Consider the following 134,122-nt stretch of genomic DNA (forward strand, 5'->3'; position numbering starts at 1 on the left):
ATTTGGGGCAAGGAAGAAGGTTTGTGCCTCGCTTCCTAGGGTCAGAGCTCCAGGGGCCAGACTGGGGACTATTTTGCAGTCTAGGTCCTCCCTGAGTTACACCTTTGCACAGGGAGGGCGTGGCAGAAGCTGAGGGGAGACTTAGGGAGGCCATGGCCATATGTGTGCCCTGGGGTCACTGTGTACTATTCCCACCTGCAGCCTGGAAACTTCCATCTCCAGCTGAACTTCAGCCTAAACTCCAACTCCATGCCTTATCTCCACCTGGGCCTCTAATGGGGCACCTCAGACATCACATGCCACGTCAAACTCTCGATTTCCCTCTGCAAAGCCTCTACTCCTGCCACCATCCCCCTCTCATCAAGGGCCCCCAACCATTCAGTCACGCAGGCCAGGGGCCCTGAGCTGCTGCAGGCTAGGCATCACAGGCAGAGACTCTAGAAAGGGACAGCTGGGGTTTGAATCCCGGTTCTGCCACTTATTAGTTGTGTGTTTTGGGGCAACAAATGTGAAAGACTGTGAAGGGGCAAGGGATGGAGGCTATGCCCAGATCTTACACATAAATGTCCTTGAGTTCTTACACAGGTCCACGGACCCTGAGCGTCCCTTGCCTGAGTACTCTTTGGGGGGTTGCGGGACCTGTCATTGTCCTGGGTTGGCCCAGATTGTCCTGATGACCCCCAGAACTTCAGGAGCCATTTTCAGGATAGGTTTTAGAGGGGAAGGATCCTCAGAGCTCCTCCATCCACCCCCTCCTCTGCACATGGAGAGGCCTGGGGGGAAGGGACCTGTCCAAAGACCCTCTGTGGATTAGAAGCAGATCTGGCATTGGAGCTCAGAGATCCTGACTCTCAGCCAGCGGGTCTCTAAGAGGCTGTGTTTGCATCATTCATGGTGATCGCCTGGCTGCACAGCCCAGTGAGTCCAGCCCCAAGCAGAGGGAGATGGATTATCCAGAGAGGTCCTTACCTGTTTACAGTGGGGCTTGCCATATCTCAGCTGGGTGACAAAGTGCTCACAGTTCCTGCTCACAACACTGTACTTCATCTTCTGACCAACCATCTCCTTCGCAGAACTGATGATCACCTCCACGGGCCGTGGTTGGTACTCATGGTCCAAGCTGTTGTTGACCCGATAGCAACAGCCTCCCACCACATCTTCCAGGAGCTCCCGTTTCACCTCTGCACTGTTGCTCAGGACTGAGAAGATGCTGGAGGAGCCAGCCCCGGGGTACTCACCTGTAATCAGAGGCACTCTCACTGGCAGGGGAAGGTGAAGTAGGGAGAGAAGGGCTTGAAATCTCCACTAGGGAACTACTAGTGTTTATCCTTTCACAAATGTGATTGGAGGATTCACAGATTTTGCTTTTTTTTATTTTGACGGAGTCTCACTCTGTCGCTCAGGCTGGAGTGCAGTGGCGCGATCTCGGCTCACTGCAAACTCCATCTCCCGGGTTCACGCCATTCTCCTGCCTCACCCTCCCGAGTAGCTGGGACTACAGGTGCCTGCCACCACGCCAGGCTAATAGATTTTGCTCTCTTTTTTTAATCAAATAAAGTGTGAATGTTCGTTCAAGTCAGTGAATGTCATGATTGCCAGTGGCTGCTGCCATATTCCATGCTATGCATGTACATCACTTCTGTGGCCAATCCCCTGTTATCAGTCATTTAGGTATTGGAAAAATTTTCATCATTATAAACAATGATGGTAAAACATATTTATTACCTGTTCAGCTTTGTACACTTGTGTTTCTGAAAAAGATCCAATTCGTTTAGTACCCACTGTTTCAGTTACCATGCTGTGCTGTTACACATACTTCCTAGTTTAATCTCCTTTTTAACTTTCAAGGAAAATATTATCATCTCAATTTAAAAACCAATATTGGGCTGAGAGACATCATGAGACTTTTCTGTGCTATGAAAAGTCCTAGAATCAGGATGTGAAACTGCTTCTCTTAAGCCCCAAAGGGCAGGCTCCTTCCACTGCACTGGGCTGACCCTGGGGGAATCCTTTGTAAAGTGTCTTCTGTCCTACAATCTGGCACAGTTTTAGGCACATAGAGAGGTACACAGAAGAGCTGTCAACCAATGGAGCCCCAATTCCATTATATAGTGACTCCAGGTATTATCTTATTTTTATTAAAATGGATAGTACCTAATGCGCACAATAATTAGGTGTGTTACCTCTCTTGCCCCATTTCTAATCTCAAGGCTGATGTTTGCACTTAGAACCCTCTTAAGAAAATCCTGTTGGCTGGGCGCAGTGGCTCATGCCTGTAATCCCAGCACTTTGGGAGGCCTAAACAGGTGGACCACTTGAGCTCAGGAGTTTGAGACCAGCCTGGACAACATGGCGAGACCTGTCTCTACAAAAAATACAAAAATTAGCTGTGCGTGGTGGCGCATGCCTGTCGTCTCAGCTATTCAGAAGGCTGATGTGGGAGGATCACCTGGCCTCAGCTCGGGGAGGTCAAGACTGCAGTGAGCCTGATCCCTTGCATGTACAGTTCCCAGTGGGGTTTGCACTCCTATGAGAATCTAATGCTACTACTGATCGGACAAGAGGCGGAGCTCAGGCAGTAATGCTGACTCACCTGCCTCTCAGCTCACCTATTGTGTGGCCCGATTCCTAACAGGCCACACACAGCCCAGGGCTGGGGACCCCTGTTTAACTGATGCATTGATTTGATAAAGTATTTTACAAGCCTGATAATGTTATAACCCTATTTATTCAGGTCAGATTTATGCCAACTTTGCTGAGAATATGGAGGGTATAGATGAGTGAACATCAACAAACATAACTTCTACCATGGTTAAGAATTTTACTTAAGAAAAGTATTGAAGTTTAAATCCAGATAGTATTACATTTGAAATTTTTTAAGGGTTATTAATTTAATAAAATTCATTATCAGGTTTCCCCTATAAGCTTTCTCCTAGGTTAGTTTTCCACAAGCATTGTTTTATATACACTGTAATCAGGATAACACAAGCTTAGTGTTAGATCTTGTAGGAAACCAAGATTAGAAACATAGAAATTTGCAGAATTTAAGAAATTATGTTTTGTGGTAATCTGTGGCCAACGATGATAGAACCTAGTGCAATTGTAAAGTGAAATTCAAGGAGAAGGAATGAGGAGTTAGGCAAGCAGCACACTTGAATATTAGTGAAGGAGAGGAGCTGTGGGTCAGGAATCGGAGAGACCTGCTATAAACACCAAAGACAGAAGCCAAATAGGTAGCCAAAAATCCAGATATTTGAGAAGCAGGAAATTTATGGCAACCAAAGAAATAGGGCAAGATAGGCAGGTGAACACACATGATACCTCAATTGACAATCTTCCTCCTACCAAGCCAGACACGTTGTAAATGCTGCTTCCTATCAGAGCCCAGATAAAAGGAAAGTTTAGGCTTTCTGTGTCCTATGTGTGGAAGCAGGGAATTGGATTGAAGACTTTCATAGTTGTAAAATAAAGGCAAATCCTGAGGAACTCACTGATAGAGATGTGAAATGACAGTAAGGAAGAAAACAGAATAACTACATAAATATATTAGTCTAGGGCCACTTAATTTAGAGGAAGAAAAAAATCACCCCATCCATAGAAATAGTTTGATAAACAGGTCATAAATAATTGGCATTTATAAAGATTCTTAGTTATCAAGGGCTGCATTGTATTTTATATACTCAGTTTTATAAGATGATACTTTTTAAATAAGCATTTTAATGAAAATGGTTAAACTGAAAATAATTTTGGTCCTTAAAAGGAGTCAGGAGCTTTTATATATAAGGTACATATTTTAAAAGAATACCTCCTTTATAACAGGGTTTTACAGACACTACCATAATTTATAATCATTGTTTTTTACTTTTGGGTTCACCTAGATCATATGAGTTGGTATGATACTTCCAGAACAAAATTATTCATAATGTGTTTTTTGTAATTTATGATTTTTAAGTAAGCTTGACTTATAAATTGACATTGTAATTTTGTACATAATTGGATATATGTGTTAAAATTTAACACTTAGATTTATTTAATTGTAGAAAATACAAATGTAAAACTTATACATGGAAAGAACTGTATGCAATTGACTTTACCATGTAAATTGGAGGGAAACAAAGTTTTAGGTCAATTTTCTTTCAAAATTTTCTTTATTGTAAAGTATGCAAAATATATATTCATACCATTTATTAAATCAGAATGTTTATACAAAAAAAAAAAAAAAAAGGACTTCAGTGAGCCGTAATCACATCACTGCACACCAGCCTGGATGACAGAGTAAGACCCTGTCTCAGACGGAAAAAAAAAAAAGGAAAGAAAGAAAAATTGTCTTTAAAAAGCCTCTTTACGGCTGAGCACGGTGGCTCATGCCTGTAATCCCAGCACTTTGGGAGGCCGAGGCAGGTGGATCACGAGGTCAGGAGATCAAGACTATCCTGGCCAACATGGTGAAACCCCATCTCTACTAAAATACAAAAAATTAGCTGGCTGTGGTGGCGAGTGCCTGTAGTCCCAGCTATTCGGGAGGCTGAGGCAGGGGGATCGCTTGAACCTGGGAGGCGGAGGTTGCAGTGAGCTGAGATTGCACCACTGTACTCCATCCCGGTGACAGAGCAAGACTCTGTCTTAAAAAAAAAAAAAAAAAAAGCCTCTTTATACCCTGCAAGTTAGGCACAAAAAGGACCATGTGTCTTCATTGCCATGCTTTGTCTTACAAGGTCGCTGAGGGTCATCTGGATTAAGTGGGCTTGATTTGCTATTTTCCATCAATTCAGACATTTTTACAACCCTGCCTGGGAGATGATGGCTTAGAGAAAACTGATTAGATGCAAATGTCTTGCTCTGATAGTGATGGGAATGGTTTTTGTCCAGTGACAATGTAAATGCTTGGTGAAAAGAGAACATCAAGAGTTATGTAGTGGCATTGCCCTAGAGGATATGAACTTGCCTGCACCTACCTAATTTGGCAGTCTCATTGTCTCATTTCTGCATTTTTGTTTTTGTTTTTTGAGACAATGTCTTCCTCTGTCTCCTAGGCCGGAGTGCAGTGGCACTGTCTCAGGATCTTGGCTCACTGCAACCTCCATCTCCCGGGTTCAAGCAATTCTCCTGCCTCAGCCTCCTGAGTAGCTGGGATTACAGATGCCTGCCACCACCCCCAGCTAATTTTTGTATTTTTAATAGAGACGGGGTTTCACCATGTTGGCCAGGCTCGTCTTGAACTCCTGACCTCAAGTGATCCGCCCACCTTGGCCTCCCAAAGTGCTGGGATTATAGGAGTGAGCCACTGTGCCTGGCCTCTGTGTTCGTTTTTTCCCCTTTCATTGGCTATCCATACATACGTTTCCTTCATTCTGCTTTTAACTGGGTATGTCATATTTCTGCTTCTGTTATTAATGAGTTAAATAAAACATTGGTATTGCTTACTGTGCATTTGTATGAGAATTTAAAAAAAATGTATAAACCTGTGAGAATTGCTCCCAGTAAGGAATCTTAAGTATATAATATCAAGACACCTTGTTCTGTGAAAACATATGAGGCAAAGGATCTGGCACGGAGAAACATTGTTCCATCTGAGAAACTTTCTTCTTTAAGACCTAAGAAACCTGGCTGGTTTAAGTTGTATGAGATTCTGCATGCCAAGGTAACTGACTTTGAGCTAGAGAGATCCCAATGCTGAAGCAGCCCAGCTTCGCTGCGGGAGGCAACGGTCTCTTCTACTGTTCTGCCAGGACCTATGGAATGCACTGTGTCTACTTCATGGGACATATATGTGTACAATCTCATCAAGCATCCTCTAAGAAGAATGTGTCTCCTAACTCAAGTTTCCCTTGCTTAACTGTCTTTCAGTGGATCTCATTATCTTATTTTTTTTATATTTTGAGATCAAGTTTTGCTCTTGTTGCCCAGGCTAGAGTGCAATGGCACGATCTCAGCTCACTGCAACCTCTGCCTCCTGGGATCAAGTGATTCTCCTGCCTCAGCCTCCTGAGTAGCTGGGATTACAGGCATGTGCCACAACGCCCGGCTAATTTTGTATTTTTAGTAGAGATAGGGTTTCTCCATGTTGGTCAGGCTGGTCTTGAACTCCTGACCTCAGGTGATCTGCCCACCTGAGCCTCTCAAAGTGCTGGGATTACAGGCATGAGCCACCGCGCCCGGCCCTCTCATTATCCTTTTAACAAATATTTTGAAAATTATATGCTCATCAGTCCTTACTTGGAGGAGCCAGATGGATCACATAGCCATCTCCTATATACAGGGCCCAGTGCTCGTAGCCAAGGCGGAAAATCTCAATCAGGTCTCCAGGTTTGAGCTCTTGTTGTGGCTGCAACAGAAAAGTCAGAGACGGAGTATACGGCCTTCTAGGCAAGAGCAGAGACCCTGGCTGGGGGAGCTGCAGCTCATCCTGGAGACGGCTTGCTGATGTTCATCAGCTTCTAGCCCCCATGAGATCCTCAGCCCTGCTGTCACTTTCAGAGGCACTCCTCAGTGGGGGCACTGGGGGCTTGAAGCCTGGAGAATGATCTTGTGGGATGGGAGAGAGAAGGACCGTCTGGGCGCATGTGTGGCATGTGTGTGCTGTGTGTGCTGTGTGTGTGCATGCTGAGGATGCAGATGTGTGTGCATGGGTGCATTGTACACGTGCTCCTCAGTAGGCCGACTCAAGAGCCTGCATGAACCAGCACCTTCACTGAGGCCAGGAGCAAGGCTGGGAAGGTGAGTCTTGAGCTCTCCGCCCTCTGGAGACTGACCCTCAGTTCCTCATCACTCCTCCTGCCCTGTGCCTCTCCATGGCCCCAAGAGCCATCTCCTCCTCAGACCCTGCCCCATCCAGCCTCAGAACACCTATCTCTCGGAGATGAGGCCCTGGGAGACAGGAGCTCACAGCATCCTGCTGGGACCTGAGTGGGGTCTTGTGGGGCCCCCCAGCTCCCAGCACTGAGGTGGCTCTGCACTCACAGAACAGGCCTCTGTGGGAACTTGTCCTACAATAACTGCACCATCTCCACAGCCCCAGGGGAAGGCATGATCATCCCATTGCACAGATGGGGAAACTGAGGATCAGAGAGATGGCAGGGCTTTCCTGAGAACACTCAGCTGGAAGGAGGCCGAGCTGGTTCTTCCCTGTGCACCCCTCACCCTGGTTCCTGTCTTGGCCACCTTCTTCCCCTTCCTCATCTCCTTCCCACTTCTCCATGTCCTGCCCCAGGGCATAGCAGCCTCATGATTGGAGGATTTTTCCATTTTCGCCCTCTCTGTACCTGTCCTCAGTGGGTGACAGCCTCCTCCTCCCTCATCCCAGGATGTCCCATCATAGACCTGGGGTCTGCTCTCCTTTGCCCTCTTCCTCATGCCAATATTCAGTCACTAAAACCAATCAATGTGGACTCCGGAAGCTTCTCCTGGTTGGTGTGCTTGTCAATATCCCATCCACTGACTTGGTTCAGGCAGCCCCATGCCTGCCTCTGTGACCTCCACAGCCCCCTGACCAGCCCCTGCCTCCTGTCCCTGCCACTCCATATCCAACCCCTCAGAACCCATGGTGGCCTTCCCAAGGGCACATCTGGCCATGACTTTCCTCTGACCTCAGGGCCCAGGACACACCCTGTGGGCAGCTCCCAGGCCCTTCCTGACTGGCCCTTCCTCACCCTCCTCTCCCTCCCTGGGGTCTGCACCCACAGGCCCACTGAGTGACATCCCAGTCCCTCGCTACTGCCCTGGCTCTGGCCTCTGCTGCTCTGCACATCTGGTTCTCCCTGCCTCCATCACTTCCTGCAGCCACTCTTCCTCTTCCCCTCCCTCAAACCCCCTCACCTGAGAAGCTGCCCTGATGGCCCCAGCCTGGCTCAGCTGACCCGCCACCCCACTCCCAGGACCTGGGTCCTTGGGGGTCTCTGCTGCTCTCCGCAGGGGTCAAGTTGAGCTGCAATTCCCTGTGCCTGCCTGTGCTCCTCTGGGCTGTGAGCTCTAGGCAGGCAGGATCCTGTGTGCTCCTCCCTCCCTGCACCTCCAGGATCCAGTGAAGGGCCTGGCATAGAATGGGGCAAAGGAAATAGACAAGGAAGAGGGAGGGGAAAGGAGCAGGGCCAGGACTCCCACCCAGCTCCTCCTCTGTACATCAGGGTACCACAGGAGATGGTCTCCATGTGGGGAGAGAGAGGGGCTTTTAACTGCAATGCTGAATGTCTAAAACCAAAGTCAAGGTACTGGCCACCTCAGCTGGTGGCCAGTGAGATATGAGCTTTGACCTGGGCTCCCTGTTAAAAGCCTTGATTTGTTTTGGCAGCAGTAAAGCCCTTCCCCAGGATCACGTGGTGCTGTTGGAGTGGGCTGCCTTCCAGAATTTGCAGGACCCCTTCCTGTAATGATTTTGTTTCTAGTAATAGCCTGAGCTATTTCAGTTCCTTTTCAGTTGCACACCATTGAGCTCAGCCTGCTCTCCCTAGAGCTTCTGCCAATCAGTACATCTGGGCTGACAGGAGGAGAAATTTCAGTTTTCAGAAAGCTGCTGAGATTAGAATGCACCTTATAAGGCCGGATGATGCCACAGAGGAACGAGGAGAGAGAAAGCATCGTTTGGGGTCGAGAAGGGACTGAGCCCCAGTCACAGCAGAAGCAGACGATGTTGGGATTTGCTTGCTTCCCACAACCCAGAGTCCCCCACCTGCCCACACTCTGGCTTCTCCTGAGGCTGAGGTAGACTTGACACCTGGCACCCCACAGCTCTCTACTACACGGGAGTCCCGAGCTCCCCGCACTGTGCCAGCTACGCAGAGGAGGTGGACTCTGCCCAGAGGACTCCCTGTCCAGCCAGGCAGATGCGCTTTTAAAAGACAAATACAGTTTTCCATGACAGCCTTCTAAAGACGAGCTCTGGAGCTGTGTGCCCAAGTCCAGGAGCCCGGACTGAGGCCTTTCCTAGGGGGGAGCTGCGTGCCCAAGGCCAGGAGCCCGGACTGAGGCCTTTCCTAGGGGGAGCTGTGTGCCCAAGGCCAGGAGCTCGGACTGAGGCCTTTCCTAGGAAGAGCTGCATGCCCAAGGCCAGGAGCCCGGACTGAGGCCTTTCCCAGGGAGAGCTGTCCCACTGCTGTAGAGTCAGTAATGCAAAGTCCCGGGAAACTTACCGAAGCCATCTCGAAGCCAAGAGGAGGTCTGGTGCTCTGCTGTTTGTGAATCAGCTTTTATGCTGAAGGAGAGAATTTCATTTTCACTTTCCTTTTGACACTGTTTCAACCTCACTTAAACACTAAACACGTTTAAGAGAGACAACTGTTTAAAAAGGAGCTATTTCTCTAGATGGAAGGACTAATCATTTCTTACACAAGCCATGGACCCCTTGGTGCTTTAAAGCCACCTTGGGAGTAGCCAGAGTCGAAGGGGAGCCCTGAATTTCTGCCCTTGCTTGAGAAATAAAGGTCTCTTCTTTTTTGAGACAGAGTTTTGCTCTTGTCGCCTAGACTGGAGTGCAATGGTGCGATCTTGGCTCATTGCAACCTCTGCCTCCTGGGTTCAAGTGATTCTCCTGCCTCAGCCTCCCGGGTAGCTGGGATTACAGGCGCCTGCCACCATGCCTGGCTCATTTTTCCATTTTTAGTAGAGACGGGGTTTCACCATGTTGGCCAGGATGGTCTCCATCTCTTGACCTTGTGATCTGCCTCCCCATCGGTCTCCCAAAGTCCTGGGATTACAGGTGTGAGCCACCGCACCTGGCCAAAATAAAGGTCTCTTCTAAAAAGAACCCTGGGCAGCTCTGCCTACTCCAGGAAGGGGAGGCATTTGGAGGCAGGGAGATGTCAATCCCCAGTGCACCCCATAGAACACTGTCTTGTAATGACACCCAGAAAATATTGGGCCAGAAGTCTTGGGAGAAGTCTTGGGAGAAGGCCAGAGGGGGTGCTTCATTCCATGGGGATGCCCTGGAGGTGAGGGGTACTTTAGACCATGTGGAGCCCAGGAGCTCATGGCCCCATTAAAATGCATTTGGGTGCAAGAAGCAGAACTAAACTCAAAGGGGCTTCAACAGCCTGGACACCCATTGTCTCGGTAACAGAAAGGCAGGAAGAGGGTGACTCAGGCTGGGTCTAGTGGCTCACCAAGGTCACCAAGGACTCAGCAGGCTGTCTCCATTGCACTGGTCCTGGGTCTGCACTGTTGCCCTGCAGGGCCTCCCATGGCTGTAGCAGCCTTGAGTGGCCCATTTTTACCTGGCTATGCCCAAAAGATGGAGGGAAAGATGATTCTCATCATTTGTCTTTTTTTCAGGGAGTAAAGTCTTTCCCACAGTTCCCCAGATGACCTGTTCCCTTCTCCATTGGCCAGAACTGGGCCATATTTTCACACCCAACCAGAGGCCTAGACAGGTGGATCACTTGAGCCCAGGAGTTCAAGACCAGCCTGGCCAACATGGCGAGACCCCATCTCTACTAAAAATACCAAAAAAAAAAAAAAAAAATTAGCCGGGCATGGTGGCACGTGCCTGTACTCTCAGCTACTTGGGAGGCAGAGATGGGAGGATCGCCTGAGCCCAGGAAGTCAGGCTGCAGTCAGCTGAGATTGCTCCACTGCAGTCTAGCCTGGGCAACTGGAGTGAGACCCTGTCTCAAAGCAAAACAAAACAAAAAACCCCCATTTCTGTTGTTTAGGTTAGCATGCCTCTGGGTTTCCCTCAAAACACTGTTGAACGATGTTGCTGTTTTTGGGCAGAGCTTCCAGGGACCGCTGTGGATATCATGAGGAGGCCTCAGAGCTTTCTTGGGCAGAGCTTCTGCAGGTGTCTTGCCATGGTCAATTTCTTTGCTGTTTTTATGGCCCTCTGCACGAGTGTCCATGGTCATTATCTCAGCCATCTTTTGGTTTCAGTTTCTCGTCAGGTCTTGGGGGTGTCTGGCCACAGCAGATGTTATCTTATTACCTCAGTCCATTATACCTATGTTTATCATTTTGAGCGTTCAGCAGTTTCACTGTGGGCTGAGTCACTTGTCATAAGTGACTCCATTTTGAAACATTTAGGATCACAAAACTCTTTAAGGGGGCCCCCACGAGAGTGTGCATTCAACAACCCCAGAGTCTGGGTTTTTGCCCTGTGGCATAATAAAAATTTTTATTTTTAAATAAATTTATGCCTTGTAGCATAATAAAAGTTATTTATGCCTTATGTGGCATGATAAAAATATATATTTTTGGTCTTTGACCCCAGTTCCAGACACAGAGGTCCTAAGACCCTTGGAATTTCCTGAGTGATAGGATGTCGTGTTATTCAGAAGGAGTCTCTGTCAAACAAACCTGAGTTTATGCTAATGAAGTGGCTCTTGGTTAAGGAGGGAGAGCTGGATAACTTCAGGATGGGGACTGATCACCATTATTTAATCAGTAATGTCTACATTATGAAGCCTCCATAGAAACCCTACATGACGGGGTTGGGAGAGCTTTGGGGCGGGTGAACACAGATGTGGTGGGAGACTGGCCTGGCTGGAGAGGGCATGGTGGCAAAGATTCTCTGCGTGACCACATTTTAGTCAGGTTCCCAAACCTCTTCCTAGGCACATCTGTACTTCCTTGTAAAATCTAATTTTAGCAAATGACCCTGCCAAGTCAGTTTAGCAGGAACTTCCCACCCTCAATATCTGACCGGGTTCATCCTTCTCACGGTCCTCCAGGTGATGTCTGATCACCCCAGCCTGTCTTCAGCAAGAATCCTGTTAGTGTGGTTTAACCAGAATCTCTCTTGCCCCTGAGGTGTCCTCTTTGTAATTTTGCATCCACTGACCTGTATGCTTCTCCTTGCCTATGAATTCCCACTTGCCCGTGCTGTGTTCAAGTTTGAGCCCCATCTCTCTCTCTTGCTGCAAAATCCCAGTGCAGTGGATATCAAGCTTGTATCATTAGATAATTTTTTCTTTAACAATGGAAGCCGTGCACAATCACTGCCCCCCATATTAGTTTCTTACTAGTTTCTTCCATGTAGCTGTTGCTGAGTTGTACCCTTTATAATAAACTGACAATCATAAGTAAAACAGTTTTCTAAATTTTGGAAGTTGTTCTAGGGAATTATCAAATTTAAAGGGGCTTTAGGGGGTCTCCACCATTTGTAGTCAGCCAGGTAGAAATGTGAGTAGCCAAGGAACTCCATTTGTTGCTGAGCCTGGAGCCTTTACCTGTGGAGGCTGAGCCTAACTCTGGATAGTTAGCGTCGGAATTGAGTCAGATTGTTGAACATGCAGTCAGTGTTGGAGAATTGCAGGACTGATTGATGTGGACAAATGACATGTATTTGGTTGCTATCAGAAGAAACCATACATGCCCACTTCTGTTACTCGAAAAAAACCAGGGATCATTGGTTTAGTAACAAACAACTTTTCATGAGAACACAGGTGTGGATCAATAGGAGTTTTATTACTTGGCACAAGTAAGGAGGACACTGGGAGGATTCTCCAAAGCAGATTTCCCTAGGAAAAGTGACAGGAGGGTTTTATGAGTGGTAGAGAGGGGAGAGGGTGCATCGGCACTTGCAGAGGAGGGGTCCCAGTTGCATAGATGCAGTGAGTCATCGTGCCAATACATAGGTTGCATGTTATGGTAATGAAGCTGTAGCTCCTCCGGGGTGGAGACTTTAGCATGGTAATGAGGAAAGTTCACTCAGGTTCATCTGTAAGTTGCTGGGATCTGTTAGGAGCTGGTTTTAACCAACCACATGACTGCATTCCATGCAAGGTTTAGGAAGAAACAGACTGCAGGATGGTAGGCTGTAAAAGGCTGATTGCTCAGTTGATTAAATTCCTATAATCCCTGGAAAACTTACTGTCTGCTTACACTTCCAGTTCATCGCGGCTTGTGCTGAAGTTGAAACAGCTTGTGGTAGATAGTGTCAGGTTTTAGCTTAGAATCAGTTCCAGGCAGTTGGGGTTTGTGAATTCAGGGTTCCAAAACAGCCAGTGGCCTTTCTTCAGCAGCGCCAAAGCTTAGATGCTGCAGGAGTGACGGCTGTATTCCAAGTGACAAGCAAGGCTTTCTGAAGCCTGTTCTGCTTTGTCAGACTTGGAGTCCAAACTGACCCACATCAGGATGGATGATCTGCTCCTAAGGATCAGACATCTAATCCCACAAGAGCGCATTAGCAACCTAAAACCTTCTTTGAAAAATTCCAGAAGCATATATCCGTCTGGAGGCTGCCTCTCTTTCTCTATTGCCTCTTTTTTTCCTAGAGGCTCCAATAGGTAACAATAATAGCAGAAATAATCAGTTATGAAGATTGATTTGTTTTTAATACTCAAAGAATTTAAATTCCAACCAGCCCACTGACAGCAAAAATCTAGGAAGTTGTGCTTCACCACCAACACTTTCTTCTTGTAGCTTTCCCTGATTGGGATGATCCCTCTAGCATTTATGAAATTACAAGCATATGGTATTTTACATTAATTTATATTGTATATCTAGATGCAATAGCTGCTGTAACCCAAAAAGTATTTGAGACAGCTCTCAGTCAAAAATTTAGAAATTTATTTAGCTAAGGTTAAGGACACATCCAGGAAAAAAGGAACAGAAAACCATAGGAAACATCTGTGATTCATGCTTTTTCCAAAGTGCGTCTGGGGCCATCATTATTTGAAGGGAAAAGTGTGGGCATTAGGGGAAAGAGAAAAGGGAAAAAAAGGGAGGGTAGATGAAAGAGGCAAGTGGTTGCATTCCTTTGATTCTTTGATCAGCATTCATTGAATCTGCATTTTACATGTGAAAGGAGGAGTAGAGAAATAGTTAATTATGCATTCATTTCGTGCTCAGTGAATCTGCATTTTTATATAAGCAGTCAAATATGCACTTGTCTCAGGTGAACGGAGGGATGACTTATAGTTCTGTCCTTTGTTCCATACCTGTGATGATAAGCTGTCAATTTACATCATCAGGGTGTCATTCAGCAGAACTGTTTTAGGGTGAAGATCTTGGGGCTCACAAAGAATTCCCTCGTGGGCAAATTGTGAGAGAGTTATATAGCTTTTTATTTTTGTAGCTATCTATTTAGGAACAAAATGGGAGGCAGGTTTGGGTGACCCAGTTCCTAGCTTGAATTTTGCCTTTGGCTTAGTGAGTTTGGGTCCCGAGATTTTGTTTTCCTTTCCTACAGCAAAATAAAAAGCCATTTAAAAATGTATTTTTTCATTGCAAATTTATTTGAAGCCATGGCAGCATTCAGTATTTAGATGTTGGGAAAGACTCTGGCTGGAATTTGGTACAAGGAAATGTTCCCCCTCCACTAACCTACTATAGTAGCGAGGTAGGAGGCTGGCAGGACTTGCTTTCTTGTTGCAGCCCTGTTGATCATGTCGATTGGAGCAGGATGTGGTCAGAACAGTATGCAGTGAAGAAGCCAGCCAAAACTAGCAGATGGTGATGGAAGTGACCTCTATTTGCTCTCACTGCTCATTAGCATAAGACACTCCCACCAGTGCCATGACAGTTTACAAATACCACTGCAATAGGCCATGGTAATGGCCCGGAAGTTACCTTATATGGTTCTGGAAACTCTCCACCCTTTTCCAGAAAGTTCTGAACAACCCGTCTCTTAATTAGCATATAATTAAAAGTGGGTATAAGTACAGCTGCCAACAGCCCATATGTTGCCAACTCAGCCCACTGCCTATGGGTTAGTCCTGCTCTGCAAGGAGCAGTACTGGTTCAAAAAAGTTGCCTTCTCTCACCACAGGCTCACCCTTGAATTTTTTCATGGGCTAAGCCCCAATTTGGGGCCCAAACATGGGACACAGATTTGGCATGGGACACAGATCCAAACCAGTCCAAATTGGGCCCACTGCCTGTCTTACAAGACCCATGAATACAGCTATTCTCATTTATTTTTGTATTGCCTATGGCCGCTTTTGTGCTACAGTGGCAGATTGTGTGGCCTCCTGGCAGGCGAGGCCTAACATATTTATTACTTGGGTCTCTGCTGACCCCCTGGGCTAGAGGTTTATCAATTTTATTGATCTTCTCAAAGAACCAGCTTTAGATTGATTGATTTTTTCTTTTTCTATTTTATTTATTACTTCTTCTAACTTTATTACATTTTCTTTCTTTGCTTGTTTTGGTTTTCATATGCTTCCTCCCCCTTCTTTTTTTTTCTTTTCTGGCCAATTGCTGAAAACCTGGCTTCCCTAGTTCCTTGAGGTAAAAGCTTACATCATTGATTTGAGACATGTCTTCTTTTCTAATATAAGCTGATACTATAAATTTCTCTGTAAACACATTTTTAGCTATATTCCTCTGAGACTGTAGGAATAAAAAACAACGTGCTTTTTCTATTCTCTCACTCAACAATAATCAACAAAACGTCTTCTGTGACCTCTGCTCACTAAGAGATGTGTGGAGATTTGTCCCCACCAACTACTAATTCATCAGTTCTGCAGCAGACATCGGCTGTGTGTCTTCTCATTCTGTTCAATTTTGACACTAACTGGAGATAATGTCAGATCCCACAGGTTGAGGGCTCAGTTGCACAAGATTCTCCCCAACTTCTGATGTGAATTGCCAGCTTCAGGTTGTTTTACTTGTGTTTCTGATTAGCTGTGTATAAACTGGGGTTCCCAGGACCTCCTCATTGGGTTTGGTTAATTTGCTAGGGCAGCTCACAGAACTCAGGGAAACACTTACTTACACTTACCAGTTTATTACAAAGGCTATTTTAAAGGATACAAACAAAGAGATGCATGGAGTAAGACATGCGGGAAGGGGTGCAGAGGTTCCATGGCCTCTCTGGGTGCACCATCCTGTGTACCCAGATTACCGGCATGAGCCACTGCACCTGGCCTGGGGTTACAGGCGTGAGCCACTGCACCTGGCCTGGGATTACAGGCATGAGCCACTGCACCTGGCCTGAGTATTATTTTATACATTTATAGGTCATTTGGGTTTTTCCTTCTGTTTATTATTGATTCGTGACTGTAAACCGAAAAGTATCTGAGACAGGTCTCACTCAATTTAAAAGTTTATTTTTGCCAAAGTTAAGGACATGGCCAGAGAAAAGGATCATAAAATCCACAGGAACAATCTGTGGTCCATACTGTTTTCCAAAGGTGATTTTGAGGGCTCCTAAATTTAAAGAGGGTAAGCGGGTTGGAGGGGAAAGAGGGAGGGTATGATCACATTACTGGATGCACATTTTTTTTTCTGTTTTTGAGACAGTCTCCCTCTGTCCCATCAATGGTGTGATCTCGGCTCACTGCAATCTCTGTCTCCCGGGTTCAAGACATTCTCCTGCCTCAGCCTCCTGAGTAGCTAGTATTACAGGCACGTGCCACAATGCTTGGCTAATTTTTTTTTCTTTTTCTTTTATTATTATTATACTTTAAGTTTTAGGGTACATGTGCACAATGTGCAGGTTTGTTACATATGTATACATGTGTCATGTTGGTGTGCTGCACTCATTAACTCATCATTTAGCATTAGGTATATCTCCTAATGCTATCCCTCCCCCCTTCCCCCCATCCCACAACAGTCCCCAGAGTGTGATGTTCCCCTTCCTGTGTCAATGTGTTCTCATTGTTCAATTCCCACCTATGAGTGAGAACATGCGGTTTTTGGTTTTTTGTCCTTGCGATAGTTTGCTGAGAATGATGGCTTCCAGTTTCATCCATGTCCCTACAAAGGACATGAACTCTTCATTTTTTATGGCTGCATAGTATTCCATGGTGTATATGTGCCACATTTTCTTAATCCAGTCTATCGTTGTTGGACATTTGGGTTGGTTCCAAGTCTTTGCTATTGTGAGTAGTGCCGCAATAAATATACGTGTGCATGTGTCTTTATAGCAGCATGATTTATAATCCTTTGGATATATACCCAGTAATGGGATGGCCGGGTCAAATGGTATTTCTAGTTCTAGATCCCTGAGGAATCGCCACACTGACTTCCTTCCACAATGGTTGAACTAGTTTACAGTCCCACCAACAGTGTAAAAGTGTTCCTATTTCTCCACATCCTCTCCAGCACCTGTTGTTTCCTGCCTTTTTAATGATTGCCATTCTAACTGGTGTGAGATGGTATCTCATTGTGGTTTTGATTTGCATTTCTCTGATGGCCAGTGACGATGAGCATTTCTTCATGTGTCTTTTGGCTGCATAAATGTCTTCTTTTGAGAAGTGTCTGTTCATATACTTTGCCCACTTTTTGATGGGGTTGTTTGTTTTTTTCTTGTACATTTGTTGGAGTTCATTGTAGATTCTGGATATTAGCCCTTTGTCAGATGAGTAGGTTGCAAACATTTTCTCCCAGTTTGTAGGTTGCCTGTTCACTCTGATGGTAATTTCTTTTGCTGTGCAGAAGAATTTAGTTTAATTAGATCCCATTTGTCAATTTTGGCTTTTGTTGCCATTGCTTTTGGTGTTTAGGCATGAAGTCCTTGCCCATGCCCATGTCCTGAATGGTATTGCCTAGGTTTTCTTCTAGGGTTTTTATGGTTTTACATCTAAGATTTAAGTCTTTAATCCATCTTGAATTAATTTTTGTGTAAGGTGTAACGAAGGGATCCAGTTTCAGCTTCCTACATATGGCTAGCCAGTTTTCCCAGCACCATTTATTAAATAGGGAATCCTTTCCCCGTTTCTTGTTTTTGTCAGGTTTGTCAAAGATCAGATAGTTGTAGATATGTGCCATTATTTCTGAGGGCTCTGTTCTATTCCATTGATCTATATCTCTGTTTTAGTACCAGTACCATGCTGTTTTGATTACTGTAGACTTGTAGTATAGTTTGAAGTCAGGTAGTGTGATGCCTCTGGCTTTGTTCTTTTGGCTTAGGATTGACTTGGCTATGCGGGCTCTTTTTTGGTTCCATATGAACTTTAAAGTAGTTTTTTCCAATTCTGTGAAGGAAGTCATTGGTAGCTTGATGGGGATGGCATTGAATCTATAAATTACCTTGGGCAGTATGGCCATTTTCACGATATTGATTCTTCCTACCCATGAGCATGGAATGTTCTTCCATTTGTTTGTATCCTCTTTGATTTCATTGAGCAGTAGTTTGTAGTTCTCCTTGAAGAGGTCCTTCACATCCCTTGTAAGTTGGATTCCTAGGTATTTTATTCTCTTTGAAGCAATTGTGAATGGGAGCTCACTCATGATTTGGCTCTGTATTTGTCTGTTATTGGTGTATAAGAATGCTTGTGATTTTTGTACATTGATTTTGTATCCTGAGACTTTGCTGAAGTTGCTTATCAGCTTAAGGAGATTTTGGGCTGAGACAATAGGGTTTTCTAGATATACAATCATGTCATCTGCAAACAGGGACAATTTGACTTCCTCTTTTCCTAATTGAATGCCCTTTATTTCCTTTTCCTGCCTAATTGCCCTGGCCAGAACTTCCAACACTATGTTGAATAGGAGTGGTGAGAGAGGGCATCCCTGTCTTGTGCCAGTTTTCAAAGGGAATGCTTCCAGTTTTTGCCCATTCAGTATGATGTTGGCTGTGGGTTTGTCATAGATAGCTCTTATGATTTTGAGATATGTCCCATCAATACCTAATTTATTGAGAGTTTTTAGCATGAAGTGTTGTTGAATTTTGTCAAAGGCCTTTTCTGCATCTATTGAGATAATCATGTGGTTTTTGTCTTTGGTTCTGTTTATATGCTGGATTACATTTATTGATTTGCGTATGTTGAACCAGCCTTGCATTCCAGGGATGAAGCCCACTTGATCATGGTGGATAAGCTTTTTGATGTGTTGCTGGATTTGGTTTGCCAGTATTTTATTGAGGATTTTTGCATCAATGTTCATCAGGGATATTGGTCTAAAATTCTCTTTTTGTTGTGTCTGTGCCAGGCTTTGGTATCAGGATGATGCTGGCCTCATAAAATGAGTTAGGGAGGATTCCCTTTTTCTATTGATTGGAATAGTTTCAGAAGGAATGGTACCAGCTCCTCCTTGTACCCATGTAGTACACATGGCCCTTGTGGCTCATGTGGCTTCTCCAGGTAAGAACACATCTTTTTGTTTCAATATCAGCCTTGACCTTAGAAGTATGAACTTTTGCTAAACCAGTATCAATAGTATGTTCTGATGAGCTGGTTATCTTGTTCTTTGTGAAAATTAAATACTATAGACCTATATTCTGTATGGGATGGAATTTGTTCTACATCAATTAAGTTTGATTTTTTTTGTAAACCCTCTTGCATGGTCCAAATGTGCCAGGTGATATGAGAAATAAGAAGAGTTTCTTATAAGAGCTTTTGCATTCAACTGTAAAATGGCAACACACTCAGACTCCCCTCTTTGCTATGGAGAGCTTTCTTCTTTCACTTATTAAACTTTTACTTCAACCTCACCCTTTGGATCCATGCTCCTTAACTGGTCATGAGACAATGAACTCAGATAACACTTCAGACAATGAGACCATTGACCATTGACCTGTTTCACTGTGAGGAGTCGTATAAGTCAATAAGCCCTACCCATGTACACAAAGCTTCCAATTAGCATTTTAGTGACTCACTCTTGAATATAAACAAACCACTTGGCCGGGTGCAGTGGCTCACACCTGTAATCCCAGCACTTTGGGAGGCTGAGGCAGGCAGATCACCTGAGGTCAGGAGTTCAAGACCAGCCTGGGCAACATGGTGAAAACCCATCTCTTGCAAAAATACAAAAATTAGCCTGGCTTGGTGGCATATGCCTGTATTCCCAGCTACCCAGGAAGCTGAAGCAGGAGAATTGCTTGAGCCCAGGAGACAGAGGTTGCAGTGAGCTGAGATCATGCCACTGCACTCTAGCCTGAGTGACAGAGTGAGACTCCATCTCAAACAAACAAACAACAACAAAAACACAAACAACTAAGGATTGCCAGGCATTTGAGGAAATCCTCTAATTTGAAAGACAGACAGCAAAATACACAAATAACTAACAAATAAGCTTCAAGAAAACAAAGAAATTATGGCAAGCAGAAGAAAATTTACAAAAGCATCATTTATTGTTGAGCACCCGATTCTGTTGCTGTTTGGGTGCCACTGTGTAACCCTTATGGACCTAGGGGGACTGAACAAAGGGTGGGGGGTGTCGAACATAGGAATAAAAGACAAGAGACAAAAGAGTATATTAGGAAGAAGGGGTCAGGGGGCAACTTGCCTCTAGTGGACAAGGGCGCTGAGCTTTACACAGCCCTCCATATTTATTATGCAAAAGAGATAGTGAGAAGTGGGGTCTAAAAAGGGGTCAGAGTAGGCTTGCAAGACTGCATTCCCTAGATGTCCCAGTAGATAACCTCAAGGAACTTGGTGACAGGAAGCGATTGCCCTCAGCAAACCTTCTGTCGCCAGGAGCAGTCGTGAGTTTGCTCACATCCTGCATTTATGATAAACAGTTTGCTGTTTGATCATATAGCCTCCAGTGGAATGCTGAGTTGGTCACATCCAATGGGCCTTCAGCTCCCTGCCTATCCCCCTTTGTGTTTATGAATTAATTGAAAAAATGTAAGGCCAGGCTGGGCAGCTCTCATTTTCCAATTGGCAGTCCATCCGATTTTACAGACTATAAACAGAAGACAGAGACAAAACCACATTATTCCCAGAACTACGTATAAGATGTTAATGTGGTGCCTTAGATAGGTCCAAGGGTTGGGGCTCTCTAGTCTTCTAAAGAAGGCTGAAATTCTTGAGTTTGCCTATTTAAATAAAGAATTTTGTTTTATAATTCACCAACATCAAAGCTGGTGTTGGATGTGAAAGCTCCCTGCAAATGGGCTTTCATAAGGTCCCATGGATACTCACTTTGGGTATATTCTAATTTGGTTACACAAACATATGTGTGATTAAAATGACTATGCAATTGCTGTTGCAACTGCAAGCTTTGTACTTGTTACCCCAACCATAGAACCATGGATTTTTAACATTGCCACTTCAGTTTGTAACTCAGTGTTAATTTTATTCTGAAGTAGCCACATTTGGTTGGCTGTGTGCATCCAGTTCTCCTTGTACTGAGCTGTTTGAATAGAGTTATGCAAAGCTACAGAGGACATCACAACAGAATATTAGTGTGACCAAGGAAACAATAGCAAAAATTATCATGCCTAAGGCTCTACTGACACGATGAGTAAGCTGAGTTAGAAGAAGTTTCACAAAATGCAAAGCACATGTGGCAGCCCAAGGCTCAGACAGATTAACAGGAATCTATAGCCCAGGGATGCAACCCAAAATCATCAAAGTAGAGATATTATGTGTTTGCAATGTGCTATGATTAATGTAGTGATATAACTGGCAAGATTTGCAGGTCAATTGGGTATTGTTTACATGGAAATGGTCCTTCTTACCTGCAAAAAAGACATAAGGATTAAAAACACAAACTGTAAATTGAATGGTGATATTCTTTACAAATGCAACATTAAGACTGTGTCACAACTCTGGTCGGCCTTCTCTCCATCTTTGCACTCAGGCTCAGCTGACTCATGGCTTGTACTGGAGGGACCAGGCCCATGGTTGGCCACCCTGAGTTCCTCCAGTCTCCTGTTCCATGGTTGCACCCACCTTGAGGGCACCTGCACAGCCTGTGCATTTCCTGTAAAAACACAGGCTGTAAAAACATACCCTCGTCCCCACATCAGTAAATCCACCAGACCTTTCCATTGTCCTTCTTCTGGGGATGTCCATAACACTTTTGGGTAAACTTTCCTCTTTTCCTCTAACACTTGCCAATGTCTTTCTGCTGGAGTCTTACCATCCACACCAGGAGTCAAAAAATTTAAAGCAAATAAGGCTAAATGTAGTTTTGATTGAGGTGGTAGTTGGCCTCCTTCACCCCTGTTTTGTTTTTGCAACATGAGTTGTAATGTTTGATGTGCTCACTCTATCATGCCTTGTCCTTTAGGACTATAAGGAATTCCTGTTTTATGGGTTATAGCCCAAAGCTCTAAGAAATTTTGAAAAGCATGACTAGTATAAGCGGGTCCATTGTCAGTTTTTAATGGTCCCAGAAGTTATGTGTGAGAACAAATATGAGGAATATGAAAAGGAGCTGCACGAGAATGAATAACTTGAAGTCTTAAAAACAAATTAAGCAGTTCTGGGTCTTGTGTACTTTTAATTGTAGTGGTTTCTATGTTACTGGCTACATTTACAACATAAGCTGAATCACAGACAATGTTGATAGGATCTGAAGCTGTGAGCTGTAAAACCTGAATGACTGCAGTTAGCTCTTAGCATTGAGCTGAAGCCCCAGAGGTCACTATTGTTTGAGTAGGTTTAGTCCATAGACAGCAGCAGGACCTTTGGAAGAACCATCAGTAAAATGAGTCTGTCCACCTGGAACAGGCTTGTGATGAGTAATCACAGGAAGAATGAAAGAATGGATTTTATAAAACTGCAAAATTTTGTCTGAGGGGTAGTAAAAGCAAAGATTTTTTTGGCTGTAGCTGGGAGGCACACCGCTGCTGAAGCATCTGCCCCACAAGTTGCAACTCTGCCCCTGCCTCCCTGGTCAGCCACCGTGGGGTATCCAAAGAAGAATCTCCTTGCAGGGTTTAACCTGTCTTTCCAGTTATTGATATCAGGTTAGGGTTTCCTTGTCAGAATTTTCCCTAAACCTTTTTCACTCTGATATCCCATGTTCTTCAACATTTTAAATCCTGGGTTATCAAACTTTTCATTTGTAAGTCTCATATCCCATGATGTAAGTAAGTCTCAACCCCATAAATTGATAGCTATATTTGCAACATAAGGCTGAAAAGTACATGGCTGTCCATCCAGACCAAGACAAGGTAAAATCTCAGTGCTCTATTGAACACTTTGAGCTGTTCCTGCTCCCACTAGGATGTAGAAGTTAATTGCAAGGGCCAAGATGGGGGCCAATTGTCTTTGGATATTACTGACACATCAGCTCCTGTATCCATGAGCCCATACCATTTCTTTCCTTTAATTTGTACTACACAGGTGGGTCTATTAGAGGCTATTGGTTGTGATAGATTTCCCATGTAGTTGTGCTCCTAAACCCTTTATTTCCTTGTTTCTCCTTTCATGGAGAAGGGTGTGATTTGCAGGGAATAAGCAATAATTGAGCAATATATTCTCCCCATTCAAAAACCCAAAGATCTTGTGACACTAAAACAACTTGAATTTCTCCTTCATAATCGGAGTCAATTACTCCTGGGACTACAGTGATGCCTTGCAAGTTAAGACAGCTTTTGCCTAAAATTTGCCTAAAATTAGTCCCATATATCCTGTTGGTAAACATCCCCAAATGCCAGTGGGAATCTTGGTGGGTTTGTCTCCCCCAAGTAGCATTATCCATTCTCTGACTGGGAGATCTAATCCTGCACGTCCTGGTGTTCCTGGGGTGAGGGTATCAATGTGCCTCTGGGAATCCATCCCTGAAACGGGGTTGAGGTCTGGACTGGGAATGCCCTCATTGCTTGAGGGGCCCAGGTTCAGGCCCCTGTCTCATTTCCCGACAGGGTGGTGCCATTCTGATGAAATTTTGAGTGGAACTGATTAGCCCTTTGTTACAGTGAGGACAAAGCCCTGGCATCTTTTCTGCTGGGTGGGGCACTGCAGTGTAAGGTCCTTTCTGTCCTGAGATCTGGTGGCATTCCTTTTTTAAAATGTCCAGTTTTTCCACAGTTATAACATTTTCCCATTTTAGGGTCTGACCTTTGGCTCCTTCTAGATTTGTCAACTGCTGAATTAGCCATTGCTTGAACTAACATTGCAGAGCGATGAAGCTCAGTTCCTACATCCTGACAAGCTCAGGGAAAATTTCCCAAGTTTTTTGTACACCTCACTGGTGCCAGTGCATGTTTATAATCCATGTTTGCATTCTCAAAAGCTAGAGTTAAGGTTAACATTTCTGCAGCTGTGGTATGAGGAATCTGATGCTTCACTACCTCTTGTAATCTTGCAAGAATTTGTGCATAGGGCACCTGTGACCCTTGCATGATATGTAAAAAGAATTGTACTGGGAATCCCTCTTCAGCAATTGTGGCCCAGGTGCATTTAGTGGCCTGGGCCCACTGCTGATAAGCAGCATCTGGGAGTGCCATTTGATGTTCCAGGGCCATCACCTAACAGCATATCCTCTGTAACGTCTCTGTGTCCAGCAATACAGTTCTGTTTAGCCTGGTCTGCACACATTTCTTGCCAATTTAATTTCCATGTCAGATATGCACTAGTGGACAAGCAAGTTCACACCAAGTGTTTCACATCAAGAGGTAAAAGACACATAGCACCAAACACAGATTCTAGCAATCCTAAAGTGAATGGGCTCTGTATGCCATTATTTACCACACTCGCTTTTAATTCCTTCAACAACTTAAACTCTAGTGCAGTGTGTTCATGAATAACCTGCTATGGATTATTTGGATCAGGCCTTACAGAAATAGGAAAAGCACAAGGTCCTAAGGGCTCTCCAGCTATAGCAGCAGAGCATAAAATTCTTTGTATTGGGGTTTCTGTTTCTGCTACCGAAGGAGGCAGTACAGACATTTCTGCAACTGGAGGAGGTGGTATAGGCCAGTTTTTATCCTCCCTCTCCTGTTTTTTATTTTCAGTTGGAGCTGTGGGTGGGACAACAGATTCTTTCAGATTTTTAGATTCAGGCTGCTGTCCCACAGAATAATAAGGAGATAATGGCAGAAGTACAGTACGAACTAAGCTCCAAGTGGAGAAAACAGAAGAATCAACTTTAAGACCTTTTTGATGAGCCCATTTTAATCCTTCTGCTCTGTCCCAATTTTCCACATCAAGAGTGCCTGCCTGTGGAAACCATGGGTTATGCATAATAACCTCCTGCAGCAGCTTAGTTAGTGTCTGAGAACTAACCTGAGCACCAGTTTGTTTCAACAAAACTTTAAGCAATGGCACATCATGTTTTTCTTCAATAGACAAATTCTGCCCCATGTTACCCTTAGTGCAAAAACTTCCCGTTCTCAGTACTTCTTTAGTGCACTGCTCCCAGTACCTCTTTAGGACACTGTCCTTATATCTGCTGCCAGCAGACTTGACCCGGGGTCCCCATTTGCCTTGTCAATTTCAGTTCCTCTGCTCCAGCAGAACTTCTTCATTCATTTCCTCAAAGTCCCTGTGTTTGGATACCACTTGTAGAGCACCTGATTCTGTCGCTGTTTGGGGTGCTACTATGTAGCATGCATGAACCTAGGGGGACTGAACAAAAGAGGCAAATGCGGGAATAAGAGACAAGAGACAAAAGAGTATATTTGGAAGAAGGAGTCAGGGGGCACCTTGCCTCTAGTGAACAAGGGCCCTGAACTTTACACAGCCCTCCATATTTATTAGGCAAAAGAGACGGTGAGAAAGGGGATGGAAGAAGGGGTCAGCTGCTTGGTCCAGAGTAGGCTTGCAAGACTGCATTCCCTAGATGTCCCAGTAGACAACCTCAAGAAGCTTGGTGCCAGGACGTGATTGCCCTCAGTAAACCTTCTGTTGGCAGGAGCAGTCATGAGTTTGCTCGCATCCTGCATTCATGATAAACAGTTTGCTGTTTGATCATATAGCCTCCAGTGGAATGCTGAGTTGGTCGTGTCCCATGGGCCTTCGGCTCCCTACAATTTATATCATGGAAGATATAAGAGAAAATATATTCAGGAAACAAGAACAGGAGGCTATAAAAAAGAAATATTTAGCTGGGCATGGTGGCTCATGACTGGAATCTTAGCACTGTGGAGCCTGAGGCAGGTGGATCACTTGAGGTCAGGAGTTTGAGATCAGCCTGGCTAACATAGAGATACCTCACCTCTACTAAAAATACAAAAATTAGCCAGGAGTGGTGGAGCACACCTGTAATTCCAGCTACTCAGGAGGCTGAGGCATAAGAATCGCTTGAACCTGGGAGGTGGAGGCTGCAGTGAGCTGAGATTGCGCCACTGCACTCCAGCCTGGGTGACAGAGTTGAGACTCTCTCAAGAAAATATATATAAATAAAATAAAATTAAATTTAAAAAGAAACATTTAGGGAATAAGACAGTAGTTTTGGTTTTCTTGCTGAAAAATTGAAACTGAATCTGATCAAAACTCTAGATGAAGAGAAGTGCAGGGGACAGTGGAGTATTTTAAACAATGCCCTAGGGATTAATCAGCAGAATTCAGACTCTGGGAAGCTCTATAAGGAAAAGTTATCAGTTTCATCCCCAACAATAAAATGTAAGAAAAAAAGAGAGGAAGATGGAATCTATGGATTAAATAAAGACCTAGAGTACATATAAACAATTGATGACCTTGCATAGAAAAGAGACAATCCAGAATCTAAGGCTAAGATAGTATTGATGGATGGATAAGTAAAATTATAAGCTAATTTATGAACTTAATGCAAAAACAGTAATACCAGTAAATGAAATGCAGCAATGTATTCATTAAAAATTCATTTACTCCAGGAATTTAGGAATTTAAAGATACTTATAGCATGACATTAGAGAGCCTATTAATGTAATTTACCTCATTAACAGATTAGAAAAAATATGATCATATCAGTAAACGCAGAAGACAGACTTGACACTCATTCATGAAAAAAATGAAAATATATCTTAGCAAACTAAGAAAAAATGAAAATCTCTTTACCCTAAAAATAGTATCTATTCCCAACCTATGACAATCATCATATTTAATAGTGAAATCTTAATTGCATTTCCCTGTGGTCAGGAACAGGTCAAGGATGCCTGCTAACCACACTGCTACTCAACAGTGTGCAAGAATTCTTGGCCAATGTCATATAATAAAGGAAGCATGAGGGAGAGAGGAAGGAAGGGAGGGAATGTGGTTGGGAGTGGGGGGAAGAGTGAGAGAGAGAGAGGGAGCAGGAGATTGGAAAGGAAGAAATCAGAAATCATTATATTTTGCAAGTGGTAAGATTACCTGTCTGTTTGTTCATTTATTTATTGAGACAGAGTCTTGCTCTGTCCCCCAGCCTGGAGTGCAGTGGTGTGATCTTGGCTCACTGCAACCTCTGCCTCCTGGGTTCAACCAATTCTTGTGCCTTAGCCTCCTGAGTAGGCAGGATTACAGGCATGTGCCACCATGCCCAGCTAATTTTTTGTATTTTTAGTAGAGACGGAGTTTCGCCATGTTGGCAAGGCTGGTTTCAAACTCCTGACCTCAAGTGATCCACCTGTCTCGGCCTCCCCAAGTGCTGGGATTACAGGTGTGAGCCACTGTGCCAGGGCAAGATTGTCTATTTGAACTAATAAAAGAATTTAGCAAGTGTGCTAGGAATGAGATTAATATACATAAATCAGGTGCATTTTTGTACCAGTATCAAGTAAGTACAATTTTTGAAAAAGATAGCATTTACAAATTGCACACAAAGCTATAAAGTGCCTAAGTATAACTCTAATAAAAGCTGTGCAAGGCCCTGGTAAAAACAAACACACACATCTTCTGTTACCAGGGCAACCCTGGAGACATAGCTGAGAAAGCTCTTTATTTTCTTAAACAGTAGATAACTAAGAAAGCTCATTGTTCTTCCTTAAACAGGTTTTTAAATCATTTTATCTACAGGTATGTTTGCTTAAGAGAACTTCAGATGGCCCAGGAGGCTGCTGGAGCCTCAGGACTCTTTGGCAATTACTGGAGGAAGATAAGGTCAGAGCAAGACCCCAGCAAACCGAGCTGGTGACGCCTTGTTACCTTCAGATCATTAATGTATCATTATAATGCTAAAGTCCTGTATTAGGCCACACTGCTGATAAAGACATATCAGTAGAGACGGAGTTTCGCCCTGTTGGCAAGGCTGGTTTCAAACTCCTGACCTCAAGTGATCCACCTGTCTCGGCCTCCCCAAGTGCTGGGATTACAGGTGTGAGCCACTGTGCCAGGGCAAGATTGTCTATTTGAACTAATAAAAGAATTTAGCAAGTGTGCTAGGAATGAGATTAATATACATAAATCAGGTGCATTTTTGTACCAGTATCAAGTAAGTACAATTTTTGAAAAAGATAGCATTTACAAATCGCACACAAAGCTATAAAGTGCCCAAGTATAACTCTAATAAAAGCTGTGCAAGGCCCTGGTAAAAACAAACACACACACCTTCTGTTACCAGGGCAACCCTGGAGACATAGCTGAGAAAGCTCTTTATTTTCTTAAACAGTAGATAACTAAGAAAGCTCATTGTTCTTCCTTAAACAGGTTTTTAAATCATTTTATCTACAGGTATGTTTGCTTAAGAGAACTTCAGATGGCCCAGGAGGCTGCTGGAGCCTCAGGACTCTTTGGCAATTACTGGAGGAAGATAAGGTCAGAGCAAGACCCCAGCAAACCGAGCTGGTGACGCCTTGTTACCTTCAGATCATTAATGTATCATTATAATGCTAAAGTCCTGTATTAGGCCACACTGCTGATAAAGACATATCTGAGACTAGGCAATTTACAAAATAAAGAGATTTAATTGGACTCATAAATCCAATTTTGATTTATGGCTGGGGAAGCCTCACAATCATGGTAGAAGGCAAAGAGGAACAAGTCACATCTTACATGGATGGCAGCAGGCAAAGGGATAAGTCGAAATTGAAGAAGACAGAAGCACAAGAGAAAAATCCACTGCCTTCCAAAGAAATGATTGAACAGGAGAAGCAAGCCAGTGAATCATAATGAGGCATGTGCTGCCAATATGCACTGTACATTCCACAAGCATTGCTTTCTTACTTTACTTATTTTAGCTGTTTAACTTTGTAAGATGCATAGAGGTTGGATCAAGTTTAAATGATTCTGCTGCCCCTTTCACATCAAAGAACTACTGACAATGAAGGCCAAGCCTGCCACTCCCATCTGACTTTCTGACTGGCAGAAAAGGAAAGAACATGCATTTTAGTGAAGGAAGAAGTGGGGTAGGACAACAATGAAATCTAGAGTAAAACCAAGCTGGCCCAAGGTGTCATGCAGGCTGTAATACAGTTTAATCAGTGGCATTTTTTTTTTTGTTCAAATGATTTTAAGTATTGGAATGCAAAATTTTCAAAAATATGCAAATAGAAAGTTTAAAAACTTAAAAAAAAAAGGGCGGGGGGAAACTCCTCTTTTTAAAACCATCAGATCTCAGGAGACTTACTCATTATCACGAGAACAGCCCGGGAAAGGCTTGCCCCCATGATTCAATTACCTCCTACCGGGTCCCTCCCACGGCATGTGGGAATTCAAGATGAGATTTGGGTGGGGACACACCCAAACCATATCAAATCCCCACCCCTAGAAGAAAATTGCTGCCATTTTCTGAACATACCTCATATGAAGAAGCATGTTTATGATCTGCAACTGCACATCTGGAGTTCCTCCCTGTACATGCTTACATACATACCTCCCCGCCGCACATCTAATTCCTTAAAGTTCCCTGGCTTCCATCACCTTCAGGAGAAGGGGTTCTTTAGAAAAAGAGCTCACTCCTCCATTCCTGACCAGCAATAAAACCTGCTTGCCTTTTTTTCCAATTGGATATTCTTTCTTGGCCATCAATACAAAGTAAGGAAAGAACTTGGTTTCCCAGTGACAGAAGGAAATAAAGGATGACCAAAATAAATTGAGGGATATACTGTATATACGATTGGGAAGAAGCAATGTAGAGATGCAAGCTCCCCTGTGCCCCTAAAAATCTATACACAGAATGCATTTTAATAAAAAAATCCTATAAAACATATTTGTGGAAATTGAGGTTTATCTTCTTTTAAAAAATAATTTCAACTTTTATTTTAGATTCAGAGAGTACCTGTGCAGGTTTGTATATTGTATGAAGCTGAGGTTTGGGGTGTGAATTATCCCATCACTCAGGTAGTGAGCATAATACCCAATGGTTTTTCAACCCTTTCTCCCATTCCCTCCTTCTTTTCTCCCTCCAATCTAGTAGTCCCCAGAGTCTATTGCCATCTTTCTGTCCATGACCCCCCAATGTTTAGCTCCTACTTATAAGTGAGAATATATGGTATTTGGTTTTCTGTTCTTCTGTTAATTCACTAAAGATAATGGCCTCCAGCTGCATCTATGTTGCTGCAGAGGACATAGTTTCATTCTTTTTTATGGCTATGTAGTATTCCATGGTGTATATGCACCACATTTTCTTCATCCAATCCACTGTTGACAGGCACCTAGGTTGATTCCATGTCTTTGCTATTGTGAATAGTGCTGCAATTAACATACAAGTCCAGCTGGGCATGGTGGCTCATGCCTGTAATCCTAGCACTTTGGGAGGCCGAGGCGGGTGGATCACGAGGTCAGGAGATCAAGACCATCCTGGCTAACATGGTGAAACCCTGTTCTACTAAAAAAAAAAATACAAAAAATTAGCCGGGTGTGGAGGTGGATGCCTGTAGTCCCAGCTACTCATGAGGCTGAGGCAGGAGAATGGTGTGAACCCGGGAAGCAGAGCTTGCAGTGAGCCAAGATCGTGCCACTGCACTCCAGCCTGGGTGATAGAGAGAGAAACTGTCCCAAAAAACCAAAACCAAAAACAAAAACAAAACATACAAGTCCAAGTGTCTTTTTGGTAGAATGATTTTCTTTTGGATGTATACCCAGTAATGGGATTGCTGGATCGAATGGTAGTTCTGTTTTAAGTTCTTTGAGAAATCTTCAAAGTGTTTTTCACAGTGGCTGAACTAATGTACATTCCCACCAACAGTGCATAAGCATTTTCTTTTCTCTGCAGCCTCACCAGCATCTGCCGATTTTTGACCTTTTGATAATAAACATCCTGACTGGTATGAGATGATATCCTCTTGTGGTTTTGAGTTGCATTTCTCTGACGATTAGTGATGATGAGCATTTTTTCATGTGTTTATTGGCTGCTCATATGTCTACTTTTGAGACGTGTCTGTCATGCCTTTTGTCCACTTTTTGATGGGTTTTTTCTTGTTAAGTTCCTTATAGATTCTGGATATTAGACCTTTGTGGGACGCACACTTTGTGAATATACTATTTTTTCCTCATTCTGTGTGGTGTCTGTTTATTCTGTGGATAGTTTCTTTTGCTGCCCAGAAGCTCTTTAATTAGGTCCCACTTGCCAATTTTTGTTTTTCTTGTGATTGCTTCTGAGGACTTAGTCACAAATTCTTCTCCAAGGTCAGGGTCCGGAATGGTGTTTCCTAGGTTTTCTTCTAGGATTCTTATAGTTCAAGGTCTTACTTTAAATCTTTAATCCATCTTGTGTTAACTTTTGTACATGGTGAATGGTAGAGGTCCAGCTTTAAAATGTCTTAGACTGGGTAACTTATAAACAACAAATTTATTGCTGACAGTTTTGGAGGCTGGAAAATTCAAGAGCAAAGCACTGGCAGATTTTGTTTCTGGTGAAGGCCTGCTTCCCATTTCATAAACACCTGTTTTCTTGCTGTAATCTCACGTGGTGGTAGGGGTGAGGGAGCTCTCTGGAGTCTCTTTTATTTTATTTATATGTATTTTTTTTTTTGAGACAGAATCTGGCTCTGTCACACAGGCTGGAGTGCAGCGGCATGATATTGGCTCACTGCAATCTCTGCCTCCCGGGTTCAGGTGATTCTCCTGCCTCAGCCTCCTGAGTAGCTGGGATTACAGGCATGTGCCACCATGCACAGCTAATTTTTGTGTTTTTAGTAGAAACGGGGTTTTGCCATGTTGGCCAGGCTGGTGTTGAACTCGTGACTTCAGGTGATCTGCCTGCCTTGGCCTTCCAAAGTGCTGGGATTACAGGCATGAGCCACCTCACCCGGCCTGGAGTCTCTTTTATAAGGGCACTAATCCCATTCAGGAGGGCTCCACCTTCATGATCTAATCACCCCCCAAAGTCCCCACCTCCAAACACCATTTCCTTGGGTGCTAGGATTTCAACATATTAATTTTAGTCGGGGGGACACAAACATTCAGACCATGGCACATATATTACTGTATAATGTATACTATGCTATATATATATATATATACACACATACACACACACACATATATATGTGTGTATACATGTATATATGGTATATATTATATACAGTTATATATAATTCTTAAATTATTTCTCATTTAATCTTGCTCTTTCCTTGGTGGTGGTCCTTCCCTTGTCTTGTCTGTACTTTTCGATTTGCAAGGTTTTTTGATTCCTCTCAAGCCTCCAGCTCCGATGTCCATCTTCATCTGGAAGCTCTAGTGTGCCTGTGTACTCTAGATAATGGTTTATGGTTAAGAGCCGCAAACTCAGCAGACAGAATCCCTGGGTTCTAATCCCATGGCTTACTCACTGTGTGATCTTGGCAAATTAGCCTTTCTGTGCGTCAGTTTCCTATGTTATAAAATGAGGATATTAACAGGATCTACTTGTCTCAGAGACTGTGGCTATCCACCAAAATCCATTCTCCCTGTTTTTTATAGTAAAAGAACAAAACGATTCTGTTATTTTATGACTACTCTATTTTATGTGGCTGGTCTTATGTGTCCCACTGAAGAACATTTCCAGCCTCCCTTGCAGGTATTGTGACCGAGACTGAGTGCCTGCAGATGAAATGTGACTGTAGCTGGTGTGTGTCAGACCCAGGCCTGGGGCTTATGAGATCAGGTGGGTCTTGTCCACAGCCACTACTAGCCTTCTCAGTGGCTGAGACCAAGATAGGGTTGCAGCTGAGCTTCCGCCACAGAAACAATGATGATGCCCTGGGGGTGGTGGAACAATGGCTAGGACAGACCCTGAATGTCTCCAGGGAGCACAGCTGCCCTGCTAACCTGGACAATTGTCTCTAGAATTGCTAGATGAGAATGAAATAAATAAATAACCTTATTTATTTATTTGGCCACAAATAAATAAATAATAAAGAATAAATGACCACATTCTTTAAGCCGTTGTATTTTGGAGTATCTTTGTTAGTCTACAACACTTGCCTCTGTGAGTGCAGTCCAGGCCCTGAAGGCAGATGGAGCCAAATCCCAGGCTCCTGGTGGAGGAAGGTGCAGAGTTTGAGGAACCTTTGCACTCTTGTGCCTTCCCTCAGGCCCAAAGCTCCTGTAGACTCAATTGTGACCCCAGAGGTGAACCAGGCCTGATGTGCTGGTGTCAGGTGGATGGTTTAATGAGGGGAAAAGAGTGGGGCCCTGGGAGTGAGCTGACCTTCTTGTTTTCTGGCGGGATTTCCCTGGAACCATCCTCAGGAGTGGACACAGTAGAGCTGGACACTTCCACTGATCCGGAGCTCCCGCAGCTGCTCCAGGGCCTGCTGGTTTACGCTGGTGGCCCCCAGCCCCTGCCCATTGAGCGCCAGCTTCAGCCCTCCCTCCTGGCACAGGAGCAGCACCTGGGAAAGGAGGACATGAGGGGGTTGCAGCTTCCAGCCAGACTTTCCCTTGTCTGCCTGATGCTCTCTCCAGTGAGACACTCCTCCTCTCAGAGGACACAAAGACTGGACCCAGGGGGCACCCAGTACAGTGCTGGAAAAGAACAGGACAAGGGGCCCGGCTTGTCACCAGCCCACTGTGGCCTTTGACAAGGATCTTCCCAGCCCTGGGCCTCAGTTTCACCACCTGTAACTGGGGCTGCTTCCTGTAGAGGAGTGGTTCTGCACGTCGGAATCATTAGGGGAGATTTTTAATAAAGCTGATGCCTGGGCCCCCACCTGCACCAACTGAGTTTCTGGCCATGGGATCCTTGGCATCAGAGTGGAGCGTTGAGGACCGCTGTACAGACATTTGCTGTGTTCTGCTGGCTCTGCCCTCCCACCCCATAACATCTGTCCTGCACACCTGCCGCAGTCTCCCAGGTCATTATGGGACTTCAGCTCTGTGCTCCAGCCTGAAGGGATGTAATCACTTGGCTCTGACCCACCTCAAAGAATCTCTGCGGGTAAAAGAGGAAGGGGGCTGAGATCAGTTTCTTCTGCCCCCAGCGGGAGATCCAGGCCAGAGTTCTGTCTGCGAAGGAAGCCCTGAGTGTCACAGGAGCATGGGCAGCCTGGTCCCTCAGGCTCACAGTAAAACTGCAGGAAGCAGGAGGAAGGAGAAGGAATCAGCGCCCATTGCCCGCAGGCCGCTGCTCAGCCCCCAGGGGAAGGATGGAGGTCAGGCAGTGGATGGAAGGTTGAGCTGCTTCAGTCTCCAGAAACAAGCACTGAGGGCCTATGACAGCCTCATGGCTGAATGCTCAGAACAGTGGAAAGAACACGAGTTCCAGATGAACTTGAGATTGACCTCCAGGGTTGCCATCTGCTGACTACAGGAGGATGGCGGTGGGAGGGAAGTGTGTGAAAATTGCCTAGCCTGAGCTTCAGTTTATCCTCCTGAAAATGGGGATGGTTATGATGATGATAGCTACAGCTAACATTTATTGAATGCTAACTAAGTGCCAGGTATTATCTTAAATGTTTTCCAAATAGCATAGTGGTTAGAGTCAGGCAGTCCCTGACTCTACTGTGCTACTTTCTAGTCCTGTGACCTTGGGCAAGACTCGTAATCTCTCTGTGCCTCAGTTTCCTCATCCATAATGTGGAGATAACATAACTGCCCTGTACCTGCCTGTGGCATTGTTGTAAGAATTACATGAATACATAAAAAAATGCTTATTTAGAACAGCACCTGGAATGTAATAAGCATTCAGATGATACCTATTGTTTAAAAATATTGCTATATAATACAATCTCTACCTCATAGAGCCACAAAAAAAGGAACAAAGGAGATAATCTATGTGAAAACTAGCGATTCCTAGCACAGAGTAGGTGTTTTACAGAAGCTAGTTTGCCTTTCCTTAATCCTCGCAAATTCTATGCTGTGAGGATTGTCAGCCCATTTAAGTGACGAGGACAAGAAGTTAAATGACTTCTCTGTTACTAGTAATAGTGGTAGGGCCTCAGGTTAGGATGTGAACTAGGATTCATGACTCCATATTTGGGGGTGGGGGGACCTGGCACCTGCCTCTCAAGTAGGGCAACCGGATTATATTATTTTTCTTTATTTTATTTTTTTTGAGACAGAGTCTCACTCTGTCACCAAGCTGGAGTACAGTGGCACGATCTCAGCTCACTGCAACCTCTTCCTCCCAGGTTCAAGCAGTTCTCCTGCCTCAGCCTCCGGAGTAGCTGGGACTACAGGCGCATGCCCCCACCGCCCAGCTAATTTTTGTATTTTTAGTAGAGATGGGGTTTCACTATGTTGGCCAGGGTGGTCTCAATCTCTTGACTCATGATCCACATGCCTCGGCCTCCCAAAGTGCTGGGATTACAGTTATGAACCACCGCGCCCGGCCCAGATTATTTTTATGTCTTGGGAACTTCCCAAGTCTTCTTCTTTGAAGCGCTATGCTGGAGAAGGCTGCATCCTGACGGGATGCAGAGGGCAGGTAAGGTAGGGGAAAAGGCCGCCTTGGACAGGCCTTTCCAGGGCTATTAGTAGATCCTTACAGGAGGAGGCCCCGTAAGTTTCCAACTTTGGGAAGGAGGTGGCCAGGGCCCAATGTTGGGAAGAAGCTTGGAAGGCAGGAACCCTGGAGAGTGGACTGCGTGGAGCCTCCAACCCCACTATGGCTCCCCCTACCCTGTCCTGCCAGACAACACTTTGTCTTCCCCTGGCCTGCGAACTCCTGGTGAGGAGGCCTCAGTGTCTCCCTACCTCACCTTCATGCAGCTCGGCCTGCCAGATCACTGGATAATCATGAATCACTAGATGCCCACTAGATCACTGAATAATCACAAATCAGCAGATGCCCAGTGAAGCTCTGTTGAAGCTCTTTGAGGCTGCAGTCATACACTCCCACTCAATAAGGAGGAGGGAAGGGATGAGGTGGAGAAGGAGGGATAGATTTTCACTGCAGATGAATCCTGTGCCCTCCATCTCTTACTCTCTCTGCCCCATTCAAGCCATCAGTTGCTTTCACAAAATAGCAGCAGCTGCATTTGTTGCAGCCTCGCTAAGTACCAGGTGCTGTGCTAAATCTTCATGTTGGTGGATCTCAGCTGAACTGGTGTATAGGAATGTTTTGTCTGGTCCATAGTATTCTTCAACTTTAATACAATATTCAAAAATTGAGAGAGTTTGTATAAAAGATGGCTTCTATTTTTGCTTTAAAAATAGTCAGAAGATCTGGCATGACTGGGTGTATGGAAATACTCCTTTTCCTTCACCACCTTCCCAACTGGTTTCCTCACTATTTATGAGATCTGTCTGGTCTCTGAGGACACATGCATTCATGGCCCTTGGGAAAGAGCAGTTACTTGCTGACTATGTCACTAGTAACCTTGTGACTTTGAGCTACAATATGAACCTGGTCTCATGCCTCCAAGTTTTGTGGGAAGAAGTGTTCGTTCCATCACTGAGCACTTTTCATTTTCCCTAGCAGGTTGGAATTATCATTCGCCTTTTTCCAGTAGGGAAACTCAGACTCAGAGAGGTTTAGTGACTGGCCCACGACCACACCGTTTATGAGAGACAAAACCAGGAATCCAACTCAGTCGTGCCTGTCTTTGGAGGCCCAGGCCATCAAGTGCTGGGCTTCATGCCTGCCCCGGAATTCACAGGCATGATCGGGAGTGTGCAGGGCAAGGGTTTAGTGAGGTCAGTGACTTAAAAATAAAAACAAAATTAAGCAAGGAGAACATACGGTGCTTTCCTTACTCTGCCCTCCCCTGCCTCCACTGAGATGATTGCAGTAGTACCCACATTTGTGGACACTTACCACGTGCCAGGCACTATTCTAAGCACCACCCCTAAAGTCGGCATTATTATCAACCCCCTCTTTTTTTTTTTTTTTTTTTTTTGAGATGGAGTCTCGCTCTGTTGCCCAGGCTGGAGTGCAGTGGCGCGATCTTGGATCACTGCAACCCTGCCTCCCGGGTTCAAGCGATTCTCCTGCCTCAGCCTCCTGAGTAGCTGGGATTACAGGCATGTGCCACCACACCTGACTAATTTTTGTATTTTCAGTAGAGACGGGATTTCACCAGGTTGGTCAGACTGATCTCCAACTCCTGACCTCATGATCCACCCACCTCGGCCTCCCAAAGTGCTGGGATTACAGGCGTGAGCCACCGTGCCCAGCCTATCATCCCCTTCTTACAGAGAGGAAAACAGAGGCACAGAGAGGAAAAGTATCTGCCCTAAGGTTGCACAGGTAGTAGGTGTCCTGAGCACATGCCAACCCAGGCATTCTGGCCCAGAGAAGTCATAAACTCTAATGTGTTTCCTCAAGGCAGGCCTGCCAGTGGCTCTTGTCTAACTGGATTGGAGCCACAGGTCTGGGTTTGAAAGCACCATGTAGGAGAAGTTTGGTAGTGTCCACTTAGTCATTGAGTCCCTCCAAGTCCTGGCTTCCACATACCAGCTCTCCTCTCTGGGGCAGTCTGGCTGTATCTTTTGAACCACACATGGTGTTACCATGGGAAGCTACATGTTTGCTCTGAGCCTCAGCCTGCAGCTACGAAGGGCCTTTCCTGGGGCCCCTTTCCTAGGACCTGGGACAAGAGGCTAGGCCTGACTAGATGTACCAGCAGGAATGATGCTCCCAGCAGTGGGGCTGTCGGTCCCAGTCCCAGCCTGACCTTCATAAGCTCTGCCAAATTGGGCCACTTCTCCTTTCTGCTCCTCTGTTTCGTCATCTGTAAAATGGGGATTAAATGGTGGTGCTAGGAGATTAAAAGAGATGATGTTTTATAGCATGTGACTGTCACAGAGAGGCTGCTCCCTCCACTCCACTTAGATGCTGGATACTTACTGCTTTGGCTCTTGCAAGACCAGTCCCCGCACTATGATGACCTGCCCAGGCGAGAGACCCTGGGGAAGAGCATGTGAGCAGGGCACCTTCTGAAGGAAAAAGGGAGGTATTGAGAAGTTGACTCCCAGGGGGATTGGGGAGGACCACCCATCCCTGGGGGTCAGGGGAGCACTGCGGCAGGCATGTTCTGCCCAGGCCTGCAGCCAGGACACGCTGCTTATTTGTTAAGCACCTGGCCTCTTGTACTCTGTTCCTGACGAAGACTTTCCGCGGCCCCTCCAGGCTGAGCTTGGCCTCTCTGTGTCCCGATCACCATGTCCTTCTCCCTTCACTGCATCCTTAACTGTAATGGCCGTCTAGTGGTCTGTCCCCCACCAGCCTGTGAGCAACTGGACGGCTGGGACCAGCTTGTTCCTCTATCCTAGAGCCTGGCACTGGGCCTGGCACAGAGAAGTATCAAGTAATGATGTTCAGAATAAGTGGAGAAAAGGTAAAATGAAGCTGGAGCTTCAGCCTGAAGCTGCCCAGCCCACCCACAGCCTGCAGCTTGCTATAAAGGAAGGGGAAATCATGAGGCTGGGGGCATGTCCCACCAGGCTGAGCTCATTAGCTGCTCACCCAGGCTGCGCCCCCAGCCCTGACGAAGAAGGAGGGAGGTTCACTCACCAGCCTGGGGCTCATCAGCAGGAAAGGCTGTCAGGGAAAGAAAGAGAGGACACAAGGCCATGCGGTGTTTGCTCAGGAAAAGGGAACCTCTTGTTATTCTGACAAATTGGGAATATTTGGGGCTTGTCTCTCTCACAGCAGTAGGTGAGTCATTGGAGCCCCAGTGGGATCCTCTGGAGTTCAGAGGTTCACTAGCTCTGGAATAATAGGGAAGAATGGGGTGGAGGATTTGTCATCCACTCCCTGTGTGGCCTTGGGCAGTACATGGGCCTCATCTCCCCTTCTGTCCTGCAAGGCCAACCCCAGCCACGTTGCAGGGTTGGTCTGAGAAATGAGCATTTCAACTAAGGCCTCTCCTGCTAGGAATACCGGGTCTTGCTCCCTCTGCATGCAGCCCAGCCCCATTCATCTTCCCAAGCTGGGCCTGGAGAGGGGCTGGGAGAGGCAAATCCAGGCCCTCCAGGGACTGAAGCAGAGCCAGCTGTGTCCATGGCAACCGCAGCAGTGAGGGAAAGGGCAGCTGGGCCTTGTGTAATGGGAGCAGCAGTCCAGAAGGGCAGGTCAGCTGGTGTGGCTGCTCAGACCTTGCTCCCGAGAGACTCACATGTCCAGCTGGGTACTCTCTGCTGCCCTCCACAAACGGCTGTTCAGAAAGAGAGAAAAGAATCAGCCACATTTAGGACCACTGCAATCCCCTACCTATGCCTGGAAGGTGGGCAGAGCCCTGGCTTTGGCCTTTAGAGCTCCTCATGTTCCCATTCGGCTGGTCAGTGGTAGCTTCTTGCTGGCATTTTGAATATCCCAATTCCCAGGCCCCACCTTGGACTTACTGAATCAGAATCTCTGGTGGCAAGCCCCAGAAATCTGGGCTTTGATAAGCCCATCAGGTGGGAATGATAAAGCCAGCTGCCACCCGTTTCGGCCCCAGTGTGCCAAATCATTCCTGGCCATTGTTTCTCAGTGTTAACCAGACCCACACTGGGTACAGACTCCTGCCTGCAGCTCCTGGACCCCCTTTCTGCCATCACTTTCTCTTCCCCCTCAGCCCACTCACACCCGAAACCTCCGTGGACTCCCTCCCCCTTGGCTATTACTGGTGCACAGGGCCTCCTCTCTCTCAGTCTAGGGTGGAGGAAGGGGTCCCAGGCCTGTCCAGGAGTCAGGGGAAATTAGAGGCTGCCACTGCTCAGGCCTTGGTTCCAAGGAAACTTACATTGATGTTCAGGAATCCAACAGCCTCTACCAAGATGTCACCAAATATGCCCAGCGTGTTCACGTGAGACAGTGGGAGCCGGTAGTGGAAGTGGAGAAAGTGCTGTCCATTCACACTCACCTGGAGAGACAGACAGAGGCTGGCTTATCAGCAGCTAATGTTCATTGAGTTCATAACAATGTCCCAGGCATTGCCAAGCACTTTTTCCTCAATTTTGCCTCACTTAACTTCACATCAACTCCATGAGGTAGGTACATTTTACAGAGCCTTGGGTGGCTTAAGTAATCTTCAAAGGTTGCAGAGCTGGCCTGGAGACCAAGTCACCTTCAACGCTCCCTCTACCCCAACAGAGGCTCCTCATTGTGCTTTCTCAGCAGCCCAAAGAGTCATCTTCGCTCCATTTACGTGAGGAAACTGAGGCTCAAGAGGCTCCCCTCCCGCCAGCTGCTCTGTCTCCTGGAGAAGTCTGAAGATCCCATCATGTTTCTGGCAGGAGCTCACATTAGGGGGTCTAAACCTTGAGATCAAGTTCTCTCTCCCTCTCCCCTGCCACTGTGGCTGTAAGATGGGGATAATGAAGGTACCTACCTAATGGGGTTACTGTGAGGATTCAATGAGCAGATACCTTTAAAGGGCTTAGAACAGTTCCTAGTATACAGTAGGTGCTCTCTAAGTGCTTGCCATGACTATGGCAGCAGTGCCCTCTTTGGAGCCAGGCACTGTAGAGCTTTCTTGCTGCCATGTGGGCCCAGGGCAGCCTGGAACCAGGCATGGCAGCTCGTTGGTCCTCTTGGTACCTGACCACTACCACTGCCACTCAACACCGCGTCGTGGGCAGTCTGGCTGAGGGAAGGAAGGGTGCAAGGACACATATTCTAGACCACCCAATGCCCGTCCCTTCCTTCACCTTCACTTCCTCATTCCCAAAGAGAAAGAGGATGAGGAAGCTGGAGCCTCTCCGCAGGGCCAGGTGGGGCCACCGGGCCTCCCTTTGCCAGCGTCCACCATGCAGGGTGTTGCAGATGACGTGGGGCTTGGTGGTATGGAAGCGAGGGTTGAAGTGGAAGGCGATATCCGGCCGGGGACACAGGCTGCAGCCACATTGGAAGTCCACCTGAAACCTACTAGGAGGTGAGGCTCTCAAAGTGCGGTTCTGACCAGAGACCCACAGAGATCCCGGTGGCAGGGAGGAGCCCTCCAGCTCGATGCCTCTAGGGCTGAGCTCCAGCACCCCCTGGCCACCTCCCCTGCCTTACCTGTGTGCATCTAGAGGGACCACTCCTTGCAGCATGACCATCTTGCCTGCGTGCAGGCCTCCAAAAATTGTCGTGACATAAGGAACCACCTGAACAAGAAGAGAAACTCATCCGTGCAGGGTTGGAGAAACGGCTTAGGGACCTCTATGGGGAGTGGGAGGAAAGGAGCAGAATAAAACTCAACTTTTCCTCCCCAAACAGAAAATTCCTTATAGGTAAAAATCAGTGTTCACTGAAATATTTTCTTCCACCTAATCCTCTTTCCTGGACCGTCATATGGCAAAGCCGCATTACACCAGAGAAGTCAAATTCAGCTCCCTTGCCAAATTCAGCACCAGCCAGTTGCCTTTCCCCAGCTCCTAGGGCACAACAGGCTGCAGTGACCCCAGGGAGGCTTGCCATCCACTAGATGCCACCCTGGTCCCCAGAAGCCTGGTACTGGGGCTTTCTGAGGACTGTTTAGTGGCTGGAGACTAGGAACTGGGAGGCAAGAAGAACGGACAAGTTAGGAACTGACAGTTAACTCTGAAATGGACCCCTGGAGAGACACTTTACAATGGCCTTCCCAGGCTCACCTTTCCCCATGTAGAAGTTACCTGGGCTGGGCTCTGTGGCTCATGCCTGTAATCTCAGCACTCTGGGAAGCTGAGGCGGGTGGATCAACTTGAGGTCAGGAGTTCGAGACCAGCCTGGCCAACATGGTGAAACCCTATCTCTACTAAAAATACAAAAAATTAGCTGGGTGTGGTGGCTTGCACCTCTAATCCCAGCTACTCAGGAGGCTGAGGCAGGAGAATTGCTTGAGCCTGGGAGGTGGAGGTTGAGGTTGCGGTGAGCTGAGATCATGCCACTGTACTCCAGCCTGGGCGAAAAAGCAAGACTTGGTCTCAAAAAAAAAAAAAAAAAAAAAAAAGGAAGTTACCTGGCCTTCCTAAAATACATCACACACTTTTACAACTTCCTGCCTGTCTCTTTCCACCCTGACTCTTTTTCCAAGCATCATCCACTTGGGTTCCTGGATTATTCCTTTCTTCCCCTGAGCTCCCAGGGCATTTTGCTCACGTGGCTGGCTTGGCCCTTGGCTTAGAGCGACTGGTTGGCTGTTTTCCCTAGGAGTTTATAAGCCCCTCAAAACTGAAGCCTTGTCTTTCCCTCCTGTAGGCTCAGTGCCTCACCTGACGCCGTGAGGGCTCTGCATAGATGTGTTTGGAATGAGTGTGAACAGGATGGCAGGTACATACCAGTGGTATCACAGGATTGACCTTCCTGTGTTGCTCTCTAACTCCCAGCAACCTTTTAGGAACCCAAACCACCTAGAAAAAACTGAAACCCACCAGGATGGCCCTCCAGGTGTGAGCTCGCAGCCTCTAAAGGAAGGAGCTGCCGTAACCTGGGCAGCTGCTTCTGCCCATTCCTCAGGCACCTGAGAAGCAAGGGAGGGAGGCTTGGGATGCCAGCCTGGCAAGCTCAGCTGGTTGGTTCAGCAGTTGATCACTTCCTATTCCCAGGCTCCCTCCAGGCCTGTAATTAACTGAGTGGACGCAGCTCTCATGGGAGGGGAGGGCCAAGTAAGGGAAAGTGATAATTAATGCTCATTAGTAGGGGGTGTCTGCTGGGAATTCAGCCTTCTGTAAATCATTGCCTGGCTTTAGAAAACCTCTTGGGCACTGACTGAGCAGGAGGAGGAAGAGAGAAACACCCCCAACCCCTATCCCTGAGTGGAAATTCCCACCAGACCCTTCCTTCCAGGCTGGGGACAAGACTGTCCTCATTAAGTAATCAGCATTCCCTCAACAATCTTACCCACACCGTCATCCTCCTAGCATTCATTACAGTAGAGGCAGAGCACTGCGGCTCTAGGCTTCACCACTTTCAAAATGCAGTGACCCTGGAAGCCTAGCAGTCATTTACACCCAAGTGGGAATTAGCAGTCAGCCACTTTACTAAGCTCAGGAGGGCCTTCCAGAACCCAGGGCAGATGCTGGGAGAAGCAGAAAGACTGAGGTCCTCTCCACCCCACCACCCAGGAGTGTGGGCCCAGTTGGAAGGGAAGAGCCCAGAGACCGAGGAGGTTCCACATTAGAGTGACAACTCACCGGGTGGAAGACTGGCGGTTGCAGAATGAAGCTGTCAGGAATTGGGTCCAGTTTTTCTCCAGGTGACATGAGAGTGGGGCAACTCCAACTGTAGATCCTCGTTCCAGTAGCCCTGCCCCCACTGGGCTGACTCACCTGCCCCAGCCAGGGTCCTAAATGCCTGGAGCAGCTCTCTCAGCTGTTAGTCTCACTTTCGACCTGCAGGGTCTTAATGCTGTCTGGAGCAGCCCTGGGAGGGCAGCGGGCGACCTCCAGGCTCCCCACCAGCCCCACTCCCAGCGGTATACAGCAGAGCTCTGGCTGGGTGGGGGCTGTCAGCAGAACTCAGTGTCCAGGGGAGGAAGACTGGCATTAACCAACTAACCGCCCACTCTGGGTCTGCAGCACATGGCCATTGCAGAGGGAAGCCAGAGGCTGGCTCCTGTGGGGCCAATGAGGGTTTGTGGTTTCCAACTCGAGCCCTCACTGGGTCAGAGGAAGGGGAGGTGGTACGTGTGCTTAGGTTCCAGAAACAGCCCCACCCCCAGCTCCCTGGACAGCCTTGGGCGACTTCCCATTCCTTCCTCCCTTCACCACAAAGGGTTTTATCTCTTCCCCTCATTTTCTTTTTTTTTTGATGGAGTCTTGCTCTGTTGCCAGGCTGCAGTGCAGTGGTGCGATCTCAGCTCACTGTAGCCTCTGCCTCCTGGGTTCAAGTGATTCTCCTGCCTCATCCTCCCTGGGACTACAGGCATGTACCACCACGCCCGGCTAATTTTTGTATTTTTAGTAAAGACTGAGTTTCACCATGTTGGCCAGGATGGTCTCGATCTCCTGACCTCGTGATCTGCCCGCCTTGGCCTCCCAAAGTGCTGGGATTACAGGCATGAGCCACCACGCCTGGCTCTCTTCCTCTCATTTTCTTGCCCCTTCCTCTACTCTTCTTCCTTTTCCAAGTTTTACAGCCCCCTGAGGCTCCATTTCAGCATCAGCTGGAAATGCCGGGGCCCAGCTGGGGTCACAAGAGAGTAGAACGAGGGAAGGGGAAAAAGCAGAGCCCCTTACGCTCGGAAAAGGCAGCACAAGAAGCACAGAACTGCGCAGGAAGGAGACTTGAGACTTGACTTCTTCTTCAGCCTCTCATCTAATGTGCTGGGTGCCCCTGAGAAAGTCACTTCCCATCTCTGGGCCACCCTTTGTTCATCTGTACATGGAGAAAGTGACCATAGCAGCATGTCCCACAGTGAGGCCTGTATCTGGGGGTGGGCCCAAATATCTGTATTTTACTAGAGTCCTTCCAGTTCTGGTTCAAATCCCAATAAGGCTTTCCCTTTAAAAAGCAGCACAACCTCTCAACTTTATCCTGAGTTAGGAGGTTCCAGGATCTGACCCATTGCATCAGACTTGGCAGCAGGGAATTCCTGGACCAGGACCAGGCTGGGCAAAGGCTCAAGCGCATGGGGTGCTGAGGGCAGAGTAAGCAGCTCCCTGGATGGAGGGAGAGGGCATGAAGGGTCCTGGGATAAGGCATCTTAGCCGGTGCTACCTAAGCTGTGGTCCACAAGCCACCAGCATCAGCCTCACCTGGAAACTTGTTAAAAATGCAAGTTTGGGGCCCACCCCAGACCAACTGAGGAGCACTCTCTGGAAGCTGGGCCCAGGAATCTGCATTTTAACAGGCCCTCCAGGTGATTCTGATGCACTTTAAAGTCTGAGAAGCATTGACTTAGGATGGAACTGGAAGGGCTTTGGGTGCGGAGCTGAGTTTGTTCAATTGTTGCCAAGTAGGTGGAGCTGGGTTACTGAAGGTGCTTATTTGGAGAAATTCAATCAGACGTGCTCAGGAAGGGTGCTCTGTATACACAGTGAGAGGAAGCCAAGAGTGGAGGGGCCAGTTTGTTGAAGAAAAGAGTCAAATTCCGAAATAGTTGAAGAGATTTATTCTGGGCCAAATGTGAGTGACCAATGGCCTGTGACACAGCCCCAGGAGATCCTGAGAATGTGTGCTCAAGGTTACTGAGCTACATTTTGGTTTTACACATTTTAGGGAGACATGAGACATCAAGCAATACATGTAATATGTACATTGGTTTGGTCCAGAAAGGTGGGACAACTCGAAGAGGTGGGCTTCCAGGTCACAGGTGGATTCAAAGACTTCCTGATTGGTTATTGGTTGAAAGAGTTAAGTAAGTACCTACAGACCTGGACTCAATAGAAGGGAGGGTCTGGGTTAAGTTAAGGGGTGTGGAGACCAAGATTTTATCATGCAGATGAAGCCTCCAGGAAGCAGGCTTCAGAACTCTTATCAGACCTAAAAAGATGCCTGGATCAGGGAAAATACTTGGAAAGGGAAGGCAATTCTCTGCAGAGTAGATTTTCCCCATGAGAGTGAGGTTTGCAGGGCCATTTCAAAATATGTCAAATAAGTATATTAATATTTTGGGGTAAAATGCTTTAATTTCTTTCAGGGCCCACTGTCATGTGATGCTATACTAGAGCCAGGATAGAACTTGGTGTCTTATTGCTACAATGAATCTGTTTGGTCAGTCTTCAGATCTTTGTTTTAATGTTAATGCTGGTCAGTTGTGCCTGAATTCCAAAGGGGGGAGAGGGCATAATAAGGCATATCCAACCCCCACTTCCCATCACAGTCTGAGCTGTTTTTCAGGTTAACTTTGGAATGCCTTTGGCTGAGAGGAGGGGTCCATTCAGTTGGTTGTGGAGCCTAGAATTTTACTTTTGGTTTACAAGTTGAATGGGTCTGGACATGGGACGCTGCACTGGAATCAGATCTGGGTCCTAGTCCCAGCCCCTGGAACCAGTGCAGATCTTGCAGCTTGAGGCCTGTGGTGTGCTTTCCCCATCCAGCCACACTTCCTTCCTGGGTGAAATGAGGAAAGAGGATACGTTAGCTTGCTTGGGCTGCTGTGGATGAAAAAAGTCAAACTCTGTAAAATATTTAAAGAGGTTTATTCTGAACCAAATATGAATGACCAAGGCCTAAGGCACAGTCCCAAGAGGTCCTGAGAACATGTGCCCAAGGTGGTTGGGCTGCAGCCAGGTTTTATGATTGGATCAGGTTCGAAAGGTGGTATAACTCAAAGAGGGAGTCGGGGTGGGGGTTACAGGTCATAGGGGGACTCCAAGACTTTCTGATTGGCTATTGGTTGAAAGAGTTAAGTTATTATCTAAAGGCCTGGAATCAATAGAAAGGAGTGTCTGGGTCAAGATAAGAGGTTGTGGAGATCAGGGTTCTCGTTATGTAGATGAAGCCTCATGGGTGGCCACCCTTAGAGACAATAGATGGCAAATGTTTTCTATTCAGACCCCAAAAAGGTGCTAGACTCAATTAATTTCTTCAGGCTTGGGAGGGCCTGGAAAGGGGAAAGATCTAGTTATGTTAGCAGAGATTTTTTACACATGCAATTTCCCCCCACAAGAATGGCTCTGCAGGCCATTTTAAAATATGGCAAAGAAACATATTTGGTGGTAAAATATTTGATTTCCTTCTTATCTGTCAAGTGATGTTATGTCAGAGTCAGTATGGAAAGTGAACCACATTATGTAAGGTTAAACAAAACCCCTCTGTTGAGATTTTATGGTTTGTAGGTTGTGACTCCCCAGGCCCCTTAAATAGGAATTTAGGCAAGAGAAGAAAAATATCAGAGTTTAGTCCTCACTGTCATAACAAAACCCACAGACCAGGTGGCTTGAACAACAGAAACTTATTTTCTTACTGTTCTGGAGGCCAGAAGTCCAAGATCAATATATGTTAGAGGGTTTGGTTTCCTCTGAGGCCTCTCTCTTTGGCTTGCAGATAGCCACCTTCCCCAGGTCTCTGCATTTGTGTCTTAATCTTCTCGTCTTATGAGGACTCCAGTCCTATAATATTAGGGCCCAACCACATGACCTCATTTTACCTTAATCACCTCTTAAAATGCCTTGCCTACAGATGCAGTCACATTCTAAGGGTCTGGGGCTTCAACACAGGCTTTTTGAAAGGACCCAATTCAGCCCCTAAGAGAGGAGGAGCTGTAACTGTTATCTTCCTGAAACCCCAAGGCTATTGCCACAGCCAGAGGTGGGACTGATGAGGCCTGTTCCGGGGAGGCAGCAGCAGGAAGAGGGTGGTGCATTTCCTTTCTCTTTTTAGGTAACTGCTTTCTGATAGCTGGGAGAGACTTTATTGGGCTTGTCAAGAGCTTGTGCTTGCTCCAGAATAAGAAAAGGCCTCAGTGTCTGTGAGTGTTTGGGGGTGAGAGAGGGCAAATCTCTCTTCCTGAGCCAGAATGAGGGAGAACTTGTGAGAGAAATCCAGGAAAGTGCTGGTGACCTCAGGGGGCCAACGGCCTAGGGTGACCCTAACACTGGCAGGGGATCATCTATTCCCACCTGTTGATGAAAAGAGTTGAACTCTAAAATATTTGAAGAGATTTATTCTGAGCCAAATATGAGGGACCATGGCCCATGACAGCCCTCAGGAGGTCCTGAGAACACGTGTGCAAGGTGGTTGGGGTGCCGCTTGGTTGTATACATTTTAGAAAGGCAAGAGATACCAATCAAATACATTGACGAAATACATAGGTTTGGGGCTGGGCATAGTGGCTCACGCTTGTAATCCCAGCACTTTGGGAGGCCGAGGTGGGTAGATCACTTGAGGTCAGGAGTTTGAGACCAGGCTGGCCAACATGGTGAAACTCCCATCTCTACTAAAAATACAAAAAAATTAGCCAGGCATAGTGGTGCACACCTGTGATCCCAGCCACTCAGGAGGCTGAGGCACAAGAATCACTTGAACCCAGGAGGCAGAAGTTGCAGTAAGCTGAGATCACACCACTGCACTTCAGCCTAGGTGACAGAGCAAAACTCCATCCATCTCAAAAAAAAAAAAAAAAAGAAAAAAAGATATACATAGGTTGTTTGGTCCAGAAAGGTGGGACAACTCAAAGCAGGAAGGAGGGGGGCAGAGGGCTTCCAGGCTATAGGTGAATTTAAACATTTTCTGGTTGACAATTGGTTGAGTTTGTCTAAAGACCTGGAATTCATAGAAAGGGAAAGTTCAGATTAAGATAAAGATTGTGGAGACCAAAGTTCTTTTGAAGTCTGAGAGTGGCTGCCCTTAGAGACAATGGATGACAAATGTTTCCTATTCAGATCTCAGGTAATCTCTTTAGGAGATTGGGAGGGTCTGGAAGAAAAAAACCTAGCTATGTTAACAGAGATTCTTTACAGTTGCAAATTTTCCCCCACAAAGAACAACTTTGCAGGGTCATTTCAAAATATGGCAAAGCAACATGTTTTGGGGTAAAATATTTTGATTTTCTTCCTTGTCTTCTAATGTTATGCCAGAGCTAGGTTGGAAAGTCAGTCACAATATATAGGGTTAAATAAAACCCATCTGATGAGAATTTATGATTTGTAGGGCATGACTCCCCAGACCCCTTAGATAGGAATTTGGGCAAGATAAAAAAATCAGAGTTTAGTCCTCACACCTTTCTCCCCAAACCTGGTATCCCCCATGCCCAGCTCAGCTCCCTACTCCATTTTTCCCTTACAGCACCTACCATCACTCATTGTTATATATTTGAAGAACTGTTTAATGTTTTCTCCCCATTTGCTCTACTCCCTGACTATGTTTCATGATGGCAGACTTACTCCTACACCCTCGGTACTGAGCAAAGTGCCTGACACAGAGTGAGTGTTCAAATATATTTATGGAATGAATGAATGTAACTGTAACCACCCCATGGGTTCTTCCTGCCCATTGCACAGACAAAACCAATTCACTGAGACCACAGCATTGCAATAGAGTTTAATTAACATGAGGCCAGCCATGCCATGTGGGAAATGGAGTTATTACTCAAATCAATCTCCCTGAAAAGTTGGAGGCTAGGGTTTTGTAAGGATAGTTTGGCAGGCCAGGGAGTCTGCCTCTGGGTCCACGACTGCTTGGCGGGGTTGGCAGGTCCAGGTGGAGCCATCGGTTGATTGTCAGAAATGCAAAAACCTGAAAATACATCTCAAATTGTCAATCTTAGGTTCTACAATCATGATATTATCTGTAGGAGTAATTGGGGGAGTTGCAAATCTTATGATCTCTGGAATAATGGCTGGTAACTGTTTACCTCTACACCTTAGCAGAATTTAGGCTCCTCTCATCCTCCTAACCTGGTAGCCTTTCATTAGCTTTACAAAGGTGGGTTAGTTTTAGGGAAGGGCTATTATCATTTAAACTATAAACTAAATGTTTGAAATGCTTGTTCCCCAGTACTGTAATGAAATAGCACTTGAAGATAAATTTAATTTTCTCAGAAAGGCCATTTTTATGCTTTCTGCAGAAAGGGTACACTCGCCAGCAGTTTTGCCATGAGAGTACACTGAACAAAGAAGACAGGGTCATTTATAACCTGATGTGTTCACCCTACTGCTGTGTCCGGTTTCCACTGGCTGGAACGGGACCTCACATTCTGTATTTGTCCCGACTGGCTAGCAACTTAGAACTTTTTAAGAGAGGCAAAGGCAGAAGAGAACAAAGGAAGGAGGAAGTAACTTGTGGAATGCTGAGAAAGGTAAAAATACCTTCAAATAAGGAAGAGGAACAGGCTATAACCTAATGCTTGCTTGGACCAGTATAAGCACGCCAGGGCAAATAGTTAGGCTAAATTGTGGGAGCTAAGAACATAAAGTACATTGATTTCTCTATTACGGCTAGCAGATATTTAGGAATGTTAGCACAGGTCTTTGAATAAATTTTGCTTCTAAGAGAAGTTACTATTTATTCCTAATTAGATGGGGAGGAAACTCTTTGAAGAGGAACCTCTACTTTACTTTTTACATAAATGTCTCCCAAAGTTAGCTTGGCCTAAGCTCAGGAATGATCAAGGACAGTTTGGAGGTCAAGAGCAAGATGGATGTTAGTTGGATCAGATCTCTTTCCCTGTCATAATTTTCTCACCGTCATAAATTTGCAAAGGTGGTTTCATAACCACTGATGATTTATGGCTCTTGTCCAGCCTCTGCTCCTCAATTTATCCCAGTAGACCTGGAATTGTGGCTCAAGCACAAACTAGTCCCATACTCTTCTTCTAACTGGCCACAGATTATAATTGGGGCATTACAATTAGTAAATTATAATTTTAAAATTATATATAAATTTAAAATTATAATATAAAATTATAATTTACTAATTATAATACCCCAATTATAACTATTATTAATCAATTATCAATTAACAGCCTAGGAAAAACAATTTGTGGTCAGGGATCTTGAGGTGGCCCCCTCTGTCCCCTTCTTTGTTCCAGCAGCCTCTTTCACAATCCCTGCTTCTGAATGGGTGTAACTCTTGGGGCCTAGAGGAGGGACTAATGTGTACTTTCACCTACTTTGGTCTATAGCTCTGCCTCCCTCTTCTATCTGATAGCCTTCTAGATCACTAGAAAACTCTTCCACGGATCTTCTTTCTCTAGAGGTCGGTTTCAAATCATTCTGGAACAGAGGGTAGGATATTTAGGAGAAATACTAGGCAAGAAGAATTGACAGAACCTGACAGCCAGCTGAATAAGTGAGTCGAGGGAAAGGGGATGGATGAGTGACTCCAGTATCTTGAACCTGATGACTGGGAAGATTCTAGTGTCCTGGATAAAAAACAGAAGGGGCAGAGCGAGATGTGGAATAGAAGCCTATACCACCCGCCCCCCACCACAGGAACACCAGATTTTATCAACTATCTGCACACAGAAAAGCATCATCACAAGGACCGAAAATCAGGTAAGCAACTGTGGTACCTGGTTTTAACTTCATATTGTGGAAACAGACATTGAGGAAGGCAAGAGAGACAGTCTTGAATTGCTGACACCACCCCTACCCCACCCGCTAGCAGTGCCCATGCACCATAGAGAAGAGAATCTGTGCACTCTGGGGAGGGAGAGCATGGTGACTGGGGGACTTTACATGGAACTCAGTGCTGCTCTGTCACAGCAGAGAATAAAGCCATGCTGGGCTCAGCCAGTGCCCAGGCATGGAGGGAGCATTTGAACCAGCCCTAGCCAGTGGTCAGAACTTGAGTTTCTTGGCAAGCCTAGCCACCATGGGGTGAAGTGCTCTGGGGTCCTAGGTAAACTTGAAAGGCAGTCTAGGACACAAGAACTGCAATTCCTAGGCAACTTTTAGTGCCAGGCTGGGTATACAGCCAATCAATTAGGGTGGCACGAGACTTAGGGAGATACCAGCTGGCATGGCTAGTATCATACTGAGTGGGGAAAATCTGAAAGCCTTTTTGGGACATGACAAGGATGCCTACTGTCACCACTGTTATTCAACATAGTACTGGAAGTTCTCGTTAGAACAATTAGACAAGAGAAGGAAATAAAGGGCATCCAGACTGGAATGGAAGAAGTAAAATTATCCTTGTTTGTAGATTATATGATCTTATATTTGGAAAAACCTAAAGAGTCCACTGAAAAACTATTAGAACTGATAAACCAACTCAGTAATGTTGCAGGATACAAAATCAACATGCAAAGATCAGTAGCATTTCTATGTGTCAACAGTGAACAATCTGAAAAAGAAATTTAAAAAGTAATCCCATTTACAATATCCACAAATAAAATCCAATACCTAGGAATTAACCAAATAAGTGAAATATCTCTACAATGAAACTGTGAAACAATGATGAAAGAAGTTGAAGAGGACACACAAAAAACGGAAAGATATTTCATGTTCATGGATTGGAAGAATCAGTATTGTAGAAATGTCCATACTACCCACAGCAATCTACAGATTCAGTGCAATCTCTATCAGAATACCAATGTAATTCTTCACAGAAATAGAAAAAAAAATCCTAAAATTTATGTGAAATCACAAAAGTAGCCAAAGCTATCCTGAGCAAAAAGAACAAAACTGGAGAAATCACATTATTTGACTACAAATTATACTACAGAGTTACAGTAACCAAAACAGCATGCTACTGCCATAAAAAGACACATAGACCAATGGAACAGAATACAGAACTCAGAAACAAATCCATACACCCACAGTGAACTCATTTTTGACAAAGGTGCCAAGAACATTGGAGGAAAAGACAATCTCCAATAAATGGTGTTGGGAGAACTGGATAGCCACATGCAGAAGAATGAAACTTGATTCGTATCACTTGCCATATATAAAAATCAAATCAAATGGATTAAAGACTTCAATCTAAGACTGCAAACCACAAAACTACTTCAAGAAAACATTGGGGAACTCTCACATTGGTCTTGGCAAAAGTTTCTTGAGGAATACCTCATAAGCACAGAAAACCAAAGCAAAAATGGACAAGTGGGATCACAACAAGTTAAAAACTTCTGAACAGCAAAGGAAACAATCAACAAAGTGTCAAGCCAACCCATAGAATGGGAGAAAACATATACAAACTACCTATCTGACAAGGGATGAATAACCAGAATATATAACAAGCTCAAATAACTCTATAGGAAAAAATTCTAATAATCTGATTTTAAAAAAGGCAAATGATCTGAATAGACATTTTCTCAAAAGAAGACGTACAAATGGCAAACAGGCAAATGAAAAAGTGCTTAACATCACTGATCATCGGAGAAATGCAAATCAAAATTACAATGATACATCAATTAAATGGCTTTTATCCAAAAGACAGGCAATAACAAATGCTGGAGGATGTGGAGAAAAGGGAACTGCTGTACAATGTTGGTGAGGATGTAAATTAGTACAACCACTATAGAGAATAGTTTGGCGGTTCCTAAAAACTAAAAATAGAGCCACCAGATGATCCAGCAATCCCACTGCTAGGTATATGCCCAAAAGAAAGGAAGTCAGTATATCAGAGAGATATCTGCCTGCCTGTGTTTACTGCAGCACTGTTCACAATAGCCAAGATTTGGAAGCAAAGTGTCTCAACAGATGAATGGATAAAGAAAATGTGGTACATATACACAAGGGAGTAATATTCAGCCACAAGGAAGAATGAGATCCTCTCATTGGTAACAACATGGATGGAACTGGAGGTCACTATGCTAAGTGAAATAAGCCGGGCACAGAGAGACAAACATCACATGTTTTCGTTTATTGGTGGGATTTAAAAATCAAAACAATTCAACTCATGGAGACAGAGAGTAGAAGGATGTTTACCAGATGCTGGGAAGGGTAGTGGGGAGGTGGGAGGGAGGGGGCATTGTTAATGGGTACAAAAAATAGAATGAATAAGACCTAGTATTGATATCACAACAGGGAGACTATAGTCAATAATTTAATTATACATTTAAAAATAACTAAAAGAATATAATTGGATTGTTTGTTACACAATGGATAAATCCTTGAAGGGACGAATATCCCCCCCCGCCCCCCCCCCCAAAAAAAAAGACGCCATGGGTATAATCCAGAGGGTGGCAGGCTATGTGGGTTCTCAGTCTGGAGCCTGCATAGCAAGCAGCTTCGAAATCATTACTGAGCTTAAGGGGGCAGTAGGACATGACTGCTTCTCATTCCAGTGTCTCTTCGGGTCTGATAATTTAAAGGAGACTTGCATTTCTCAAACAAAATACTTCTTTTCTTTCTTACTTTCATATGTATGTGAAAATGTCCATAGTAAAAAGTAGAAATTCAAAAAAAAGCCATAGTTAATTAATGTTAAGCTTTTGATTCCATATCCTACTAATGGCAGGTGAGATGCATGGCTGAGGGCCTGGATGTGGGGAGCACGGTTTGCTCCTTTGGGCACCCTCCCTCCCATTGCAGTACCTTGGAATAGAAGGATGACAGGAGCTACTATGTCTGCCTCAAAGACACCACCTCTTCCTCCCTCTGCAGTTGAGAGCATGGAGAAGGGACAGAGGTGATAGATTCTAGTGTGCCGTGGGACAGTCCATGGACTCCCTCCAGCTCTGTGTAGTTCTCTTGTGCTGGGGGCCTTTGTGTATGTGGTCTCCACAGAGACAGTGTGCAGGCAAAGTTCTTTCATTCCAACACTCTCTGCCACTGAGGATTCTCACCCCCCACCGCCAGAGAGGCACCTGGGTCTCCCTTTGGGAGTGTCAAAAGAAAGACAAATTAAATTGAACATAGTTTAAATGAGCAAATAATTTATGAATCAGGCAACCTGTCGAATCACAGGAGATTCAGAGAGATTCCAGTGATACTGCGTGGTCGAAGATGATTTATGGACAGAAAAAGGAAAGTGATATACAGAAACAAGTGAGGTACAGCAACAGCTGGATGGGTTACAGCTTGGCATTTGCCTTATTTGAACCTGATTTGAACAGCTGGCTAAAACTCGGTGGTTGACACAAGAGTAGGTTATAGTCTGTTTATACATCCAGTTAAGTTACATTTCACTATGTACAGAGAAACCTTTAGGCTAAACTTAAAATACGTAAGGAGGCAGGTTTAGGCTAAGCTTAATTTAACAGGCCCTTCCAGAATTAGAAGTCCTTCTGCTTCTCCATCTCAGCTCCTCCACATGGTGTCACAGGAAGCACTGAGGTCCTCATCTCAGCACCATGAGAACCAGGAGTTAATCACCAATAGAACTTCACTATAGGACCTTCAAGGCCCATCTGTATTTTGGGAAGAAAGGTGACCTCAGACAGGTGGTTTGTGATGCAAGAAGGAATGATGAGCAAAGGTGGTGGCAAACATATAGGCAAATCTAAATGAATGTCTGCCTAATATAATAATGGTAATAATAATGTGAATTGGGGATTAAAAAGGGGCAGACTAAAATAGCATGGGTAGGAAAGATTAGAGTGAAAGTGTTCCAAGGTCCTTACATTGTTTCAGAGGATTGTTTAGGATATTAATTTTAGGCTTAAGCGTACATGTTAAAATTTCAAGGGCAATAAGTAAAAGAATACAGTGTAAACTTCCAAATAAGTAGAGGGAAAAATGCAATATACTAAGATTAGATATTTATGAAGAATATTAGGAGAATTCATTGAAAGGTTTTAAAACCTAACAAATAGAGAGATAGAATACATTATTAACTGAAAGAAACAATTTTGTAAAGATGCCAAAATTGCCAAGCCGATTTATTGATTTACTGTAATTCCAAGCAAAATGCCAATAGGGTATTTTGAGCAACTTGACAAACTAGTTTTGCAATTTATAATGAAAGGCAAAAACTCAAAAATGGTTGAGAAGTTCCTGAGGAAGAATAAGTAAGGAGGGATCTTGAGATATTTGTACATCAAGATTTATCATAAAGATGTAGCAATTAAAACCACATGATAGTAGCACAAAGACAGATACATTTATCAGTGAAACTGAATAGAGTCAACAGTATTCCTGCTCATTCAAAGCATTATGCAGGACAGAGGTGGCCTTGTTCATCTATGAGGAATTGGAAACTATCAACAAGTGATGCTGAGGTAAACAGTTATTCACATGAGGAAAAATGAAGTTGGATCCCTGCCTCCCACATATACAAAAATCAATTCCAAATGGATTAGTGAAAAAGGCAAAATTTAAAAACATTTTCAAGAAAATATAGGAGCATATCTGGCCAGGCACAGTGGCTCACGCCTGTAATCCCAGTACTTGGGAAGCTGAGGCGGGTGGATCATGAGGTCAGGAGATCGAGACCATCCTGGCTAACATGGTGAAACCCTGTCTCTACTAAAAATACAAAAAAAAAAAAAAATTAGCCGGCTATGGTGGCGGGCGTCTGTAGTCCCAGCTACTCAGGAGGCTGAGGCAGGAGAATGGCGTGAACTCGGGAGGCGGAGCTTGCAGTGAGCTGAGATAGCGCCACTGCACTCCAGCCTGGGTAACAGAGCAAGACTCCATCTCAAAAAAAAATAAAATTATATATATATATATATATATATATATATGAGAATGTTTTCTGAATTCCACGCAAGAAAGACTTCATGAAAAGATAGGGAGCTGACCACAAAAGAAAAGACATGAATTCTACTTGTCAGAAGACATTATGAAGAAAGTGAAAAGACAAAACAAGAACTGCAAGAAAATGTGTGTAAACGAGTATAACTGACTAAAGATGAGTATCAAGAATATACAAAGAGCTCTTCAAATCAAAAAGAACACAACTCCAAAGAAAAATGGGCAAAGGACATGAACAGACACTTTTAAAAAGAGGGAATATGATAAATATATGTAAAGGTCTCAACTTTATTAGTGATCAGGGAAATGCAAATTAAAACTCTGGTGAAATACTATTTTACATTCACTCACCTGGAAAAATCAAGAAGTGTGACAATACTAAGTGTTGGTGAGGATGTAAATGAATAATTCTTACCCATTGCTGGTAGAAGTGAAATTGGGACCACCAATTGGGGATATAGTTCTAGTGTTTTATTGTAAAGTTGGATATTTGCATATACTCCTAGGTATTACATCTTGTGGGATGTCTGCATGCATACACCAGGATATGAATTGGGTTCTTTTCAATTGTTTCCAACCCCAAATTGAAAAAGAAAAAAAAAAAAAAGAACCAACAAACCACCAAGTGGCTTTATCACTAGGTCAATAAATTGTGGTATAGCCACATAGTGGAATATTTTACTGCAGTGAAAATGAATTACAGGACTATACAGCACTGTGTATGTATTATAAAAACAACTTTGAAAGAAGAAAATTGCAGAAGAGAACTTAACAGCATACCATTTGTCTTAGTCCATTTGGGCTGCTATAACAAAATACCATAGGCTGGGTGGCTTATAAATAAGAACAATTTATTTCTCACAGTTCTGGAGGCTGGGAAGTCCAAGATCAAGGCACCAGCAGATTCCTGTCTTGTGAGGGACTGGTCTCAGCAACTGCTGTGTTCTCACATGGTGGAAGTGGCTAGGTAGCTCTGCAGGACCTCCTTTATAAGGGCTCTTATGAATCCTACTTATGACCAAAGGGCCCATCTCCTGATACCATCACTTTGGGGGTTAGGATTCTAGCACATGAATTTTATGGAGTCACAAACACCCAGACCATAGCACCATTTTTATAAAGTTTCAGAGAAGCAAAACGAAGTGATGTATTAGGGATACAAAGAAGCGATTTAAAAAACTATTTTAAAAAGTGAGGGTATGACAGACACAAACGTCAGGATAGAAGCTGGGCGTGCAGAGGGAGAAGGGATAAGGAAGGAACCCACAGGTGGGAGCATCTGTACTAGGAATGTTCCATTTCTTAAGTACGATGGTTTTGTCATGGGTAGTAATTACATTATGTTTCCTAACTATGTGTGAGGGAGAAGGAAAGAGAAAATCAGTTGGGGAAGACTCAACGCAGAAGCGGCCTGCCTGAAAAGTCACAGCAACAGGCAAAAATAAAACGACCTGATAAAAACTCAGGCTGCACCTGCACACAGATAAGCAGACAGGGTCCAGCACAGAAGCCTTTTGTTCTTTGTATAATTAGGGAGCTCCCAGAAAAGTTTCCTCCCCTTTTCAGGCATATACATGGTGTGAACTTTCACAGGGAGGAGGGGGCTTACCTAAAACAAACTCACCGTTATGCAAACAAAAAAGGCGGTGCTTTGTGCTTGCATAGATACATACCCACAGCTGTATAAGATAAGACAGCTTTACTGATAAGAGAAGTTACTCAAACTACTCCAGAGATAAGAGGTTTTGTTTTCTTTTTTTTATTTCATTACTATTATTATACTTTAAGTTTTAGGGTACATGTGCACAATGTGCAGGTTAGTTACATATGTATACATGTGCCATGCTGGTGCGCTGCACCCACCAACTCGTCATCTAGCATTAGGTATATCTCCCAATGCTATCCCTCCCCTCTCCCCCCACCCCACAACAGTCCCCAGAGTGTGATGTTCCCCTTCCTGCGTCCATGTGTTCTCATTGTTCAACTCCCACCTATGAGTGAGAATATGCGGTGTTTGGTTTTTTGTTCTTGCGATAGTTTACTCTTGCAAAAGCTTTTGAATTCAGCTGTAACAGGGAAATCTACTTGCATACTCAGCTCACCGTGGAGAGCTTTCTTCTTTCGCTTATTAAACTTTCGCTCCCACCTCACCCTGTGTCCCGTTCCTTAATTTTCTTGGAGTAGGACAAAGAATCCCGGTATTGGTCCAGACAAGGAGAAACTGCTACATTAAGGTACATTGGCAAGACTGCAACATGTGTATTCCATGTACTTTTTCGTAAGTTATCTATTACGTAAGCGTAGATTTCATTTTCTATATATTTTTAAAAATAAAACAACTCTGAATTGTTCAAGATTTTAACTCCTGATTGTGCCTCCCAAGGCTCCTGCTTGGTCTCCACTTACTCCTCCATGTCACGCCTCTGTTCCAAGCCGTTCAGCTTCTCCAGCCACTTTAGGCACCACCTCTGAGCCTTTGCTGTTTCCATGACCTTCCCCAAAGCGAATAACCTCCTTCGTCCCTCTCCCTCTAAAAGACCCACAGATTTCCCGGCCTCTAAGCGCCCCGTTTCGTGCCATTCTGTTCTCGGACGCGCTCACTGCGCCTGCGCCACTGTCGCCACCCCGCGCGCCTCTGCCGTTTGCAGCCCGCGGCGCTTTCCCCTCCGCGGTTCCTCCCCGAGCCGCCCCCAGTGCCCACGATTCCGCGGCTCGGCCGACCAGGGACCGCGCCGACTGGGAACTCGCCAGGCCGCGTAGTCCCTTGCAAGGCCTAGGGGCCGGCGAGGCCGCAGAGGCGGGATGGGCCTGAGCCCGGGCGCCGAGGGGGAGTACGCGCTCCGCCTCCCTAGGATTCCCCCACCCCGCCCCAAACCCGCCTCGCGAAGCGCCGGTACCGGGCCCGAGGACCAGCAGCCTGCGCTCAGACGTTCAACTGTGCCCCACGCAGGTCAGCCCCAAGAATGCGGGCCCTTTCCGCAACTGTCCTTCAGGTCCCAGCGGGCCGTTACCCTAAAAGCTCCTTTTGTTAGACATTTGGTGATTGTGTTGTCTGTTAGCCATCGTGAGCGAATATTTCAGAACGACCGCTTGTTATAAAGCTCATCAAAGCGAGCCAGGCAGCCACTCCCTCCTTCCTGCTATATCTCATATCGAAGTGAGGCAGTGGTGGCAGCTCCGGAGGGTGGCGTTAAGACCGGCTGTAGCTCGGCAGAGGTTCCTCCCATCGGGCTTAGGATAGAGGCGAGGCGCCCTTCTTCATCCTCTCCCCGATTCCGTATCCAGGAATTCCAAAGTCTCTCTTTGGCAGAGGAACTGAACCCGCTCCAGCACCTAGTTCCACAACCCTCTCCATTCATCCCAAGATTTTTTGAGGCCTAACCAGGGGCCAGGCACGATGCTAGACTAGAGCTCTGAGCCCACTCTCCGTAGCGGTCAAGGTGCTTGCTCGAACTCTCCTTTCACAGGTCTAAGTAGCATTTCCCCCCTTGAATTAGAAGAATCCGTGGGATCCGCAGCGTTGGTCCAGCTCCCAGCCGAGCAGCCTCCGCAGGGCACATTAGAACAGGGCAGAAGCATCCAGCAAGGGTAAGAAGATTGTACGGATGGGGTCTTTGGGTGGAAGAAGTCTTTTGGAGAATTGACTTGGAATGCAGTTCTGTAAAACAAACCCAGAGGTGGTTTTTGTGTGAACCAGCCAGCCGGTACCCAGCAAGGGGAAGGCTGGTGTGATACTGGGTGATAACAGATGGTACTGGGCTTGGGACGTGTTGGCCACAGGCATGCGTTGCAGCTGTTTCTAGCCACAAGGCCATTCTCTAGACCCCAGAGAAATGAATGGCTTTAGCAGGAGGCTTACAATATTGTCCTTGGTCTCACTAATCAATGAACAATGAGTCGGCCTTTGGCAGATTTCCTGAATTCACTTTCATTAACAACAAGATGGTTGCTGCTTTAAAAAATTCCGAGGGGCTGAAATTTTGGAGAGGAGCTATACTGAAAATGAGGGGTGTCCCATCTGCCTCATACACTATTTTTTTTCTGGAGAAGAGTTTAAAGCATGGGAAAAGGTAAAGAAAAAGTCATTTCTGAGTTAGTGGTATACCAGATGTTTACATGTGCTGTCTCTTTTCACCTTCTTGACCACTGTGAGACACATTTTCATCTCTATTTTTAAAGATAATCAAGCTGACGGTCAGACATTAATTTACTAGCTCAAGGTGGGACAGCAATCATGAAAGCTAGGATTCAAACCTAGATCTTTTGGCTTCGAAGTATTTTACTCTACTATACTACCTTAATTTTTAATATGCTTAAAAGCATATTCTTGCCTTTCATTTCTGTCCTTTCCTGTAACATTTTGTTTCAAGGGAGAAATATACTGATTTCATTCATATTACTTGCAGTTACAGCGTTGTGGCTTATCAAGCTTTCTTAGAAATCTGGAGCTAATTATTGGAAGAAAGAGTTCAAGGGGTTTGCCTCTGGGCAGTAGGGCTGGGATGAGAAGGGAAAGGAGGAAGGCTCTTTGCATTTCATTATAAATTCTTATGTACTGGTTCCTTAAAAAAAAAAAAACAAAACACACACACACACACAACAACAACAACCATGTGCAAGTATCACGTTGATAAACATTAAAAAGATTATTAGCAAATTAAAAAATAAAAACCCCCAAAACTGCTTCTTGCTGTCATTAGTATTTGAACAATTGTCAGAAAACCAGCAAACAGCAATTCTTTTCTATGAAAGCTAATGGGTTCACAGAAACAAACTTGGGGGGAAATGTTCCCTACAGTCTCCAAACCGAAAGGTATCTTAAAAATCACAAATCTTAATATAGCTTTTCCAATAATTATGAAATAGTGATATTTGTTAACTTTGTGATTGCAAAATCATTTAGGGAGAAGCCTGTAGTTAGCTTGGAGACCACACCCAGCCAGAAAGCAGACTGGAGTTCAATTCCAAAGCCTGAGAATGAAGGCAAGTTAATAAAGCAAGCAGCTGAGGTAGGTACAACAAGAATTCTCAAAGTGACTATCTTTAACCTCCTGGCAACTTCTCTACGTATTGTATTTTACTTTGTTTCTAGGGGTGTCCAATCTTTTGGCTTCCCTGGGCCACATTGGAAGAAGATCGTCTTGGGCCACACATAAAATACACTAACACTGACGATAGCTGTTGAGCTTAAAAAAAAAAAAACCCACAAAAAAATCTCATAATGTTTTAATAAAGTTTACAAAGTTGTGTTGGGCCACATTCAAAGCTGTCCTGGGCTGTATGTGGCCTGTGGGCTGCAGGTTGGACAAACTTGGTTTAGAGGGTCTAATAAATATCCTGATTTGGGATGTTGGTTATGCTTTGTTTTAAAGCAGTTTTGTTGAAGTGTAATTGACATATAGTAAACTCCACATATCTAAAATACACAATTTGATACATTTGGCATATGTATATGCCAGTGAAGTGTATAGTTTGATACATTTTGACATCTATATATATATCCTGTGAAATCTTCACCACAATCAAGATAATGAATAATCTCTATCATTTACAAAAGTTTCTTTGTGCCTTTTGTAATCCCTCTCTCTTCCCATACCACTCCCATCCCCAGGCAACGACTGATATGCTTTTTGTCACCATAGATTTGTTTACATTTTTGGAGATTTATATGAAATCATATTGTATGTGCTCTTCTTTGTTTGTCCCCTTCATATAACTATTATTTTTATTTTTATTTTTTGAGACGGAGTCTTGCTCTGTCGCCTAGACTGGAGTGCAGTGGTGCGATCTCAGCTCACTGCAAGCTCTGCCTTCTGGGTTCACGCCATTCTCCTGCCTCAGCCTCCCGAGTAGCTGGGACTACAGGCACCCGCCACCATGCCCGGCTCATTTTTTGTATTTTTGGTAGAGACGGTGTTTCACTGTGTTAGCCAGGATGGTCTCGATCTCCTGACCTCATGATCTTCCCGCCTCGGCCTCCCAAAGTGTTGGGATTACAGGCGTGAGCCACTGCGCCCGGCCCATATAACTATTTTGAGTGACATCCATGTTGTTGCTTTTTATCAACAGTTCATTTGTTTTTATTACTGAGCAGTATTTCATTGCATGGATATACCACTCTTGTTTATCTGTTTGCCTGTTGATTGAGCATTTGAGTTGTTACTAGTTTTTGACTATCACAAATCTGCTTGAACATTTATGTACAAGTCTTTGTGCAGACTGTATATTTTTTCCTCTTGGGTGAATATGTAGGAATGAAACGGCTAGGTCATGTGGTAGATGTATATTTAACTTACTGTTTTCCTTAACATTTTTTTTTTTCTTTTTTGGGGCCTTCCAAGCCCGCTAGACAAATTCTAGAAGAGCCCTAACCTTAACTTACTGTTTTCCACAGTGGTTATATCATTTACATTCCTACCAGCAGTCTATAAGAGTTCCAGTTCATCAGCATTTGGTATGGTCAAAATCTTCTAAATTTTAACCATTTTAATAGATGTGTAGGTATCTCATTGTGGTTTTCATTTGCATTTTCCTAATGACTAATAATGTTGAACGTCTTTTCATGTGTATATTTGCCATCCATATATATAATCTTTGGTGAAGTGTTCAAATCTTTTGCCCATTTCTTCCTATTGGTTTGTATGTTTTGAGAGTTCTTCAGAAGTTCTGTATACAAGTACGTCATTAGATGTATACTTTATAATATTTTCTCTCCATCTGTGGCTTGTCTTTTCAGAACAGGTTCTTAAATTTTGATGAAGTCCAATGTATCAGCTTTTCCTTTTATAAAAAGGAAATGTAATGAAATACTTCTCAGTAATAAAAAGGAATGAACTATTGATAAAAAGCAACAACATGGATGTCACTCAAAATAGTTATATGAAGGAGACTGACAAAGAAGTGGACATACAAAATGGTTTCATATAAATCTCTATTTATGACTAGTGCCTTTGGTGTTGTATCTAAGAGACCTTTGCCTAATCCAATGTCACAAAGATTTTCTCCTGTTTTCTTCTATATATATTATAGTTTTATTTTTTACATTTACATATTTGATACATCTTTATTTGTACTTTTATTTCAGTAGTTTTGGGGGAACAGGTGGTGTTTGGTTGCATGTAAAAGTTCCTTCGTGGTGATTTCTGAGATTTTAGTGCATCCATCACCTGAGCAGTGTACACTATACTCAATGTGTAGTCTTTTATCCCTCACCCCACTCCCACCCTTCCCTTCTGAGTCCCTAAAGTTGGTTACATCATTCTTATGCCTTTGTGCCCTCATAGCTATCCCCCACTTATGAGTGAGAACATATGGTTTTTTGGTTTTCCATTCCTGAGTTACTTCACTTAGAATAGTGGTCTCCAGCTCTATCCAGGTTGCTGTGAATGTCATTGTTTCATTCCTTTTTATGGCTGAGTAGTATTCCGTGGTGTGTGTGTATGTGTGTGTGTGTGCATATATATATATATACACATATATACCACATTTTCTTTGTCCACTCATTGGTTGATGGTCATTTAGGCTGGTTCCATATTTTTGCAATTGTGAATTATGCTGCTATAAACATGCATGTACAAGTGTCTTTTTCATACAATGACTTCTTTTCCTCTGGTTAGATACCCAGTAGAGGGATTGCTGGATCAAATTGCTGTTCTACTTCTAGTTCTTTAAGGAGTCTCCATAGTGTTTTCCATAGTGATTGTACCAGTTTACATCCCCACCAGCAGTGTAAAAGTGTTCCCTTTTCACCACATCTATGCCAACACATATTATTTTTTTGATTTTTAAGTTATGGCCATTCTTGCAGGAGTAAGGTGGTATTATTGCATTGTGGTTTTGATTTGCATTTCTCTGACAATTAGTGATGTCGAGAAGTTTTTTTAATATGTTTGTTGGCCATTTGTATATCTTCTTTTGAGAATTGCCTGTTCATGTCCTTTGCCCACTTTTTGATGGGATTGTTTGTTTTTTTCCTTGCTGATTTATTTGCTTGAGTTCCTTGCAGATTCTGGATATTAGTCCTTTGTTGGATGCATAGTTTGTGCATATTCTCTCCCACTCTGTGGGTTGTCTGTTTACTCTGCTTATTGTTTCTTTTGCTGTGCAGAAGCTTTTTGGTTTAATTAGGTCCCATCTGTTTATCTTTGTTTACATTGCATTTGCTTTTGGGTTCTTGATCATGAACTCTTTTCCTAAGCCAATGTCTAGAAGGGTTTTTCTGATGTTATCTTCTAGAATTTTTATGGTTTCATATCTTAGATTTAAATCTTTGATCCATCTTGAGTTGATTTTTGTAGAAGATGAGAGTTGAGGATCCAGCTTTATTCTTCTACATGTGGCTTGCCAATTATCCCAGCATTTTTTATTGAATAGGATGTCCTTTTCTACTTTGTTTTTGTTTGTTTTGTTGAAGACAGTTGGCTGTATTTTGCTTTATTTCTGGGTTCCCTATTCTGTTACATTGGTCTACACGCCTGTTTTTATACCAGTACCATGCTGTTTTGGTAACTGTAGGCTTGCAGTATAGTTCAAAGTCAGGTAATGTGATGCCTCAAGATTTGTTCTTTTTGCTTAGTCTTGCTTTGGCTATGTGGGCTCTTTTTTGGTTCCATACTAATTTTAGGATTGTTTTATTCTAGTTCTGTGAATAGCTATTTTGATGAGAATTACACTAAATTTGTAGATTGCTTTTGGCAGTATGGTCATTTCCACAATATTGATTCTACCCATCCATGAGCATGAGATGTGTTTCCATTTGTTTGTGTCATCTGTGATTTTTTTTCAGCAGTGTTTTGTTTTCCTTGTAGAGATCTTTCATGTCTTTGGTTAGGTATATTCCTAAGTATTTTTTTTTTTTTTTTTTTACAGCTGTTGTAGAAGGGGTTGAGTTCTTGATTTGATTCTCAGCTTGGTCATTGTTGGTGTACAGCAGGGCTACTGATTTGTGTACAATAATTTTGTATACTGAAACTTTGCTAAATTGATTTACCAGTTCTAGGACTTTTTTGGATTAGGCTTTAGGGTTTTCTAGGTATATGATCATATCAGCAAACAGCAACAATTTGACTTCCTTTTTACTGATTTGGATGACCTTTATTTCTTTCTCTTGTCTGATTGCTCTGGCTAGGACTTCTAGCACTATATCGAATAAATGTGGTGAAAGTGGGCATCCTTGTCTTGTTCCAGTTATCAGGTGGAATGCTTTCAACTTTTCCCCAATCAGTATAATGTTGGCTGTGGGTTTGTCGTAGATGGCTTTTATTGCCTTGAGGTATGTCCCTTTTGTGCTGATTTTGTTGAGGTTTTTAATCATAAAGGGATGCTGGATCTTGCCAAATGCTATTTCTGTGTCTATTGAGATGATCATGTGTTTATGTGATTCTGTTTATGTGATATATCACATTTATTGACTTGCATATATTAAACCATCGCTGCATCCCTGCTATAAAACCCACTTGATCATGGTGGATTATCTTTTTGATATGCTGTTTGATTCAGTTAACTAGTATTTTGTTGAGGATTTTTGCATCCATGTTCATCAGGGATATTGGTCTGTAGTTTTCTTTTTTTGTTACGTCCTTTCCTGGTTTTGGTATTAAGGTGATGCTGGCTTCATATAAGGATTTAGGGAGCATTCCCCCTTTCTCTGTCTTTTGGAATAGTTTCAGTAAGATTGATATCAATGCTTTGAATGCCTGATAGAATTCAGCTGTGAATCTGTCTGGTCCTGGACTTTTTTTTTTTCTGTTGTTGGCATTTTAAAAAATTACTGTTTCAATCTTGCTACTTGTTATCGTCTGTTCAGAGTTTCTATTTCTTCCTGATTTAATCTAGGAGGGTTGCATATTTACAGGAATTTATCCATATCCTCTAGTTTTTCTAGTTTGTGTGTGTGAATGATCTTTTGTATTTCTGTGGTATCAGTTTTAATATCTCCCATGTCTTTTCTAATTGAATTTATTTGGATCTCTTCTCTTTTCTTGGTTAATCTCGTTAATGGTCTATCAATTTTGTTTATCTTTTCAAAGAACCAGCTTTTTGTCTCATTTATTTTTTGTGTGTGGGTTTTTTTTTTTTTTTTTTTTGGCTTCAATTTCATTTACTTCTGCTCTGATCTTGGTTATTTCTTTTCCTCTGCTGATTTAGGTTTGGTTTATTCTTGTTTCTCTAGTTCCTTGAGGTGTAACCTTAGATTTTTTTTTTTTTTTGGTGTAGGCATTTAATGCTATGAACTTTCCTCTTAGCACCACTTTTGCTGTGTCACTGAGCTTTTGATAAGTTGTGTCACTATTATTGTTCAGTTCAAAGAATTTTTAAGTTTCTGTCTTGATTTCATTGTTGACCAAATATCATTGAGGATTAGATGACTCAATTTCCTTGTATTTGTATAGTTTTGTGGGTTCCTTTCGGAGTTAATTTCTAATTTTATTTCACTGTGGTCTGAGAGGGTACTTGATATATTTTCAATTTTCTTAAATTTATTGAAACTTGTTTTGTGGCCTGTCAAATGATCTGTCTTGGAGAATGTTCCATGTGCTGATGAAAAGAATGTATATTTTGCAGTTGTTGGGTGGAATGTTCTGTGAATATCTGTTAAGTTTATTTGTTCTAGGGTATTGTTTAAGTCCATTGTTTCCTTGTTGACATTCCGTCTTGATGACCTGTCTAGTGCTGTCAGTGGAGTACTGAAGTCCCCCACTATTACTGTGTTGCCATCTATCTCATTTCTTAGGTGTGGTAATAATTGGTTTATAAACTTAGGAGCTCTTGTGTTAGGTGCATATATATTTAGGACTGTGATATTTTCCTGTTGGACTGATCTTTTTATTATTACATAATGTCTCTCTTGGTCTTTTTAAACTGTTGTTGTTTTAAGGTCTGTTTTGTCTTATATAAGAATAGCTGCTCTAGCTCACTTTTGGCTTCCATTTGCTTGGAATATCTTTTTCCTCCCCTTTTAAGTTTATGTGAGTCCTTATTCTTTAGGTGAGTCTCTTAGAGACAGCAGATACTTGGTTGGTGGACTTTAATCCATTCTGCCATTCTGTATCCTTTAAGTGGAGCATTTAGGCCATTTACAGTCAATGTTAGTATTGAGATGTGAGGTGCTGTTTTAATCATTGTGCTAGTTGTTGCCTGAATACCTTTTTAAAAAAATTCTGTTATTATTTTATAGGCTGTGTGAGATTTAAGGAGGTTCTATTTTGGTGTATTTTGAAGTTTTCTTTCAAGATTTAGAACTCCTTTTATCATTTCTTGTAGTGCTGGTTTAGTCGTGGTGAATTCTGTCAGCATTTCTTTGTCTGAAAAAGACTTTATTTCTCCTTCACTTATGAAGCTTAATTTTGCTGGATACAAAATTCTTGGCTGACCATTATTTTGTTTGAGATGGCTAAAGATAGGACCCCAATCCCTTCTGCTTTGTAGGGTTTCTGCTGAGAAATCTGCTGTTAATCTGTTAGGGTTTCCTTTCTAGGTTACCTGATGCTTTTGCCTCACAGCTCATAAGATTCTTTCCTTTGTCTTGATTTTAGATAACATGATGACTGTGTGCCTGGATGATGATCTTTTTGTGATGAATTTCCCAGGTGTTGAGTTTCCTGTATTTGGATGTCTAGATCTGTGGTAAGGCCAGGGAAATTTTTCTCAATTATTCCCTCAAATGTGTTTTCCAAACTTTTAGATTCCTCTTCTTCCTCAGGAACACTAATTATTTTCAGTTTTGGTCATTTAAGATAATCTCAAAGTTCTAGGAGGCTTTGTTCATACTTTTGATTATTTTTTTCTTTGTCAGATAGGAGGCCTTAGAAAAGAGGAGTTTCTCTAAGTGGGTGCCTGTTTCTGGGAGAAGGGCCAGAGCTGGGTTGCCAGCCTGTGCAGATGTACAGGGAGCTTTGAAATGACCATTTATTCCAAAGGGACAAACAGAATTCAGAAGGTTGATTATTATTATTATTATTTTTGAGATGGAGTCTTACTCTGTCACCCAGGCTGGAGTGCAATGCCACAATTTCGGCTCGCTGCAACCTCCATCTCCCAGGTTCAAGTGATTCTCCTGCCTCAGCCTCCCCAATTGCTGGGATTACAGGCATGTGCCACCATGTCTTGCTAATTTTTGTATTTTTAGTAGAGGAGGGGTTTTGCCATATTGGCCAGGCTGGTCTTGAACGCCTGACCTCAGGTGATCCACCTGCCTCGGCCTCCCACAGTGCTGGGATTATAGGCGTGAGCCACTGCACCCAGCCCAGAAGGTTGATTATTAAGCTATTCAAGGAGATATCAGAGAAAGGTGAAAACCAACTTAAAGAAAATTTTTAAGACAATACAGGATATGGATGAAAAATGCTCCAGAAAAATAGATATTATAAATAAAAAATAAGCACAACTTATGGAAATGAAAGACACACTTAGAGATATACAAAATGCATGGGAAATAGAACTGAACAAGTATTAATAAAAGAAAGAGCTTGAAGACAAGGCTTTCGAATTAATCCAATCACACAAAGACAAACAGGGCAGCAAAATCTTCACCTGGAATTGAAGGTGGCAGCATCAGCTGGGATTGGAGGAAGCTCTGGAGCATACAGACAGCTACTCTATGGCTCATGAAGTTAGCAGAACTTCATGAAATGCTGGAGAGATGTTAAAGAAAAGAAAAAGGGAAGGATAGGACTGTAGAAAAGCCCCCAGTATAACCGCAACCTTGGCTGCACCTTAAACTCACCTGAGGAGCTTTTAAAACTCTGGCACCTAGGCTATACTCCAGACCAATCTGAACTTTTTAAAGCTCCACAGGCAATTTCAATTTGTAACCAAGGCTGAGAATCAATACTCAATATAATCGATTTACAGTGGGAGGAAATTTAACAAGAGAGTGGATAACTGTTAAGTCTGTGAATCCCATTTAGTTTTATACCTTACTACCTCATCCAGTGGCAGTATTGGTGAGAGTATTAAAATGCAAAAGAAAATAACCTAAAATTCCAAAATTCCCTCCTCTTTCCTTCTCCAATCCCTGAGCTTTCTGTTTTCTGTACCACAAAGCTTGTTCGACATCCTTGATGAACAGAACTTGGGTTTTTTGAGCTTTCTTCTGGCTTAGACTGGCCTCACAATGAATTGGGCTGTCTTCTTGCTGTCAGTTTTCCAGGAAACAACAACAAGGATTTGATTGCTTGTTTGTTGTCACTGGGAATGACCTAGCCATGTTGGGTGGGAAGTAACTGGCTCTTTGGTTGATGGGGAAGTGTGTCCAAGGTGGAGGGATGGTGAAGAACAGACTGCATATTCCTACGAAGAACAGACATGACCGTCCAGCAGGCTTGGCCGACTCTGAGAGCCCTGCCCTCCACTAGATACTGTGGATGGTGGGTGAAAAGCATTGGTTAGGACTGTAAGGCACAGACTCTAGGGGTCTGTGCTCAGGTAGAGTGAGATGGAATCAGGGGTTGGTTCAAGAGTAACGTAACGTGTCAACTGGCTTTCCCTCTGGACTGCCTCAGAAAAACCTGTCCCATAATCTTACTGTTACTGCCATTCCTTTCACCCTGATCAATGCCAGAAATAATAGCCTGAGTTGGATTGATTTGAGCTCTGGCACCTGTTCTTCAATTCTTGTTCATCTTTCGTCCATGGGCATTTCTGTTTCTCTTCCTGACCAGTGTCAGGACTTAGATAGTAATGGTCCTTAGATTACTGTAACAGTGAGGATGGGCCTATGGGCTTTCCTGTGTCATGTGTTTATAATAGCAGAAATGGCCTCAGCTTAGCACATATGTTCATATAAAGAAATTAGGCTAAATAACTTCTCTTCCTCTCTCATTTACCTATGTCTGAAAGGAAAAAATAATTAGACAATCTATGAATAAAAAATCTGTATATACCTGAATTATAAATTAAAGGCAGTTTAACTCTTTACCTGCATCTGCACATGCGAATGTTGAACCTGACTTGATTTTTTAAAATGAGCTTCAAAATATTTAAACTTCAGACTTTATGAACATTTTAAAACATTGTTCTCTGATCCCTTTGCCATTTATCAAGACAGAGCCATCTGCTTAAAGCAATATATTCTTATTACTATCTGAATCACAAAGAAAATACTATTTGCTATTGTTCATTTTTAATCTTCTTCAAAGGATGAGAAAGAGCTCTCCTCCACTTTCTCTTTCTTCACTTACTCTCTTGGCTGCTCCTAGCCCTCGTCCTTCTGTTCTCTGTATCCATCTACATCACTCAGATGCTGTTTTCCCAACTCTTAGCTCTCAACCTCTTCTGTATACTACCAGCTTCCAGGTTTTATGGTGGGGGATATCCCTATTGCTTTCCCTGGGCTTAAATGGCAAAAGAAAATAAAGTCCAGTTTGAAGTCTCCTGCAGTATCATTCTGCTTCCTAGGTGAGAAGCCTGGTATGGGGAGCCCTCTAGTGGATGTGTGTCTGCCATTACATTTTCCCTTTAAGGCGGAAGAAAGAGTTGGTTTGTTGGCAGGGGCAAGGGGGTGGTTCTGGTCCTAGCTCGACCATGGACTTGCTGTGGGACTTTAGACAAAGCACTTCCTGTCTCTTGGCCTCAGTTCCTTCCATGAAATATTGTAGTGTCTACTGTTTGCTTTGTGCCTACAAAAACTCATTCCTGCAAGTGGGCAGGACTTGTGGAATGGCTGAGTGCAGATCTCAGCAAATCCTCTTTTCCCAAAACAATTATAAAGCTAGACAAAATTGCCAAAGACAGTCATTTAAAGACTGGAAATTTGACCAAAGCCATACAACAAATTGACAAGGGTTAATTTAAGAAAGTCCATCTGTGGTCGGGCGTGGGCTCACGCCTGTAATCCCAGCACTTTGAGAGGCCAAGCGGGCGGGTCAGGAGATTGAGACCATCCTGGCTAACACAGTAAAACCCCGTCTCTACTAAAAATACAAAAAATTAGCAGGGCGTGGTGGCGCGAGCCTGTAGTCCCAGCTACTCGGGTGGCTGAGGCAGGAGAATCCCTTGAAACCAGGGAGGCGGAAGTTGCAGTGAGCTGAGATCGTGCCACTGCACTCCAGCCTGGGTAGCAGAGCAAGACTCCGTCTAAAAAAAAAAAAAAAAAAAGAAAGTCTACTGGTTTTCAGAATTTCAGAAAGAACAGTGGAAGTCTGTAGTGTTTTAGCATTGCCCCTTCACCTCCAGCTCCGTGGTTGTGGTAAGGAAGTTCTATCCAGGTGAGTGGGGCCTGTGGGAGGGAATGGCAGTGGCAGCAGAGGGTGACTGACTTTACTTCCATGCCCAGAGATGTTGAAAACAATAGTTATCTCAGTGACAATCATGGAAGACCAAAATTGCAGCTAGCTTGAGGCTGCAGTACTGGTTAGGACAAGCAGTAGGCCAACAGGCCAGCCAAAAATTTAACATGGAAATCCAGGTAATGATACAACTAAAGAGGGTCTTGAAAAGCTGCCACATGTATCTGGTGGTCTAGAAGGTATGCACAAGGCTGCATACACATTCACATTCAGGAGAGACTGGAGACTCTTAAAAATCTGGAACTTTGAGTGAATTCTCCTAGCCACACAGAGATCCACTGACAAAAGGTAAAGCCTTCCCGGCACAAGGTGTGGCTCAACTTCTGGCTATTAAGCTATGCTGATCTAGGAAAACAGGCTTAAAAACAAGAAGCCAGGTGCTGTGGCTCACGCCTGTAATCCCTGCACTTTGGGAGGCTGAGGTGGGCAGATCACGAGGTCAGGAGTTCGAGACCAGCCTGGCCAACATGGTGAAACCATCTCTACTAAAATACAAAAATTAGCTGTGCATGGTGGTGGGCACCTGTAATCTCAGCTACTCAGGAGACTGAGGCAGGAGAATCGTTTGAACCTGGAAGGTGGAGGTTGCCGTGGGCTGAGATCACACCATTGCACTCCAGCCTGGGCAACAGGGTGAGACTCTGTCTCAAAAGAAAAAATAAATAAATAAATAAAAATAAAAACAAGAAAAAAACTCTAAGCAGATATCTCAGTGGTTACATGCTATGAGACAAACAGACATCACAGAATCAGTCCAGGTGGGTCACTAAACAAACAACAAACAAACAAGCAAACAGCAACAACCGTCAGCCCTGGTTGGGTGGGGAAGGAGATCAGAACTCACAGTTGCTACGGTATGTTACCTAGAATGTCCAGTTTTTCAACAACAAATTATGAGACCTGCAAAGAAACAGGAAAGAGTGACCCATACACACAAAAACAGTAGAGACTCTTTCCTAGTGGGCCTACATGTTGCATGTAGCAAATACTTCTAAACTGCCATTATGAGTATGTTTAAAGAAGTAAATAAAATCAAGTTTAAAGAATTAAAGGAAAGTGGAATGACAATGACTGATCAAATATAGAATATTAATAAGGAGGTAGAAATGATAAAGAAGCACCAAATGAAAATCCTGGGGTTGAAAAATACAATGGCCAAAATAAAACATTCACTAGAGTGATTTAACAGCAAATTTGAGTTACCAAAAAGAAAAAAGAATCAGCAAACTCAAAGATGGATCAACAGCAACTATCTAGTATGAAGAGTAGGAGGAAAAAGAAAAAGAAAAATGAACAGAGCCTCAGAGGCCAAGGAGACACCACTGAGCAAACCAACAAATGTATAATTGGGGTCCCAGAAAGAGAGACGATAAAAAGGCAGAAAAAAATACCTGTATAAAAGATAACTGAATACTTTCCAAATTTGATGTAAAACATTAATCTATACACCCAAGAAGCTCTGTGAATACCTAGACATATCATTCAAACAGATGAAAGCCAAACACAAAGAGAGAATCTTTAAAACAGCAAGAGAAAAAAAGACTTATTGTATACAAGAGACGCACAATAAAGAACAATAGTCAACTTTTCATCAGAAACAATGGAGACCAGAAGGCAGTGGGATGCATAGTAAAAGTGCTGAAAGAAAAAAACCTGTTAACCAATAATTTTATATCCAGTAATATATCTTTCAAAAATGAAGGTGAAATATAGTCCCAGATGAATGGAGAATGAGAGAATTTGTGGCTAGCACACTTGCCTTAAAAGAAATAGCAAATAAAATTCTTCAGGTGGAAAGAAAGTCACACCAGATAGCATTCTAAGCCACATGAAATACAAAGCACCAGTAAAGGTAATTATATGGAAGAATATAAATATATATTTTATCATTTATGGTGACCAATTTGAAAGGTAATTGAATAAAACTAGTTATAAATCCTATTCTTGGTCTTATAACATGCAAATATATAATAAATATAATAGTAATAGCACAAAGGAGAGGGACTGAAATGAAGCTGTATTAGATTAATGACACCAGACACTATCTTAATCAACAGGAAGAAATGGAGAGTACCAGAAATGGTAAAGTGTAGTTAATATAAATGACCATAAGTATATTTTTTCCTTTTTCTCTTAACTAATTTAAAAGACAAAAGTTTGTATAAAGCAATATTTGTAACACTGTCTTTGGTTTATAACATATATGGATGTAATATATCTGACAATAATAACATAAAGGAGGGAAGAAGGAATGGAGCTAATTTTAAGTTTCCATATTTTACAGGAATTAAGTTAGTATTAATCTGAAGTAGATAGCAATAAGTCAAGATGCATATTGTAATCCCTAGAGCAACCACAAAGAAAACAATTCAAAATGTTATTAAAAAGTTAACAGAGGAATTAAAATGATCATTAGAAAATACATATTCGATACAAAAAAGAAGGCAAAAGAGGAACAGAGGAACAAAAAAGACGTGATGTACAGAAGATTGACAGCAAAATTATAGTCATAAATCCAACTTTATTAATAGTAACATTAAATGTGAATGAATTAAACACACCAAAAAAAGGCAGAGATCATATGACTCGATAGTACAAGATCCAGTTATATACCATCCACAAGAGACACACTTTAGATCTAAAGTCACAAAGAGGTTGATATAAACAGTAGCCATAGTAGGAGTGCTTATACTAATATCAGACAAAATAGACTTTAAGAGAAGAGATATTATTAGAAAAAAAGGGTCATTCTATAATGACAAAAGGTTAATTCATCAGGAAGTATAACAATTATAAACATATACATATCCAACAAAATAATCCCAAAAAGTATGAAGCAAAAACTGATAGAAATAAAGGGATAAATTGGGAATTCAGAAATAATAGTTGGGAGACTTCAATACCCCACTCTCAATAGTGGATAGAACAACTAGACAGAAAATCAGTGAGCAGATAGAAGATGTAAGCAACTAACTGACATGTTCTAACTGACATTTATAAAACATTTTACTCAACAACAGAATACATATTCTTCTCTAGCACACATGAATGTTTTCCAGGATAGACCCTCTTCTAGGCCATAAAGCAAGTCTCAGTAAATTTGAAGGGATTGAAATCCTGCAAAATATTTTATTTGATCACATGAAATTAAATTAGAAATTAGTAACCAAGTGATATTTTGGGAAATTCACAAGTATTTGCAAATTAAGCAACATACATCTAAATAACCCATGGTCAAAAAAGGAACAAGGAAGTTAGAAAATATTTTAGTTGAGTGAAAATGAAAACAGAACATATCAATTTTATGAGATGCAGCTGAAGTGCTTAGAGGGAAATTTATAGCTGCAAATGTCTGTATTAGAAAGGAAAAAATATCTCAAATCAATAATCTAAGCTCCTACCTTAAGAAACTAGGGAAACAAAGCAAACTAAAACCAAAACAAGCAGAAGTAAGAAAATGATAACAACTGGAGTAGAAATCAATGAAATAGAAAACAGAAATCAATAAAGAAAATGAATGAAGCCAAAAGATAGCATTTTGGAAAGGTAAAATAGACAAACTTTTAGCTACACTAACCAAGGAAAAAAGAGAGAGCACTCAAATTGCCAAAACTCGGAATGTAAGAGGGGGCTCACTATCAATCTTATAGACATAAAAGGGAATACTGTGAAAAACTTTAAGCAAACAAATTAGACAACTGAGATAAATTGGGTAAGTTCCTAGAAAGACACAAATTATAAAACTGGCTCAAGAAAAACTAGAAAATCTAAATTGAATTAGTAAATAAAAATCTTTTCACAAAGAAAATCTCATGCCCAGATGGCTTTGCTCAAGAATTTTACCATGCATTTAAATAAGAAAAATTACCAATCTTTCATAAACTCTTTCTGAAAATAGAGGAGGAAATGCTTCCCAACTCATTCTGTGAGGCCAGTATTACCTTGATACCAAAGCCAAGATATCTCAAAAAAAGAAAACTACAAGACTAATATCTCTTATGAATATACATGTAAAAACCCTCAGAAAAATGCTAGCAAATGGAATCCAGCACGTATATAAAAATGATTATACACAATGACTAAGATTTATCCTAGAAATGCAAGTTTGGTGTAACATCCCCAAGTCAATTAATGTAATATACCAGGGCTGGGCTCTGTGGGGCATGCCTGTAATCCCAGCCCTTTGGGAGGTGGAGGCAGGTGGATCACTTGAGGTCAGGAGTTTGAGACCAGTCTGGTTAACAAGGTGAAACAAACCAAACAAATTACCCAGGAGTGGTGACGCACGCCTGTAATCCAGCTACTCGGGAGGCTGAGGCACGAGAATCACTTGAACCCAGGAGGTGGAGGTTGCAGTGAGCCAAGATCGTGCCACTGCACTCCAGCCTGGGCAACAGAGTGAGACTTCCTCTCAAAAAACCAAAAAAACAAAAAACAAAAAACAATCATGTTAATAGAGTAAAGGACAAAAATCATATGATCATCTCAATACCTCTGGAAAAAGCATTTGACAAAATCTGCCATTCATGATAAAAAAAAAATTCTCTTGAACTCAATTAAAGGGAGTTTCCTCAAGTGGAAAAAGGGCACCTATGAAAAAGTCAATGTATGTAGAAAATCCTAAGGAATCAATCACATACAGGTATACTTCAGACATTTTGTGGGTTTGGTTCTAGACCATCACAATAAAACGAATATTGCAAGAAAGTGAATCGCACACATTTTTTGGTTTCCCAGTGCATATAAAAGTTATGTTTACATTATTCTGTAGCCTATTAAGTTTGCAATAGCATTGCATGTAAAAAAGTACATGCTTTAAAAATGCTTTATTGCTAAAATATGCTAACAAAGCAAGCACACGCTGTTTGAAAAAAGGCGCCAATTGACTTATCTGATGCACGGTTGTCACAAACCTTTAATCTGTAAAAAACGAAATATCTGTGAAGCACAATAAAGCAAAGCACAATAAAATGAGACATGCCTGTGCTTACAAAACTATTAGAACTTTTTTTTTTTTTGAGATAGAGTCTTGCTCTGTCACCTATGCTGGAGTGCGGTGGTGCAGTGGCATGATCTCAGCTCACTTCCACCTCTGCCTCCCAGATTCAAGCGATTCTCGTGCCTCAGCCTCCCAAGTAACTGGGACTACAGGTGTGCGCCACCACTCCTGGCTCATTTTTTTTTTTTGTATTTTTAGTAGAGATGGGGTTTTACCGTGTTGCCCAGGCTGGTCTTGAATTCCTTGCCTCAAGTGATCCACCCACCTTGGCCTCCCAAAGTGCTGGGATTACAGGCATGAGCCACCACACCTGGGCCACAAAACCATTAGAATTAATAAATATGTTTAGCAAAGTTGCAGAATATGAGGCTAATGTGCAAAAATCAATGGAATTTCTATATATTACAAGTGAACTACCTGAAAATGAAATTAAGAAAATAATTCTATTCATCATAGCATAAAAATACTTAGGAATAACTTTAACAAAAATGTTAGGCTACAAAACATTGGTAAGGGAAATTGAAGATTTAAGTACACACAAAAAATTCCACGTTTGTGGATTACAAAATATCTGCAATCTTAAGGTGGCAGTCTTCATCAAATTGATCTACAGATTAAACACAATCCCTGTCAAAATATTTTTTTTGATAACCATTGATGAAGTGATCTAAAATTTACATGGAAAGACAAAGGACCTGGGATAGCCAAAGTGATACTGAAAAAGAACAATGTTGGTTAAGCAAAATGTGGTGCCTCCATATAATGGAGTAACCGACACATGCTGCAGCAAGCATGAATCTCAGCAGCATTACGCTGCTCATGTAAATTCAACTTGCTCTCTCTAATGCCTCTGTGTGTGTGGATGTAGGATTATTTACTTAACTGGTCCTTATTGATGGCTGTTTGGGCTGTTTTTTTCTTTCCTTTTTTTTTTCCTCAACTTTTAAGTTCTGGGGTATGTGTGCAGGATGTGCAGGTTTGTTACATAGGTAAAATTGTGCTATGGTGGTTTGTGCACAGATCAACTCATCACCTTAGTATTAAGTCCAGCATCCATTCACTATTGTTCCTGATGCTCTCCCTCCTCCAACCCCCACCCCGACAGGCCCCAGTGTGTGTTGTTCCCCCCCTGTGTGTCCATGTGTTCTCATCATTCAGCTCCCATTTATAAGTGAGAACATGCAGTGTTTGGTTTTCTGTTCCTATGTTAGTTTGCTTAGGATAATGGCTTCCAGCTCCAACCATGTCCCTGCAAAGGACATGATCTCATCCTTTTTGTGGCTGCATAGTATTCCACCTTTTCTTTATCCAGCCTATTAATATTTTTTAAAAACAGTTTTGTTTAAAAAATTAAGTTCACCTGTAATCTTAAATCAGAATTTCAAAATGTACTGCATTTTATTACATAAAGGTACAATTGGTAAAATGATTTACTACTAAAATTCAAAATGTTTTCATCTCACTATCATGTAGAAGAATATTACTCTGGACACCTACCTCTTGCTTCACTCAAACAATGTTATAAGTCAACCACAAAGAGCCTCACTACTTAGATTTTCATCGCGCACCTTACATTTCAATGTCCTTACTCTTCCATGGAAAAGGTCGTAAATAATGCCCACCTAATGAAAAAGAATCTCTCATAGATCTGATGTAACATGCTTTCATATAAACAATAGGAATGAAGGAACAGCATGAAGTAATTTGAGAATTGTTACATTTGCTTGCAATAAACTATAATTTTTTCAAGGGAAAACAAATACTTTGTAATTATAACTCTTCAAAAAAGTCTTCTGTTTCTTTTAAAGTTATATACAAAAAATTCTGACAGTTTTAGCTTTGAAATTATTTTCTGTACTCAACACGCTGATTTAGTGTAATGTATGAAGTGTCGGTACCTTAGTTCTTTCTACTGTGAATCCTCTGATGTTTATATAGACTTAATGTTTGGTTAAATATTTTTTTCACATTTATTGCATCTGCAAAAGTATCTTTTAGTATGAACTCTCTGGTGTTCTCCACGCTGGAGTTTTTAAACAAATGTGTTTCTGCATTCATTTCATCTGTAAGGTTTCTTTGCAACATAAATTCTCTGATGTTCAACAAGGTTTGAACAACTGCTTTGGTGTTTTCCTCTAGTATAAAATGTGTACAATAAGGTTTGTAATACAAGTAAAGGTACTACAATCCTCTTTACATATGTAATGTTTTTCTTCAGAATAAATACTCATTCACTTTAAAGGCTTATATTTTCTGAAAGTTTTTTTTTTACAGTAATTACATTTATAATGGTTTAATTAAGTATGAATTCTCTGATTTTGAGTAAGATGTGAACAGATAGCAATGGCTTTTCCACATTCTTTATATTTGTACAGTTTTTCTAAAGTATAAATGCTTTCCTATGCAATAAGGCATGAACATTAATTAAAAGTTTTGCCACATTATTTATATTTGTAGGGGTTTTCTTTAGTATGAATTATCTTACATACAGTAAGGTGTGACAACCATTTAAAAGCTTTGCCACGTTCTTCACATTTCTAGGATTTCTCACCAGTATAATTTATTTTATGTTTAGAAAAGTATGGGGTGCGGTTAAAAGCTTTCCACATTTTTCAGATTTGTAGAGTTTATCTCCAGTGTGAATTATCTTATGTTTAAGGACCTTTAAAATGCTTTTCCGTATTCAATCATAGGGTTTCTCTCCAGGATGAAGCTCTTATGTATAATAAGAGTTGAAGACTGGTTAAAAGCTTTACCACATTCTTTGCATTTGTAGGGTTTTTCTCCAGTACAAATTATCTTATGTTTAGTAAGGCTTGAGATGCACTTAAAAGGCTTTGTCACATCCTTTAGATTTGTAGGGTTTCTCTCTAGTATGAATTCTCTTATGTTCATTAAGTTTTGAAGACCAGTTAAAGGCTTTGCCACATTATTCACATCTGTAAGAATTCTGTCTAGTATGACTTCTCTGACGTTGAGTTAGGTGTGAAAGCATGTGAAATAATTTGGCACATTCTTTTTTTTTTTTGAGCTGGGAGTCTTGCTCTATCACCCAGGCTGAAGTGCAATGGCACGATCTTAGCTCACTGCAACTTCCACCTCCCGGGTTCAAGCTATTCTCCTGCCTCAGCCTCCTGAATAGCTGGAACTGTAGGTGCGTGCCACCAAGCCTGGCTAATTTTTTTGTATTTTTAGTGGAGATGGGGTTTCACCATGCTGGTCAGGCTGGTCTTGAACTCCTGACCTCAGGTGATCCACCCACCTTGGCCTCCCAAAGTGCTAGTATTAAAGGTGTGAACCACTGCATCTGGCCAATTTGCCATATTCTTTACATTTGAAAGGTTTCTCTCCAGTATGTCATGTCTTATGTCTATTTGAATTCGAAAATTTGCTAGAGACTTTCACATATGTGTTACATTAAAATATTTTGCTCTGAGTAGTTGACAAATTAACGACATTAATGACATTAATTAGGTCCATTATGACCTCCTTTGTGCACTTTGCACTCACCCACACTTTTACAGCCTTTCCTTAATTGTAAATTCTCATGGAAAAGAAATTTTCCATATCTTTTTAGTATCACTTTTGGGAATGAATCTTTTATACCCTGTTTTGGCCAAAGGTCTTGGGTGAAATGAGAACATGTAACTGGGTGTTTCACTACCATCTTGTGTCTTTCCATATTCCAGGGCTCTTTTCTTTGCTCCAGGTAGTTGATCAGGTCTGGCTTAGAGACAGCAATACCATTTCTAGGCTTCCAGGGGAGTTGTAACATCTTAGCTATGGATTTCCAAAGACCTGCAGGTCATAGGGCCACAGAAGCTGGGCCTCTAGGAGATGAGAACACAGCAGTGAAGGTGAGACCTGGACCTCTGGTCAAATATTTTTTAAAAAGACGGATGCTCATCATATGTACAACTCTATGCCTACCTATTCATGTATATTCTCATTCTCTCTCTACCTGTCTGTCTCACACACACACACACACACACACACACACACACACACACACACACACGATAATAGAGAAGTTTGCATTTGCTGGGCAAGCAGGACTGAAGTGGCTATTAGCAACTGGTGGTGTGGGTGTGCAGAGGATGGGGGCACCCTCTAGGCTTCAGGTGGGTCATGTGGGGGCTCTGCAGAGGGAATCAGGGTGCCAGCAGGGGCAGGAGGCCTTGAGGATCCTGGGTCTGAGGTATGACTCTACTAGATGTCCACACACCCACACTACTGACCATCATCCTGCCCACCCCAGCCAGAAACTGCAGGAGAGCCCCTTTCTCTTGCAGTGTCCCGCCAGCACCCTCTACTGAGAAGGTTTAACATCTTACTTGCTTTAAGGAAGAAATGCTTAAAGAAGTTTAGTCATCTATCACAGGGTATATATTGGAGGGTACATTCACAGCTGAGAGGCAATACATTGATAACTGGCACAGGTATCCTTGATGGCTTTAGCAATGTGAGTGGTGGTAGGAGAGGAGGGGACTTCTTTGGTCCTCAGTGTGAAGAGAAATTTCTTTAGCTTGGGTTTCTGTGAAGTGATGAACCACACTGAGGGGATCTTTAGGCTGAGCTGTAGCTGATCCTAAAACAAGGTCTCTGGAGTTCCTTGGGCATGTGCCATTTATCTTTTATTTTTCTATTACAGGGAAAACCAAGACCCAGACCTGGAGACCTGATTGAGATTTTTCGAATTGGCTATGAGCACTGGGCCATCTATGTAGAAGATGATTGCGTGGTCCATCTGGCTCCCCCGAGTAAGAGTGAATAGTCTATTGAAATACTGATATTGAAGTTAGCAAAGTAAATAGAAGCACAGTTAATTACTGTGTTCCTCAGTTACTGCCATTCTTTAGCAATGGGACCCCTTGAAGCATGACTGGACCTTTGTTTACTGTGTGACAGAGCTTGGTCTCTGTTCACCAAAAACCACTGAGTGTCCAGGCCTAAGAGTGATACAGGTGTAAAGAGCGTGGCCCAAGTTCCCTGACTTCCTAGGGGGCCCTTTGTTTAAATACACACATTTTAGAACTTGAGCTCCATGTTGTATTGACAACAGTTGAGCATCTATCCTCATCTTTCTGAGGATTCCCCAAGGAGGGTGCAGATGCTCACATGTTCTGATCATCATTTGTTTTCTATAGTCCTCAAACACTGCATCTGGCTTCTTGATCACCTTTGGCACCTTCGTCCTCACCTTGTCTCCCTGCTGTTCCAACATGCTCCTTGCTGTTTCACCCTAAATGTAGATACAGCCCTCCTTTCATTTCTCACAGCTGCTTAACATATGGCTGAGATTCAATTTGTGTTAATTAAATCTTAGTGGAGATTTGATGGGGGAGGAGGTGATGATAGTAGAAGAAGATCACAGCAAAATGGGAAACAACTTAAAATTGGGTATCTAGAACTGCTGGTCACAATGGTTATCTCAGGAGATGAGGCCTGATAAGGGTTGGGGTTTAGGAGAGGAAGGGGTAGGCGGACCCTGTTGAATACCCTTGAATGCACTTTGAATGCTGTCTCCTGTGCAGGTATTGCTAGTTCAAAGTTGAATTACAGAAGGGCCCTATACCAAATGCCTTTGGTCCTAACTTGTTCTCAGCTGTCATCCCTGTGTCCTGTCCTCTTCCTCTGGCCCAGTCTCTCACCATGCTGGGATGTGCCTATGGAGCAGAGCCCCTTTCTCATTGCCTCTCTTCTCTGCCCCATCCACTCATACCCTTCCCACTTCTTGTCTCAGAACCTACTCAAAGAATGTAGAAATTCATCTCTTCTTTCCAGACTAAGTCCAGGAGTTTCCCTCTTGTACAACCACAGATACTTATCAGTTATGTCTTCCCTCACCCCTATCTTGCTCTCTGAAAATGAATTCTGCCATTTCTGCTCCTGAATGCTGAATTATCTATTGCCAGCTTTTATAAAATCAGCAGATTTTCTTCAAATTTATAAGAAAAGATCATGGAGCATTTCTTGCCCTTGGACAACTTATAAAGGGAAGGATATACACATTTGCATATCAACATGGTTGCAGCAATGCTACTTTAAATGACTACCCACCCGGCTTTGGGCAGGTTCCTGACCCTCTTTGAGTCTCTGTCTCATCTCAGGGCTGAATATGATAATGTAGCAGCTTTCAAACATTTCTTTTTTCAAAGCTGTGGAACCCTGTTTTCAAACATACCCTTAACGAGAATCCCTGTATTTGAGTAGAGGTAACAGTCAAGTGGCTGTAGGTGCAAGCTGGCAGGTGCAAGTGGCTGTAGGTGCAAACAGTCAAGTGGCTGTAGGTGCCATTCAGAGCCCTGCTTGGCTGGCTTCCCCTGTGCCCCTGTGGCAGCCCCAGAGGCAGGCATGACATGGAACCACCATAATCATGTACGTGATAGCCCTTTACCCAGGAGCTGACACTTACATAGAGAGTGCTCTTTACATGTTTGTGAAGATTACTGACGTCTTCTCAGGAAATGAGACTCAAATCCTAGGACTTGGGCAGGTCAGTGCAACACAGTCTGGGACCACATGGGAAGGTGCTCCAAGAGTTTAATGAGAAAGAGACTCCTGTGTGGGTTGAGAGCAGGGAGTGAGGTGCAGGGCAAAGGGCTTCTCAGGAAAGTTGATTCTCTGCGGTTCTTTGACTCCAACTCCCCCTCTTCTGCCACCCTTCTACTGATGGTGCCAATGAGACTCCGGGGGAAGCAGCTTACTCAGAGCCTTAGACTGTGCTCTGCTCTGCTACTCCTTGCATTTCCCATCCTTTGTTTGTCTTTGGTCTCCAGGTGAGGAGTTTGAGGTGGGCAGCATCACTTCCATCTTTAGCAATCGGGCCGTGGTGAAATACAGTCGTCTGGAGGATGTGCTGCATGGCTGCTCCTGGAAGGTCAATAACAAGCTAGATGGAACGTACCTGCCCCTGCCGGTGGACACGATCGTCCAGCGTACAAAGAATATGGTCAACAAGGTGGTGCAGTACAGCCTGATTGAAGGGAACTGTGAGCACTTTGTCAATGGCCTCAGATACGGCGTATCCCGGAGCCAGCAGGTGTGACCCCATTTGCTCTGATGATGGCTTCTTCCAGAGCTTTCTTGGGGTTTGTCATTTCATTAGTGATCAGAATGGTAATCAGTGCTTTCATTATGTTATTCGTTATACTAGTAGGGCCTTCTATTTCTGCAGGACTTTATGGTTCAGGAGGTATTTTCACCTTTATCAACCCAGGGAGGAGTAGAAAAGGCACTGGGCTAACAGTAAGACCAGCGGTTGGAGCCCCAGCTCGACTATCCACTAAAGGGGTATCCTTGGTCAAATTACTATATTTCTGAAAGCTTTTCTTTCTTTTTTTCCCCTCTTTCTTTGGAGACAGGATCTCACTCTGTCACCTAGGCTGGAGTGTAATGGCATAATCATGGCTCATTGCAGCCACAACCTCCTGGGCTCAGGCAGTCCTCCTGCCTTAGCCTGCTGAATAGCTGGGACTTCAGGTGTGCATCACCACACCCAGCTAATTTTAATTTTTTTTATAGAGAGGTGGTTTTGCTATGTTGCCCAGGCTGGTCTTGAACTCCTGGGCTCAAGTGATCCTCCACTTCGGCCTCCCAAAGTGCTGGGATTACAGGTGTGAGCCACTGTGCCTGGCCAAAGACCATTTCTTCCTTAAAGCAGGGATAAGCAGAAGCAGATACTCTATTGCTAAAATTGCAAACTAGTACCTTGTGGGCCACATCTTGGATACACACACACACACACACACACACACACATAATTTTTGTTTGAATTACTTGCCAATATTTAAAAATATAGAAATTTTATATAAAATTTTATATAAAAAGATGTAGGTTCTCAGCTTCCTCTCTCTCTCTCTCTCTCTCTCTTTTTGAGACAGAGTTTTGCTCTGTCACCCAAGCTGGAGTGCAGTAGCGCAATCTTGGCTCACTGCAACCTCTGCCTCCTGGGTTCAAGCAATTCTCTTGCCTCAGTCTCCCAGGTAGCTGGGATTACTAGATGTGCGCCACCACGTCTGGTTAATTTTTATATTTTTAGTAGAAACGGGGTTTCGCCATGTTGGCCAGGCTGGTCTCGAATGCCTGACCTCAGGTGATCCACCCACCTCGGCCTCCCAAAGTGCTAGATTACAGGCATAAGCCACCACGCCTGGCCCTCAGCTTTTTTTTAACAGACAACTGATAAGGCCACTGGGCTGGCATTCCTACTTGCTGACGCTCTGTAGGGACATGCCGTGGCTTTGCAGGGGATAAGGGGTAGGTATGTTACCCACCTGCCTCACTCACATTACCTCCCTGGCCTATATTGCATTTGGCTCTGTCACTTCCTCCCATATAGAGAAGTAATAAATTCATGTAGTTCAGTGCATGTGAAAGAACTTTGAATCCTAAATGTATGTGAAAACTTGGGCTATTCATGTTAATAGGTGATCCTTACTAAAACTCCATGAGATGAGCAGAGAAAGTACTTATTATCACTACTACCCGTTTTTTTTTTTGAGACAGAGTCTCGCTCTGTCACCCAGACTGGAGTGCGATGGCGTGATCTCAGCTCACTGCAACCTCTGCCTCCCAGGTTCAAGCGGTTCTCCTGCCTCAGCCTCCCGAGTAGCTGGGACTACAGGCGCACGCCACCATGCCCAGCTAATTTTTGTATTTTTAGTAGAGATGGAGTTTCACCATTTTGGCCAGGATGGTCTCAATCTCTTGACCTCGTGATCCACACACCTCAGCCTCCCAAAGTGCTGGGATTACAGGCGTGAGCCACCACACCCGGCCTATTATCCCCCTTTAAAGAGATGAAAAAAATTAAGGATTAAAAGAAGAACATAATTATTCTATTTTTTTTTCTATGTTTCTTCTGTTGTCTAAGCAGATTGGGCTCACATTCCAATGTTGGTCTCTGCTTTTGCCAGCCCATCCTCAGTGACCATTGACAGCCTCCCTGCTGTGCCTTTTACTTTCTGCACCTTCTTCCTCTCTGCTCTGCATCCTCTCCAGCCTGCAGTCCATTCTTGTGAGGCTTTGCTCTAGTGTCAGGGGCTTGGTGGGCCCTGGTGTGAGAAACCTCCCATCCCATGAGAATTTGCACATGAAGACCCCAAGGACAGAGGGCATTACAAGAAGTCCTCTGAAGAAGCCTGGGCCCAGGAGTCATGAGGCCCAAGAACCCAAGAGCTAAGTTTAGACACGAATTCACTGTATGGCTCTGTCCAAGTGAGTTCCACTCCCTGGCTCTTGGATCCCCTGTTTGTAGAATGAGGGCCTCAGTGGCTGTGGTGCTGTGAGATCCTTTGCCTCTGAGCCCCCCACACTGGAAGCAGACCCTGGGCCAAATGGCACAGAGGGAGGAAGAGGTTGTCTGTCTCCAACAATCCTGGCTTTTCTTGGTCTCTTGTCACTCTAGGAGTTTTGAAAATATAAGATAGCACAGACTGCTTCTTCTCTTGGGAATAGACTCCAGACAGGCTGGTTGCTGAATGGGTATGGTGGGGTGGAGGTAGGGGAGGGTGCAAGCCTAGGATTGGTACTGATTGTCCTGTGAACTGATGTGCTTTGCAGGTAGAGCACGCCCTGATGGAAGGAGCGAAGGCTGCTGGAGCAGTTATTTCAGCTGTAGTGGATAGCATAAAGCCCAAACCAATAACTGCCTGAAGGTGATGAAAACTCCAGCTAGAGGAAGAGCTACTGACACAAGCAAAAAGAACATGCTTCCTTCCCTTGCGTTCTCTCAATGGCTCCGATTAAGAAAATTGTGAACTTCTGGAAGAATCTACAATGTATCCAATTACCCTTCCAGAAATACATCCAATATATACGAGCATAGACCCACAGACTCTCAGGATGGGAAGGATCTGGTATCTAGTGTGTATCTCTGATGCGCCAGGCACTGTGCTAGGCATTTCATATACGGATCTAATTTCCCTCTCTTTGTAGGATGGGACCTTGCTTGTTTCTTAGGCTTACCTTGGTCTCTGATGCTTGAGTGCCATCAGAAACATCCCAGAAACCTCTGCTTGAATATTTCCAGTAACGAAGATGTCTTTTTCCAGATGTTCTTTTTATTTAACTAAAATGCCTCTAGCTTCTTTCTGTTTATGATAATCCTGCCCTTTTCGACCCACAGTGTAGCTCAGAGGAGGAGGACCTTAAGAAAAACTGAGATTCGTTATTCAGGGCCCACTGTACCTTAATCAAGAAACACATATCCCAAGAAATATTTTCTTTTTAAAATTATACATCAACTTTATGCCTTATTGTTTAAAAATCTTCTATCAAAAGTATCATCAATAAGACAATTTATCTTGCTTTTCTACCTCATAATTACCCTAAAATGTGAAGTTTCTAGTCTCACTGATTTCAGATGAATATTTAAAATAATTTGATAAGTTTAATCAATTGAACTCTACTGTGTGAGTGAGGGAGAGAAAGGAGTTATTTTTGTGTTTTGAAGAAAGTTGACAGGATGGAGGATCTGAAATTATGGCTGGGGATTGTAGTGACAGCTGGGAGCTGAAGCTACCCAATAAAGCTAGAGAAGTATTCTCTTATGCCTCCAGAAATACCTAGAAAATATGAAGAATGTGGAAAAGAGCAAGATGGAACCCTCAAAGTGTTTCAGATGTCTGTTGGGATCTCCATAAGCTTTTCTCCTATTTGGAGAAAATAGATTTTCATTGAAACTCTTCAATTTTTTTACCCTCTGTCCTTTTCTTAGCAATCTAAACTCAATGGCCTCCTGTTTCCCAACACTGCAGTCTGGGCATCTGACTTTGTCTTCCCTCTGCACTCATTTCTGTGAATCATGACCAGGATGAAACTGATATCCCTAGTTCCTCTTCCCTATTTCCTCTCACACTCCCCTGCCTGAGAATCAGTTGAGTTCCCAATACCTCTTCCTTCAGTCTCTATTCATTATATGGTCTAGGTTGAGACTTCTTTGAAGTAGAACCTGAGTACCAGGAACTCATATTTTATAAAGTATATTTATTCCTTTTAGCTGCAGACTAACCCAGCCATGTTTTAGTGAATGCTTTAATCTGAAGATGACTTTGAACTCATTGACCATATTAATCTTTCATCAAACAAACTGGATGTTGTTTCATTAACAAAAAACTCCTCCACACCAAGGAGTGTTTAGAAACTTCTGCACAAAGGACTCATCCATCTCTCGCTTATGTTTGGGACAGAAAGACACTTCTCTGGCTTTTTACTGGCTTGAACCCAATGGGACAGATACTCTCTAGAAAGTTTCAGTCCCTCTCCCTCTCCCTCTCCCTCTCCCTCTCCCTCTCCCTCTCCCTCTCCCTCTCCCTCTCCCTCTCCCTCTCCCTCTCCCTCTCCGTCTTTTCGGTCTCCCTCTCCTTCTTTTTTCGGTCTCCCTCTGTTGCCGAAGCTGGACTGTACTGCCGGGATCTCGGCTCGCTGCAACCTCCCTGCCTCGGGCTCCTGTGACTCTCCTGCCTCGGCCTGCCGAGTGCCTGGGATTGCAGTCGCGCGCCGCCACGCCTGAATGGTTTTTGTATTTTTGGTGGAGACGGGGTTTCGCCGTGTTGACCGGGCTGGTCTCCAGCTCCTGGCCTCGAGTGATCTGCTTGCCTCGGCCTCCCGAGGTGCTGGGATTGCAGACGGAGTCTCGCTAACTCAATGCTCAATGGTGCTCAGGCTGGAGTGCAGTGGTGTGATCTCGGCTCTCTGCAACCTCCACCTACCAGCCTCCTGCCTTGGCCTCTTAAAGTGCTAAGATTACAGCCTCTGCCCCACCGCCACCCCGTCTAGGAAGTGAGGAGCGTCTCTGCCCGGCCGCCCATCATCTGGGATGTGAGGAGCGCCTCTGCCCGGCTGCCACCCCGTCTGGGAGCAAGTGAGGAGCGCCTCTGCCCGGGTGCCCCGTCTGGGAGATGAGGAGCACCTCTGCCCGGCCGCCCCGTCTGGGAGGAAGTGAGGAGCGCCTCTGCCCTGTTGCCCTATCTGGGAAGTGAGGAGCGCCTCTGCCCGGCTGCCACCCCATATGGGAAGTGAGGAGCGCCTCTGCCCAGCCGCCCCTTCTGGGAGGTGAGGAGCGCCTCTGCCCAGCCGCCCCGTCTGGGAGGTGAGGAGTGCCTCTGCCCGGCCGCCCCGTCTGGGAGGTGAGGAGCGCCTCTGCCTGGCCGCCACCCCGTCTGGGAGGAAGTGAGGAGCACCTCTGCCCAGCTGCCCCATCTGGGAAGTGAGGAGCGCCTCTGCCCGGCTGCCACCCCCTATGGGAAGTGAGGAGCGCCTCTGCCCGGCCGCCCACTCTGGGAAGTGAGGAGCGCCTCTGCCCGGCCGCCCACTCTGGGAGGTGAGGAGTGCCTCTGCCCGGCCGCCCCGTCTGGGAGGTGAGGAGCGCCTCTGCCTGGCCGCCACCCCGTCTGGGAGGAAGTGAGGAGCACCTCTGCCCGGCCGCCCACTCTGGGAGGTGAGGAGCGCCTCTGCCTGGCCACTCCGTCTGGGAAGGGAGGAGCGCCTCTGCCCGGCCACCCCGTCTGGGAGGTGAGGAGCGCCTCTGCCCGGCTGCCACCCCGTCTGGGAGGAAGTGAGGAGCACCTCTGCCCGGCTGCCCCATCTGGGAAGTGAGGAGCGCCTCTGCCCGGCCGCCACCCCATATGGGAAGTGAGGAGCGCCTCTGCCTGACCACTCCGTCTGGGAGGTGAGGAGCGCCTCTGCCCGGCCGCCCCGTCTGGGAGGTGAGGAGCGCCTCTGCCCGGCTGTCACCCCGTCTGGGAGGAAGTGAGGAGCACCTCTGCCCGGCTGCCCCGTCTGGGAGATGAGGAGCACCTCTGCCCGGCCGCCCCGTCTGGGAGATGAGGAGCACCTCTGCCCGGCCGCCCCGTCTGGGAGGTGAGGAGTGCCTCTGCCCGGCTGCCACCCCATCTGGGAGGAAGTGAGGAGCACCTCTGCCCGGCCGCCCCCTCTGGGAAGTGAGGAGCACCTCTGCCTGGCTGCCACCCCATCTGGGAGGAAGTGAGGAGCGCCTCTGCCTGGCTGCCCCATCTGGGAAGGGAGGAGCACCTCTGCCCAGCCGCCACACCGTCTGGGAAGTGAGGAGCGCCTCTGCCTGGTCGCCCCGTCTAGGAGGTGAGGAGCGCCTCTGCCCGGCCGCCCAGTCTGGGAAGTGAGGAGCGCCTCTGCCTGGCCGCCACCCCATCTGGGAGGAAGTGAGGAGCGTCTCTGCCCGGCCGCCCCGTCTGGGAAGTGAGGAGCGCCTCTGCCCGGCCGCCCCCTCTGGGAAGTGAGGAGCGCCTCTGCTCGGCCGCCCCGTCGGGGAAGTGAGGAGCGCCTCTGCCCGGCCGCCCCGTCTGGGAGGTGAGGAGCGCCTCTGCCCGGCTGCCACCCGGTCTGGGAGGAACTGAGGAGCGCCTCTGCCCGGGCGGCCCCGTCTGGGAAGCGAGGAGCGCCTCTGCCCGGGCGGCCCCGTCGGGGAAGTGAGGAGCGCCTCTGCCCGGCCGCCCCGTCTGGGAGGAGAGGAGCGCCTCTGCCCGGGCGGCCCCGTCTGGGAAGCGAGGGGCGCCTCTGCCCAGCCGCCCTGTCTGGGAGGTGAGGAGCGCCTCTGCCCGGCTGCCCTGTCTGGGAGGTGTACCCAACAGCTCCGAAGAGACAGCGACCATCGGGAGCGGGCCATGAGGACGATGGCGGTTTTGTTGAAGAGAAGGGGAGGAAGTGTGGGGAAAGGAAGGAGAGATCAGATTGTTGCTGTGTCTGTGTAGAAAGAGGTGGGCATAGGAGACTCCATTTTGTTCTGACTAGGAGAAATTCTTCTGCCTTGGGATGCTGTTGATCTATGGCCTTTCCCCCAGCCCCCTGCTCTCTGAAACATGTGCTGTGTCAACTCAGGGTTAAATGGATTAAGGGTGGTGCAAGATGTGCTTTGTTAAACAGATGCTTGAAGGCAGCATGCTCTTTAAGAGTCATCACCACTCCCTAATCTCAAGTACTCAGGGGCACAAACACTGCAGAAGGCCGCAGGGTCTTCTGCCTAGGAAAACCAGAGACCTTTGTTCATGTGTTTATCTCCTGACCTTCTCTCCACTATTATCCTATGACCCTGCTATATCCCCCTCTCCGAGAAACACCCAAGAATGATCAATAAATACTTCAGAAAAAAAAAAAAATAAATAAAGTAAAAAAGCAAAGCTAAAAAAAAAAAAAAAAAAAAAAAAAAAAAAAGAAAGTTTCAGGGCTCATATTCACTTGTTTGTCCAAAAAATATTTTTGAGTGTCTCCCAAGTGCCAAACCCTGGCTACTCCCACCTTTGCCTGAGCCCATGAGCAGTAGTCTGGGGGCTGGATGTGAGGAGTTCTGAGTAGGCTGGGAAGACACAAGGCACAATGGACATGGGGCAAAGGCCACTTGCTGGACATTGGTCCCTTCCACTTCCAAGCTGTCCATCAGGCTGAGAGATCTGGAATGCATACCCCACACTTTGAAGATGAGGAGGGGAGAGTTTCTTAAAGTGTGTGTGTTTCTCTTTTAATCTGTAGTGGTTTCTGCATTTTGAGGTAGAAACTGAAATCTCTTCTTTGAGTGGGACCACTCCGGTGCACCTTCTTAGTCTTGTTGATATAATAAAGCACATGCCCACTCCTGATGGAGTGGAGAGGAGAAAATTCTAAGGGAAAGTACTCTGAATGCAAATGTTTCTGAGATTAGTTAAACACTAGTCACTTGTTTGTGTGCTTATTTTTCACTTTTTGGGAATGGGTGGGTGATTGGGGCAGTGGTGGTATTGGTTCACTTGGGCATGTCACATGGAGAATCAGAGAACTTGAAAGTGCTGCGTTCCTTAATGGTAGGGAGGCCCAGTACTAGTGACACATGAGCCAGCAGGGGCTGTGCACAATCCAGTTGTTTTGCTTAATGATAGAAAAGATGACTTCAGGAAACAAACACCTCTGCAGAGATTTTAGAGCCATAAAGGAATCTGGTTTTGCTGCCTAGGGGTGGAGAACATGTCAGCCAGAGATGCCAACAGAAAAAAAGGGAATGGACCCCACCATAGGGGCAGCAGGGCAGAGGTGGCAGGGGAAAAGCCAGAAGAGAGTCTTGGGTGACACCGGGAGTAGAAGGAAGCTGTTCTTTAGTTCCCAGTTTTAAGTTATTGTCTTATACTCCCCTTTTATTATCTTCAAGCTTTGTTATTAGCTGTTCTTGGGGAATAAAAGGAGGAGTATGGTTTGTGGTACCCAAAAAGTTTGTAGCTATGGAGAGAAGAGGCTCAGGACCAGAGGTGGTCCATTGGAAACAAACAGACCAGAGAGGCACCATGTTGGTTGAAAATGTAAGCTACCTTTGGTATCCTCTGGAATACTTTCATAAAGAACTGGATTTCCTGCAGTCATGCAGGATGGGGGCTTTGTCAAAGAAGGAAGATTTTAAAGGGAAGGGTGATTCCTGACTCCGTAGGATGTGGGTCCTTATAACCCACATAGGCAAGCACAGCACAAAGGGCATAGGGGCTGGATACATAGCATTCTGGTGATCATAGGCCATTTTGATCTCCACACTGTTCCTCTAGAAACTTCTTATCACTTTAGGAGAACAACCAATGGTAATCCAAACTCTAAAAAGGCTATCTGAGCCACTTAAAGTTCTGTTCTCCCAAAGTTTCTGGTCGCATTATTTTCAAAGCCAACTTTCAGCTGGGCAGAATCTTTACTAGGAATCCAACTATTTGTGAACCTCATGCTGCTGCTTCTTGGCAGAGAGCAAATGTGTATTTTTTTTTCCCAGGAGTATGGTGGTATTTACTTTGTTTTAAAAATATTCTTGTTGGGGGTTCTGGCAAGATGGTCGAATAGGAACAGCTCCAGTCTGCAGCTCCCAGTGAGACCTACGCAGAAGGCGGGTGATTTCTGCATTTCCAACTGAGATATCCTGTTCATCTCATTGTGACTGGTTAGGCAGTGGGTGCAGCCCATGGAGGGCGAGCATAAGCAAGGTGGGACATCACCTTATCTGGGAAGTGCAAGGAGCAGGGGGCCTCCCTTTCCCAGCCAAGGGAAGCCATGAGGGACTGTGCTCTCCCACCCAGATACTACAATTTTCCCATAGCTTTCACAATCTGCAGACCAGGAGATTCCATGGTGAGCCTACACCACCAGGGCCCTGGGTTTCAAGCACAAAACTGGGCGGCTGTTCGGGCAGACACCGAGCCAGCTTCAGGAATTTTTTTTTTCATCCCCTGGTGGCGCCTGGAACCCCAGCGAGTCAGAACTGTTCACTTACCTGGAAAGGAGGCTGAAGCCAGGGAGCCAAGTAGTCTCGCTCAGCAGGTCCCACTCCCATGGAGCCCAGCAAGCTATGAATCACTGGCTTGAAATTCCTGCTGCCAGCACAGCAGGAATTGACCTGGGATGTTGACCTGGGATGATCGAGCTAGCAGAAGACAAGAAAAAAGTAACAGCAGATTGGAACTGAAGGAGACAGAGACACAAAAAACTTTTCAAATAATCAGTGAATCCAGGGGCTTTTTTTTGTGTGTGTGAAAAAATTAATGAAATAGACTGCTAGCTAGACTAATAAAGAAGAAAAGAGAGAATAATCAAACAAACACAATAAAAAATGATATAGAGTTTCACCTGCATCCGTGTGAAGAGACCACCAAACAGGCTTTGTGTGAGCAACAAGGCTATTTCATCTGGGTGCAGATGGGCTGAGTCCGAAAAGAGTCAGCGAAGGGAGATAGGGGTGGGGCCGTTTTACAAGATTTGGGTAGGTAAAGGAAAATTACAGTCAAAGGGGGTTGTTCTTTGGCGGCCAGGAGTGGGGGTCACAGGGTGCTCAGTGGGGGAGCTTTTTGAGCCAGGATGAGCCAGGACAAGGAATTTCACAAGGTAATGTCATCAGTTAAGGCAAGGACCGGCCATTTTAACTTCTTTTGTGGTGGAATGTCATCATTTAAGGCAGGAACAGGCCATTTAAATATCACTTCTTTTGTGATTCTTCAGTTACTTTAGGCCATCTGGATGTATACGTGCAGGTCATAGGGGATATGATGGCTTAGCTTGGGCTCAGAGGCCTGACATTCCTGTCTTCTTATATTAATAAGAAAAATAAAACATAATAGTGTTGAAGTGTTGGGGCGGTGAAAATTTTTGGGGGTGGTATGGAGAGGTAATGGGCGATGTTTCTCAGGGCTGCTTCGAGCGGGATTAGGGGTGGCGTGGGAACCTAGAGTGTGAGAGATTAAGCTGAAGGAAGATTTTGTAGTAAGGGGTGATATTGTGGGGTTGTTAGAAGAAACATTTGTCGTGTAGAATTATTGGTGATGGCCTGGATATGGTTTTGTATGAATTGAAAAATTAAATAGAATAAGAGAAGGAGAAAAACAGGTATTAAAGGACTAAGAATTGGGAGGGCCTAGGACATCTAATTAGAGAGTGCCTAAGGGGGTTCAGCATAATTACTTGCTTGGTTGGCAAGTTTTTGGGCTCTATCCTTGAGTTTTTTTATGTTGTCATACACCAGGCCAGATTGATTTAGGTAAAAGCAACACTCTTCATTTAAGAATATACAGTCTTCCTTTTTCAGTAGTGAGTAAGTCAAGGTCTCAGTGGTTTTGGGGGACAACTGCAGCTAAAGAGTCAACTTAGGCCTGGAGGACTGATAAAGTTTGTGATATGTCTGTGATGCTAGCAGAGAAGTCATTAGACAGACTATGGAAGGAAGGTGGTGACAGAGGTTGAAATGCCTGCTATTCCAGTACCAAGAGCAATAGTGGAGGCAGAAAGTCCTAAACCAACAAGCAAGGGAATTAATGGAATAACTCTTTTTTGTTGTGTCAGTGTCATGAGGGGAACAGGGAACTCTTTGGTTCTATTTGCAAATTGAATTTTGGGAGTAAGGAAAACTAGTGTGTATGTGCCTGTCTGATTAGCAGGTAGACACACGTAGGTAGAGGATCCACAGAGGAAGAAGAGACCTTGTGTGAGGCAAAACTGGAGACGCAAAGTAAAAACATGAGAAGGAGGGCTGAAAGGGGTGTCTTTTACCTAGATTCCTAGGGATCGAGCTAGGGTGGCAGCCATCAGAGGTTGTAATGGGGACTGATGGGGTAACTGCGTAGAGGGGAAGGTTCGGTTTTCATGGTGTATGAGAAAGCGTTGAGTGTCTATGAGCAAACTTTCACTATTATTTATGGGGCTAGGTATAAGCAAACAAGAAGAGGGCCTGGGAGGAGAGTCTGACAAGCAAGGGGAAGGTAGCCAAGGATGGAGTGAAATACAGGGTAAATGTCTTCCTAAGCAATAATAACTGCTAATGTTTTTAAGTTTGCCAGTATTGATAGAGGGCTTGTCTGTAATATGGAGCTGGAAGGCTCCAATTGTTTCAGTGGTGTGTGTAGTTGGGCTTTGGAGATGAAGAGTAAAGGAACATCGAGAAGGTGAAAGGTTACCTAGGGGAATTCCAGTGGGTCTTTGCTGAGAGATACATAAAGGAGCAGCCATAGGAATCATTTGTGTTGTGAGAGGTCTAAATATGGGGGGGAGTAGAGTTGATATAAGGAGAAATGTTTTTAAGTAAGTGTGGAGGAGGGCGGCAGCCTGCTGATGTGAAATGTCTGGGGAGGTCTTGCTGGACCTGTCTAGAAAGTAAATGAGTTCTTCAGGAGGGTAAAGGTGAGGGCTGTTAAAGGAAGTTCAGAGTGTAGGGAGACAGGAGATGTTGCCCAGTCTGCATGTAAGGTGAGGACAGTTGTGTAGGCACTGGAAGAAAGGGAAATGCAAAGCCAGCAGTTGTTCACTAAGGAGGGATTAGAAACAGCTAGGAGAGAATGAGTAAGGTTGATAGTGTGGTGGAGACAGCTGGAGAGAGGTAGAGGGTGGCATAAGAATGGGAATAAGAGTGAGTATAAAAGTAAAGAATATAACTTCATCAGGGTGAAAGTATTGGACGGTCCCCTGCCAGCAAAGATCATCTATCCACTCTAAGAGGGAGTTAAGAGTTGCCAGTCCTGGGCGGGGGCAAATCCCTGAGCTTGATGTGTAGGGATGGGAGGGGGCCTGAATAATCCCTGAGGAGCAGTAGAATAGCAGATGGAACACTGAGAAGTTATTTCCTTGAGGATAGATTTCCATGATGGAAAGGAAATGAGAGGTTCTAACAGACAGGCTGGTGACTTTTACTATAGCATAGCCTGCCTTTGCTGGTGTGTGGCGATTAGGCCTGGTGGAACTACCATCAATAAACCAAATGTGATCAGGGTAAGGAATAGGGAAGAAGGAAATATGGGGAAATGGGGTGAATGTCAGGTGGATCAGAGAGATACAGTCATGAGGGTCAGGTGTGGTATCCGGAATAATGTGGGAGGCCAGATTGAAGTCCCAGCCAGGAACAATGGTAATTGTAGGAGACTCAACAAAGAGTGAGTACAGCTGAAGGAGCTGGGGAGCAGAAAGCATATGCATCAGGTATGAGGAAGAAAATAGATTTCAGAAGTTATTAGAACTATAGAGAGTAAGTTGAGCATAGTTTGTGATTTTTAGGGCCTCTAAAAATATTAAGGCAGTGGCAGCTGCTGCACACAGACATGAGGGCTAGGCTAAAACAGTAAGGTCAAGTTGTTTGGACAGAAAGGCTACAGGGCACGGTCCTGGCTCTTGTGTGAGAATTCTGACTGCACTAACCATGCCTAGGAAGGAAAGGAGTTGTTGTTTTGTAGAAGGGATTGGGGTTTGGGAGATTAGTCAGACATGATCAGCAGGGAGAGCATGTGTGTTTTCATGATAATTATGCCGAGATAGGTAACAGATGAGGAAGAAATTTGGGCTTGACTGAAGTAATGGGGGCTGTCTGTGAAGCCTTGTGGCAGTACAGCCCGGTAATTTGCTGAGCCTGATGGGTGTCAGGGTCAGTCCAAGTGAAAGCGAAGAGAGGCTGGGATGAAGGGTGCAAAGGAATAGTAAAGAAAGTATGTTTGAGATCCAGAACAGAATAATGGGTTGTAGAGGGAGGTATTGAGGATAGCAGAGTATATGGGTTTGGCACCATGGGGTGGATAGGTAAAACAATTTGGTTGATAAGGCGCAGATCCTGAACTAACTTGTAAGGCTTGTCTGGTTTTAGGACAGGTAAAATGGGGGAATTGTAAGGAGAGTTCATAGGCCTTAAAATGCCATGCTGTAGCAGGAGAGTGACAACAGGCTTTAATCCTTTTAAAGCATGCTGTGGGATGGGATGCTGGCATTGAGCAGGGTAAGGGTGATTAGGTTTTAATGAGATGGTAAGGGGTGCATGATCGGTCACCAAGGAGGGAGTAGAGACATCCTATGCTTGTGGATTAAGGTGGGGAGATACAAGGGGAGGATGCGAAGGAGGCTTTGAACTGGGGGAAAAGGTGGCAATGAGGTGTGGCTGTAGCCCAGGAATAGTCAGGGAAACAGATAATTTAGTTAAAATATCTCAGCCTAATAAGGGAACTGGGCAGGTGGGGATAACTAAAAAGGAGTGCTTAAAAGAGTATTTTCTAAGTTGGCACAAGAGTTGGGGAGTTTTAAGTGGCTTAGAAGCCTGGCCATCAATATCTACAAAAGTTATGGAGGCAAGGGAAACAGGCCCTTGAAAAGAAGGTAATGTGGAGTGGGTAGCCTCCGTATCGATTAGGAAGGGGACGGACTTACCCTCCACTCTGAGAGTAACCTAGAACATCTGTGATGGTCCTGTAGGCTTCTGAGGTGATTGGGCAGTGTCAGTCTTCAGCTGCTAAGCTGAGAAGATCTGGGAAGGAGTCAGTCAGAGAACCTTGGGCCAGAGTTCCAGGGGCTCTGGAAGTGGCTGCCAGGTGAGTTGAACAGTCTGATTTTCAGTGGGGTCCTTCACAGATGGGACATGGCTTTGGAGGAATCCCAGGCTGTGGGCATTCCTTGACCCAGTGGGCAGATTTCCAGCACTTGCAGCAAGCTCCTGTGGGAGGAGGGTCTGGAGGAACCCCTGGCAGCTGCGGTTCAGGCATTTGGAGTTCTTGTGTACTGGAGATATGGCTGGGGTTTGTCTCACAGTGGAGGCAAGGAATTGGAACTTAGAAATACATTGCTACTTAGCTGCCTCTACTTTATTATTATACACCTTGAAGGTAAGGTTAATTAAGTCCTGTTGTGGGGTTTGAGGGCCGGAATTTAGTTTTTGTACTTTTATTTAATGTTGGGAGCAGATTGGGTAATAAAATATATATTGAGAATAAGACGACCTTTTGATCTTTTAGGGTCTAGGGCTGTAAAGCATCTCAGGGTTGCTGCCAAATGAGCCATGAACTGGGCTGGGTTTTTATATTTGATGAAAAACAGCCTAAATGCTGTCTGATTTGGGATAAAGAAAAAGGAGCATTAACCTTGACTATGCCTTTAGCTCCAGCCACCTTTTTAAGAGGAAATTGCTGGGTAGGTGGGGGAGGGCTAGTTGCAGAATGAAACTGTAAGCTGGACCAGGTGTGAGGAGGGGAGGTGATAAAAGGATTATAGGGTAGGGCAGCAGAGGCTGAGGAAGAATTGGGGCCTAGCTCAGACTGGTGAGGAGCAGCCTGGGGAGGAGGGGAGAGGTCAGATGGGTCTGTAGAAAAGGAAGATTGGAAAGACTCAGTGACACTTTGGGTTGGGACTGAGGGGACAGGTGGGAGGGAAAGAAGCAAGATTTGGGATGAGTTGTATTGGGAACAGAGACTAGGGAGGGACCGATGTGTAAAAGAATGCCTGGACATCAGGCACCTCAGACCATTTGCCCATTTTATGACAAGAATTATCTAGATTTTGTAGGATGGAAAAATTGAAAGTGCCATTTTCTGGCTATTTGGAACCACTGTCGAGTTTGTATTGGGGTCAAGGGGTGTTGCAGAAGAAAATAAGGCGTTTAGGTTTTAGGTCATGTGTGAGTTGAAGAGGGTTTTTTTCACTTGCATCCATGTGAAGAGACCACCAAACAGGCTTTGTGTGAGCAACAAGGCTGTTTATTTCACCTGGGTGCATGTGGGCTGAGTCTGAAAAGAGAGTCAGCAAAGGGAGATAGGGGTGGGGCCATTTTATAAGATTTGGGTAGGTAAAGGAAAATTACAGTCAAAGTAGGGGGGTTGTTCTCTGGCTGGAAGGGGTGGGGGAGGGTCACAAAGTGCACAGCAGGGGAGCTTTTGAGCCAGGATGAGCCAGGAGAAGGAATTTCACAAGGTAATGTCATCAGTTAAGGCAGGAACAGGCCATTTTAACTTCTTTTGTGGTGGAATGTCATCAGTTAAGGCAGGAACCAGCCATCTGGATATGTGCTTGCAGGTCACAGGGGATATGATGGCTTAGCTTGGGCTCAGAGGCCTGACAGTTTTTGTTTGTTTGTTTTGTTTATTTATTTTTTTATTATTATTATACTTTAAGTTTCAGGGCACATGTGCATAATGTGCAGGTTAGTTACATATGTATACACGTGCCATGCTGGTGCACTGCACCCACTAACTCGTCATCTAGCATTAGGTATATCTCCTAATGCTATCCCTCCCACCTCCCCCCACCCCACAACAGTCCCCAGAGTGTGATGTTCCCCTTCCTGTGTCCATGTGTTCTCATTGTTCAATTCCCACCTATGAGTGAGAATATGCGGTGTTTGGTTTTTTGTTCTTGCGATAGTTTACTGAGAATGATGATTTCCAATTTCATCCATGTCCCTACAAAGGACATGAACTCATCATTTTTTATGGCTGCATAGTATTCCATGGTGTATAAGTGCCACATTTTCTTAATCCAGTCTATCATTGTTGGACATTTGGGTTGGTTCCAAGTCTTCGCTATTGTGAATAATGCCACAATAAACATACGTGTGCATGTGTCTTTATAGCAGCATGATTTATAGTCCTTTGGGTATATACCCAGTAATGGGATGGCTAGGTCAAATGGAATTTCTAGTTCTAGATCCCTGAGGAATCTCCACACTGACTTCCACAAGGGTTGAACTAGTTTGCAGTCCCACCAACAGTGAAAGTGTTCCTATTTCTCCACATCCTCTCCAGCACCTGTTGTTTCCTGACTTTTTAATGAATGACATTCTAACTGGTGTGAGATGGTATCTCATTGTGGTTTTGATTTGCATTTCTCTGATGGCCCGTGATGGTGAGCATTTTTTCATGTGTTTTTTGGCTGCATACATGTCTTCTTTTGAGAACTGTCTGTTCATATCCTTCACCCACTGTTTGATGAGGTTGTTTTTTTCTTGTAAATTTGTTTGAGTTCATTGTAGATTGTGGATATTAGCCCTTTGTCAGATGAGTAGATTGCGAAAATTTTCTCCCATTTTGTAGGTTGCCTGTTCCCTCTGATGGTATTTTCTTTTGTTGTGCAGAAGCTCTTTAGTTTCATTAGATCCCATTTGTCAATTTTGGCTTTTGTTGCCATTGCTTTTGGTGTTTTAGACATGAAGTCCTTGCCCATGCCTATGTCCTGAATGGTAATGCCTAGGTTTTCTTCTAGGGTTTTTATGATTTTAGGTCTAATGTTTAAGTCTCTAGTCCATCTTGAATTAATTTTTGTATAAGGTGTAAGGAGGGGATCCAGTTTCAGCTTTCTACATATAGCTAGCCAGTTTTCCCAGCACCATTTATTAAATAAGGAATCATTTCCCCATTTCTTGTTTTTGTCAGGTTTGTCAAAGATCAGATAGTTGTAGACATGTGGCATTATTTCTGAGGGCTCTGTTCTGTTCCATTGATCTATATCTCTGTTTTGGTACCAGTACCATGCTGTTTTGGTGACTGTAGCCTTGTAGTATAGTTTGAAGTCAGGTAGCGTGATGCCTCCAGCTTCGTTCTTTTGGCTTAGGATTGACTTGGTGATGCAGGCTCTTTTTTGGTTCCATATGAACTTTAAAGTAGTTTTTTCCAATTGTGTGAAGAAAGTCATTGGTAGCTTGATGGGGATGGCATTGAATCTGTAAATTACCATGCTCAGTATGGCCATTTTCATGACATTGATTCTTCCTACTCGTGAACATGGAATGTTCTTCCATTTGTTTGTATCCTCTTTGATTTCCTTGAGCAGTGGTTTGTAGTTCTCCTTGAAGAGGTCCTTCACATCCCTTGTAAGTTGGATTCCTATGTATTTTATTCTCTTTGAAACAATTGTGAATGGGAGTTCACTCATGATTTGGCTCTCTGTTTGTCTGTTATTGGTGTATAACGATGCTTGTGATTTTTGTACATTGATTTTGTATCCTGAGACTTTGCTGAAGTTGCTTATCAGCTTAAGGAGATTTTGGGCTGAGATGATGGGATTTTCTAGATATACAATCATGTCATCTGCAAACAGAGACAATTTGAATTCCTCTTTTCCTAATTGAATACCCTTTATTTCCTTCTACTGCCTAATTGTCGTGGCCAGAACTTCCAACATTATGTTGAATGGGAGTAGTGAGAGAGGGCATCCCTGTCTTCTGCCAGTTTTCAAATGGAATGCTTCCAGTTTTTGCCCATTCAGTATGATATTGACTGTGGATTTGTCATAGATAGCTCTTATTATTTTGAGATACGTCCCATCAATACCTAATTTATTGAGAGTTTTTAGCATGAAGTGTTGTTGAATTTTGTCAAAGGCCTTTTCTGCTTCTATTGAGATAATCATGTGGTTTTTGTCTTTGGTTCTGTTTATATGCTGGATTATACTTATTGATTTGTGTATATTGAACCAGCCTTGCATCCCAGGGATGAAGCCCTCTTGATCATGATGGATAAGCTTTTTGATGTGCTGCTGGATTTGGTTTGCCAGTATTTTATTGAGGATTGTTGCATCAATGTTCAGCAAGGATATTGATCTAAAATTCTCTTTTTTGGTTGTGTCTCTGCCCAGCTTTGGTATCAGGATGATGCTGACCTCATAAAATGAGTTAGGGAGGATTCCCTCTTTTTCTATTGATTGGAATAGTTTCAGAAGGAATGGTGCCAGTTCCTCCTTGTACCTCTGGTAGAATTAGGCTGTGAATCCATCTGGTCCTGGACTCTTTTTTTGTTGGTAAGCTATTGATTTTTGCCACAATTTCAGAGCCTGTTATTGGTCTATTCAGAGATTGAACTTCTTCCTGGTTTAGTCTTGGGAGGGTGTATGTGTCGAGGAATTTATCCATTTCTTCTAGATTTTCTAGTTTATTTGTGTAGAGGTGTTTGTAGTATTCTCTGATGGTAGTTTGTATTTCTGTGGGATCAGTGGTGATATCCCCTTTATCATTTTTTATTGCATCTATTTGATTATTCTCTCCTTTCTTCTTTATTAGTCTTGCTAGTGGTCTTTCAATTTTGTTGATCCTTTCAAAAAACCAGGTCCTGGATTCATTAATTTTTTGAAGTGTTTTTTGTGTCTCTATTTCCTTCAGTTCTGCTCTGATTTTAGTTATTTCTTGCCTTCTGCTAGCTTTTGAATGTGTTTACTCTTGCTTTTCTAGTTCTTTTAATTGTGATGTTAGGGTGTCAATTTTGGATGTTTCCTGCTTTCTCTTGTGGGCATTTAGTGCTATAAATTTCCCTCTACACACTGCTTTGAATGTGTCCCAGAGATTCTGGTATGTTGTGTCTTTGTTCTCACTGGTTTCAAAGAACATCTTTATTTCTGCCTTCATTTCCTTATGTACCCAGTAGTCATTCAGGAGCGGCTTGTTCAGTTTCCATGTAGTTGAGCGGTTTTGAGGGAGATTCTTAATCCTGAATTCTAGTTTGATTGCACTGTGGTCTGAGAGACAGTTTGTTATAATTTCTGTTCTTTTACATTTGCTGAGGAGTGTTTTATTTCCACCTATGTGGTCAATTTTGGAATAGGTGTGGTGTGGTGCTGAAAAAAATGTATATTCTGTTGACTTGGGGTGGAGAGTCCTGTAGATGTCTATTAGGTCCCCTTGGTGCAGAGCTGAGTTCAATTCCTGGGTATCCTTGTTTACTTTCTGTCTCATTGATCTGTCTAATGTTGACAGTGGGGTGTTAAAGTCTCCCATTATTATAGTATGGGAATCTAAGTCTCTTTGTAGGTCACTCAGGACTTGCTTTATGAATCTGTTTGCTCTTGTATTGGGTGCATATATATTTAAGATAGTTAGCTCTTCTTGTTGAATTGATCCCTTTAACATTATGTAATGGCCTTCTTTGTCTCTTTTGATCTTTGTTGGTTTAAAGTCTGTCTTATCAGAGACTAGGATTGCAACCCCTGCCTTTTTTTGTTTTCCATTTGCTTGGTAGATCTTCCTCCATCCTTTTATTTTGAGCCTATGTGTGTCTCTGCATGTGACATGGGTTTCCTGAATACAGCACACTGATGGGTCTTGAGTCTTTATCCAATTTGCCAGTCTGTGTCTTTTAATTGGAGCATTTAGTCCATTTACATTTAAAGTTAATATCATTATGTGTGAATTTGATCCTGTCATTATGATGTTAGCTGGTTATTTTGCTCGTTAGTTGATGCAGTTTCTTCCTAGCCTCGTTGGTCCTTACAATTTGGCATGATTTTGCAGTGGCTGATACTGGTTGTTCCTTTCCATGTTTAGTGCTTCCTTCAGGAGCTCTTTTAGGGCAGGCCTGGTGGTGACAAAATCTCTCAGCATTTGCTTGTCTGTAAAGGATTTTATTTCTCCTTCACTTATGAAGCTTAGTTTGGCTGGATATGCAATTCTGGGTTGAAAATTCTTTTCTTTAAGAATGTTGAATATTGGCCCCCACTCTCTTCTGGCTTTTAGAGTTTCTGCCAAGAGATCTGCTGTTAGTCTGATGGGCTTCCCTTTGTGGGTAACCCGACCTTTCCCTCTGGCTGCCCTTAACATTTTTTCCTCCATTTCAACTTTGGTGAATCTGACAATTATGTGTCTTGGAGTTGCTCTTCTCGAGGAGTATCTTTGTGGTGTTCTCTGTATTTCCTGAATCTGAATGTTGGCCTGCCTTGCTAGATTGGGGAAGTTCTCCTGGATAATATCCTGCAGAGTGTTTTCCAACTTGGTTCCATTCTCCCCGTCACTTTCAGGTACACCAATCAGACATACATTTGGTCTTTTCTCATAGTCCGATATTTCTTGGAGGCTTTGTTCATTTCTTTTTATTCTTTTTTCTCTAAACTTCCCTTCTCACTTTATTTCATTATTTCATCTTCCATCACTGATACCCTTTCTTCCAGTTGATTGCATCGGCTCCTGAGGCTTCTACATTCTTCACGTAGTTATTGAGCCTTGGCTTTCAGCTCCATCAGCTCTTTTAAGCACTTCTCTGCATTGGTTATTCTAGTTATACATTCATCTAAATTTTTTTCAAAGTTTTTAACTTCTTTGTCTTTGGTTTGAATTTCCTCCTGTAGCTCAGAGTAGTTTGATCATCTGAAGCCTTCTTCTCTCAACTCATCAAAGTCATTCTCCATCCAGCTTTGTTCCATTGCTGGTGAGGAACTGCGTTCCTTTGGAGGAGGAGAGGCATTCTGCTTTTTAGAGTTTCTAGTTTTTCTGCTCTGTTTTTTCCCCATCATTGTGGTTTTATCTACTTTTGGTCTTTGATGATGGTGATGTACAGATGGGTTTTTGGTGTGCATGTCCTTTCTGTTTGTTAGTTTTCCTTCTAACAGACAGGACCCTCAGCTGCAGGTCTGTTGGAGTTTGCTAGAGGTCCACTCCAGACCCTGTTTGCTGGGGTAACAGCAGTGGTGGTTGCAGAACAGCCAATATCCCTGATGAAAATTGATGTGAAAATCCTCAATAAAATACTGGCAAATCAAATCCAGCAGCACATCAAAAAGCTTATTCACCATGATCAAGTTGGCTTCATCCCTGGGATGCAAGGCTGGTTCAAATACACAAATCAATAAATGTAATCCATCACATAAACAGAACCAATGACAAACACCACCTGATTATCTCAGTAGATGCAGAAAAGGCCTTCGATAAAATTCAACACCAGTTCATGCTAAAAACTCTCAATAAACTAGGTGTTGATAGAACATATCTCAAAATAATAAGAGCTATTTATGACAAACCCACAGCCAATATTGTACTGAATGGGCAAAAGCTGGAAGCATTCCCTTTGAAAACTGGCACAAGGCAAACACACCCCTTCTCACCACTCCTATTTAACATAGTATTGGAATTTCTGGCCAGGGAAATGAGGCAAGAGAAAGAAATAAAGTGTATTGAAACAGGAAGAGAGGAAGTCAAATTTTCTCTGTTTGCAGATGACATGATTGTATATTTAGAAAACCCCATTGTCTCTGTCCCAAAACTTAAGCTGATAAACAACTTCAGCAAACTCTCAGGATATAAAATCAATGTGCAAAAATCACAAGCATTCTTATACACCAATAATAGATGAACAGAGAGGCAAATCATGAGTGAACTCCCATTCTCAATTGCTACAGAGAAAATAAAATACCTAGGAATACAACTTATAAGGGATGTGAAGGACTTTTTCAAGGAGAACTACAAACCACTCCTCAATAAGAGAGGACACAAACCAATGGAAAAACATTCCCTGCTCATGGATAGGAAGAATCAATATCATGAAAATAGCCATATTGCCTAAAGTAATTTATAGATTCAATGCTATTCCCATCATGCTACCATTCTCTTTCTTCACAGAATTAGAAAGAACTACTTTAAATTTTATATGGAACCAAAAAAAAAAAAAGGCTGCATAGCCAAGACAATCCTAAGCAAAAAGAACAAAGTGGAAGGCATCACACTACCTGACTTCAAGCTATAATACAAGGCTACAGTAACCAAAATAGCATGGTACTGGTATCAAAACAGATATATAAGCCAATGGAACAGAACATAGGCCTCAGAAATAACATCACACATCTAAACTATCTGATCTTCAGCAAACCTGACAAAAACAAGCAATGGGGAAAGGATTTCTTATTTAATAATTGGTGCTGGGAAAGCTGGCTAACCATATGCAAAAAACTGAACTTGGATTCCTTCCTTACACCTTATACAAAAATTAACTCAAGATGGATTAAAGATTTAAACCTAAAACCTAAAACCATAAAAACCCTAGAAGAAAACCTAGGCAATACCATTCAGGACATAAGCATGGAGAAAGACTTAATGACTACAACACAAAAAGCAATTGCAACAAAAACTAAAATTCTAAAATTGACAAATGGGATCTAATTAAACTAAAGAGCTTCTGCACAGCAAAGGAAACTATCATCAGAGTGAACAGGCAACCTACAGAATGGGAGAAAATTTTTGCAATCTATCCATCTGACAAAGGGCTAATATCCTGAATCTACAAGGAACTTAAACACATCTACAAGAAAAAAACAAACAACTCCATCAAAAAGTGGGCGAAGGATATGAACAGACACTTCACAAAAGAAGACATTTATGTGGCCAACAAACATATGAAATAAAGCTCATCATCACTGGTCATTAGAGAAATGAAAATCAAAACCACAGTGAGATACCATCTCACGCCAGTTAGAATGGTGGTCATTAAAAAGTCTGGGAACAACAGATGCTGGCGAGGATGTGGAGAAATAGGAAAGCTTTTACACTGTGGGAGTGTAAATTAGTTTGACCACTGGGGGACAGTGTGGCAATTCCTCAAGGATCTAGAACCAGAAATACCATTTGACCCAGCTATCCCATTACTGAGTATATACCCAAAAACTTATAAATCAGTCTACTATAAAGACACATGCACATGTATGTTTATTGCAGCATTATTCACAACAGCAAAGACTTGAAACCAACCCAAATGCCCATGAATGTTAGACTGGATAAAGAAAATGTAGTAAATATACACCATGGAATCCTATGCAGCCATAAAAAAGAATGAGTTAATGTCCTTTGCAGGGACATGGATGAGGCTGGAAACCATCATTCTCAGCAAGCTAACACAGGAAGAGAAAACCAAACATGGCATGTTCTCATAAGTGGGAGATGAACAATGAGAACACATGGACACAGGGAGGAGAACCTCACACACCATGGCCTGTTGGGGGTGGGCAGAAAGGGGAGGGGGAACATTAGGACAAATACCTAATTCATGCAGGGCTTAAAACCTAGATGATGGGTTGATAGGTGCAGCAAACCACCATGGCACATGTATAGCTATGTAACAAACCTGCACGTTCAGCACATGTATCCCAGAACTTGAAGTAAAAAACAAAAACATGTAATTAGTGTTTTCAAATTATCTTATAGTTTACAAAATATTTCTATGTACTATTTTGTTTTCCATTGCAAAGTTTTTACTTAAAATAAAAATAAAAGTGAAAAAAACATTCGTGGTAATTCAGATTATTCAGTTTTCTAGGTGAAATATAAAAAGATCAATTTTTACATTTGTTTAAAAATATTAAATTTCAACTTCAAAGTTAAAAAATTTCTGAGTTTATAAAAATATGGGGGATGCTTTGTAAATGATTAATTTTTGGTACTTCAAAAAGAAGCTTTGCTTCAAAAAGAAGGGCTTTTGAAAACAAATAAATGGATGCCACAGGTTTCTTGTCTTTTTGTCCTGATGAAAGGTGGCTGCCCCCAGCTTTGCCTGAACCTCTGAGCTGTGGTCAGGGTTGGCTGTAGGTTCTGTGTTGGAAAGATGAGGAATTGTAGCCTCCACTGATTTTCCAGAGCTACATTTTTCTTTTGCAGCAGAACCCCGTCTTCTGGAGTGTACCACTGAGCTGTCCAATGTGAAAAAGGGATAAAATAAATGCAGCAGCTCTGATTGAAAGCTGGAGAGGCACCTGTTAGATTGGAAGCCTTCATTGACATGCTTTGCCAACAGAGTCAGTAGGAATAAAATAATGACAACCGTGGTGACATTCAAGTGTTCCCACTGTGCCAGGCACTGTTTTGCACATTTTAGAAACAACTCGATGAGGATATTCACTCACTCCGTGGCTACGTGTTCATCTCCATTATTTCTACTATTGCAGACTTTGTGGCCCTCTTCAACAGACTCCCCCTTCAACCAGCTTTGGCAGTGCTTTAACTGAGTGAACATTTATAGAACAAGGAAATTGAAATAAAGTGCTGATTTACAATGGACAATGTGATGCATGAGCAATGATGCATCACAATAGAGACAATTTGGGCCATGGCAAAGGGCTGTGCCATCCACAGGGCTCTCTAGCAGGGGCAGAGTCAATTGCATATAATCCCACTATCAGATGAGTAGTAGCATATATCAGTGAGTAGGATAAACTTACAAAACTGATTGTTGGCACCCTTGGGATGGTAGTTCTCTGCAGGGTATAGACACTGAGTTTTGATTACCCACATTCAATGTCTGCTTACAAGAGTGGAGGCAAGAAGGCATGTCTTCTTTATGAGGGCTGGGGTGAGAATTCAGTCCAGGGAGGAAGTAGAAAGCTGTGGAACCTCAGAAACTCCTTAGTGCTAATCAGTCTTTTGGTATTGATGTAGTACAGAGACTGCCAACTTTGTGGCTGTGGCAGAACTTGCCTGGATAGTGAAACCTATCAAGAGGGCAGCTTTAATGTCTCAGGGAGCCCAGTCTGATACAACTGTAGTGGCAGCAAACTTTACCACCATCTCAGCTGAGGGAAATATAACAAGAAATTTCTGTGTCTTGCTCAAATGCAGATGCCAAGGACTCTGTTCTTCCATACCTCTGTACCCTGTGGAGTGGAGTCCACTGCAGCCCTGAGCACCTTCCCCAAAGCCCTGTCACTTCACAGGGCAACAGGAGAACAGCACTCTGATAACTGCCTACAGATCATTGATTAAACAGGGTTTTGGGGGCTCACACTTAGGACTACTGCTCTACAAGGCTGGGCTTGGGAAGGGGTGTGGGCAAGGCTCATCAGGGCTTGTCCATCAAGAACATACACCCAGACTCTTAACACAAGGAGCCTGGCAGATGTATGATATTAAGAAGAGTATAGAAAGAAAAGGGTGTGTGTGGCTTTAGTGATCGGTCCATTTCCAAATATGAGAAATGAACCTGTTAGAGGCTTCATTAGTCTAATCTCTCTAGGTATTCCCAGGGCTACCAAGTAGACCTGTGTTAGGACTCTCTTAGTTGCAAGGGACAGCAACAAAATACCTTAAGCAAAGTGAGGAACTTCCTGGTTTAAGTGACTATCAAATCCTGGAGTAGAAAACAGTACAGCTGGATTTAGGGCTCATGACATAAGCTTCAAAATAACGTAATTGGCCAGTTCTCCAGAGCCATGTGATCATTGTGGTGAAGGAAGTAAAGGCATCAGGTGGATGGAGACAGCACAGGATGGTGGTACACCTCAAAATCTTAGTTCCTTGCTCTTTTTCTTCCAACAGGACCCACAATATGCTCTAATGCACAACAGCTGGGCCTTCTGTCTAGATTCATGGCTGGAATTCCTTAAAGAAGTTTCGTAGTGAGACACATGGGTAGAACCTGTTAACAGATCTTCCCCTTCTCTATAGGAAATATATATTTTGGGGTTTTCAGTTTTTATAGTTTCATTTCAGTCCAACATTATACAGAATCTACTGGCCAGGCTCCCTGTGAAACAGACTCTGAGTCTGAGGTTTGTGGGCATGAAATTTACTGGGGAAGGTGGAGGAACAGGATTGGGCAGAAGGTGAAGCTGAACCGTGATGCAGTTATAGCAAAGGCCAAGCTATGGGGAGCTCTGGAGCTGAGATGGTTGTTACAAAGTCAGGGTGCCCCTTGGGTTTTATTTCTTCAGACATGTGCATTTCCTCTTTGTCCTTCTCTGTCATATTAGGACGCAGCAGGAAAGCCCTTGCCAGAAGCCATGGTAAGACCCTTAACTTCCTAACCCACATAACTGGGTGCTAAATAAACCTCTTCTCTTTATAAATTACTTAGCCTCACATATTCTATTATAGCAACACTAAACAGACTAAGACAACCAGTCAATTATTTTCAGGGCCAGACTCAAATGGACTTAAGTCTGGCCCTGCAAACAATTAGATGGAGACATACTGGAGACTACAACCCCTGTGTACTTTAAGCTTTTAAGGGTAGAAAAGTTGTTATTCACTAGGAACACACTGTTATTTTTGATTTACTATTTTGGGAGGGAGTGAGATACAGTTTTCTTGTGTCCACTTGACTTTTTCCACCTTGGTAGTTCTTATCCACAGGTCAAGGACCTGTGGGTGTTCTGCAAGACATCAAGTATGATGAATCCCATTATTCAGGAAGGAATGGGGGAATAACTCCTTTGAGGCCTTGGTTGTGATACTCTATTATGTCACTCCCAAAAATCCTGCTTTAAAATGGCAGCATGATGACTCTTTGAGTCCCTGAATATTTATGCCACCATGAACTCTGTGCCCAGCAGTCCTCAAAATGTTTCCAGTGCATGCTCATGCAAGTAAATGGCATAGATTTCTTTGGGAAGGTCTGGAGGAATCATTTAAATATGCAATTACTCTGGTGTTTCAGAAGTCTTCCTTCTAGGGATACAACTTCTCCTTCATCCAGTGGTTTTGGGTTCTGAGACCCGGCTCTGATGTGGAAATTAAAAAAGAAACCATAATTTTTTATCGGGCAATCTGCACTTAAATTGTTGATTATCCTTCCTGACTTCTTTTTTTGTATATAATAGTAATACTCTTGTTGGTAACCCATCTATTTTGCCCAAAGCATTGCTGTGTTTTGTTAGCCATTGCCATAGGTTTCTTTGGGTTGGTTCCCTGAGAAAGAGAGTCTGAAGCAGAAATGTACATGCAGGAAGGTTTTTTTCGGGTGCTCTTAGAACCAACATTTGTAAGCATATAAGGAACACAGGATTGGGCAAAAGTAGAAGTTGAACAGTGACACAGTTTGTGGTTTTGAAAAGAAATATATGCACTTACAGTTTAATAATCCTGTCTTTAAAAGTTAGAGCTTAATTCTCTTCTACTTGAGTGTGGGCTGGATGTGGTGACTCACTTCTGAGCAACTGAAGAAAACAGAAGTGATGGTATGTGGCTTTGCAGACAGTCATAAGAAGGCAGGGTGGCTCTGCCTCTTGGGTTATTTATTCCTGGAAAGCAAGATGCCATACCATGAGGACATTCCCTGATGACAGGCCTTTGTGGCAAGGAATTGAAGTCTTCTTCCAACAGCAGCTAGAGAGTGAGCCATCTTGAGGCAGATCCTCCAGCACCAGTCAGTCCTTTAGACAAATTCAACCCCTGCTGACACCTTGACTGCAACATCATAAAAGACCTTGAACCAGAGGTATCTGGCTAAGTTGCTTTAGGATGCTAGACCCTCAGAAACTGTGTGAGGTAAATGTTTGTGGTATAAGTGGCTAGGTATTGGGATGATTTGTTTTGCAGTGATAAGTAATTCATACATCTTTTGATACTAGGAGCAGAGTGCTATCCTAATAATATCTGTACATGTGAAAGTGGTTTGGAAGCGGGCAGTGGTCTGCAACTAGAAAGATTTTGCTGAGAAAGTTATATAAAGCTTGAACAGCCTTGAAAATATTTTTGGAAGCATTATGTGATTTTTAGGCAGTTGTGAGTGAGATTTAAAGCAATGTTAAAAACATGGAAACTGGAGGAAAGGACTTCTTGTTATGAATGGCAGATGTTTAGCAATATTCTTCCATATGGTATGTGGAAAGCAGAAAACATGCCTAATGAACTGGGTGTTGTTGAGGAATTTCTGGGTAAAGTGCTAAAAATACAGCCTGATTTCATATTGCTGCTTAGAGTAAAATCAGGCAAAGAGAGAAAAGAAGGAAATGTCAAACATGAATAAGTTGGGAGTTGAATGTTAAAAAAATCCACTGTTAAACAGAACTGGAGTTCATTATGCTAAGTGAAGTAAGCCTCAGCAAGGTAAGCATCACATGTTCCCACTTATCTGTGAGATCTAAAAATCAAAACAATTGAACTCATGGAGATAGAGAGCAGAAGGAAGGTCACCAGAGGCTGGGGAATGTAGTGGGAGGACTGGGGTTGGGGAGAGGTAGGGATAGTTAGTGAGTACAAAAAATGGAATGAATGAATAAGACCTAGTATTTGATAGCCAAACAGGGTGACTATAGTCAATAATAAGTTAATTGTACATCATAAAATAACTAAGAGTACAACTGAATTGCTTGTAACACAAAGGATAAATGCTTGAGGGGATGAATACCTCATTCTCCATGATGTAATTATAACACATTTCATGCCTGTATCAAAACATCTTATGTACTCCATAAATATATACACCTACTATGTATCCACACAAATTTAAAAAAACCTTTGTTAAAACATCAAAGCTATCTTACATGATGCCCCAGATTATTACTCAGTTCAAAAGGTTCTCTAAATATTTTGATGTCATGACTCACAGATTCTTTCAATAAAAACATCACTTTTAAGAAGCTTAAGGGCATTGTTTCTTGATAGAAGCATAATGAAGAGATGGGCTTACTTGGGGAGATTTTTAGATGTCTTTTATTTAATGAGCAGACTCTCCAATAAGATTCAAAGGAGACCCAGGAAATTTTTAATAGAATCATATCAGGAGAAACACCACCAGTTTGGACAGAAATGGACAGAGAGAGCAGGCAATGAAAATAGACCATTGGACCCTCAAACATTACTGATAAGAATCAGGCTGAGAAAACTATATGTCTTCAGCTATATGTCAATTGTAATGAAAATGAAAGGATGACTTAGAAGGCAGAACAAAGAGCTGGGAGGATGTAGCCAGGAGTCATATAGAACAACTCTTGGGGAAGATATGGATGGGTCTTAGTCATGGAATCTGCAACATTTGCCCATCTGGGTTTCAGAACTGTTCTGGATCAATGACTTCTCTGTACTTTGCATTACATCTCTTTGAATAGAAATGTCTGTGTTGGTTATACTATGCTCATCACTCCACTGTCTGAGTAATGTGTAGGGGACAGAAAGCTTATCTGTTTAGTTCACAGGTTTACAGATGGAGAGAAACTGTACTTGAGAGCCATGTTTAAGGAAGTGCATGTGAGCAGTCTCATCTTCACCTGGACCTAGTATCTGTTAATGAAATACCAGTGCCACATCCAAGGACAAATGTCAGATAGCAAATTTGAGAGGAATAGTGTCAGTAATTGGAGGATTGTAAAAACTGGAGAGGAACAAACAAAAGAAATGTGAATCTCTTGCTGAAAAGGCATCCACTGATTTCCCTTCACAGATTATAACATGGAAAGTACAAGTCCATTCAGGGGCTCTCTGAATGTGCCTATTGAAGGTCCCTGGTACCTTTGAATGACATAATTTAGGTTGGTGACTAGTTTCCACAACTGCTGCTGTCAAACACGTGACTTATATTATATTAGATGCTTGAGTTGGTAGTGGTAAAAGTAGGAATCTAGAACCTCTTTCATATGTTTTAGTTCCCAGCTCAGATTACAAGATTCATAAATGGAAGTGATAGATGAAAGTGTAACACTAGGCAGAATGTATATAACAGGAAGTTATAGGAGATAGACTAGTTCACATGTTTAGAGGCATGCTGCTTGGGAATGAGCCTGGATTTTCACAAGAGCAGCTGAAAGAGTACAGTTGGATACCTCTTTCCATAGTGATTTTTGTGCCAATTTGTCCTGTAAATCACCTGATGACATATGAATAATCTGTCCTTGTTTCAGGCATCACCTTGGTCTAGGAACCTGGTCCAGGGAACTTAATTCAATAAATTAATTAGGTCTTGTTTTATATAAGATGACTGTCCAAAATTATTGATAGCTATGTTGCTTAGAGGAGGATTATAGAAAGAGCTTCCTTTCAAGGGGTATGAGTATGCCTGTCCTGAAGGAGCTCTAATACAATTGGGAGATATGATTTTCCATAATTTCAAATATTTCCCTTCTGACATAAAGTATAATCATCAGTTCTTAGACTGGTTTCTTTTTCTTTTATAAAATTTAATTTGAAAAAATATTATAATGCACCAGTAAATGAAAAAAAAGTCACTGGCCATCCTAATGCAGAATGATAACAAGAATGAAAGTATTAATTAGGTGCTTGAAGAACGCCTCTACTGCCCACAAGCAACTGAAAGAAAAACGGGCCACCTTCCTTCCCACAATCGAATTTTTCTACTTATGATCATTATACTTCACCACCAAATTGATACTTTACTCTTATTTATTTATTTGTTATTTATTTACATATTTATTTTTTATTATACTTTAAGTTCTGGGATACAGGTACATAATGTGCAGTTTTGTTTCATAGGCATACATGTGCTATGGTGGTTTGCTGCACCCATCAACCCGTCATCTACATTAGGTATTTCTTCTAATGCTATGCCTCCCTTTGTATCCCACCCCTTGACAGGCCCTGGTGTGTGATTTTCCCCTCCCTATGCCCATATGTTGTCATTGTTCAACTCCCACTTATGAGTGAAAACATGCCGTGTTTGGTTTTGTGTTCCTGTGTTAGTTTGCTGAGAATGATGGTTTCCAGCTTCATCCATGTCCCTGCAAAGGACATGAACTCATTCTTTTTTATGACTGCATAGTATTCCATGGTGTATATATGCCACATTTTCTTTATCCAGTCTAACATTTATGGGCATTTGAGTTGGTTCCAAGTCTTTGTTATTGTGAATAGTGCTGCAATAAACATACATGTACATGTGTCTTTATAGTAGAATGATTTATAATCCTTTGGGTATATACCCAGTAATGGGATAGCTGGGTCAAATGGTATTTCTGGTTCTAGATCCTTGAGGAATTGCCACGTTGTCTTCCACAATGGTTGAACTAATTTACACTCCCACCAACAGTGTAAGAGTGTTCCTATTTCTCCAAGTCCTCTCTGGCATCTGTTGTTTCCTGACATTTTAATGATCACCATTCTAACTGGCATGAGATGGTATGTCATTGTGGTTTTGATTCATATTTCTCTAATGACCAGTGATGATGGGATTTTTTTCATATGTTTGTTGGCCACATAAGTGTTTTCTTTTGTGAAGTGCCTGTTCATATCCTTCGCCCACTTTTTGATGAGGTTTTTTTTTTTTTCTTGTAAATTTGTTTAAGTTCCTTGTAGATTCAGGATATTAGCCCTTTGTCAGATGGATAGATTGCAAAAATTTTCTCCCATTCTGTAGGTTGCCTGTTCACTTTGATGATCATTTCTTTTGCTGTGCAGAAGCTCTTTGGTTTAATTAGATCCCATTTGTCAATTTTGGCTTTTGTTGCCATTGCTTTTGGTGTTTTAGTCATGAAGTCTTTGCCCATGCCTATGTCCTGAAGGGTATTGCCTAGGTTTTCTTCTAGGGTTTTTTATGGTTTTAGTTCTTACATTTAAATCTTTAATCCATCTTGAGCTCATTTTTGTATAAGGTGTAAAGGGGTCCAGTTTCTGTTTTCTGCATATGGCTAGCCAGTTTTCCCAGCACCATTTATTGAATAGGGAATCTTTCCCCATTGCTTCTTTCTGTCAGGTTTGTCAAAGATCAGATGGTTGTAGATGTGTGGTGGTATTTCTGAGGCCTCTGTTCTGTTCCATTGGTCTACATATCTGTTTCAGTACCAGTACCATGTTGTTTTGGTTACTTTAGCCTTGTAGTATAGTTTGAAGTCAGGTAGGGTGATGCCTCCAGCTTCATTCTTTTTGTTTAGGATTGTCTTGGATATACGGGCTCTTTTTTGGTACCATATGAACTTTAAAGTAGTTTTTTCTAATTCTGTGAAAAAAGTCAATGGTAGCTTGATGAGGATAGCACTGAATTTATAAATTATTTGGGTAGTATGACCATTTTCACAATACTGATTCTTCCCATCCATGAGCATGGAATGTTTTTTCATTTGTTTGTGTCCTCTCTTATTTCCTTGAGCAGTGGTTTGTAGTTCTCCTTGAAGAGGTCCTTCATATCCCTTGTAAGTTGTATTCCTAGGTATTTTATTTACTTTGTAGCAATTGTGAATGGGAGTTCACTCATGATTTGGCTCTCTGCTTGTCTATTATTTGTGTACAGGAATGCTTGTGATTTTTGCACATTGATTTCATATCCTGAGACTTTGCTGAAGTTGTTTTTCAGCTTAAGGAGTTTTTTGAGCTGAGACAATGGGATTTTCTAAATATGCAATCATGTCATCTGCAAACAGAGACAATCTGACTTCCTCTTTTCCTATTTGAATACCATTTATTTATATCTGTTGCCTGATGGCCTCTGCCAGAGCTTCCAATACTATTTTGAATAATAGGAGTAGTGACAGAGAGCATCCTTGTCTTGTGTCGGTTTTCAAAGGGAATGCTTCCAGCTTTTGCCCATTCAGTATGATATTGGCTGTGGGTTTGTCATAAATAGCTCTTGTTATTTTGAAATGTGTTTAATCAATACCAAATTTATTGAGTGTTTTTAGCATGAAGGGGTGTTGAATTTTATGAAGGCCTTTTCTGCATCTATTGAGATAATCATGTGGTTTTTGTCATTGGTTTTGTTTATATGATGGATTACATTTATTGATTTGTGTATGTTGAAGCAGCCTTGCACCCCAGGTATGAAGCCAACTTGATCATGGTGGATAAATTTTTTAATGTGCTGCTGGATTCTGTTTGCCAGTATTTTATTGAGGATATTCACATGGATGTTCATCAAGAATATTGGCCTGAAATTTTTGTGTGTGTATGTCTCTGCCAGGCTTTGGTATCAGGATGATGTTGGCCTCATAAAATGAATTAGGGAGGATTCCCTCTTTTTCTTTTGATTGGAATAGCTTCAGAAGGAGTGGTACCAGCTCCTCCTTGTACCTCTGGTAGAATTCAGCTGTGAATCCATCTGGTCCTGGACTTTTTTTGGTTGGTAGGCTATTAATTATTGCCTCAATTTCAGAGACTGTTATTGGTCTATTCAGGGATTCAACTTCTTCCTGGTTTAGTCTGGGGAGGGTGTATGTGTCCAGGAATTTAACCATTTCTTCTAGATTTTCTAGTTTATTTGTGTAGAGGCATTTATAGTATTTTCTGATGGTAGTTTGTATTTCTGTGGGATCGGTGGTGATATCCCCTTTATCATTTTTTATTGCATCTATTTGATTCTTCTCTCTTTTCTTCTTTATTAGTCTTGCTAGCAGTCTATCAATTTTGTTGATCCTTTCAAAAAACCAGCTCCTGGATTCATTGATTTTTTGAAGGGTTTTTTGTGTCTCTATCTCCTTCAGTTCTGCTCTGATCATAGTTATTTATTGACTTCTGCTAGCTTTTGAATGTGTTTGCTCTTGCTTTTCTAGTTCTTTTAATTGTGATATTAGGGTGTCAATTTTAGATATTTCCTTCTTTTTCTTGTGGGCATTTAGTGCTATAAATTTCCCTCTACACACTGCTTTAAATGTGTCCCAGAGATTCTGGTATGTTGTGTCTTTGTTCTCATTGGTTTCAAAGAACATCTTTATTTCTGCCTTCATTTCATTATGTACCCAGTAGTCATTCGGGAGCAGGTTGTTCAGTTTCCATGTGGTTGAGTGGTTTTGAGTGAATTTCTTAATCCTGAGTTCTAGTTTGATTGCACTGTGGTCTGAGAAACAGTTTGTTATAATTTCTGTTCTTTTACATTTGCTGAGGAGTGTTTTAGTTCCAACTATGTGGTCAGTTTTGGAATAAGCATGATGTAGTGCTGAGAAGAATGTATATTCTGTTGATTTGGGGTGGAGAGTTCGGTAGATGTCTATTAGGTCCACTTGGTGCAGAGCTGAGTTCAATTCCTGGATATCCTTGTTAAGTTTCTGTCTCATTGATCTGTCTAATGTTGACAGTGGGGTGTTAAAGTCTCCCATTATTATTGTGTGGGAGTCTAAGTCTCTTTGTAAGTCTTTAAGGATTTGCTTTATGAATCTGGGTGCTCCTGTATTGGGTGCATATATATTTAGGATAGTTAGCTCTTCTTGTTGAATTGATCACTTTACCATTATGTAATGGCCTTCTTTGTCTCTTTTGATCTTTGTTGGTTTAAAGTCTGTTTTATCAGAGACTAGGATTGCAACTCCTGCCTTTTTTTGTTTTCCATTTGCTTGTTAGATCTTCCTCCATCCCTTTATTTTGAGCCTATGTGTGTCTCTGCATGTGAGATGGGTCTCCTGAGTACAGCACACTGATGGGTCTTGAATTTTTATCCAATTTTCCATTCTGTGTCTTTTAATTGGAGCATTTAGCCCACTTACATTTAAAGTTAATATTGTTATGTGTGAATTTGATCCTGTCATTATGATGTTAGCTGGTTATTTTGCTCATTAGTTGATGCAGCTTCTTCCTGACATTGACAGTCTTTACATTTTGGCATGTTTTTGCAGTGGCTGATACTGGTTGTTCCTTTCCATGTTTAGTGCTTCCTTCAGGAGTTCTTGTAGGGCAGGCCTGGTGGTGACAAAATCTCTCAGCATTTGCTTGTCTGTAAAGTATTTTATTTCTCCTTCACTTATGAAGCTTAGTTTGGCTGTATGTGAAATTTTGGGTTGAAAATTCTTTTCTTTAAGAATGTTGAATATTGGCCCCCACTCTCTTCTGGCTTGTAGAGTTTCTGTTGAGGGATCCGCTGTTAGTCTGATGGGCTTCCCTTTGTGGGTAACCCAACCTTTCTCTCTGGCTGCCCTCAACATTTTTTCCTTCATTTCAACTTTGGTGAATCTGACAATTATGTGTCTTGGAGTTGCTGTTCTCAAGGAGTATCTTTGTGGCATTCTCTGTATTTCCTGAATTTGAATGTTGGCCTGCCTTGCTAGGTTGGGCAAGTTCCCCTGGATAATATCCTGCAAAGTGTCTTCCAACTTGGTTCCATTCTGCTTGTTACTTTCAGGTACAGCAATCAGATGTAGATTTGGTCTTTTCACATAGTACCATATTTCTTGGAGGCTTTGTTCCTTTCTTTTACTCTTTTTTCTCTAAACTCCTCTTCTCACTTCATTTCTTTCATTTGATCTTCAATCACTGATACCCTTTCTTCCAGTTGATCAAATCAGTTACTGAAGCTTGTGCATTCATCACATAGTTCTTGTGCCATGGTTTTCAGCTCCATCTGGTCATTTAGGGACTTCTCTATGCTGGTTATTCAGTTAGCCATTCACCTAATCTTTTTTCAAGGTTTTTAGCTTTTTTGCAATGGGATTGAACTTCCTCCTTTAGCTCGGAGAAGTCTGATCATCTGAAGCTTTCTTCTCTCAACTCGTCAAAGTCACTCTCCATCCAGCTTTGTTCTGTTGCTGGCAAGGAGCTGCGTTCCTTTGTAGGGGGAGAGGTGCTCTGCTTTTTAGAGTTTCCAGTTTTTCTGCTCTGTCTTTTCCCCATCTTTGTGGTTTTATCTACATTTGGTCTTTGATGATGGTGACATACAGATGGGGTTTTGGTGTGGATGTCCTTTCTGTTTGTTAGTTTTCCTTCTAACAGTCAGAACCCTCAGCTGCAGGTCTGTTGGAGTTTGCTAGAGGTCCACTCCAGACCCTGGAGTATTACCAGGTTTGCCTGGGTATTTCCAGTGGAGGTTGCAGAACAGCAAATATTGCTGCCTGATCCTTTCTCTGGAAGCTTTGTCCCAGAGGGGCACCTGCCTATATGAGGTGTCTGTTGGCCCCTACTGGGAGGTGTCTCCCCATCAGGAATTCTGGGGTCAGGGATCCATTTGAGAAGGCAGTCTGCCCATTATCAGAGCTTGAACTCCATGCTGTGAGAACCACTGATGTTTTCAGAGCTGTTAGGCAGGGAGGTTTAAGTCTGCAGAAGCTGTCTCCTGCCTTTTGTTCAGATATGCCCTGCACCCAGAGGTGGAATCTAGAGAGGCAGTAGGCCTTGCTGAGCTGTGGTGGGCTCTGCCCAGTTTGAACTTCCGTGTTGCTTTGTTTACACTGTGAGCATAGAACTGCCTACTCAAGCCTCAGCAGTGGTGGATGCCTCTCCCTCTGCCAAGCTCCAACATCCCAGGTTGATCTCAGACTGCTGCACTAGCAGTGAGCAAGGCTCCATGGGTGTGGGACCTGCCTAGTCAGGCTCAGGAGAAAATCTCCTGGTCTGCTGGTTGTGATGACCCTGGGAAAAGTGCAGTATTTGGGCAGGAGTGTACCATTCCTCCAGGTACAGTCACTCCCAGCTTCCCTTGGCTAGGAAAGGGAAATCCCCCAACCCCTTGCACTTCCTGGGTGAGGTGATACCTTGCCCTGCTTTGGCTCACCCTCCATGGGCTGCACCCACTGTCCAACCAGTCCCAATGAGATGAACCAGGTACCTCAGTTGGAAATGCAGAAATCACCTGTCTTCTACATCGATCTCCCTGGGAGCTGCAGACTGGAGCTGTTCCTATTAGGCCATCTTGGAAGTGACCTATCTCAAACTTTTAACCATTTCTTTCCAGAAGAAAAATTTGAAACATTAAGGGAAAACAGTTGGGTAAAATATCCATTTGCTTTTCAAAACCCTGAATAAATAATTGAGCTAAACTTGGTGCCTGAAGAAGAGAATGAATTATTGCAGCTTAGTTCTTCATATACATTAAAGAATGATTATGAGACCTTAAGTTTATCAGCATTTTGGATTAAGGCAAAGGAAGACTTTCCATTGTTAAATAGAAAGAATGTCCTGCTATTACTACCATTCACAACAACTAGTTTGTGTGAACTAGGGTTTTCTATCTTAACCCAGTTAAAAACAAAGGAAAGAAATCGGCTGAATGGTGCAGCAGCTATGCAGGTAGCATTATCTTCCTATGTTCCAGACCAGAATGAACTTATGAACAGGCAAGCACACCCATCATAATAAATAAAATCTTACCTAAAAAAAGATGTACAAATGGCTAATAGGTATATGAAAATCTGCTCAACATCACCTATTACAAGGGAAGTGCAAATCACTCGAATGGGAGAAAACATTTGCAAAGTGCTCATCCAAAGGGGACTAATATGTATTCTATACAAGAATAACAATTCAACTATAGAAAACCAAACAATCCCACTAAAAATGAACAATATTTTTCAAAAGAAGACATACAAATGACAAATAGTATATGAAAAATACTCAACACTAATTATCAGAGATTGTAAATCAAAACCACAATGAGATATTATCTCACCACAGAATGTTTATTATTAAAAAGACAGACACACACACTCACACAGACACATGCACACCCAGATGCTGGTGAGGGTGCAGAGAAAAGGGTACTCTTAGACATGGTGGGAATGTAAATTAGTGCAACCATTATGGAAAGCAGTATAGATATTTCTCAGAAAAACTAAATCTAGAACTACCACATGATGCAGCAATCTCACTACAGGGTATCTATCCAAAAGAAAAGAAATTATTGTTTCAAAGGGACACATTTGACTCACAGTTTTATCACAATGCTATTCCCAATAGAACAGATATGGAATCAACCTAAGTGTTCATCAATGGCTGATTGGACAAGAAAAATGGTGTGTGTGTGTGTGTGTGTGTGCACACACACGCATGCACATGTATGTGTTTATATGCACTATTTGTTTTCCGGATACACACCTACACCCACACCCATATGTACCCCTACCTGCACACATACCCATACACATATATACACATACACTATTCAGCCATTAAAAAGAGTGGAATCTTTTTCCGGCAACATGGATGGAACTGGGTGTTATTATGTATAAGGGAGGCACAAAAAGATAAATACCACATGTTCTCACTCATATGTGGGAGCTAAAATCTTGATCTCATGGACATCAAGAATAGGATAGATATCAGGAACTGGGAAAGGGAGGTGGAGAGAGGTTGTTTATGGATACAAACATGCAGTTAGATTGAAGAAATCATCCTAATGTTTGATAGCAGACTAGGTTGACCATATGTAGCAATACTATTATGTATATTGCAAAGTAACTAGAAGACTAGAAATGATAAAACACCTAAAAATGATAAACATGCATACATGCATGGTGATGAATATCCCAAATTACCCTGGCTTGATTATTACTCATTCCATGCATGTAACAAACACTCACATATACCCAATAAACATGTAAAATATAATGTGTCAATAAAAAAACTCTAAAATGTTGATTTGACATATAATAAAGCTTACTTGTCAGTGAAAAGATTAAACTCCCACAGAAAAAGTTATCTTATGCTAGCAAGAGAATTTGACTTCTTCCTTTCCAATTTGGATGCCCTTTATTTGTTTGTCTTGCCTAATTGCTCTGGCTGTGACTTTTGATATTAGGTTAAATAAAAGTGGTAAAAGTGGGCATCCTTGTTTTGTTCAAGATCTTAGAAGAAACACTTTCTATTTTTCCCTGTTCAGTATAATGTTAGCTGTGGGTTTGTGACATATGGCCTTTATTATTTTGAGGTATGTTCCTTCTATACTTAGTTTGTTGAGGATATTTATCATAAGAGGATGTTGAATTTTATCAAATATTTTTTATCATTTATTTAAATCTATTTAATTCTTGGTTCTGTTAATGTGATGTATCATGTTTATTGATTTGCATGTGTTGAACTATCCTTGTATTCCTGGGAGGAATCCCACTTGATCATGGTGAATGATCTTTTAAGGTGTTGATGAATTTGGTTTGCTAGTATTTTGTTGAGGATTTTGCACATATGTTAATAATACTGGCCTTTAATTTTCTTTTTTCATGTGTCCTTGCCTGGTTTTGGTGTTAGGGTAATGCTGGCATGTTAGAATGAGTTTGGAAGTATTCCTTGCTGTTTAATTTTTTTGAAGGATTTTAGTAGACTCAATTCATATTTGTTGTTCTTTTGATGTTTGGTAGAATTCATCAGTGAATCTATCTGGTCCTGGGATTTTCTTTGAAGGGAGAATTTTATTATGACCTTACTCTTGTTACTCGTTATTAATTGGTTGAGGTTTTATGTTTTTTTCTTGGTTCAATCTTGGTAGGTTTATATGTCTGGTAATTTATCCATTACTTTTAGGTTTCCAAATTGTTGTCATATAGTTGTTCATAATAGTCACCAATGATTCTTTGTATGTCTGTGGTCTCAGTTGTTGTCTCCTTTTTCAATTCTGATTTTGTTTGTTTGAGTCTTCTCTATGATTTTTTTGGTTGGTTGATTAGTGGCCCTAAAACAGTTCTCTTGATTTTCCTGTCAGGTGGATTTTATGTCTCCATCTGTTTAGTGCCAATTACTGGTATGTTGTTTTGTTTGTTTGGAGACATTATTTTTCTTTTTTTTAATTTTTTTATTTTGTTATTATTATACTTTAAGTTTTAGGGTACATGTGCACAATGTGCAGGTTTGTTACATATGTATACATGTGCCATGTTGGTGTACTGCACCCATTAACTCATCATTTAGCATTAGGTATATCTCCTAATGCTATCCCTCCCACCTCCCCCCACCCCACAACAGTCCCTGGAGTGTGATGTTCCCCTCCCTGTGTCCATGTGTTCTCGTTGTTCAGTTCCCACCTATGAGTGAGAACATGTGGTGTTTGGTTTTTTGTCCTTGCAATAGTTTGCTGAGAATGATGATTTCCAGTTTCATCCATGTCCCTACAAAGGACATGAACTCATCATTTTTTATGGCTGCATAGTATTCCATGGTGTATATGTGCCACATTTTCTTAATCCAGTCTATCATTGTTGGACATTTAGGTTGGTCCCAAGTCTTTGCTATTGTGAATAGTGCCGCAATAAACATATGTGTGCATGTGTCTTTATAGCAGCATGATTTATAGTCCTTTGGGTATATACCCAGTAATGGGATTGCTGGATCAAATGGTATTTCTAGTTCTAGATCCCTGAGGAATTGCCACACTGACTTCCACAATGGTTGAACTAGCTTACAATCCCACCAACAGTGTAAAAGTGTTCCTATTTCTCCACATCCTCTCCAGCACTTGTTGTTTCCTGACTTTTTAATGATCGCCATTCTAACTGGTATGAGATGGTATCTCATTGTGGTTTTGATTTGCATTTCTCTGATGGCCAGTGATGAGCATTTTTTCATGTGTTTTTTGGCTGCATAAATGTCTTCTTTTGAGAAGGGTCTGTTCATATACTTCACCCAGTTTTTGATGGGGTTGCTTGTTTTTTTCTTGTAAATTTGTTTGAGTTCATCGTAGATTCTGGACATTAGCCCTTTGTCAGATGAGTAGGTTGTGAAAATTTTCTCCCATTTTGTAGGTTGCCTGTTCACTCTGATGGTAGTTTCTTTTGCTGTGCAGAAGCTCTTTAGTTTCATTAGATCCCATTTGTCAATTTTGGCTTTTGTTGCCATTGCTTTTGGTGTTTTAGACATGAAGTCCTTGCCCATGCCTATGTCCTGAATGGTATTGCCTAGGTTTTCTTCTAGGGTTTTTATGTTTTTAGGTCTAACATTTAAGTCTTCAATCCATCTTGAATTAATTTTTGTATAAGGTGTAAGGAAGGGATCCAGTTTCAGCTTTCTACATATAGCTAGCCAGTTTTCCCAGCACCATTTATTAAATAAGGAATCCTTTCCCCATTTCTTGTTTTTGTCAGGTTTGTCAAAGATCAGATAGGTGTAGATATGCAGCATTATTTCTGAGGGCTCTTTTCTGTTCCAGTGGTCTCTATCTCTGTTTTGGTACCAGTATCATGCTGTTTTGGTGACTGTAGCCGTGTAGTATAGTTTGAAGTCAGGTAGCGTGATGCCTCCAGCTTTGTTCTTTTGACTTAGGATTGACTTGGCTATGCGGGCTCTTTTTTGGTTCCATATGAACTTTAAGGTAGTTTTATCCAATTGTGTGAAGAAAGTCATTGGTAGCTTGATGGGGATGGCATTGAATCTGTAAATTACCTTGGGCAGTATGACCATTTTCACGATATTGATTCTTCCAACCCATGAACATGGAATGTTCTTCCATTTGTTTGTATCCTCTTTGATTTCATTGAGCAGTGGTTTGTAGTTCTCCTTGAAGAGGTCTTTCACATCCCTTGTAAGTTTGATTCCTAGGTATTTTATTCTCTTTGAAGCAATTGTGAATGGGAGTTCACTCATGATTTGGCTCTCTGTTTGTCTGTTATTGGTGTATAAGGATGCTTGTGATTTTTGTACATTGATTTTGTATCCTGAGACTTTGCTGAAGTTGCCTATCAGCTTAAGGAGATTTTGGGCTGAGACAATGGGGTTTTCTAGATATACAATCATGTCATCTGCAAAGAGGGACAATTCGACTTCCTCTTTTCCTAATTGAATACCCCTTATTTCCTTCTCTTTCCTGATTGCCCTGGCCAGAACTTCCAACAATATGTTGAATGGGAGTGGTGAGAGAGGGCATCCCTGTCTTGTGCCAGTTTTCAAAGGGAATGCTTCCAGTTTTTGCCCATTCAGTATGATATTGGCTGTGGGTTTGTCATAAATAGCTCTTATTATTTTGAGATACATCCCATCAATACCTAATTTATTGAGAGTTTTTAGCATGAAGTGTTGTTGAATTTTGTCAAAGGCCTTTTGTGCATCTATTGAGATAATCATGTGGTTTTTGTCTTTGGTTCTGTTTATATGCTGGATTACATTTACTGATTTGCATATATTGAACCAGCCTTGCATCCCAGGGATGAAGCCCACTTGATCATGGTAGATAAGCTTTTTGATGTGCTGCTGGATTCAGTTTGCCGGTATTTTATTGAGGATTGTTGCATCAATGTTCAGCAAGGATATTGATCTAAAATTCTCTTTTTTGGTTGTGTCTCTGCCCAGCTTTGGTATCAGGATGATGCTGACCTCATAAAATGAGTTAGGGAGGATTCCCTCTTTTTCTATTGATTGGAATAGTTTCAGAAGGAATGGTGCCAGTTCCTCCTTGTACCTCTGGTAGAATTCGGCTGTGAATCCATCTGGTCCTGGACTCTTTTTGGTTGGTAAGCTATTGATTATTGCCACAATTTCAGAGCCTGTTATTGGTCTATTCAGAAATTCAACTTCTTCCTGGTTTAGTCTTGGGAGGGTGTATGTGTCAAGGAATTTATCCATTTCTTCTAGATTTTCTAGTTTACTTGTGTAGAGGTGTTTGTAGTATTCTCTGATGGTAGTTTGTATTTCTGCAGGATTAGTGGTGATATCTCCTTTATCATTTTTTATTGCATCTATTTGATTCTTCTCTCTTTTCTTCTTTATTATTCTTGCTAGCAGTGTATCAATTTTATTGATCTTTTCAAAAAACCAGCTCCTGGATTCATTAATTTTTTGAAGGGTTTTTTGTGTCTCTATTTCCTTCAGGTGTGCTCTGATTTTAGTTATTTCTTGCCTTCTGCTAGCTTTTGAATGTGTTTGCTCTTGCTTTTCTAGTTCTTTTAATTGTGATGTTAGGGTGTCAATTTTGGATGTTTCCTGCTTTCTCTTGTGGGCATTTAGTGCTATAAATTTCCCTCTACACACTGCTTTCAATGCGTCCCAGAGATTCTGGTATGTTGTGTTTTTGTTCTCATTGGTTTCAAAGAACATCTTTATTTCTGCCTTCATTTCATTATGTACCCAGTAGTCATTCGGGAACAGGTTGTTCAGTTTCCATGTAGTTGAGTGGTTTTGAGTGAATTTCTTAATCCTGAGTTCGAGTTTGATTGCACTGTGGTCTGAGAGACAGTTTGTTATAATTTCTGTTCTTTTGCATTTGCTGAGGAGTGCTTTACTTCCAACTATGTGGTCAATTTTGGAATAGGTGTGGTGTGGTGCTGAAAAAAATGTATATTCTGTTGATTTGGTGTGGAAAGTTCTGTAGATGTCTATTAGGTCTGCTTGGTGCAGAGCTGAGTTCAATTCCTGGTATCCTTGTTAACTTTCTGTCTCATTGATCTGTCTAATGTTGACAATGGGGTGTTAAAGTCTCCCATTATTATTGTGTGGGAGTCTAAGTCTCTTTGTAAGTCTTTAAGGACTTGCTTTATGAATCTGGGTGCTCCTGTATTGGGTGCATATATATTTAGGATAGTTAGCTCTTCTTGTTGAATTGATCACTTTACCATTATGTAATGGCCTTCTTTGTCTCTTTTGATCTTTGTTGGTTTAAAGTCTGTTTTATGAGAGACTAGGATTGCAACTCCTGCCTTTTTTTGTTTTCCATTTGCTTGTTAGATCTTCCTCCATCCCTTTATTTTGAGCCTATGTGTGTCTCTGCATGTGAGCTGGGTTTCCTGAATACAGCACACTGATGGGTCTTGACTCTTTATCCAATTTTCCATTCTGTGTCTTTTAATTGGAGCATTTAGTCCACTTACATTTAAAGTTAATATTGTTATGTGTGAATTTGATCCTGTCATTATGATGTTAGCTGGTTATTTTGCTCCTTAGTTGATGCCATTTGTTCCTAGCCTTGATTGTCTTTACAATTTGGCATGTTTTTGCAGTGACTGATACCATGAAAGGAACATGGTTGTTCCTTTCCATGTTTCATGCTTCCATCAGGAGCTCTTTTTGGGCAGGCCTGGTGGTGACAAAATCTCTCAGCATTTGCTTGTCTGTAAAGGATTTTATTTCTCCTGCACTTATGAAGCTTAGGTTGGCTGGATATGAAATTCTGGGTTGAAAATTCTTTTCTTTAAGAATGTTGAATATTGGCCCCCTTTCTCTTCTGGCTTGTAGAGTTTCTGTCAAGGGATCCGCTGTTACTCTGATGGGCTTCCCTTTGTGGGTAACCTGACCTTTCTCTCTGGCCACCCTCAACATTTTTTCCTTCATTTCAACTTTGGTGAATCTGACAATTATGTCTCTTGGAGTTGCTCTTCTCAAGGAGTATCTTTGTGGTGTTCTCTGCATTTCCTGAATCTGAATGTTGGCCTGCCTTGCTAGATTGGGGAAGTTCTCCTGGATAATATCCTGCAGAGTGTTTTCCAACTTGGTTCCATTCTCCTTGTCACTTTCAGGTACACCAATCAGACGTAGATTTGGTCTTTTCACATAGTCCCATATTTCTTGGAGGCTTTGTTCATTTCTTTTTCTTCTTTTTTCTCCAAACTTCCCTTCTCACTTCATTTCATTCATCTTCCATCACTGATGCCCTTTCTTCCAGTTGATTGCATTGGCTTCTGAGGCTTCTACATTCTTCATGTAGTTCTTGAGCCTTGGCTTTCAGCTCCTTCAGCTCCTTTAAGCACTTCTCTGCATGGTTCTTCTGGTTATACATTCGTCTAATTTTTTTTCAAAGTTTTCAACTTCTTTGCCATTGGTTTGAATTTCCTCCTTTAGCTCAGAGTAGTTTGATCATCTGAAGCCTTCTTCTCTCAACTCATCAAAGTCATTCTCCATCCAGCTTTGTTCTGTTGCTGGTGAGGAACTGCATTCCTTTGGAGGAGGAGAGGTGCTCTGCTTTTTAGAGTTTCTAGTTTTTCTGCTCTGTTTTTTCCCCATCTTTGTGGTTTTATTTACTTTTGGTCTTTGATGATGGTGATGTACAGATGGGTTTTTGTTGTGGATGTCCTTTCTGTTTGTTAGTTTTCCTTCTAACAGACAGGACCCTCAGCTGCAGGTCTGTTGGAGTACCTGGCCGGCCATGTGAGGTGTCAGTCTGCCCCTGCTGGGGGGTGCCTCCCAGTTAGGCTGCTTGGGGGTCAGGGGTCAGGGACCCACTTGAGGAGGCAGTCTGCCCATTCTCAGATCTCCAGCTGCGTGCTGGGAGAACCACTGCTCTCCTCAAAGCTGTCAGACAGGGACATTTAAGTCTGCAGAGGTTACTGCTGTCTTTTTGTTTGTCTGTGCCCTGCCCCCAGAGGTGGAGCCTACAGAGGCAGACAGGCCTCCTTGAGCTGTGGTGGGCTCCACCCAGTTGGAGCTTCCAGGGTGCTTTGTTTACCTAAGCAAGCCTGGGCAATGGTGGGCGCCCCTCCCCCAGCCCCGCTACCGCCATGCAGCTCAATCTCAGACCGCTGCGCCAGCAATCCGTGAGACTCAGTGGGCTCAGGACCCCCGGAGCCATGTGTGGGACACAATCCCCTGGTGCACCGTCCCTTAAGCCCGTCGGAAAAGTGCAGCATTTGGGTGGGAGTGATCTGAACCTCCAGGTGCCATTTGTCACCCCCTTCCTTGACTAGGAAAGGGAACTCCCTGACCCCTTGTGCTTCCCGAGTGAGGCAATGCCTCGCCCTTCTTCGGCTCGTGCACAGTGCATGCACCCACTGACCTGTGCCCACTGTCTGGCACTCCCTAGTGAGATGAACCTGGTACCTCAGATGGAAATGCAGAAATCACCTGTCTTCTGCATGGCTCACGCTGGGAGCTGTAGACCGGAGCTGTTCCTATTTGGCCATCTTGGCTCCTGACCCCTATTGGGCCATCTTCTGACATCATTTTTCTTTGATTGTTTTTGATTCTTGTGGTTGTGCATCAATGTCTATTCATTGAAGAAATAGATATTTATTTTAGTGTTCACAGTCTGGATTTCTCTGTGACACTTCTTGTACAAGAGGTCTATCCAGCAACTCTGAGCACGCTCTTTGTCATGGTCGCTAGATTCATAAGTGCTTGATCTAGTGCAGCACTAAGGCCTCTTCATGTCCTACTGTGGGACAGAGGATGGCAAGCCTGTGCTGGTGTCTTGGACGACAGCATCTCCCAGAAGTTCACCGCACAGGTAGGATAGTTTCCAGGCTGTTGCAGAAAAGGGCTGGAGCTGAGACTGGGCCTTTTTAGCATCTTCTGTGAGAAAGAGGATGGCAAGCCTCTTCTGGTGGCTCAGACGGGTACATCTCTAAGCAGTTCCCTGCACAGGTAGGATAGTTACCTGACTGCAGTGACAGGGGCTGGAGCTGATATTTGACCCTTTTAGGATCTGCTATGGGATGGAAGCTAGAAACCCTGTCCTGTTACTTCAGATAGGTGCATTTCCCAGCAGTTCCCTGCATAGGTGGGATAGTTTTCTGGCTATGGCAGTAAGAGGCTGAAGCTGAGACTGTGCCCCTTCAAGAATTTCTGTGAGACAGAGTCTAATAAGTCTGTCAGAGAGGCTCAGATGGGGTGAGTTTCCCAGCAGATCACTGTGCCTTTGGGATAATTCCCTCATTGCAGCAAGAGGGGCGGGGTCTAAGACTGGGCCCCTTGAGGACCTGCTATGGAACAGACGCTGGCAAGCCTGTCCCGGTTTTTCAGATGGGTATGTCTCCCAGCTGTTCCTTGTACAGGTCAGATAATTCCCTGGCTGTGGCACCAATGGACTTGAGCTGAGATTGGTTCCTTCAGGCTCTGCAATGAGTTGGAACCTAGTAAGCCTGTTATGGAGGCTCAGATGGGTGACTCCCAGCCATTCTCTGCTTGGGCAAGATAATGCCTGGGCTGAAAGATAGAGCCCATTTAGACTGTGCTGTGTAACAGAGGTTTTCGAGCCTGTCCTGGTGTCACACATGAGAGCTCTTTCTGAGGCCTTGTGCAAGCAGTGTCAAGCTGTGACCACAGTTGAGGGGAACTGTAGCTTTTATAGGGTAACTTTCCAGTCCACTGCTGAGACCAATGTTGGTGGGCAGTCAAACCTTTTTGCCAAGATACTATTGTGATTCCTCTTGGAGGCTTTGGCAGATAGTTTTGGTTCCAGGGTCAAGGCCATACAAGGCTGTAGCTAAGCCCTTTGGGAAATGAGGCTCTTTCAAACTTTCAATGCAGGAACATGATTGGCAGGCCTGCCATCTGGGTGTGGGCCTGCACTCTTAAAATGACTTTTCAAAGTTTTGGGCTCCACTGGGGTTTCACAAACTTCAACCTCAGTCCCCAGCTCCTGTAAAGAGGCTTTTTCTCTGCTGACAGGTACAGAATTCTTGTTGTTTTGGGGGATACAAGTGGATGACTTCTTATTCTGCCACTTTGCTGGCAGCACACTTCTGAGTTTGAAGTTTTTAGATCCCATAAATAAGTTAGATCTTGTGGTATTTGTGTTTCTCTAGCTGCACTTGTTTTATGTACTGTTCTTTACAAAATTAAGACTGGATTCCATGGTATTATATCCAGATAATTATTAGAATCATGATTTATAGCACATGACTTTCAAAAAATATCTATAGCTCCATGGCTCAGGAGGGTTTGGATAACAGGCTATGAATATCCATGTCCAGGAAGAAGCCCCTTTACCACAATTAGGAGAGATAATTATCCCTAATTTCCAGCATTTCCCCAATGATTTCAAATGTATTCATTAGTTCTCTGATTTTTTTTCTTTTTACAAAATTCCATTCAGGAAACACTGGACAACAAAGAGTGAGTTACAGATGTTCACTGATAATCCTATTTCAAAATGATAATCACTGCAAAGTATTAACTAGGTCTTTGAAGAATGCTTCTGTTACTCCAAGTCAAATGGAAAGGAAACCCGTTCACTCACCCCACCATAGTAGATTTTTCTACAGTTGTGCTCACTATACTTCTCCAGTAAAAATATTATCTGTTGGGCCACAAGCACTGGTCTGTAGCTTTAAAGACTCATGAAGACCTGTGGGAAATTCTCTTCCATGAAACATCGTGTTTTATGAACTGACCACTATCTTCTGGGGTGATGCACAGAAACAGATGCCATGTAGTCTTTATCATAATGGGCTATCAAACATTTCACTAGGCACAAGAATAAGACTGGATAAACTCATGATATCCATTATGGATGATTTCCTGGAATATCCTCTTTCCCACATTCCTGCGGGTTGTCATGTCTTTACTTTTTGATCCCTTGGAAGGTGTTTTGAAGCTGATAAGCAAAAGAAGTCTTAAAGACTATTTTTTTTCAAAAGCTAAATTGACAATGTAACTAGAGGGTCTGTGCAAGAGCTAAAGAGTTTATCAAAATAAGTTGAGTATTTGGGAAGGGTGAGGATGGAGGAGTGTCTGTGGGTCCTGGGGGAACCAGAACCCGGTACTCACCTTTAGGATACCCCATGGAATCAGAGAACTCCTAACAGTGTAGTTGCAAATGGAAGTGAGTGGCCACACCAGAATCCCCATTTCAATGCCCCGTTGTGATGGGAATGGTAGAGTTTCAGCACTGAGTGTGTGCAGGCTCAGTAGTTACATGATAACCTCTAAGCGGATAACTGATAATGAGTGCAATCTTCCATTATTACTGCTTTATTTCTTGACACACTCTGCATGTGCCTGTGGAGTCTAGATAGCTTTTATGTGAAAGATTTGTGGAAATAATTCCTCAAAATAACTTATTTGCATTTTTCTTTTTTTTTTACCAACCCAGAGGCAAGGTGGAATTTAAATTGAAATTTTGTTACTGGTAGCAACTAAAACATGACGTTACATCTATATTTGCAGACAAATACTCATATCTATTAAATCTGTGTGATGTCTTTTTTCATTTCTTCTGTGCATTCAGAGCTTCTAGCATACTGCTTAGTTGCTATTACATGATGAATTAATAATTTTTTTCATGTTATGAGTTTTCTTTTAAAAAATAAATGTAATTGTGTATATTTAAGGTATACAACATAATGCTATGAGAGTTATATATGTGTGTGTGTGTGTGTGTGTGTAAAATAGTTACCATGGTGAAGCAAATTAACATATCTATCACCTCCTATAGTTAACTTAGTTTTCACTCTGTGGCAAGAACATCTATAATCTAGTCATTTAGCAAAAATTCTGAATTCTATACTCTATTATCAACTATAGGGTTCATGTTGTACATTAGCTCTTTAGCCTTGTTTATCCTACATATCTTGTACTTTGAACTACATCTCCCCATTTCCTCCTTCCCACCTTGTCTCTAGTAACTGCTATTTTATTCTCTATCTCTATTTATTTGAGCTTTTTTCCCCACATATAAGTGAGGTCATGCAATGTTTTCCTTTTTGTGTCTGGTTTATTTTATTTAGCCTAATGTTTTCCAGGTACATCCATGTAGTGGCAAATGGCAGAATCTCCTTTTATCTTTTTTTTATAATTTCAATTTTTATTTTAGATTTAGGGGGCACATGTGCAGATTTGTTATGTGGATATATTGTGTGATGCTGAGATTTAGGGTACAATTGAGTATCTCCTTTTTAAAGGCTGAATAATATTATTTGTGTGTGTGTGTGTACACATTAGAGTTTCCTTTTTCATTCATCTGTTGATGGACACCTAGATTGTTTCTGTATCTTGGTAATTGTGCATAATGCTTCAATGAACATGGGAGTGCAGATGTTTTTACAAGGTGGTACTTTCATTTCTTTTGGGTATATACCCAGAAGAGGTGTTGCTGGATCTCATGGTAGTTCTATCTTTAATTTTAAAGTGGAATCTTTTCTTTTTAACTTTTATTTTAGGTTCAGGGGATACTTGTGAAGTTTTGTTACATGGTGCCTTCATAGTGTTTTCCCTAATGGCTGCAGCAATTTACATTCCACCAACAGTGCCTAAGTACATGCTCTGATGACACTTGTTAACTCACCTTTTAAAAAATAGCTATTTTAAGGAATATAAGGTGACATCTCATAGTAGTTTTGATTTGCATTATTCTGTCCTCATGAATAGTGATGTTGAGCACCTTGTCCTATACTTGTTGGCCATTTTTATGTCATCTTTGGAGAACTATCTATTCAGGTATTTTGTCCATTTATTATTGAATTATGTTTTGTTACTAATGAGTTGTATGAGTTTTTACATAAATTTTGGATATTAACCTCTTATCAGATATATAGTTTGCAAATATTTCCAATCCATAGGTTGCCTTTTCATTTTGTTGTTTCCTTTGCTGTGCAGAAACATTTTGGCTTAATGTAGTCCCATCTATTTATTTTTGCTTTTGTAGCATGACCTTTTAGTGTATTATCCAAGGAATGGAATTGTTGCCAAAGCCAACATCAAGGAGCTGCGTTCTCTTCTTTCTCCTGTGTTTTATTCCAAGAGTTTTATGGTCTTACATGTAGGCCTTTTATTCATTTTAAGTTGATTTTTGTATATGGTGTAAGATAAGGATTTGATTTTATTCCTTTACATGTGGAAATACAGTTTTTTCTAGCACTGTTTATTGAAAAGGGTACCCTTTTTCAATTATGTCTTTCTGGTGTCCCTGTCCAAAATTAGTTGGCCACATATGCTTGGATTTATTTCTGGACCTTTTATGCTATTCTATTTCCAATAGGTTTGCGCACTTTTTCATAAATGTTTAGTCATGTGACTTTAATCCTTTGAAAATTATATGTCCTTGGTGTTCCCCAATAGTATATTGAATCATGTATTCTTTTTTCATAGACATAAGAAATCTAAATATGTATGTCTTCTAAAATTTATCTTGTATTTTGTAATTTAAAATATAACAATAATTTATAATTTTTTTCCTGAGTGGATGTCATCTGAATTTTAAATATATGTATATTTTTTATTTCAATAGCTTTTGCGATACAAGTGGTTTTTGGTTATATGGATGAATTGTATACTGGTAAAGTTGGAGGTTTTAGTGCATCCATCACCTGAGTAGTGTATATTGTACCCAATATGTAGGTTTTTTCCCCCTCAACCTTCTTAACCTCCCCTTCTGAGTATCTAATGTCCATTATACCACTCCATATGCTTTTGTATACCTGTAGCTTAGCTCCCACTTATAAGTGAGAATGTACAATATTTGGTTTTCCATTCCTGAGTTACTTCACTTAGAATAATGGCCTCCAGCCAATCTAAGTTGCTGCAAAAGACATTATTTTGTTTCTTTTTATGGCTGAGTAGTATTCCATGATGTATATGTACCACATTTTATTTATCCACTGATTGGTGGCTGGGCACTTAGGTTGGTTCCATATTTTTGCAATTGTGAATTGTGCTGCAATAAACATGCATGCAGGTGGTTTTTTTTGATATAATGGCTTTTTTCTCCTTTGGGTAGAGATATGATTTGGCTGTGTCCCCACCCAAATCTCATCCTGAATTGTAGTTCCCATTATCCCCACGTGTCATGGGAGGGACCTGGTGGGAGGTAACTGAATCATGGGGGCAGTTACCCCTGTGCTGCGGTTTCTGTGATAGTGAGTAAGTTCTCACGAGATCTGATGATTTCATAAGGGGCATTCTCCTTTGCTCAGCACTCACTCTCCTTCCTGCCATCACGTGAAGAAGGAAATATTTGGTTCCCCTTCTGCCATGATTGTAAGTTTCCTGAGGTCTCCCCAGTCATGCAGAACTGACTCAATTAAACCTCTTTCCTTTATAAATTATTCAGTCTCAGGCAGTACTTTATAGCAGTGTGAGAACAGACTAATACAGGTAGATACCCAGCAGTGGGATTGCAGAATTGAATGGTACATCCACTATTTTCTCTACTACTCTTAATTCTTTGAAAAATCTTCAAACTGCTTTCCAGAGAGGTTGTACTAATTTGCATTCCCACAAACAGTGTATAAGCATTCCCTTTTCAACA

At 42.9% G+C, this 134,122-nt stretch overlaps 4 protein-coding genes and 1 pseudogene across 13 annotated transcripts in view; 2 read left to right on the forward strand and 3 right to left on the reverse strand.

Annotated features, from left to right (window-relative positions):
• Positions 1-9,198, reverse strand: part of PLAAT4 (phospholipase A and acyltransferase 4) — a 9,895-nt gene extending 697 nt beyond the window's left edge. For both annotated transcript variants that reach the window (XM_054440958.2, XM_054440957.2), the window contains exons 1-3: positions 9,126-9,198; positions 6,217-6,325; positions 970-1,238 (exon numbers count right to left, since the gene is read on the reverse strand). In XM_054440958.2, coding sequence (XP_054296933.1) covers positions 970-1,238; positions 6,217-6,325; positions 9,126-9,134 — 387 coding nt within the window. In that variant the 5' untranslated portion in view covers positions 9,135-9,198. The remainder of the gene's footprint in view (positions 1-969; positions 1,239-6,216; positions 6,326-9,125) is intronic.
• Positions 9,199-24,577: 15,379 nt separating this feature from the next.
• Positions 24,578-28,559, forward strand: LOC129007815 (thymosin beta-4-like). Its single transcript, XM_054439096.2, has 2 exons — positions 24,578-24,600; positions 28,457-28,559. Exons 1-2 carry the CDS (start codon positions 24,587-24,589, stop codon positions 28,557-28,559), a joined length of 117 nt encoding a protein of 38 aa, XP_054295071.1. The 5' UTR covers positions 24,578-24,586.
• Positions 25,170-43,157, reverse strand: LGALS12 (galectin 12). Of its 2 annotated transcripts, XM_054439093.2 has the most exons (10): positions 42,834-43,157; positions 40,738-40,826; positions 40,389-40,602; positions 39,482-39,601; positions 38,873-38,911; positions 38,269-38,295; positions 37,603-37,691; positions 33,733-33,883; positions 33,022-33,205; positions 25,170-25,519 (listed from the first exon to the last, which is right to left on the reverse strand). In XM_054439093.2, the coding sequence occupies exons 1-9, from the start codon at positions 42,900-42,902 to the stop codon at positions 33,059-33,061; spliced, it is 945 nt and encodes a 314-aa protein (XP_054295068.2). In that variant the 5' UTR covers positions 42,903-43,157; the 3' UTR covers positions 25,170-25,519; positions 33,022-33,058. The 2 variants fall into 2 exon arrangements, with proteins under 2 accessions (XP_054295068.2, XP_054295069.2); XM_054439094.2 differs by lacking the exons at positions 25,170-25,519; positions 38,269-38,295 and having other exon boundaries at positions 32,682-33,205.
• A 14,968-nt stretch (positions 43,158-58,125) lies between these two features.
• Positions 58,126-86,495, forward strand: PLAAT5 (phospholipase A and acyltransferase 5). Of its 8 annotated transcripts, none has more exons than XM_054439114.2 (6): positions 58,126-58,614; positions 59,132-59,252; positions 60,568-60,673; positions 80,602-80,716; positions 82,730-83,041; positions 83,128-83,235. In XM_054439114.2, the coding sequence occupies exons 1-5, from the start codon at positions 58,467-58,469 to the stop codon at positions 82,996-82,998; spliced, it is 759 nt and encodes a 252-aa protein (XP_054295089.1). In that variant the 5' UTR covers positions 58,126-58,466; the 3' UTR covers positions 82,999-83,041; positions 83,128-83,235. The 8 variants fall into 8 exon arrangements, with proteins under 8 accessions (XP_054295089.1, XP_054295090.1, XP_054295086.1 ...); XM_054439115.2 differs by lacking the exon at positions 83,128-83,235 and adding an exon at positions 85,515-85,579 and having other exon boundaries at positions 58,128-58,614; positions 80,602-80,710; positions 82,730-82,942; XM_054439111.2 differs by lacking the exon at positions 83,128-83,235 and adding an exon at positions 85,515-86,495 and having other exon boundaries at positions 58,129-58,614; positions 59,165-59,252; positions 82,730-82,992.
• Positions 61,992-62,040, reverse strand: LOC129009120 (U7 small nuclear RNA; annotated as a pseudogene).
• Positions 86,496-134,122: the final 47,627 nt, after the last annotated feature.

Source organism: Pongo pygmaeus, chromosome 9 (genome assembly GCF_028885625.2).
Source record: "Pongo pygmaeus isolate AG05252 chromosome 9, NHGRI_mPonPyg2-v2.0_pri, whole genome shotgun sequence".
In the NCBI taxonomy this organism is placed as follows: domain Eukaryota; kingdom Metazoa; phylum Chordata; class Mammalia; order Primates; family Hominidae; genus Pongo; species Pongo pygmaeus.

What these genes read in the sequence shown, in the direction of transcription:
- LGALS12 (XM_054439093.2), bottom strand. Translation starts at nt 42,902, where the DNA reads ATGTCACCTGGAGAAAAACTGGACCCAATTCCTGACAGCTTCATTCTG. An exon ending in TTGGATTCCTGAACATCAAT is followed by an intron (nt 38,912 to 39,481) that starts GTAAGTTTCCTT and finishes CTTTCTGAACAG; the next exon opens with CCGTTTGTGGAGGGCAGCAG. An exon ending in TGCTGATGAGCCCCAGGCTG is followed by an intron (nt 37,692 to 38,268) that starts GTGAGTGAACCT and finishes TTTTTCCTTCAG; the next exon opens with AAGGTGCCCTGCTCACATGC.
- PLAAT5 (XM_054439108.2), top strand. Translation starts at nt 58,467, where the DNA reads ATGGGCCTGAGCCCGGGCGCCGAGGGGGAGTACGCGCTCCGCCTCCCT. An exon ending in GGCAGAAGCATCCAGCAAGG is followed by an intron (nt 59,253 to 60,567) that starts GTAAGAAGATTG and finishes AAAATCATTTAG; the next exon opens with GGAGAAGCCTGTAGTTAGCT. An exon ending in GCGTATCCCGGAGCCAGCAG is followed by an intron (nt 82,993 to 85,514) that starts GTGTGACCCCAT and finishes TGTGCTTTGCAG; the next exon opens with GTAGAGCACGCCCTGATGGA.